Source organism: Miscanthus floridulus, chromosome 18 (genome assembly GCF_019320115.1).
Source record: "Miscanthus floridulus cultivar M001 chromosome 18, ASM1932011v1, whole genome shotgun sequence".
NCBI classification, from domain to species: Eukaryota; Viridiplantae; Streptophyta; class Magnoliopsida; order Poales; family Poaceae; genus Miscanthus; species Miscanthus floridulus.
This window is the reverse complement of record NC_089597.1, coordinates 39,497,072-39,641,250: the sequence shown is the minus strand read 5'-3', so window position 1 is coordinate 39,641,250 and position 144,179 is coordinate 39,497,072. Positions and strand designations below refer to the sequence as shown.

General features: G+C 43.4%; 2 protein-coding genes and 2 pseudogenes across 4 annotated transcripts; 3 read left to right on the top strand and 1 right to left on the bottom strand.

Moving 5' to 3' along the window:
- Positions 1 to 24,849: 24,849 nt before the first annotated feature.
- LOC136521028 (12-oxophytodienoate reductase 1-like) lies at positions 24,850 to 27,027 on the bottom strand. The gene is made up of 2 exons (XM_066514748.1): positions 26,608 to 27,027; positions 24,850 to 25,827 (listed from the first exon to the last, which is right to left on the bottom strand). The coding sequence occupies exons 1-2, from the start codon at positions 26,954 to 26,956 to the stop codon at positions 25,025 to 25,027; spliced, it is 1,152 nt and encodes a 383-aa protein (XP_066370845.1). The 5' UTR covers positions 26,957 to 27,027; the 3' UTR covers positions 24,850 to 25,024.
- Positions 27,028 to 81,366: 54,339 nt separating this feature from the next.
- LOC136519503 (kinesin-like protein KIN-14L) lies at positions 81,367 to 97,767 on the top strand. Of its 3 annotated transcripts, none has more exons than XM_066512891.1 (23): positions 81,370 to 81,784; positions 82,541 to 82,664; positions 83,106 to 83,192; positions 83,479 to 83,649; positions 83,809 to 83,915; positions 84,612 to 84,743; positions 84,874 to 85,052; positions 85,657 to 85,818; positions 85,996 to 86,087; positions 86,395 to 86,546; positions 87,092 to 87,265; positions 89,386 to 89,532; positions 90,578 to 90,763; positions 90,873 to 90,944; positions 92,022 to 92,077; positions 92,167 to 92,386; positions 93,886 to 94,077; positions 94,194 to 94,412; positions 94,646 to 94,996; positions 95,073 to 95,171; positions 95,331 to 95,471; positions 95,560 to 95,718; positions 97,076 to 97,767. In XM_066512891.1, exons 1-23 carry the CDS (start codon positions 81,593 to 81,595, stop codon positions 97,505 to 97,507), a joined length of 3,846 nt encoding a protein of 1,281 aa, XP_066368988.1. In that variant the 5' UTR covers positions 81,370 to 81,592; the 3' UTR covers positions 97,508 to 97,767. The 3 variants fall into 3 exon arrangements, 2 of the variants coding, with proteins under 2 accessions (XP_066368988.1, XP_066368987.1); XM_066512890.1 differs by having other exon boundaries at positions 90,873 to 90,956; XR_010774940.1 differs by lacking the exons at positions 95,560 to 95,718; positions 97,076 to 97,767 and having other exon boundaries at positions 81,367 to 81,784; positions 90,873 to 90,956; positions 94,646 to 94,904; positions 95,331 to 95,467.
- A 3,283-nt stretch (positions 97,768 to 101,050) lies between these two features.
- LOC136520414 (mediator of RNA polymerase II transcription subunit 6-like) lies at positions 101,051 to 105,352 on the top strand (annotated as a pseudogene).
- An 11,328-nt stretch (positions 105,353 to 116,680) lies between these two features.
- On the top strand, positions 116,681 to 118,502 carry LOC136519930 (uncharacterized; annotated as a pseudogene).
- The last annotated feature ends 25,677 nt before the right edge of the window (positions 118,503 to 144,179 follow it).

Genomic DNA, 144,179 nt, shown 5'->3' with positions numbered 1-144,179 from the left:
AGTGATTAGTTGCTTGATCCATCACAAGTATAAAGTTTATCAATCTCTTTATTGCCACCGTCCCTCCTAGTGGTAAAACTATAAATAACGATACCTGAAATACTCCCGGTAAAATGCTACAATGGTAATATATGAGCTTGCAGAATTCTTAATTTCTTATTTGCACTCACAAATACCAACAAGCATTTTCTAGTGCCGTTGCCGGGGAGGGCACAAGGCAAGTAAAGAATTGATTAAACTATAGTACTATACTTGTTCATGTATCAAAACTATTCACCACTGCTCTAGTAGGCTTACCCTTGTTTTTATTTGTCATATATCTTATACAGGGTAATGCATGTCTGATTTCAGCCTTCCTACAAATTTCATTGAAAATCCAGAATCTCTTACCAGGAAGAGCAAGACCGGAGAAGCATCAACTTCTTAATCAAACCAACCAAGGGGAAGCTCAACACCAGTTTCAGGAGCTATGGCTGACAAGACTCTCCGTGAATTCTCCGCTCCAAGCACTGCGAACATCTAAGAAAACCTTGTGAGCACAAAAGAACACACTCCACTCACCTTGCATCCTTGATTCATCCATTGGGAGTGAGATTGGAGAACCTCTAGTGCATTGCTTAGTGGTCTAGCATCTTGTGGCACAAGTTGGACGATTTGGGCTGGTGGAAATCTTGTTACTCTTGGTGATTGCCATCACCTAGCAGGCCCAGAGCTTGGAGGATCATAAAGCAGAAGGTGGTGATTGTTTCCGGCTCCGATCGATTGATTGTGAGGGGTTCTTGTGCATATTCCCCGTGGGAGATCATGAGAGGCAACTTTAGTAAATTGCTCATGACTTTTGTACCCTCTCTTGTGTTGGTTCTTATGGTGCCCTTGTGTAGGGCTAGGCGTGTGATGCCTATTAGCGCGTAAGCCACCAAGTGAGTGTGTCATCACAACGAGGACGTAGATTGCCGGCAAGCAATTTAACCTCGGGTATAACTCTTGTGTCAATTTGTCTCTTGATATTTTTATTGGACACTTGCTGGCTCGGTATATCACTCTCTCACTTGTATGACACTAGCTTGCCTTGTGTAGTTTGTTGAGTAGCTTGATAGTTTAGTTGTAGTTAGTTGTATCTAGTCACTTAGCTAGCTCTCTAGATTGTTTAGTAGTGACATAGCTTGATTGATTGATATAGAGATTATGGCAACTAGTATTCGGTAGGTGGCTTGCCTTTTTAAGTAGAGCTAGAGCAAAATTGCTTTATCTCCTTATTGTTGTATAACCAAATTTGCTATAGTGCTTTGTACAATTTTTAATTTGGCAATTCACCGCCCTCTAACCATCTAGGACATTTCACAGGGGAATCTAAAACACAACAATTTTGGAAGATTTGGTGTTTGCACCAAAACAATATGAGCACCACGGGAATTTAGGGGTTAGTGATAAACACAACTGCTTAGTGTTGACACAAAAATATCGCAATGTGAACAACACATAACAAGCTGGAAGAATCCGCTTGATGGAGCAAGGCTGGAGATCCGCTTGGCTTCAAACACAGGACCGGTCGGCTTTGAGGCCAGAAGCGTGCCAGTGAATTTGACCCTGCAATTGACAAGGAGAAGATAATCAATAGTTTAAGGTAGAACATGCCGGTGTTGTACCAGACAGTTCCAAATATACGGCTTTGCAAGCCAATAAATAAGGCCATCGACTAAATAGTCAATATCCAGCATATCCATGAAAGGAAGATCTTTAAATCAAGGATGATCGGCTAATACAAAATGATAATGACGTGAATTAAAATAACCGATAGCTCATGGATCATGGCAGATTCATGGTGACTGATTAATCGAGACAAAAACAAGTACAATACACCCAATTATAAAGATCAATGATTTCATCTTTGAAAGCACAAGCTATCGGCTAAGCAGCCGATTTAGATTAAAAGAGAGATTATAACATGTATGCAATCAACTATCTAATAAGAATAAATTTATAAACAAACTAGATCTAATCTATTACCATCATTAGTGAGGTTCGACAGGATCGATGCAGCTATGGTAACGGTAATAAATTAAAACCAAAAAGCTTATAGATCTATCCATATTTTCGACAGTTTCATGGTACAAGTTATAGATGTGAAAGCATACGCAATCGGCTAAAATAGCTTATTTCAAACGTAGTAATCAAACAAAGCACATGTCTTCACCATAAACAAACTCATTAATTAATAAATCCCAATCTAAAGTTCCACCAATGAGGTTTGACCGGATCGATGCAACTATGGTAATAACGATAAATCAAACTTTATCAATTAATGAATCTATCTAAAATTAATTCATGCCTTCGAAATCATACTATGTATGGTTCAGATCAAGATAAAACAGCCGATCTTAGCAGAACGAGTCATCAAATTTAAGATATGACCGTGACAAAGCCAAAAGATGACCAATTGACATGATATGATGCCGATCTATCTCGATCTTAACCGGATAGATTGTGATATTATTATAACTAACGAAACATTAATTATAATAAGATCGATAACTGGATGGATTGACCGAAAAGAGCAAGAAGAATCTAACTAATCTTAGTCAAATTCGGTAACTAGTGACCTTGCAATTAATACAAGATCAATAACTTTTATCAATATCAGTATCTATAAGAGATCAATCGGATGATGCAGCCTTGCAAACAATGATACGAATCGATAACTAACTTATATTATAATTCGCAAGAGATCAAACGGCTGATGCAGCCTTACAAACGATAATACAAGTCGTGACGGTACTCAGAGACAAACCGGAGGTCGATCAACCGATGCAGCCCTGCTTGTTGAAAAACTCATCGAGATCTACATTACTCCTACTCCTAAGGGTTGGCATGAAGCAAAAAAAGTAAAGACTAATTTTGATTGATGTGTGCATGTCTTTGACACAATAGCCTGGGGTTTATATTTATACCCTGGGCTAATAACTCCTAACAAGCCATGTGCGTAACATGCCTGACAATTGAAAAGAAATACTAAAGTACATGGACTCTAATTTCTCCGTTTTAGAATCCTTGCTAATAAAGCTTCTTGGCTGACGTATTCTTCCATGATATATATCCTAAAGTCCGCCATCTTCCAATAATATTTATCAGCTTCCTTCCGTAGATAGCCGAATCAAATCCAATCTAACTCAGCTTAACACGTCATGAACACATTTGCTCCAAAAGCCATGTACGACGTACACCAGGTGGTCATCTGGCTGCGTGTCCTTGTATATAAGTCGACAAGTCCATGCACTAGGCCTAAACTTGCATTGATTATTTGATTCCGTACCATATTAAATTGATGACTCCAGAATATGGCACCTACGTGAGGCATGCTGAACTTGAAATTTGATTTCCATACCAGGCGCCAACATCCAACCGCCGAGGGAGAATTTTCCTTGCTTCAGCTCTAGATTATCAGATCTTTTCTTACTCGGCAACGGATATGATTCAGCTTAAATAATCTTTTGGTTTTCCTGTCTTTCCTTTGCCTTCTCGTGATGAGCTTCTGGACATCTACTTCTCCTAGATATATTAAACAATGTTTCTTGGCCGGTGAAGAGCTCGTGGACGTCAAGCTTTCCCAAATACATCTCCAAATGTCTTAAAGAATATTTTCTGGCCTCGGTCGTAAATATCTTTTAATTAGGAGATTTTCCTGCCTTTGACACCATCAGCTAACTCCTTCATGTCAGGGTAAACTTGCCAAATTTTGGTGTCAACACTGGCCCCCCTAGTTCGGAGTTCGAATTTTCATGCTTTGAACTATTTTGATCGATGGTCTTCTTTTCCGAGTCAGTGACATCTGATTGCAATACTTGGCTTTGATGACTTACTTGGGTTTAATCTCTTGGCTGTTCATCTACTTTAGCCAATTAAGGGCTAGCCCCCTGAGTCTATAATTATAACCGGCTATCAAATCACTGGCAAGGAGCTGAAGAATTCACCGGTAGCAATATCACCTTATTCCAAGCCTCACCTATATATGTGAACTTTGAAGTGTCTATCACACCGTCTTGGGTGGTTGAAGAATGGAACGGATTAGAATCCAATCATCCTCACTTCTCCTTCTTAGAAAACTTGGCTTTTTAAAAGATTTTTAAATTAAAACAAAGCTTTGCTCCTCAAATGATTCTCTCATATCGCTCAATGTGTATAGTTCCTCACCAAGACATTGTTTCACCTCTATTCACCCTACTTCTAAAAAGGTTTTGTGGAGTTTGGGAAGGGATAAAATATGTAGCATACTTACCATGCGTATATCGTAAAGTCAAACCCCAGATCTAAGGAGAGAAGTGTCATACTCGTAGATCAAGATGTGCATGTGTGTGGAATATTTAGTGGCTAACCTAATTCTACTATGCTCTCTGAAATATATTTCTCTCTTGTGAAATATTTTTGCGAGAACATGGGTTATCTTTATTCTTATCTCTTTTTCTCCTTTTTTTACTTTGGACCTCTTTTGTTTCCATCTTTTTATATTTTTGCATAACCCATGTCTCTTTTTACAACAAACTTTTGAGAGAAATATTATCAAGAATTTGGAGCATTTATTTTGATAAAGCCTAGCAACCATATTTTTGTCTTCTCCTAGTGTAGGAGTAGAACATTTTGAGGTGGATGAAAATCATGTTTTTGCATACTTCCAGTGTAGAAGCATCATATATATGAGACATGTACATGATCTTGATCTTGGGAGCATGATAAATCTATTAACAAGGGTCAACAGGACTTGACAAAACCCAACACAAAGTAAGCAACCTATGTGGAAAGTTTTTTGATGATAACATATGGCCTTGGTAGGAAATTCAATATCATCGAGGAGACAAGCTATTGATTTTGAATTTTTGTACGAAAATTTCCTAAGTACTTTGTAAAAAGAAACAAGGTTCCCTTCATCATACCATATCTCATTCATCAACTACTTACATGGCATACTTTCCCTATGATAAATTATTCACAGGTGATAGAAAAAGCAAGAAATAAAGAATATATACCTCACATCTGCATGCATGTACCTCCATCCTAAGCTTGGTCACTTCAGTGTGCTTTGCGGCCTGCTCGGTGACTTTTGTCATCTCGTGGAATCCCTGGTTGTCACCGAAGAAGTTGGAAGTGGCGCCGGCCTAAGCAAACGGACAAATCCTGACATATGGTAGCCTAGAGCAGTATCTAACCACTGTTGGCTGAACGAACAGGTTAGAATAAGCCTTGAAGTCTTTGATTAAAATATTCAGCAATGCGACTCTGAGTTCCAATTTTCAATGATGTCTGATCTTCAACGGCTTTTTAGGAATAAATGATTCTTTGGTTTGAAAGGCGGGGTCTCAAATTAGCAGCCGGTTCTCTTCAGGGAAGGTCATTAGTTTAGATACTTCGCCAGAGGAATATGCTTAACATTTATCCCTTTCCCTACTACTATTTGTATTTTCTCTGTAGATGCAAGAACACGTAATAGAACCTTCAATTTGCCTTCCACGAGATGACCAGCACAGCTTTCGAGTCAAATGTTGTGATAGATTTATGTGTGTCAAGCTCAGTAAACATAATCGGTGTTGGGCCTGATTCGTTGCAAGAAATAGAAGCAACCAGCCTCAAGGCCGGATGCTCTATCAATCCTGTGCAACTGAGCTGACCCCTATCGATTTCTGTATATCCGCTGCTGCATCTTGTAGTCTATGTAGGAGGAGTTCTCGTGCCTCGGCACATCCACGTTGGCGTTGTAGATAATAAAGCAGAACTGGTTGAGCTCCAGCTAATGTAGCCATGCACATGTATAGTGGTTCAGTTCTCGGCCACCATATTTAAAATATACTCTGAGCACTCATAGCCGATACCTTGGCGCCCAACCTGGACAAGTATTTGCAGGATCTTGACAGATCATTTGAGGAGTACCAGGCCCCCTGTTTGTAGCCACGTTGGCACTGGCAATAAAGCAGCTAAGCAGCAATGTGACATAGTCGCCAGCGAGACCCAAGGTGCTAGAGAATAAGAATACAGCTGCAACGATGATGGTAAACCAACAACTGATTCAATGAGATGTTCACCCCACAGAGGAGCCGATGAGCGAGTAGTTGAGAATGCCCAAGCGGATTTCTATCCGTACGTTGCCCTCCGGCCGAACTCGAGTGAGGCTCAGCTATTATAGTATCTGAATTAATATGCTTGAACATACCAGCAGGAGAATCTTGGTCATCTTTTCCTTTTCTATCTGGAAAGCATTAGCTTTATGCTCTTGATCTTCTCACTATGAAGCCGATGAATATTATAGTCACATGTCGGCTCACTCTTAATTCAGATATATAAACAAATCATCAGTGGCCTCCTGCTGTAGCTTGCTTAGGAGTTGTGACATAATTAACTCTAGTGTTGCAGCGACCTGCATGGTTTGGACGAATCTTGACGCGCGACGCCACACCATTACCAGCCGAATGAACCTATCAGAATCGGCCAAGATAAAGGTTTGACCTTCCCAGCAGACAACAGCTAGAGAACGATTGAAGAAATCAGCCTTGTTGAATAGCACCTTGATAGATGGCTGAACAAATGCTAATATCAGCTTCTTGTTGTCGATGAATATCATAGGCTCTATATCAGAGTCGATGGTTCCTCTGATATGAGCTAACTCAAATAATTCTTTATTATATTTTCATCGGCTGCATGGATCATTTAAGAGGAGTCGATGGATGGAGATTCCTCCAAATGTTAATTAGCCGATTGCCTCACCCATTGCATCATCGGCTATTGAAACTCACCAAGAAAGAGAAATCCGATGAAAACTAGTGAGTTTATTTTTCCTGTCTTTCGACTACCCAACATTTGTATTCTTAGTTTATTTGTCTTTTCAACAGGCACAGGATACTTCTCAGGGCAGTGTTCTATACTCCTTTGATCACGAGGCCCACATTTGCTAAGTTACCTTCAGTGGGCCATCAAGCAATTCTCTAGATGCTGAGCCGATCAGAAGTAATCTTTTCCATCTTTATCTCATGATAGTATGTTTGGAACTTATAGCCATTGGCTTTTATTGGTTTCCTTGTTGTACTTCCATTGACCTGTCCCTCTGTACTGATGGAGCAATTTTATGGGTCGACTATGGTGTTTGATATGAGGTACTAAATCTTTCCTAAGCCGGCCGTTGCACAACCTGCTAAGTAATTGGCGAGGTTGGCTGCTAGACTGAATACACTTGGGTTCATCCAGTAGGAGGCTGAGCTGTCTGTGTGACAGGGGCACTTGGTGACTGCTGTGATGGTGGTTGCCCCCTTGTCATTTGACCTTGACCTTGCCCCCCCTGGTGTTTGTAGGGCTTGATCTTGCCCCCCTGCTGTTGGCTGAACTTGAGGATCTTGGGCTTGTCTTGCACATGATATACAAATATTTTCCTTTTATTTCTCCTCACATAAATAGCCAAGCTAGCAAGGCATGTAAAAGTGTCAAAATAGAATTGTAGTCCATAAATGATTGACTGTGCTTCATTTGGCTTTATCTAGTCGATCGGTTGCAGTCATATGTATGCCCATATCTTTCTTGGAATTCTCTTGTATGGCATGCACATGTACGCTTAACAGACTTGGCTTTCTTGTTATCATCATACAGCTCTAACTGGACTCCGAGACGCTTGCAAGCCATCTTCTGCATGCACAAGATAGCATCGCGTATACACTAATTTTCCATGTTGCTTATCTGGGTTCCATTGGCCTTTGAGCTGTCCTGGCCGATCGCCTTCCGTCGGCATCATTAGCCTGAACACTTGATTTCCGGCAAGGTAATTATTTCCTAGGCTGAGGAAGATAGTATCGGATCGACGACATATTGGTCCGCTATCCACCACGATGCTGCCATGCACCGACACCTGCTAGTCACTGCAGTAGTGCCTGAATGTGAGTTGCTATTTTGCCGATGTTGAATAGCCGATGTGTTACGTCTTTGAATAAGCAGGTCTGCTTCTGCTCTGTGCTTCAATCGGATACTGCCATCTTGCACCGAGCTTCATATTCCAAGCATTAACGTGGACATGTGCACATGTCTGGTATTCAGACTCTATCTCTTGTGCTTTTAAATTAATCTCACATACAAATGTGTAACTGGAAGGCAAAGTCAAGTCCTCTTCAACTTTCTTCATACGTGAATTCTAGCGCATGCCTCAGAATAGTGCCGAATACTGTTGTAATAGAAGCTGATATCTTTTATAATTGGCTATATCTGGAGCCGAAGGTAACAAGCATGAACATTGGCTTCTTCCCTACTATCGGCTATTTCCTTGTGACTAGCCGATAGCATATGAACATCGGCTGCCTCCTTGTTCGTACATGTGATGGCTTCTTGTGGCTTCTTTACACAATGTATCCATGTATACATCCATCCATCTTGCTCTTCCTTGCGTAGACATTGGCAACTTAAAGAAGCAGCAATTCCTTTGTTCTCATGGCTTGTTTTCCAATATCGCCGCTGACGATAAAAAGTCGTCCTCTGTTATCGGCTTCCATAATATAAATTCCGAGCACCTTTTAATACTTGGAACCGATTTTTGGTATGCTGATAATGATTTTCAAATCTGAAAACTAACGGTCTCCTATCGGCAGTTAGGTTGCTAACTTTTTTCATTTCTCTGATGTAACCTCCTATGATGACTTTTCTTCTTATCAAAAAATATGCTTGGTCGAACTGCCGATGATAATAACCCATGGAGAAAAAACTTAATCTGACCTCGACAATCCCATTGGCTCTAGCCGAACCAACTAAGGTCATCGGCTATATCGATCTTCATTGGTTTCTTCTGATTATTCTTGAATTTCCACTGCTGCACTAGAAACCAATATCTCACTGGCTTTACGCCCTTACCGATTGACTGTAGACTCCATCAGCTTGAAGGGTAAGGTCTTGAACTAACCGCCGATTCAGCCTTTTCTTTTCATCCTACGTGAAGAGACTTGCTAATTTCACAGCCGATTCCATTTCAGAAAGTGATCGGCTACCATTTTATCGGCTCAACCCCATGGCCATAAGTTTGGACACTAGGAATGTGATATTTATTTTTCAAAATTATCCAGCTGATGGTGAGGTAATTAGAAAAAATATCTCCTCTGCCTATCGACTATTCTTAGTTTGCTCAACTTTATCAGCCCATTTGATCTGAACTTTTCTTCTAATAGCACACACAGGTCAACTGCTCTTGATTCCTGATCAGCCCTCCTCAACCTAGGTACTATAGTGGTGTCATGAACTGATATGTTGGCTACAGAGAAGATATAATTGTAAATTGATTCACCGTCTGCACAAGTTAGAGCTTGCCCCCATGACAACTGAATTATCCGCACATAACCGAATATAGTAATCGGCCATGCATGAGCATATCTCAAGAAGCTAGACATGTATCCCAATTCTCTGGTCATGATGTGTCCACTTTTCCTTAATTTGCTAGCTTCTGTTGCTTTTTATCTTCACGTGACGACTGAGGGGTACCTGGACTTCGTGTCCCGATCTCTTTCCAAATATAATAATTCCCAATCGGCAATAGTGTTCCATTTGGCTCGTATAGTAATTGGACACAACTTCTTGATGCTTTTCCTCTTTTGTCTCAGCAGCAAAATTTGGTCAGTAGTGGCGACATCAGCTCTACATAGCTGACTGTGCGTTCAGAGCACCACCGGTGTATCTAAGCCCCCCACGTCGCGCATGGTCATCCACTGCTGAAGTACCATTGCTAGCGGCAGCTCTACCTGAGTCGGCCATGTCATGTCTGCTAGGCCAAATGGCTCCATCACTTGATGCATCAGCTGAAGTGGAAATTGTGCCAGTACTGGCCCCCCAAGCCAGTCTTTGTATATCTGTTCTTGGAGTCTATGGAGGTGAAAGATCAGCCGATGTAGATGAGGGGAGTAGCCGATTCTTATTTATATATGGATACACCACGGTCTTTGGCAATCTGGAGCAGGAATCCTTTGTATGACTTTCTTCTGAGCAACTAATCAACTTCACGTATTTTGAGAAGCGTATACCATGCATGGATGTGTACACACTTGCTAGCTTCTTCATATATGTCAACATGTATATATGCATGTGTGGCACTGTAACGTGTTAGCCCTTTCCTTTTAAATGACGTGAAGTGCTATCCTCACAGCCGATTCCATTTTAGGAAGTGATCGGCCCTCGTCGGTTTGGGAGGCAAATATGTAGTTAGCAGGACCCGTGTTCTATATTCAACGACACCGCACTATTGCCGTGAGCATGGTGGCTTGGACATATCAATAGGAGCTCGACTATCTTTCCTATCTAGCAAACCATCGGCTTTATGCTCTGGCTGATCGACTTCTGTTGATGTCATCGGTCCAAATACTTCATTCTGGTAAGGTAGCTGTTTCCTAGGCCGATGAGGATAGTAGTAGATCGACGATAACTGCAGCCTTGCTAACATATATAATAAAATATTCTAGCCAGCCTGCTAATGACATATGTTCTATTCAAATATTTTAACTCTGGAATAGCCATCACCAATCCAAGATTTAGGCATCGGCGGAGCTGGCCATTATCCTATTTCCCAGATCAGTTAGCCTCTTGAATTTGCATAGCTTCTCTCTATATTGATGGCTTTGTTGACAGTAGCCGATGAAATTACACCAACAGCCGATCGTTGGTCCGTTCAGTTAATAAATCCAAGCTGAAATCCTGTTTACTTATGGTAATAGCATGTATCTTGTACGTATTTAGCAGATGCATTACCTCCATGGAATCGGCAGACGCACTACACTTGGTGGCCGCTCGGCTTCGTGAACGTCCTAGACTGTTTGCTGGATCTTTACACGGTTATAAGATTGAACGCTCTTTCTTGAAACTTGATGATCTGCACAGCGGAGCAATGAGATCTTGTTCTACATGGATAGATCTTTTTATCTTGGTCCACTCAGCGACACTGATCCCTAATCCATCATCGGCTTCAGAATGTCAGGGCTGACTGAGTGTTTTGAACCAATGGAAGTGACGGAGCAGCTGATGATAATAGCCGATGGATGAAAGCTCAATTCAATCTCAATACAACCATCGGCTTGATGCCTTGAGTAGTTTGACGCTTGCACGTACAACTTCTAACCTTGTTTGCTTGCATCTACTCCACGTTTGCTTTGATTTAATAAAGAATCCATATATGTTTTGCTTATAATCTCCGTGTCGTATCCGACTCCACATTATATGCAACTAACATGTCGCCCTAGGATTCTGATTTGTCCGCATTAATTTTCCATTTTTCTTGGACCAATATCTCTGATTATTGGACGTGTAGCAAAACACCTTGCTCGTGTAATAACCTCTAGAAACTTTCCTATGTGCACCACTTCTGAACTTGTCCTTGATGATATCGGCCATTAAACTGATTAGGAGGTCATCAACCAAGTGTAGAATAACTTTGAATTTGCTCTTCTTCACTTTTGTTGGCCAAACCTTGTTGATGAAACAAAACCTAATGAATATCTGACTTCTAATCAAAGGACTGTGGTCCCACTGGGCATGCCAAAAAACGTGTTGACACAAAAATGTGGCAATGTGATCAACATGCAGCAAGACGAAAGAATCCGCTTGATGGAGCAAGGCTGGAGATCCACTTGGCTACAAACACAGCACCGGTCGGCTTCGAGGCTGGAGGCGTGCCAGTCAATTTGACCCTGCAATTGACAAGAAGAAGATAATCAATAGTTTAAGGTAGAACATGCCGGTGTTGCACCAGACAGTTCCAAATATACGGCTTTGAAAGCGAATAAATAAGGCCACCGACTAAATAGTCGATATCCAGCATATCCATGAAAGGAAGATCTTTAAATCAAGGATGATCGGCTAATACTAAATGATAATGACGTGAATCAAAATAACTGATGCTCATGGATCATGGTAGATTCATGGTGACTGATTAATCGAGACGAAAACAAGTACAATACACCCAATTATAAAGATCAATGATTTCATCTTTGAAAGCACAAGCTATCGGCTAAACAGCTGATTCGGATTAAAAGGGAGATTATAACATGTATGCAATCAACTATCTAATAAGAATAGATTTATAAACAAACTAGATCTAATCTATTACCATCATCTGTGAGGTTGGACCGGATTGATGCAGCTATGGTAACGCTAATAAACTAAAACCAAAAAGCTTATAGATCTATCCATATTTTCGACAGTTTCATGGTACAAGCTATAGATGTGAAAGCATACACAATCGACTAAAATAGCTGATTTCAAACATAGTAATCAAACAAAGCACATGTCTTAACCATAAACAAACTCATTAATTAATAAATCCCAATCTAAAGTTCCACCAATGAGGTTCGACCGGATCGATGCAGCTATGGTAATAACGATAAATCAAACTTTATCAATTAATGAATCTATCTAAAATTAATTCATGCCTTCGAAATCGTACTATGTATGGTTCATATCAAGATAAAACAGCCGATCTTAGCAGAACGAGTCATCAAATTTAAGATATGACCGTGACAAAGCCAAAAGATGACCAATTGACATGATATGATGCCGATCTATCTCGATCTTAACCGGATAAATTGTGATATTATTATAACTAACGAAACATTAATTATAATAAGATCGATAACTGGATGGATTGACCGAAAAGAGCAAGAAGAATCTAACTAATCTTAGTCAAATTCGGTAACTAGTGACCTTGCAATTAATACAAGATCAATAACTTTTATCAATATCAGTATCTATAAGAGATCAATCGGATGATGCAGCCTTGCAAACAATGATACGAATCGATAACTAACTTATATTATAATTCGCAAGAGATCAAACGGCTGATGCAGCCTTACAAACGATAATACAAGTCGTGACGGTACTCAGAGACAAGCCGGAGGTCGATCAGCCGATGCAGCCCTGCTTGTTGAAAAACTCATCGAGATCTACATTACTCCTACTCCTAAGGGTTGGCATGAAGCCAAAAAAGTAAAGACTAATTTTGATTGATGTGTGCATGTCTTTGATACAATAGCCTGGGGTTTATATTTATACCCTGGGTTAATAACTCCTAACAAGCCATGTACGTAACTTGCCTGACAATTGAAAAGAAATACTAAAGTACATGGACTCTAATTTCCCCGTTTTAGAATCCTTGCTAATAAAGCTTCTTGGCTGACGTATTCTTCCTTGATATATATCCTAAAGTCCGCCATCTTCCAATAATATTTATCAGCTTCCTTCCGTAGATAGCCGAATCAAATCCAATCTAACTCAGCTTAACACATCTTGAACACATTTGCTCCAAAAGCCATGTACGACGTACACCAGGTGGTCATCTGGCTGCGTGTCCATGTATATAAGCCGACACGTCCATGCACTAGGCCTAAACTTGCATTGATTTTTTGATTCCGTACCATATTAAATTGATGACTCCAGAATATGGCACCTATGTGAGGCATGCTGAACTTGAACTTTGATTTCCATACCAGGCGCCAACATCCAACCGCCGAGGGAGAATTTGCCTTGCTTCAGCTCTAGATTATCAAATCTTTTCTTACTCGACAGCGAAGATGATTCAGCTTAAACAATCTTTTGGTTTTCCTGTCTTTCCTTTGCCTTCGCGTGATGAGCTTCTGGACATCTACTTCTCCCAGATATATTAAACAATGTTTCTTGGCCGGTGAAGAGCTCCTGGACATCAAGCTTTCCCAAATACATGCCCAAATGTCGTAAAGGATATTTTCCGGCCCCGGTTCGTAAATATCTTTTAATTAGGAGACTTTCCTACCTTTGACACCATCAGCTGACTCCTTCATGTCAGGGTAAACTTGCCAATTTTTGGTGTCAACACAGGCCCCCTAGTTCGGAGTATGAATTTTCATGCTTCAAACTATTTTGATTCGATGGTCTTCTTTTCCGAGTCAGTGACATCTGATTGAAATACTTGGCTTTGATGACTTACTTGGGTTCAATCTCTTGGGTGTTCATCTGCTTTAGCCGATTAAGGGCTGGCCCCCCGAGTCTATAATTATAATCGGCTATCAAATCGCTGGCAAGGAGCTAAAGAATTCACCGGTAGCAATATTACCTTATTCCAAGCCTCACCTATACATGTCAACTTTGAAGTGTCTATCACACCGTCTTGGGTGGTTGAAGAATGGAACGGATTAGAATACAGTCATCCTCACTTTTCCTACTCAGAAAACTTGGGTTTTTGAAAGATTTTTAAATTAAAACATAACTTTGCTCCTCAAATGATTCTCTCAGATCGCTCAATGTGTATAGTTCCTCACCAAGACATTGTTTTGCCTCTATTCACCCTACCTCTAAAAAGCTTATGTGGAGTTCGGGTAGGGATAAAATACGTAGCATACTTACCTTGCGTATATCGTAAAGTCAAACCCTGCATCCAAGGAGAGAAGTGTCATGCTCGTAGATCAAGATGTGCATGTGTGTGTAATATTTAGTGGCTAACCTAATTCTACTATGCTCTCTGAAATATATTTCTCTCTTGTGGAATATTTTTGCGAGAACATGGGTTATCTTTATTCTCATCTCTTTTTCTTTTTCTCTTTTTCTCCTTTTTTTTACTTTGGTCCTCTTTTGTGTCCATCTTTTTATATTTTTGCATAACCCATGTCTCTTTTTACAACAAAGTTTTGAGAGAAATATTATCAAGAATTTGGAGCATTTATTCTAATAAAGCCTAGCAAACATATTTTTGTCTTCTCCCAGTGTAGGAGCAGAACATTTTAAGGTGGATGAATAACATGTTTTTGCATACTTCCAGTGTAGAAGCAGCATATATATGAGGCATGTACATGATCTTGATCTTGGGAGCATGATAAATCTCTTAACAAGGGTCAACAAGACTTGACAAAACACAACACAAAGTAAGCAACCTATGTGGAAGGTTTTTTTATGATAACATATGGCCTTGGTAGGAAATTCAATATCATCGAGGAGACAAGCTACTAATTTTGAATTTTTGTAAGAAAATTTCCTAAGTACTTTGCAAAAAGAAGCAAGGTTCCCTTCATCATACCATATCTCATTCATCAACTACTTAGATGGCATGCTTTCCCTATGATAAATTATTCACATGTGATAGGAAAAGCAAGGAATAAAGAATATATACCTCATATCAGCATGCATGTACCTCCATCCTGAGCTTGGTCACCTCAGTGTGCTTTGCGGCCTGCTCGATGACTTTTGTTAGCTTGTGGAATACCTGGTTGTCACTGAAGAAGTTGGAAGTGGTGCCGGCCTAAGCAAATGGACAAATCCTAACGTATGGTGGCCTAGAGAAGTATCTAACCGCTGTTGGCTGAACAAACAGGTTAGAATCAGCCTTGAAGTCTTTGATTAAAATATTCAGTTGATGCGACTCTGAGTTCCAATTTTCAATGATGTCTGATCTTCATCGGCTTTTTAGGAATAAATGATTCTTCAGTTTGAAAGGCGGGGTCTCGAACTAGCAGCCGGTTTTCTTCGGGGAAAGTCATTAGTTCAGATACTTCGCCAGAGGAATATGCTTAACATTTATCCCTTTCCCTACTATTGTTTGTATTTTCTCTGTAGATGCAAGAACACGTATCAGAACCTTCAATTTGCCTTCCACGAGATCACCAGCATAGCTGTCGAGTCTAATGTTGTGATAGATTTATGTGTGCCAAGCTCAATAAACATAATCGGTGTTGGGCCTGATTCATTGCTAGAAACAGAAGCAACCAGCCTCGAGGCCGGATGCTCTATCAATCATGTGCAGTTGAGTTGGCCCGTACCGATTTCTGTATATCCACTACTGCATCTTCTGGTCTAGGTAGGAGGAGTACTTATGCCTCGACACATCCACGTTGGCGTTGTAGATAATAAAGCCGAACTGGTTGAGCTCTAGCTATTGTAGCCATGCACATGTATAGTGCCTCGGTTCTCGGTCACCATATTTAAAATATAATCCGAGCACTCATAGCCGATAACTTGGTGCCCAACCTGGACAAGTATTTGTAGGATCTTGATAGACCATTTGAGGAGTACTAGGCCCCCCGTTTGTAGCCACATCGGCACTAGCAATAAAGCAGCTAAGCATCAATGTGACATAGTCGCCAGCGAGACCCATGGTGCCAGAGAATAAGAATGCAGCTGCAACGACGTTGGTGAACCAACAGCTGATTCAATGAGATGTTCACCCCATAGAGGAGACAGTGAGCGAGTGTTGAGAATGCCCATGAGGATTTCTATCCGTACATTGCCCTCCGGCCCAACTCGAGTGAGGCTAAGCTACTATAGTATCTGAATTAATATGCTTGAACATACCAACAGGAGAATCTTGGTCGTCTTTTCCTTTTCTATCAGGAAACCATTACCTTTATGCTATTTATCTTCTCACTATGAAGCCGATGAATATTATAGTCACATGTTGACTCACTCTTGATTCAAATATATAAACAAATCATCAGTGGCCTCCTGCTGTAGCTTGCTCAGGAGTTGCGACATAATTAACTCTAGTGTTGCAGTGACCTGCATGGTTTGGACGAATCTTGAGGCGCGACGCCACACCATTACCAGCTGAATGAACCTATCAAAATCGGCCAAGATAAAGCTTTGACCTTCCCTGCAGACAACAGCTGGAGGACGATGGAAGAAATCAGCCTTGATGAATAGCACCTAGATAGATGACTGAACAAATGCTAATATCCGCTTCTTGTTGTCGATGAATATCATGGGCTCTATATCAGAGTCGATGGTTTCTCTGATCTGAGCTAGCTCAAATAATTCTTTATTATATTTTCATCGGCTGCATGGATCATTTAAGAGGGGTCGATGGATGGAGATTCCTCCAAATGTTAATTAGCCGGTTGCCTCACCCATTGCATCATCGGCTATTGAAACTCACAAAGAAAGAGAAATCCGATGAAAACTAGTGAGTTTATTTTTCCTGTCTTTCGACTACCCAACATTTGTATTCTTAGTTTATTTGTCTTTTCAACAGGCACAGGATACTTCTCAGAGCAGTGGTCTGTACTCCTTTGATCACGAGGCCCTCATTTGCTAAGGATGAAGTTACCTTCAGTGGGCCATCAAGCAATTCTCTAGACATTGAGCCCTATCCAATGTAATATTTTCCATCTTTATCTCATGACAGTATGTGTCGATGCAGAAAGTGACCAACACATAAATATTTGTAGTTTTGCCGTACGTTGTGATCGGAGGTGGCCTAGCACTCAATGACATAGGGTTTATACTAGTTCAGGCAATGTGCCCTACGTCTAGTCTGAGTCGGTCGGTGACTTTATTCCTTAGCCTAGGTGCTCGAAGTTTGCAGTGGGGTTACAAATGAGAAGGAGGAAGATGGGGGGTACAAGAGGTTCGGTCGGGCTCTGGTCAGAGGGACCGAGAGCGACAGGAGCTCCGCTATAGGCTAAGTGCTCGAGCGTGTGCTCATGGTTTGAACCTGGTGGTTCTACTGTTGTGTACTAGTGAACTTGATCGATCTAATGAATCTATCTGTTGGGAGAGAGCGCATCCCCTTTTATAGATGGAGGTGATGGCCTTACAAGTGAGAGGGAGAGAGTACATATGCTACTAAGCCTTGTTGCCCACGCCGGTGGGTACAGGATGATGATAGGCGCCCATAATACTATTGAATATCAGATACACGTGGGAGGTTGTGTTGTCTTCTTTGGGTATGGCAGACGTCGGCGCCTGCCACACTATTGATACCTAGAGGCATGCAAGGGGTTTTACCATGTTCGCCTAGTACGGTAAATGCCAGCGCCCACAACACTTTCGATGCCCAGAGGCATGTGGGGGGAGCCTTACCGTATGGAAGTTAATGGCGCCCACAATATTGTAGGGGAAAACATCGACGCCTACAACACTACTTGGGCTCTGTCGTGCCAGGAAGGTCGCATAGTACTATTTCTGTAGGTGTACAGGGTACGGTACCCGGTATTGCAGTTTGACTTGTGCGCCCTGTCTTACTTTCTCTGTCCATTTCTTGGTCCTTACCGAGCGGGCGTCCCCGGTCGGTTGGTCCTAGTCGGCTCTGATCGCGCCAGTCGGAGAAGAGCAGTGACCAGCGGTTTGGCGCATCCCCGGTCGGAGACACGGGTCGGAGTCAGAATCGGTGTCTGGCCAGGCCTTTCGGTCAGAGAGGTCGTCCGAAGGCGGGCTAGAGACTGAAGTGAGCGCTCCGGTCAGAGAGACGGGTCGGAGTCAGAAGCGGGTGCCATTCCTCCTCGGCTAGGCCTTTCAGTCGGAGATTGGATCGCCCCTCTGGCCTATCATTTAGGTACTTGGGCTGGCCCATGAGTTTGCGCGTTGTCTGCTTGGGCCGAGCCTTTATTGGGAAGCCGGTCCACGAGGGACCCTGGGTTTATGAACCCGACAGTATGTTTGGAACTTCTGGCCATTGGCTTTTATTGGTTTAATTGTTGTGCTTCCATTGACCTATCCCTTCTGTATTGATGGAGCAATTTTATGGGCCGACTGTGGCATTTGATATGAGGTACTGAATCTTTCCTGAGCCGACCGTTGCACGACCTGCTGAGTAATTAGCGAGGTTGGCTGCTGGACTGAATACACTTGGGTTCATCTAGTAGGAGGCTGAGCTGTCTGTGTGATAGGGGCACTTGGTGACTGTTGTGATGGTGGTTGCCCCCTTGTCATTTGACCTTGACCTTGCCCCCCTGGTGTTTGCAGGGATTGATCTTGCCCCCCTTGGTGTTTGCAGGGCTTGATCTTGGGATTGTCTTGCACATGATATACAAATATTTTCCTTTGTTTCTCCTCACGTAAATAACCAAGCTAGCAAGGCATGCAAAAGTGTCAAAATAGAATTGTAGTCCATAAATGATTGTTTGTGCTTCATTTGGCTTTATCTAGTCGATCGGTTGCAGTCATATGTATGCCCATATCTTTCTTGGAATTCCCTTGTATGGCATGCACATATACGCTTAACAGACTTGGCTTTCTTGTTGTCATCATACAGCTCTAACTGGACTCCGAGACGCTTGCAAGCCATCTTCTGCACGCACAAGATAGCATCGCATATACACTAATTTTTCCATGATGCTTATCTGGGTTCTATTGGCCTTTGAGCTGTCCTTGCCAATCGCCTTCCGTCAGCATCGTCAGCCCGAACACTTGATTTCTGGCAAGGTAATTATTTCCTGGGCTGAGGAGGATAGTATCGGATCGACGGCATATTGGTCCGCTGTCCACCATGATGCTGCCATGCACGACACCTGCTAGCCTCTGCAGTAGTGCCTGAATGTGAGTTGCTATTTTGCCAATGCTAAATAGCTGATGTGTTACGTCTTTGAATAAGCAGGTCTGCTTCTGCTCTATGCTTCAATCGGATACTGCCGTCCAGCACCGAGCTTCATACTCCAAGCATTAAAGTGGCCATGCGCACATGTGTGGTATTCAGACTCTATCTCTTGTGGGTTTAAATTAATCTCACATACAAATGTGTAACTGGAAGGCAAAGTCAAGTCCTCTTCAACTTCCTTCATACGTGAATTCCAGCGCATGCCTCAGAATAGTGCCGAATACTGTTGTAATAGAAGCTGATATGTTTTATAATTGGCTATATCTGGAGCCGGAGGTAACAAGCATGAACATTGGCTTCTTCCCTACGATCGGCTATTTCCTTGTGACTAGCCGATAGCACATGAACATCGGCTGCCTCCTTGTTCGTACATGTGATGGCTTCTTGTGGCTTCTTTACACAACATATCCATGTATACAACCATCCATTTTGCTCTTCCTTGCGTAGACATCGGCAACTTAAAGAAGCAGCAATTCCTTTGTTCTCATGGCTTGTTTTCCAATATCGCCGCTGACGATAAAAAGTCGTCCTCTGTTATCGGCTTCCATAATATAAATTCCGAGCACCTTTTAATACTTGGAACCAATGTTTTGTATGCTGATAATGATTTTCAAATCCGAAAACTAATTGTCTCCTATCGGCAGTCAAGTTGCTAACTTTTTTCGTTTCTCTGATGTAACCTCCAATGATGACTTTTCTTCTTATCAAAAAATATGATTGGTCGAACAGCCGATGATAATAACCCATGGAGGAAAACTTAATCTTACCTCGATAATCCCATTGGCTCCAGCCGAACCAGCTATGGTCATCAGCTATATTGATCTTCATTGGTTTCTCCTCATTATTCTTGAATTTCCACTACTGCACCAGAAACCAATATCTCACTGGCTTTACGCCCTTGCTGATTGACTGCAGACTCCATCAGCTCGAAGGGTAAGGTCTTGAACTAACAGCCAATTTAGCTTTTTCTTTTCATCCTACGTGAAGAGACTCCATCAGCTCGAAGGGTAAGGTCTTGAACTAACAGTCAAATTCGGTAACTAGTGACCTTGCAATTAATACAAGATCGATAACTTTGATCAATATCAGTATCTATAAGAGATCAATCGGATGATGCAGCCTCGCAAACAATGATATGAATCGATAACTAACTTATATTATAATTCGCAAGAGATCAAACGGCTGATGCAGCATTACAAACGATAATACAAGTCGTGACAGTACTCATAAACAAGCCGGAGGTCAATCAGCCGATGCAGCCCTGTTTGTTGAAGAACTCGTCAAGATCTACATTACTCATACTCCTAAGGGTTGGTGTGAAGCCGAAAAAGTAAAGACTGATTTTGATTGATGTGTGGATGTCTTTGATACAATAGCCAGGGATTTATATTTATACCCTGAACTAATAACTCCTAACAAGCCATGTATGTAACTTGCCTGACAATCAAAAAGAAATACTAAAGTACATGGACTCTAATTTCCCCTTTAGAATCCTTGCTAATAAAGCTTCTTGGCTGACGTATTCTTCCTTGATATATATCCTAGAGTCTGCCATCTTCCAATAATATTTATCAGCTTCCTTCCGTAGATAGCCGAATTAAATCCAATCTAACTCGGCTTAACATGTCCTGAACACATTTGCTCCAAAAGCCAAACATGTACGACGTACACCAGGTGGTTAGCTGGCTGTGTGTCCATGTATATAAGCCGACAAGTCCATGCACTAGGCCTAAACGTGCATTGATTATTTGATTCCGTACCAAATTAAATTGATGACTCCAGAATATGGCACCTACGTGAGGCATGCTGAACTTGAACTTTGATTTCCATACCAGGCGCCAACATCCAACCGCCGAGGGAGAATTTGCCTTGCTTCAGCTCTAGATTATCAGATCTTTTCTTACTCGGCAACGGAGATGATTCAGATTAAACAATCTTTTGGCTTTCCTGTCTTTCCTTTGCCTTCACCTGATGAGCTTCTGGACATCTGCTTCTCCCAAATATATTAAACAATGTTTCTTGGCCAGTGAAGAGCTCCTGGGCGTCAAGCTTTTCCAAATACATCTCCAAATGTCTTAAAGAATATTTTTCGGCCCCGGTTCATAAATATCATTTAATTAGGAGATTTTCCTGCCTTTGACACCATCAGCTGACTCCTTCATGTCAGGGTAAACTTGCCAAAATTTTGTGTCAACACTTAGACTAAACAAGAACTACATAAAGTATTTTTTTTTCTTTCACAAAGCGGCATATGTTAGTTAATAAATCAAAATATCCAGGTCGCCACTTATGCTAGTGCTTTTTGAAACCATGGACTCTAGTTTTTGAGTGTTAATCAATTTGTGCTTGGCGGTTTGCTTCCATGAAAGCATGCACCAGTAACATCCCAATTCCATTTTGACGAGCGTTCACTCGAGTGAACGATCCGGTGCAATTATTTGGGGGCGCCCATCTTCAATCTACCGGTCTTCACTTTTCTACATGCTCTTGCCGTGACTTTCCTATCTTCTTTGTTTTCTTGCACTTTCATTCTCTCTCCCGATGTAGTCTGGCACCGGCGCACGGAGGCACCAGATCTCGCCTGCCCAACCAGCCACCGGCGCTAGGAGGCAGCCGATCTCGGCCTTGCGCCCGGCCACCGGCGACTAGAGGCGGTAGCTCTCGCCCTCTCGGCCAGCCCCTGGCCCCTAGAGACGATGGATCTTGGTCTCCCGTCCAACCATCTGCTCCCGGAGATGGCGGATCTTGGCCACTTGTGCGGCAGTAGGTGTTTGGAGGTGGCCCACCGCCCACTCCGCCCATGAATCCAGCAGAGACCTCTCCGTCCCCGATGGTGAACAGCTCATGTCCCGAGCTTCCTCTATGCGGCTTCCTCCTCGGTGCACTCATTCATCGCCATAGGCATTGCCATTGTGCGCCTCCCGCTCTGCCCTTGGGGCCTGCTACAGCTAGAGCAGGAGCCATTGGCACACTAGGAGAAGATCAAGATGTACTCGTCGGCCATCTATGCCGCCTGCACCGCCAGAGGAATTGCCACCTGCGGGCTCACCCACATGGCCGTGACTTACTCACGTTGCTCAACCTCGTCAAGTGCAATATGCAGGTGAGCAGGCAGCAACCTAGATCTGTGGCCTCGGTGCCCCACGACATCCATTTTGGTAAAGATCTCGCACAGATCTTGTGATCTTTGGTTGGCTCGGATTGGAGAGCTAGTTAGTCGTAGGCTTGCAATTGATTTCGTCTTCGTGATCTGGATGCCTATGCGTGTAGATTTACTTCATGTGAGCATCAGTAATTCGTTTTCCTTTCCAGTTGTGATATTCGTTGGTTCAAACTTGTGGTTGATGCTTTTTTTTAATTTAGTAGTTTGGTAGATTGTTAGCTGAGTTGCTTTTGTGTGGATTGGTATTACTGCAGGGCTCCTTCTAACTGCTTTAAGTAGTGAGAACATGCATCGACATCTGTCATTATAAAATTCTTCTTGTTTTTCCCACTTAAACAATTTGTTTATGATTCAAACAAAACTGATGAATGCGTTTTTCTCCGAGTATGGTTTGTGTTGGTGGTTGGATGCTCTATTAGGCCTGGTACTAAATGAACCATTAATTGTGATTGTGACAATGGACACATATGCTCTGATAGGTTGATATGTTGATTTTTGCCAAATAATTCTTCATTTTCCATGTTATGTGTATTTCTAATTTATTGTCGTGTTATTCTACGGTTTTCAGAAATGAATTGATTTCGTTTCTATCAATTCAAATTAAGGCTACCTATGCTTACTTTGCATAGATGCTGAATATCAGTTAGATAATAACCTGTATAACTTGTGTTGTATAACTTACTAACATAAGTTGTGCAGTGTAACTTATTTGCATAAGTTTTGCGGACTAACTTATGTGCATAAGTTGTGATGAATAACTTATGTCTTCTCAAGTTATGACATGAGTAACTTTCATAAGTTATGGTCATAACTTATCTCATAATTAGGATAAGTACAAGTTCTCTATATACCATAATCCATATTTATAGTTCCATATGTACTTCTCATATACTAATTTATAATTAGGACACGTTCACTACATAATATTCTGCATAACTTATGTTATGTAACTTACAAATATAAGTTTTACTGTATAACTTACCTACATAAGTTTTACGAACTAACTTAAGTGCATAAGTTGTTGTGAATACTTATGTACATCAGGTGTATTGTATAACTTTTTAAGCACAAGTTGTGTTGCATAACTTTTTCTTTCGAAGTTGTGTTGTATAGCTTGTTTTTTCAAATTTATGCCATCAGTTCTGTTGCATGCTAAATTTATTATGTATCTAACTTGTGTTTTCATCTGTATGCTACCTAACTTATTTGATTAAATTATTGTACTTAGTTTCATGTTTATCACACAATGTTAGATAATCATCTTAGTTTTGCTATTAACTTATGTGTTTCTTGTTGTCAACTTTGTTTTTTATTTGTTATTTTAAATATTAAATATTTTGTAGATCTTCCATTTGAAGACAGAGATATGTTGAATATCATAGTTGCAGAGATGTTGACTATCATAGTTGCACAAGTTATGAAAGTTATTATATATCTTGTTATGCAAGTTTGTACCATCTTATGGAATTTGTTGTGTAGTATAGGGTGTAAAAGTTACTTTTATTTTGCCCCCACCCTTTTAAACCATTTTTCCATGTTCCTGAATGATTAGTTTCTGAAATGAAAAAATACCGATGAAACCTAAAGAGAATGTTATTCCCATAGCTGTTCTCAAAATTTAAATTGCTCGTGGACATAGCTCGCGAAAAAGAATAAGTAGTTTTGTATAACTTAGCACGCTTAACTTATTCCTCGAAGTTATGTTGTTAACTCAGTTAGTGTAAGTTATGCGCGTACACTTAAAAAAAAACAAAAAGAAAACGTGGGCGTGCGTAAGAGCGCGAAAAGGAAATTGCTGCGCGCATGTAGTAGCGCGCGAAAAGAGAATGAGATGCGCGTGCCCCTCTGCCTGAAAAGTGAAGGAGACCATCCATAAAAGGAAGCAGGTGGGAATAATTATTTTTCTAAAAAGAAAAGTCTGGAAGTTGTCGGAGAATCGTCCGCTGATTAAATTATAGTGAGCGTTCGCCAATTAGTGGCATCGAACAATCTCGCAGAGTTCTTGAAGAAATTGAAACCAAGAGGGGGCAGTGGATTCTCGTTCCTTCAAAACATACAACCGCAAAAACCTTTCCACTAGAAAGGAATTCATAAATCCGGCATTCCAAACACTGCTTCAGTGTTTAAACTACTGAAAATCTAGTTTTGACTGAATATGACTCAACGAGGATTCAATGAATTGTTGCATAAGGATTTAGACTATTATAATTTGCACAAGAAGACTAAAGAAATGCTGGGTAAGCTCACAAAAAGCTATAAGCTCACACGGTACAGTGAAATGCAACACGAGAATTGCATTGTACTGTGCCAAAGAAGGGAATTTGAAAGGTACACGTGACAACGATTCTCTAGAAACAGTAGATACTTCTTCCAATAATTTTAGCTAGTACATTTATTTCTCCTTATATGAGTACAGAATGATACAACATGAGGTAATGACTCTGCCAGAATCTCAATAAAGAAGGTTGGAAATAATGATGAACTCATACTTGATGAACCATCCACATTATTAGTTGTGATCAGATTGATTGTCTATATGATTAAGGTTGAATGCTTGACTCATCATTATTGCTACCGTCTTCGAGGAAAGGGTAATCCGTGTAGCCAACAACGGGATCTTGCGTGTAGAAAGTAGAACGGTCGTACTTGTTCAGTGGCGCATTCAACTCAAACCTCTTAGGCAGGTCCGGGTTAGCCAAGAAGAGCCTTCCATATGCAACAAGGTTAGCATAGTCTTCTGCCACTACCTTGTTGCCTTCCTCCCGGTCATACCCGCCGGCGGCGATAAATGTGCCGTTAAACGCCTTCTGGAACGGCAAGAGCCTATGAGGAATCTGCCTACGGCCGTCGACAATTGCCATTCGAGGTTCCACCATGTGGCAGTAGAGGAAACCCTCGTGCTTGTTGAGTTGCTGGATCATGTAGTGGCCAAGCGCCACGGGATCGGAATCCACACAATCGAAGTAGTCAGCAAAGGGTGATAGCCTGATGCCCACGCGGTACGCGCCCACCTCGCGGACAATGGCGTCTATGACCTCCACGGCGAAGCGGCACCGGTTCTCCAGGCTGCCGCCGTACTCATCTGCGCGGTCATTACAGCTATCCTTCATGAACTGCTCGAGGATGAATCCGTGCGCGCCGTGGATCTCAACACCATCGAAACCGGCTTCAATTGTGTTCCGTGCGGCTCGCCTGAAATCATCAACGATCCCAGGGATCTCCTCAGTCCGCAACCGGCGCGGCTTTGAATACACCATTTGGGGCTCGGCGCTCGGGGAAATTTGGTCCGGGGAAATTTGCTTGTCCGTGCTCGAGATAGGCGCCTGCCCGTCCGGCTGAAACTCTGCCAATTGCATCAAAGGAAAATCAGGTGCTGTTTAGTTTCCAGAATTTTGCAAAAATTTTCAAGATTTCCCGTCACATTGAATCTTTGGACGCATACATGAAGCATTAAATATAAATAAAAAATAAAACTAATTACACAGTTTAGACGAAATTCACGAGACGAATCTTTTAAGCCTAATTAGACTATGATTGGATATTAATTGCCAAATAATAACGAAAGTGTTACCGTACCATTTCACCAAAAAATTTGCCAACTAAACAAGGCCTCAGTAACCAACTAGACAACCAACTCCTCATCAAACAAAGAAATGCTGGTTAAGCTCACAAAAAGCTATGAGCTCACGCGGTAAGCTCACGAGGTACAGTGAAATGCTACATGAGGATTCCATTATATAGTCTGCCAAAGAAGGGAATTACGAAAGGTACAGGTGACAAAAAATCTCCTTGGACAAGTCTCCAAATCAGACGATCTAGAAAATAGTAGATTCTTTTTTCTATAATTTCAACAAGTACATTTATTTCACCTGGCATTAGTACATAATGAAACAACATGACGAAGCCACAATGTCAATAAAGAGTGGTGGAAATAATGATGGCTCCATTTGCTTCGCTGAAAAAATAAGTCGAAATATTGTTCCGACTTATTTGTTGCGATAGAAAAATACTATTCTAGCTGAAAAAACAAGCTAAAAAGTATGAATTATAAGACAAGCGAATAGGACCGTAGTATAATCGGAGCTGACAAAGATATATACGTTTGTGCTAGATGGGAACATACCATTGGTGGAGACCCTGCCGACATGCCAAATCTGACAGAAGAAGATGCCACCCTTACGATGGACGGCGTCGACGATGGGTTTCCACGCCTCGACCTGCTCCTGCGTCCAGATGCCGGGAGCCTCCGGGTACCCCTGCGCGGTGGCCGACACCCCCGTAGCCTCCGCGATGAGCATGCCGCCCTTGGTGGCGCGCTGCGAGTAGTACATGGCGGCGTGCGGCTGCGGCACGTTGCCGTAGGAGCGGCACCTCGTCAACGGCGCGAGCACCACCCGGTGGGAGAGCTGGAATTGGCCCATCTTGTATGGCGTCATCAGCGGGATCACCTCCTTCGCTGCTTGCTGCACCATCTTGCCTCCCTGTTCGGTGGTCGCCGGCGTTCTCTCTTTGCTTCTGCTCTGCTTCTTCTGCGTCTCCTGGCAGCGGTGTCGCTGTACATTTATACGTGTCGAAGTGGGCGTCTCCTAACCTGTTGCGTGCCCCAATGCAACCCGTTGCGTCACCCTTTCCGTCATCCACTGGCGTTCAGGTCTGTGGCAGCAGCAGCGGACACGCACACGCCCTTGAGCGCTTGTTTAGTTCCACCTTAATATTTCAAAAAGTGCTACAGTACCTGTCATATCGAATGTTTACGGCCTATGCATGGAGCATTAAATATAGACGAAAAAAATTAATTGCACAGTTTGGTGGGAAATTACGAGACGAACGTTTTGAGCCTAATTAATCCATGTTTGAATACTATTTGTTAAATAAAAACAAACATGCTACAGTAATCTCAAATTCTAACTTCCTTGAGCTAAACGCAGCCTCAGCCCCAAATTCTCATTTCTCACGCAGGTTCGTCGTATCCGGTCGTGTTTCGGCTGCACAATAACCGACGCGAAGTTCAGCCCCGGTTTAGTTCGGGAAATTTGGATTTTGGGGTTACTGTAGCATCTTCGTTTTTATTTGGTAAATAGTATTCAAACATGGACTAATTAGGCTCAAAACGTTCGTCTCGCAATTTTCCCACCAAATTGTGCAATTAGTTTTTCTTTTTGTCTACATTTAATGCTCCATGCACGGCCGTAAACATTCGATGTGATAGGTACTGTAGCAATTTTTTGAAAATTGAGGTGTAACTAAACAAGGGCTCACAGTGTGGGCTGTTTGACTTGTCGTGCAACTACGTCATCTGCAATAAGAGATGACGTGACTAGGACGTGTGACATTTTACACGTAGGATATTCGCCGATCGTTCCTACGCGTATTTTTTTTAGTTCGACCAACCACTAACATGTAAGGGGGTGTTTGGTCGTCTCTCCTAAAATTTAGTCGCTGTTCTATCGGATGTTTAGACACATGCATGAAGTATTAAATATAGACTAATTACGAAACTAATTACATAGTTTGCGACTAATTTACGAGATGAATCTTTTGAGCCTAATTAGTTTATGATTTGACAATGTTTTGCTACAGTAAACATGTGCTAATGATGGATTAATTAGGCTTAAAAAATTCGTCTCGTGGAGTACTGACGGATTATGTAATTTATTTTTTTATTAGTATCTGAATATCCCATACAATATCCTCCCGACACACCTCCTAAATTTAGTAGCCGGATCCAAACACCCCCTAAGTAGAATAGCACACTTAGGACACCCGTACAAGTAGTTACTACCTCTCTAAGCCAACATCTTTAATAGTATTAACTTTTAGCATATAGCATATAATATGGATAGCTCTACAAGACACTCTCACATAATCTTGACATGAGCTAGCTTTTCTCTATCTCTTATTAAAATATGAAGAAAATGTTTAGAGCTAGCTCATGAGTCAATTGTTGGAGCTGCCCTTATTACATTCACATAAACATACTGGTAGATTCATTCTCCAAATTAGTTGAAAGGTACCGAACACCCATATAAAGATACAGTATTTAATCTTGAGAAAAGTGTTCTCTCATGTAACTGTAAACCGAATCATTCCTTTGCTTTGTTAGAGGGAGAGGAAGCTTCGTTTTTATGACATTTTGGATCTACACACTAATTAGCATATTGCTGAACGACTTTGATTCCATCTATATCGGTCGTAATTGGATATGTCTTTTTCGTTGCATTTGTCTCGATCATCCTCTAGGAGCACATAATTAATTTAGAACCAAGACAAATATTCAAAAGCATTTAAAAGAAGTTTGATATATTCTGCATGTTCAAGATCATGATCCACAAAAAATAATTTGCCATCAGCTTATTGTAAGATTGGTAGACCTCATCTACTAAATGCGGAACCACTCCCACCCACAAGCTGGTAATATTCTCTTTTGCTCCAGCAATTCAAATTGCCAATAGATTAGCAATTAGGTTGTATAAAATTGAAAAAAAAGTGGATCACCATGCCTAAGACATTTTGTGTGTGGGAAAGAAGTCTCCAACATCACCATGCATTTATCTTGACACCCACACACCATTTACAAATATTAATAATGGAGGAACTAGAATTGCCAACATATCAACAATTTAGTTGAATAAAATTGGGATGGTGGGGTGGTCCTAGCTCTGACCCGCCAAAGGTTCCAGGTAGTTATGGGTGACTACAATGAAAGAAGCACGCTCTGCACCTACTGATCAAGACAGCAAGGCAGAGAATTTTACACCAGTGCTTACCTCCCCACGATGGCGATAACTACTACTAACACCAACAACTCTACACGGTCACCATGCATGCTGTTAGATCTTAATTGGCCTTGCTCTAATTTTATTCGACTAAAGTCAATGAATCCTAAGACCTAGATTAAATGTTATGTATGATCAAGTACGCAATGAAAGAGAACAACTACTTCAGCTACTTCAATACAAGTACATCTGCTTCCAAGTGGCCGTTCGCGGGACTGAATTGTGTGCCTCGGTCTGCATCGACGGTGGTTCACAACATCTCAGCAAGCTCACTATGTCACCTAGTGGGCTACAACTCCAATGATTTCTTTCTTATTTATATGATCAGTATGATGTCAATGGGTAGATCACACATGTATATACTTCACAAACTTTTTGCTAATTTTTTGAATTAATTATGCCCGAATTTTCCTAAACATCTAATGATCCAAAAACCCTATAATAGGTACTTTTTGGTTACTAGTTTTGATGTTGCTTCGAAGCCAAATGTATTTGATGATATGAATTACAAATGGTGGTGTGCTAATATGGTCTTGTGGTTGACAACTATGAACATCTTTTATATTGCATAAGGAAAGGCCAAACAGTTTACTCCTAAACAAGAGCAAGTTTTCAAGGTTGCCGAAAACCTATTTCAAGATGTCATAATAAATGTTTTAGGTGAAAACATTGTGGACATCTACATGTTGTCTTTTGCCAAAGAAATGTGGGAAGTGATTGAGACAAAATTTGGCGTTGCTGACCTTAATGGTTCTCTTGATGTTGAAGAGAAGGCTAGGACAAAGACATTCACAGGAGAAGAGTTGAGTCTTTGTCTTGTCTGAAATAAGCACCTAAGCAATGGCATGAGAAGTTTGACAAAACTTTGACATATGCTACTTTTTGTTGTGAATGAGGCTGGCAGATGCGTGTACTATTTCTATGGTAGGGGTGAAGGTGTGGTCTTGTTTTTGTATGTCGGCGATGTACTGATCTTTGGAATCATCCTTAATTTGATTAAAGAGGTGAAGGACTTCTTGTTCAATAATTTTGTGCTCTCTCCTTGCTCCCAATGTATAGGACACTCCTATTCCTGGCAATTCAGTCCACGATGAAGGAGAACATCTACTTTAGTAGTACATGTACGACTACTTTCTTATGGTTGTTCGCAGGACTGTATTGCATACCTCGTCTTGCATCGACTGTGGTCTATGATATCAATAAGCTCCCTATGTCGCCTAGTGGGAACGAAGTCACGGCCTTGGTCCTGTCTTAGGGTATATTGCTAACACTCCAATTGTTTTATTTCTTTTTATATGATCAATATAACGCCAACGGTTAGATCACACGTGCACATGCTTGTCAAAAAAATTTTACTAAGTTTTTGGATTAAATTATACTCAAATTTGCCTAAATATCTACACATGCTACACCGAGGAACTTCAACAACCCTAGGGCACTTTTCAAGTTGTGAATTAAGTGTTTGGGGTGTTCATATGTTAGGCGAGTCAAGACTCTAAGGGTTAACATGGATCAATAGATTTTTATGGTATACTACATGTCACAATAGATGGCAACAACTCCATAAAAGAAGCAATGAATGAAACAGACATGATATAATCAACGGGGACAATGCACTTGCTGATATCTTTGTGGGCCACAAGGATCATGGGAACTTCATAAAGATTGAACTTCTAAAAATTGTAGAGAATGAACTTCTGAAAACTACTATTACTAGATATGTTGTTAATTAAAAATTGTTTCTTATACTTATAATACTAAAAAGCAAAAAAAAGTCAGGCTTCATCTTGAAAAACAAGCGACATGTATGTCATTCGCCCAATTTAGGTTACCTCACTAGAAAACCTAATTATTCCACAGTTTAGATGTTCCTAGGATTAGTCACAAAGGAAATTAGAATGCTAGATGCCAACAAAATGTTGGCAATCTTTTACTCAAAACTCAAGAACGCAATTTCAAGTATGCCAGCAAAACCTTAGATCCCCAAGTTTACGGAGTAGAGGAATAGAAAAAATACAAGAATAGAAAAGGAATAGGTGTGTATAACAAGGGAACCTAAACCACTACAATTTTGGAAGATTTGGTGTTTGAGCCAAAGGAATATGAGCACTGTTGACGGTCACTAACATGAATTATAAGCCATCAACATAACTTGCATATATACTTAATTCCATCACCAAACATAGGTATAGGGGTCTAAACTAATAAATTCCATGAGTTTTGGTGAATCTGTGTTTTCAGTAGGGTTTATCTAGAAAACCGCCAATGGGGACCTATTCGTCAAAGGAACTCGCGTAATTCCACAGCAAAACCGACGTGGGAAGACTCTAGAAGACTCTAGAAGGCTCTCCACTGAAGCGGAGCCCGAGACACTAATATGTGGGATCGGCCAGCCCCACACATAGGCTGCACGGCCCCTGGGGTCCACCAGTTAGCCCCTCATTACTAAGTCAGTTCTCCACCGCCTCCTAGGTTGCATCTACGCCGTCCTTTAAGTCGATTTGATCCAAGGGCTCACGATGGACGCTCCGGCCTATATAAACAACCCTATACCCCATGTAGGTTTCGTGATGCCTAAGAGGGGGGTGAATTAGGCAACTTAAAATTCTAACTCTAAACTATGGCCTCTTTTTCTAACCTTAGCAAAACCTATGCAAAAGATAAAACTATCTAAATGTGCAACTACGGTTTTGCTAGTGTGTTGCTATCTCTACCGCAAAAGGAGTAATACAATCAATGTAAATGTGGAAGCTAAAGAGCAAGGTAGAGATATATAAACTATCGTCGATGACTCTGGTATTTTTACCGATGTATCGAGAAGCGCGCAAGCTTCCCCCTAGTCCTCGCTGGAGCCCCTCGCAAGGACCAAGCTCCTGGTCGGGTAACTCCGTGGATAGCCTTGGGCCTTCCCCACACGCAAGTGGGTCTCCGACGTGCCTTCCGGCAAGCCTCTCCCGGATGGTCCCCGCCGTCTTCACTATCAAGCTTCCGGTCAAAACGCCGCGGGCCTTGTTCCCTCCGGTACACGGTGGCGGCCACACCACAAACGCGGTTGGTGTGATCTCGCAAGACTATAAGCCCCTCCAATGTACAACAATGGTGCGTGCAAGCACCGAGTGGTAAGTGTAACAGAACCGCCCAATTTATACAAGATCAAGTACGGCTGTCCCCATTTAGCACGTTGACGCGCACATACTTTCACTTATATAAACCCGGTAGTCCGCCGAGTGTCACGAAGGACCTCGGTAAATCAACATCACAACCAAGATCGCGTAATTAAGCAAATACACATCACATACGTAGAGTTGCAGCGAAAATAATATTATAAATGGGTTCACAAATAATAGTACAAGTTTGGGTTTCAAAACCGATTAGTGAAAACAACATAGCTTTCAAATGATTACATTAATATAAGTTCCAAATACATTGCTAGCATAAGTGACATCCTCAGACAAAAGCATATAGATGAGAAGTAAATATAGAATCACCAAGCCCACCGGCGGTTAGCCACCATCTTCAACAGGCCGAGAACTTCTCCTGCAACATGGTGGGATAAACTCTGAGTACTCGAATGTACTCAGCTAGACTTACCCATCATAAACCAGAAATAAAGTGACACCAAGGAGTATGCAAGGCTTTATAGGTGGAGCTAGCTTGACAACATTTTGCATAAAAACCAAGAGTTGAGCTATACCTTTTACAATTCAGTAACCAAGTTAATTATAGCTATTCATCTCTATATTAGCAACTAACCTGTGCCAAACATGTGGGATATCATTTAGTAACAGGCAATAGTAACCATAGCCAGTATAATATTATAACATCACCATCATCATTATAACCATCAAGTTCAATTAAGTTATTCTACGTTGCCGCTGCTCAGTTAAGTTTTCACTATCTGGGAGAGACGGCGATTCGAATCGATTCCTATCCAGCTGGAGGGGTATTCCTAACACAAACCCAGGTCTACCAGCCATGGTATGCCTTAGGTCACCTTTGGTACAACTCAGGAATCGCGGTTTCGAGCCCTCAGGGAGTCCACTCTGCCAGGTGGTCAATCTCACCTTGGACTTATGCTAATGGCTCCTCACACATCCTTACTACCGCCAGGGTGCGCACTTTCACTTCCCATACTTCCGGCCTAAGTTGAGCTACTCGGCTTCGTCGTCGGAACGAGTTATCCGACCAACTAAGTGATAGGCATGCGTTCAACATGACATGAGGACGTACAGCGAATCGGCCCTTAAATGACACAGACGGGGATAGATCCACACCCAAGACCTCCATGCCTTGTTGCTTCTCTATCGACATCCCGCCCGGTCTCCATTTATTATTAACACATGGTTATTTCCACGATAGCAAATATAGCCAACCGTGCTTTGGTATCCACCTATATCTTGCAGGTGACAGGAAATCACCCGACTTCTACCGGTCTAAGTATCGCTAAGCATATATTCGATCCTAGACCTACATAGGGCTCAAGGTATATTTCTGGACAAGGTAGTTCTATGCATCAAGTGGTTCCAATCAACTCTTAGAACCTAAGGCGTGAAACATAAAAGAACTCAAGTGCTATTTATAAAAACATAGGAGGCTTAGAATGCTCCGGGGCTTTCCTGGGATCCAACACTAGGTTAGTGTTTGTTAGACGACACTTGCTTGGTGGGCATCTCCCATCCTAGCACTTGTCCAGTCCTTCCATCTTCGGGATAGGTCCACCATACACCGTCTTTGGGTTCGGCTCCAACATCACGCCCTTCACGTGGTTCATCTAGCGTACCTAGATGAGATGCAAGATGCAAGTGCATGAATATGAAGAATGGTAATATGAGATGCATCGCATAATAGCATTCAAGGTAAACATAAGATCATGCATGGCATAGGCACCTAGAGTTATTTAACTAAAATCACACAACCTATTATAGAGGGATAGCAAGCATATTAGGCATGGTACACAAGTGAACTTAAGTTCAGATATTGCACACATGCACCGATCAAAAACTAAACAACATGTTTAGCCCAAAACAAGAGCAGCTAAAACAATCACCTAACACATGTATCGAATTCTGGACAGCAGCACAACAATCACTTATTTTAACCATAACTAGAGATCCAGACATCCAAAGAAGGTGATCCTAGACTTTCTGGAAAGCTAATGAAATTGCCTACAACATTGTTATTATCACAAAAAGCTTATTCCAAAGCTAACTAGGTCAAACATGCCAATGTTTTAGACCTGCACAGAACTAGGATAGAAAAGTAGTAGTAGTTTCAAAACGGCAGAACTGGAGTTACCGACATTAAACAAGTATGAAACTTAACTTTATAGAAAGCTTATTAAATTATCTAAAACATGTTTATTATTATCACAAGGTGATTCCACAATTAACAAGGTCAATCAAGCACAATTGAGCACCTCTGTCCAGACTTGGACAGATTCTGCTATGCAACTTAGCAAGCTTATAACTGGAGCTCTACAACATCAAAAGAGGTGATCTTTAACAATTTGGAAAGACCATGAAAGTAACTACACTTCTTCTATTATGTCCAAGACATGATTCAAAGCGTAGCTAAGTCAAACAACACAATCATTCAGATCTGTACATAGAGCATGCAAAATCTGACCACGAACTTACAAAATCTATAGCTCCTAAATTATCAAGCCTATGGTCATGAAAATTTATCACAACATATGTTATGAAATTATCTACAACTTTGGTATTCATTACAACCACAGCAAACATCATTTACACCACGAAAATAATTGCACAACCAAGACTGCATATGCAGCCCAAACAGCAGTGGTACAGAAAACTAATAGGAACTTCAGAGAAGCATAACTGGAGTTCTAGACCTCCAACAATCATGAATCATAACTTTTTGAAAATATTATGAAGTTGCCTACAACTTTCTTATAATCATCTTAAGATGATTTTACAGTTAACAAATCCAATGAATGCATCTCTGTCCAAAACATGGATAAAATCTGACATGCCAATTTGAACAGCTATAAATAGAGTTCTACAAGTCCAACAAATGTGGTTCTAAACTTTTTTGAAATCTTAACAAATTATAAACAACTTTGTTATAAATACCTAGAGCTAATTCCACTATTAAAAAGGCCCCATAGTACCAACAAGGCAACCCTGTCTGGGTTTGGGCAGAAACCGCCATAGAGATTTAAGCAACTACAACTAAAGATCTACTTAACCAAAAATCATGATATTTAACTTTTTGGAAAGGTTAGGAAAAGTACTACAATTCATGTATTGTCATCAAGTCATGATTCATAACTTAACTGTTCCAATAAATTCAAACTTGCAGCCCTATTCAGAATAGGAGCAAAGCAACACAGTGAATTTGTTATTTTTATAACTCTTAAACCATCAAACCTAAACTCCTGAAATTTTTACCAGACATCAACCATCACCTTATTAGCCTTCCATAAAAATTTCACATTTATTTGAGCACAACAACTGCAGTTATGAAAAAGACAAGACACAACTATTATTAAAAACCTAACTGCATAAATCTATTTTTACAGCAAAATATTTAAACAAAAACATGCCACATTATAGATCTACTGCATATATAATTTCACAAATATTCCAAAAAGTCCTCATTTACTATTTTATGATTTTTCTACTAATTACTACGAAGTTTCAAAGTTGATCATTCAAATCTGTAAAAACCAGAGAAAAGGGGTGTAGATCTTGCATCTGGGTCCCTACAGAAAACACAAATTAAATGATAGTGAACCGGCCCTTCTCAGCACTATTCAAATGAGTCATGGCTTTGCAGAAAGATCCTTCCCTTTCTTCAAATTTCCTCGAGAAGTCCCTAGCGTTCTCTTCTTCACAGAATGAAGCAGATCATGGCTTGGGCCGGTCGGGCTCAGCCAGCGAGAGCCGGCAGCGACGGGGAGCGAATGGTGGGGCTTGACCGCAGCTAAACAATCGTGAGAAGAACGCTCCTCTAGAGCAGAGCATCGGTAACAGCAGGGGAAGGAGATCACCATTGTAGTGCCGGAGTTGAACAAATGACAGGAGAACAGAAACATCAAGGACTTGGAGATCTCATTTAGGCCATCTACTAGGAAGAAGCGAATGAGGGCAGTGTAGTGGAAGCCGCATCAGGCGAATGGGAGAGGGTGAGTGCACCATGGCCATGGGAGCACCACCGGTGGCCATGGCCATAGCGGCAACTCCGAGCGAGCTCAGAGCGAGAGAGACCGAGAGAGATAGAGAATGAAAGAGAGGGAGCGAGAGGAGGGTGTCGGTCTCAGCATTCATGCACAAGAGGGGCATGGTGGCAAGCGAGGGCAGCACAGAGGAGCCATGCGGCGTCGCTCTCCTACCTGTGGTCGACCACGGTGCCATTGCTTTCACAGACCTGAAGGGAGTAACAATAGTACCGCAAACATACCACTGACACCCACTTTTCATCCCTCCATATCTCCTAAACCAGTTAGTTTTGGCACAATCCGTAGTAATCAAAGTTGTAGAGTTACGCGATATCTTCAACATTGCTTAAAGCGTCAAAGTATGATGTGGCCTGGTTGGAGAGATACAAGGACCTAAAGTGGGGTACACGAAACTGAAAACTCAGTTTCAGTCCATTAGGGACTTAGCCAATTTTTTAGCTCGAGAAACAGCAATACATTCACTTTTGGAGGCCATGATAGACTAATTTAGAAACCAAACTAGCTCTTGACCCCATAACAAGGTTTATTATACTCCACTCAAACTTCAACTTTTATTTAAGGTGCAACTCCATGCAAGCACTGTAAGCCAAAGTTCAAACCAAGTCAAAGTAGCATCACGATAAACCTTAAATTATCCTTTTTGATCTATGGAAGCATTTTCTGGCCACTTGCTCAACATGAACCCTTCATAACTTTTATTCATGAGTGCAAGTAGAGTTGTTTGAGCTAGTTTGCAAGGCTTGGTTGATGACCTATAATTCTATTCACTTAATAAAGCAATTCAGGCAAGGACATAACTTGTCATTTCATGTGACTTCTTGATTCCAAACTTCACGAAACTTTTCCAATCATCCATGTGGGTGGAAATTGATGTGAGGCACAAGAAAGAAGCACCTTCAACATTACTTAGGTATATATCTGAAAAGGGCCAATGTGCAAGTAAAGGTGTGTTGTCCAAGTTTAAGTTGGAGCTCACTCTTGTAGATTTGATCTTGAAACCTTCATCACCACTTAACATGCCATGTTTGAGGTCAACCCCATTGCTTAACTAGTGACAAACACCTGGGGTGTTATAGCCCTCCCCCCTTACGAGAATCTCGCCCCGAGATTCGGTGTGAAAGACTTTTAAGGGAAGAGAAGCATGTCATCCATTTTCCAACATCAGTGATAGCCTTAGGCTACTTAACTTTGGAGTATCAGAGAGGCTAATTTGGTCAAGACACTTTCTGATACATGCTCTTCATAGTACATTTTGTCTGACGAATTTCCTTCACTAATTTCCATGAAGCATTGTTACCTTGGGAGGAATCCAAGATAGCACAATACTTCATTCTCGGGATCCGAAGAGTACTACGGAGCATAAACTAACTACCCATAATATCTATTTCCCTAGTGAATATAGCATGGACCATGGAAACTTTGCACTAGACTGCAAGCTTCTGAAAGCTACTCATTACAATGGTCCCATGTTCATTCACAAGTTCGAAAAGCAATTCTCTACCAAAGTAGCTTGAGTACAACCTTTCATCAGGGATGAGATCACAGACTGGGTAAGCATCCTCCGAGGTGGTGAGAAACCGAGTAACCAACAGACAATATCTATGCCGGTCGTAACCATTCAATCACTCAGATGCCAACCGATGGAAAACTACATAATATTCCATGTGTGTAGTTCTCTTTCTCTAATGATAACATTATATTGTCTGAGCCCATTGATTGAGCGATGAATGTGATAGCTGACTCTGTGGACCCATCATTTTCGACGATCATTATTTGAGGGAATCCTCGTATCCAAGCGGCAATAGTTATCTGAGTTGAATCTGAGGCAACCGCATGGGTAAAAACACATGGAAGGTACCAAAGGACAAATCTGCCTTGGAAAACATTGCTGAAGAAGGATGACAGCGAGGTCTGAAGGTCAACAAAAGTTGCAAGTACACACCGACTAGAAAAACAATACACTACTTAGCAGGTTGAGCACAATTTGCCTTCATGGTGCAGTGGCACAGTAAGTTGGGTTGACTTGCACTATCGCAAAATTAGCCTGGTTTGACTACTTTTGACATTGAAGCTTCCTTTCTAATGTCAATCAACAACTCAAAATCAAAGTATGAAATCTGTTGTTTGGCACTTTTCAAATCGCTTTCGACTCGTAATGGCACAATTTGACTTGTAGAACACTTTGACTGCTCAAGCATAGTTGATATGAGAGGACAAAAGAAAGGCACAAAGGGATGCAAGGAGTATTCTCTAGGGCATCTAAAGTATTAACAGTCATCACATTGCCAACATGACCTGAACTACAAACACAACCTTCTAATATGAGAGATGATAGTAGTCAGCAGAGAAATCACAGATTCTGTACCTCTTGGTAATCAGTTCATATCCTGCAAACTACTACTCAATGGTGCGCAAATTTTGGTAGGCATTTAGATCCAAGAGTCATTTAACTACTGACCAAAATTCTGCTCAAACGGACACCGTTTAACTATCCAAACAAATCATCTACCAAAACTGCTTTGTTCTGAAATTTTGGGACCAAACTATCAAAACATCTCTCAAATCCTATGCTACTCAACCAATACTCAAACCAACTTAAGACATCGAAGTACCTTAAGCGAGGAATGAGATCACCAAGTTTGGTGTGAATTCAACCCTGTTTGAGCCACTAATCACCAGCTTAAGATAACTAGTGGAGTACCATAAAACCTTGATATATTTCCCGCTCTTCTTTTTCTTTGCTTCAAACGTTGTGGAGTGTGTTCTGCACTCTCTAATTCTCTTTATTACTGCAGTAGCTTTCTCGCTAAGGATGGAGGCTAGGGTTTTCCTTACATGCCTCTTAGGAAACAACCTCAACCGTTGATTTAGACACCAACCCCACTATGCACAAGCATTGAACTAGTGAGATGTTCTTGCAGGTCACAATGCATACTTCACATGGAGTGACAGTCCTACAGGATAAGGGAACGTCTCTGATTATCCTTCTGTGCTTCATCCAATAGAATCTAGAACAATCCTTTGATAGCACCATATACATAATGATGCTGACCAAAACTAGGGACGTTCTTTCTCTAGCTCTTTACTTAGCTGATACAACATCCTGCACTGTCTGTGTGATTGTCCAAGATGGAATTGACTTGATGACATAGGGCTTGGAGAAGAAAGTAGCACTGGCATCGATGACCTACTTTGCTATTTCTTTGCTTAACATTGTTCTGTGAGATCTGGCCTTCATAGTTACCAAAGAGTTATTACCTAGCTAGAGATTAACCTTCCTACTGGTAACTAATCAGTTGTCTCTGAACCCTTAAAATGCTTCAAAACTTCTTTTTGACGGCAACAATTGTAGTGGATGTGCAAACAAAGAGTCACCCTGGAAGTCAGCAGAAAAGGGGCGACACCGAAGAAGGTCGGTTTGTCTACATGATCCTTATGCACCTAAAGATTGCGAACTTGGACATGAAACTCTTGAGTACCAGGTGACCTATTACAACACATAATATCCTAGTCCATTTATCATCCGACTAATAACTTGTTCAACCTTAAGTGTGGTGCACCTTTCTGATCCAACGGGAATGATATAAGTTGCTCACTGGCTGATCGATGTTATTACAAGGACAATCAAGTAGGGTCACTTGTCTACCATCTCTTGTAGTTCGTTAATGTTTATGTTAGTGACATGTTCTTCAAGGTTATCCTCTGGACGACTTCAGGAGGAAGCTCTACTACTTTTGGTCTGATATAAGGATCTTCCGATTAGATATGGAGAGATAACCAAGGAAGAGCTCACGTGAAAATAACACATCGGTGCAGTTCTGCAATGGATCATGACTAGGAACCTTGATACCAGCGTGTGCCGAGCAGCACAACCTTGTGTGCGCACCCACAGGAGGCTCTCGGTTTCATCGTGGCACCGTAGATCGCTAATCATGGCACCATTACTGAACATACTACCCACAAGAATTTTCACGTGGCACAAATTTGGTTGCATAGGAGCAAGCACAATGAGAAGGAGGGATAGCAAACAAAGGTAGTCACAAGGTTAGGAGTCAACAAGGAAGGGATCTGAAGATCAAACCACAGTGCAAGAGAACATAGCCTAATTGTTGAAGACAACTAAGTAGGGGACTCTTGCTTAATTTCCATATACGCCTTATGTCCACCAAGATGATTACCAGATAAAGATTAACATGAGATTTGGTCTTGCCGAGCAGCAACCTGAGATCAAGGCTGATGAACATCTAGAGACTTGAAAGAGTTGGAGACAAACCAACTGAGATTTGAGGGACAGAGCCAATGCATTGACTAGGGATTCAGTGGATAAAGCAATGATATGATCTGTGAGGAAAAGGTTCCAAAGCTAGGATAGATAGCGATTAGTGTTGCACCAAATCGTCTGTAGAAGGAGCAATGAGATCTAACAAGGATTTTTGAGCAGTGTCCTCCCACACAGGAGCAGGACAACCATGACACATGCACACATTCAAGGGAACTAAGCTTGGGCCTAAGGTCAAGCAAGGTATGGATAAAGGTCTTCGTAGCGCAACGTTCAAGGGCTAGCAACCACGTGTATAGGCTCAGGCTCCTAAGAGAGAACTCAATTGGAAACAACAACCATGAGATTATGAAAACTTAGACGCTGTTCTAGGATAGCACTCTTCCACACTCGTATGGCAATACCTAGATAACGAGCATCCACATCTACATCATGGTCTTAAGCAAGCATTTCAAAACACTCAATCCAATTAGCTAAAGCGACTATTACTAAGCACGAAGCTCGCACATAACAAGCAGTCACCTACAACAACACACTACACATAAACATGCAAAACATGGTGGTAAGGTACCGTTATCTTTTATTTCCTTTTTACTGAGTAGGTGGATAATTCTTCAAAATAAGTTTTACCTACATTTAGCAATTTAGTTTTCAAAGGGGTGAACTTTTTGTTAACTATTAACTTGTCATCTATTTCCTTTGGAAGCAAACATACGAGGCAAAGCTAATCACACACTATCTTCAAGCATAGCTATTCAAGCAGCGTGGGACAAGGCATTTTGGCTAGCTTCACACAGGGAAGATAGTAACATCACATTGATCACAAGTTACTTAGTATTAGAACAAGGTGAGGGAAGCATATTTATGCACAAGCACAATCATGATGCATGCTCATCCTATTCGTCCTCACGAAATTGCCAGCCTAAGGCGGCAATCACGTTCTATGTCAGTGGTATAACATGTACTCTCTCGATATATAGCTAGTCGTCAGCTACATTCAATCTATGCATTCATGGTTAGCGTACCTGTAGGCAAATTCATTGCAGCCCATCCCCACAAGAGATAAATAAGCACACAATGAAAGCAGTAAACTAAGATACTCTCCATATATATATCCCCAGATATATATACTTCGGTATCCATAGCTACCTAACAGATATACCCACAATTAAGTACCTTCATATATACATGTGTGTAACATGTAAATATTCTAGTAACCACAGCTAACTCTCCCCTAGACCGTCAGTTGGACGGTCATGCTCTCACAACTCACACTTACCTGGGCGTAGAGGCAATTGATCCATACATTACCACCCAAGCGGATGGCATCCATACAATAGCACGCCGTATGGATGACAAAAGTAAAAACCCCCATGTTAGTACTTAGATAGCCGCCTAATAGTCCTTAACTAGGCAAAAAGGAAGATGTCGCTAGCAGAGTTTTGCAAATTAGTTTTGACAAATTTGCCTGTAGCGCTAAAGTTTTAGTTAAAATAGGCTTTTTAAACCAAAACTTTGTTTTTTAAAATGACGTACATGACAGTATTATGCTTAATCTTGCTCTGATGCCAGCTATGACAGAACCGCCCAATTTATACAAGATCAAGTACGGTTGTCCCCGTTTAGCACGTTGACGCGCCCATACTTTCACTTATATAAACCCGGTAGTCCGCCGAGTGTCACGAAGGACCTTGGTAAATCAACATCACAACCAAGATCACGTGATTAAGCAAATACACATCACATACGCAGAGTTGCAACGGAAATAATATTACAAATGGGTTCACAAATAATAGTACAAGTTTGGGTTTCAAAACCGATTAGTGAAAACAACATAGCTTTCAAATTATTACATTAATATAAGTTCCAAATACATTGCTAGCATAAGTGACATCCTCAGAAAAAAGCATATAGATGAGAAGTAAATATAGAATCACCAAGCCCACCGGCGGTTAGCCACCATCTTCAACAGGCCGAGAACTTCACCTACAACATGGTGGGATAAACCCTGAATACTCGAATGTACTCAGCTAGACTTACCCATCATAAACTAGAAATAAAGTGACACCAAGGAGTATGCAAGGCTTTATAGGTGGAGCTAGCTTGACAACATTTTGCATAAAAGCCAAGAGTTGAGCTATACATTTTACAATTCAGTAACCAAGTTAATTATAGCTATTCATCTCTATATTAGCAACTAACATGTGCCAAACATGTGGGATATCATTTAGTAACAGGCAATAGTAACCATAGCCGGTATAATGTTGTAACATCATCATCATCATTATAACCATCAAGTTCAATTAAGTTATTCTACGTTGCCGCTGCTCAGTCAAGTTCTCACTATCCGGGAGAGACGGCGGTTCGAAACGATTCCTATCTAGCTAGAGGGGTATTCCTAACACAAACCTAGGTCTACCAGCCATAGTATGCCTTAGGTCACCTTTGGTACAACTCAGGAATCGTAGTTCCGAGCAGCGCCGCACCCTTAGGGAGTCCACTCTGCCAAGTGGTCAATCTCATCTAGGACTTACGCCAATGGCTCCCCCACACATCCTTACTAATGCCAGGGTGCGCACTTTCACTTCCCATACTTCCGGCCTAAGTTGAGCTACTCGGCTTTGCGGTCGGAACGAGTTATCCGGCCAACTAAGTGATAGGCATGCATTCAACATGACATGAGGACGTACAGCGAATCGGTCCTTAAACAACATAGATAGGGATAGATCCACACCCAAGACCTCCATGCCTTGTTGCTTCTCTATCGACATCCCACCGGGTCTCCATTTATTATTAACACATGGTTATTTCCACGATAGGAAATATAGCCAACCGTGCTTTGGTATCCACCTATATCTCGCAGGTGATAGAAAATCACCCGACTTCTACCGGTCTAAGCATCGCTAAGCATATATTCGATCATGGACCTACATAGGGTTCAAGGTATATTTCTGGACAAGGTAGTTCTATGCATCAAGTGGTTCCAATCAACTCTTATAACCTAATGCATGAAACATAAAAGAACTCAAGTGCTATTTATAAAAACATAGGAGGCTTAGAATGCTCCGGGGCTTGCCTAGGATCCAACACTAGGTTAGCGTTTGTTAGACGACACTTGTTTGGTGAGCATCTCATATCCTAGCACTTGTCCAATCCTTCCATCTTTGGGATAGGTCCACCATACACCGTCTTCGGGTTCGGCTCCAACATCATGCCCTTCACATGGTTCATCTAGCATACCTTGATGAGATGCAAGATGCAAGTGCATGAATATGAAGAATGGTAATATGGGATGCATCGCATAATAGCATTCAATGTAAACATAAGATCATGCATAGCATAGGCACCTAGAGTTATTTAACTAAAATCGCACAACCTATTATAGAGGGATAGCAAGCATATTAGGCATGGTACACAAGTGAACTTAAGTTTAGATATTGCACACATGCACCGATCAAAAACTAAACAACATGTTTAGCCCAAAACAAGAGCAGCTAAAGCAATCACCTAACACATGTATCGAATTCTGGACAGCAGCACAGCAGTCACTTATTTTAACCATAACTAGAGATTCAGACATCCAAAGAAGGTGATCCTAAACTTTCTGGAAAGCTAATGAAATTGCCTACAACATTGTTATTATCACAAAAAGCTTATTCCAAAGCTAACCAGGTCAAACATGCCAATGTTTCAGACCTGCACAGAACTAGGACAGAAAAATAGTAGTAGTTTCAAAACGGCAGAACTGGAGTTACCGACATCAAACAAGCATGAAACTTAACTTTATAGAAACATTATTAAATTATCTAAAATATGTTTATTATCATCATACTGTGATTCCACAATTAACAAGGTCAATCAAGCACAATTGAGCACCTCTGTCCAGACTTGGACAGATTCTGCTATGCAACTTAGCAAGCTTATAACTGGAGCTCTACAACATCAAAAGAGGTGATCTTTAACAATTTCGAAAGCTCATGAAAGTAACTACACTTCTTCTATTATGTCCAAGACAAGATTCAAAGCGTAGCTAAGTCAAACAACACAATCATTCAGATCTGTATAGGGAGCATGCAAAATCTGACCATGAATTATAAAATCTATAGCTCCTAAATTATCAGAGCTATGGTCATGAAAATTTATCACACGATAGATTATGAAATTAGCTACAACTTTGGTATTCATTACAACCACAGAACACATCATTTACACCACTAAAATAATTGTACAACCAAGACTGCATATGCAGCCAAAACAGCAGTGGTACAGAAAACTGATAGGAACTTCAGAGAAGCATAACAGGAGTTCTAGACCTCCAACAATCATGAATCATAACATTTTGAAAATCTTATGAAGTTTCCTACAACTTTATTATTATCATCTTAAGATGATTTTATAGTTGACAAGGTAAATTAATCCAATGAATGCATCTCTGTCCAAAACTTGGACAGAATCTGGCATACCACTTTGAACAGCTATAAATTGAGTTCTACATGTCCAACAAATGTGGTTCTAAACTTTTTAGAAATCTTAGCAAATTATAAACAACTTTGTTATAAATACCTAGAGCTAATTCCACTATTAAAAAGGCCCCACAGTACCAACAAGGCAACCATGTCTGAGTTTGGGCAGAAACCGCCATAGAGATTTAAGCAACTACAACAAAAGATCTACTTAACCAAAAAATCATGATATTTAACTTTTTGTAAAGCTTAAGAAAAGTAATACAATTAATGTATCGTCATTAAGTCATGATTCATAACTTAACTGATCCAATTTATTCAAACATGCAGCCCTATTCAGAATAGGAGCAAAGCAACACAGTGAATTTGTTATTTTTATAACTCTTAAACCATCAAACCTAAACTCCTAAAATTTTTACCAGACATCAACCATCCCCTTAGTAGCACTGCATAAAAATTTCACATTTATTTGAGCAAAAGAACTGCAGTTGTGAAAAAGACAAGACACAACTAGTATTAAAAACCAATCTGCATAAATTTGTTTTTACAGAAAAATATTTAAACAAAAACATGCCATATTATAGATCTACTGCATACATAATTTCACAAAGATTCCAAAAAGTCTTTATTTACTATTTTACGATTTTTCTACTAATTACTACAAAGTTTCAAAGTTGATCATTCAAATCTATAAAAACCAGAGAAAAGGGGTGTAGATCTTGCATCGGGGTCCCTATAGAAAACACAAATTAAATGATAGTGAACCGGTCCTTCTCAGCACTATTCAAATGAGTCATGGCTTCGCAGAAAGATCCTTCCCTTTCTTCAAATTTCCGCGAGAAGTCCTAGGCGTTCTCTTCTTCACAGAATGAAGCAGATCACGGCTTGGGCCGGCTGGGCTCGGCCAGCGAGAGCCGGCAGCGGCGCGGAGGGGATGGCGGGGCTTGACCGCGGCCGAATAGTCATGAGAAGAACGCTCCTCTAGAGCAGAGCATCGGCAACAGTAGGGGAAGGAGATCACCACTGCATCGCCGGAGTTGAACAAGTGATAGGATAACAGAAACATCAAGGACTTGGAGATCTCATTTAGGCCATCTACTAGGAAGAAGCGAATGAGGGCAATGCAGTGGAAGCCGCATCCGGTGAATGGGAGAGGGCAAGCACACCGCGGCCATGGGAGCACCACCAGCGGCCATGGCCATAGCAGCAGCTCCGAGCGAGCTCAGAGCGAGAGAGACCGAGAGAGATAGAGAATGAAAGAGAGGGAGCAAGAGGAGGGTGCTGGTCTCAGCATTCATGCACAAGAGGGGGCGAGGTGGCAAGCGAGGGTAGCACAGAGGAGCCACGCTACGTCACTCTCCTGCCTGTGGTCGGCCACGGCGTCATTGCTTTCACAGACCTAAAGGGAGTAACAATACTACCACAAACATACCACTGACACCCGCTTTTCATCCCTCCATATCTCCTAAACCAGTTAGTTTTGGCACAATTCGTAGTAATCAAAGTTGTAGAGTTACGCGATATCTTCAACATTGCTTAAAGCATCAAAGTCTGATGCAGCCTGGTTGGAGAGATACAAGGACCTAAAGTTGGGTACACGAAACTGAAAACTTAGTTTCAGTCCATTAGGGACTTAGCCAAATTTTTAGCTCCAGAAACAGCAATACATTCACTTTTGGAGGCCATGATAGACTAATTTAGAAACCAAACTAGCTCTTGACCCCAAAACAAGGTTTGTTCTACTCCACTCAAACTTCAACTTTTATTTAAGGTGCAACTCCATGCAAGCAATGTAAGCCAAAGTTCAAACCAAGTCAAAGTAGCATCACAGTAAAGCTTAAATTATTCTTTTTGATCTATGGAAGCATTTTCTGGCCACTTGCTCAACATGAACCCTTCATAACTTTTGTTCATGAGTGCAAGTAGAGTTGTTTGAGCTAGATTGCAAGGCTTGGTTGATGACCTATAATTCCATTCGCTTAATAAAGCAATTTAGGCAAGGACATAACTTGTCATTTCATGTGACTTCTTGATTCCAAACTTCACGAAACTTTTCCAATCATCCATGTGGGTGGAAACTGATGTGAGGCACATGAAAGAAGCACCTTCAACATTACTTAGGTATATATCTAAAAAGGGCCAATATGCAAGTAAAGGTGTGTTGCCCAAGTTTAAGTTGGAGCTCACTCTTGTAGATTTGATCTTGACACCTTCATCACCACTTAACATGCCATATTTGTGGTCAAACCCATTGCTTAACTAGTGACAAACACCTAGGGTGTTACAGTAAGAGGTATGAAACCTTACTAAACACTAGGCCTAAACCTAGAGCAAGCGCATAAGCAGTGGTCTAATCAACCTAAGTGCTTCGCAAAGCACCTATGCTAATCACCTGATAAAACACTAAGCACTATATAAGTTTAGATCACTAAAATGGTGCATCAACACCCTTGATATGTTTTCTTAGCTCCACTACCTTCAAATGGCCGGTTGGGGGTCTATTTATAAGCCCCACTGAGAAAGTAGCTGTTGGGACGAAATCTTACTTTTCTGCTACTGACCGGACATTGATCACGTCCTGATCGGACGTGTCCGGTCATCCTGACCGTTGGAGCCATGATTAACTGATCGGACACTGCCAGCGTCCGGTCACATGCCACCAGACGTGTTCGGTCGCATTTTCGCTGCTCTAGAACCTCTCTGTACTCGACCGGACTCTACTGTCCTGCGTCCGGTCGATCTACCGCCAGCGTCCGGTCTAGTGTCCGGTCGCACCTGTTGCCGAGCCTCTTGATCGGAGCGTCCGATCACTTTACTCCAACGTTCGGTCCAGCGTCCGGTCACTTCCGTGAGCTTGTTTCTTTGCGATCTTGCATATGGCTTGGTTCCTATCTTCGTGCTTGGACTTTGCTTGATATCTTGGGTCTTCTCTTGTGCTCCTAGGGTCTTGCTTATGGTGTTGATCATCGGATCATCACGTCACCTTCGTCCAAGTCACGTCTTGCACCCTATTGGACTACAAAACAATCACTTGCAAATTTATTAGTCCAATTTGGTTGTGTTGGTCATCAAACACCAAAATCCAAAGTAAATGGGCCTAGGATCCATTTTCCTTACAATCTCCCCCATTTTGGTGATTGATGACAACACAACCAAAGCAAGCAAATAATAAAATTTTGGAATTTAAAAACTTCCTACTTGCTAGGATGCAATGCAAGGGGCAAGGTTATATGATGTTAAAAGATATTACTTGTAAGACTAGAAGATATCACTTGAACACTTATCTTGCCCTTGCAAAAATTCCCATGTGGTATTATGGATTTAAGCCACAAATTCTCTCCATTACATAGGCTAATCCATAATCCACTATCCTCCCTTTCTCGGACCATTACCACTTGTAGACCATTACCACTTGTAAATTATTATGATCTAGCTTTTGGTCCTACAAATTAGTGCTTGCTTTTGGTCCTTCAAATTCTCCCCATTTGGAATCAAACACCGAAAAGAAAGACATTAGTAGCACAAGGGAGGGTCAAACTTTGTGATCCTTTATATGTAGAGTGGAATAGGTCACAAAATTTGACTCTCACATTATATAGACTAAGCTCCCCCTAAATATATGCATACATATGGTAGAAGGCAAAGCATATGCATAATTGGCAAATTGTTGCTCAAGGGAATTTAATCTATATAATGTATGGAGAAAGCATATAAATATCAAAATGAAATCAACATGATGATATTGGTTTAGAAATACCACATGTGGAAACTAATTTGATTTCTACGACTTCCAATAGGTGGTGGATATTTAAAGTATGATGTTTAACTCCGGGAACTCCATTTTCCTTGCATTGAGACTACTACACACATGATAAGCTTGAAAAGGTGTTAGTCTCAAAGCATCCAACTTGTAGAGTAACCTCCCCCTAAATTTGTGCACACAAGTGTGGGATACTTGTAGAAGTCATGCACATTGATTTTAGAATCAATAATACCACTTGAGAGATGACATCTCATGAATGTGAGAATCATTTTCGAAGATGATATTCGGGAGAAATTATCTACAATTTGGACTTTGGCACATATTAGATGAACAATCAAAAGATAAGCTATGTGTCGTGCTCCTAAACAATTTTAAACCATGTAGGTTTGCTCCAAGGGTTAAGAATGAAACCAAGCAAGCCTACCATAAGATACACCTAGTGTATGCATGACAAAAGATATAAGTATGCAAATGCAAACATAGGCATGAAAAGTAACTAGATGCTTAAAGATACCAATTTGTAAGAAATACGACTTGTAGGAAATGCAAATTGATACTACTTGAAGGAAATTGAATCTAGTTACCTAACATGGGAAGGGGAATTTGGGTCCATAATATTCACTAACCCACTTGGCAATGTTTTTGTCCATCATGATGCACCCCATGAAATACACCCATACTTTGCCAAGTCTCCAAATTCCTCGAAGTCCATCGGACTTCTCACTTCCCTCTCAGGATCCAAACCTTCTTGGTGCTATTCATGTTGGAAATGATTTCCTTTGGCACCCAAAAGCATTTGACCCCATTGTTGGCTTGCTTGTTCACCTTGATGGCCACCACCTTGTCAATTTTCTTCTTCTTTAACAAGTATGGTGTGGAGGCCTTCTTGTCCACCTTGTTGGTGTAGGTGTTGGAGAGATTGCTTGTTTGCTTTTTCTCTTTCTTCTTTGCTCCTCCCCCATTCTTCACCTTGCACTCTTAGGACTTGTGACCTTCCTTGTGGCATACATAGCAAACCATGGTTTGTCCTTCATCAAGCTTTTTCACTCCCTTCGGTGTTATCTTGATGAAATTGGGCTTGCTTCGCCTTGCCTTTCACTTGAGTCAAGTCCTTGGTAAGGTGAGCTACTTCTTGCTTGAGTTGCTCATTCTCCTTTGCAACCTCTTGTGTGCATGTATCTACAACAACTTTCTCAACACAAACTTGGTTGCACAAGGATGAGTCAAAACATAAATCATTACAAGAAGTAGAGGCATCCTTTTTAGACATGTTAAAGATAGAACTTTTCTTTTTAGATGCCTTGGTGGGGGGTTGAACTAATGGCTTCAAGATTAGCAACTTTATTAGTTAGCTCATCACAATGTTTGCACATGGTTTCCATTTTAGCAAGCAAACTTTTATAAGCATCTTGTGAGCTAGCTAACTTAACTTTTAATTTTTCATTTTTCTTTACAAGTTGCTCATCATTGATTGTGCATGCATTTGTTGTTGCACTAGCCTCAAGTTGCTCAATTTTAGTAGATAGTTCAACATTGAGATTAGCAAATTTCTTATATTGTTCAAGCAAAGTTTTATATGCTTCTTGTGAACTACCTAGCTTTTCTTTTAATTTTTTGAGCTTCTTTTGTTGACTTGTGCAAACATTAGCATAATTAAGATTTTGTTGCACAATTTCATCATAAGAAGGCATTTCATCATCACTATCACTCTCACTAGAGGATGAGCTTTCGTTACCTCATGCCATAAGGCACATATGAGAAGAGCTTGATGATGAGTGCTTGTGCCCTCGCCTCTGGTGATGGTGTTTTTCTTCACTTGAAGAATCATCTCATGACTTTATTGATGTGAGGGCTTAGTTCTTGCATGCCTTCTTCTTTATCTTGGGTGTAGGCTTGTTTGGACAAACTTCCACAAAATGCCCCAACTCGCCGCATCCATAGCATCCTCTCTTTCTTTGCTCATTTCTTTGATTGGTGAAAATGAGATCTTGGATTTGGATGGGCACACCCTTGACATTGAGCCTTTGGATCATCTTCTCCACCTTGTTGATAAGTTTGATTGATTCTTCATTGAGGTCGGAGGTGGAGGAGGAAGATTGATCATCATCACTTGATTCTTCTTCATCATCATCATCATCATCATCATCCTCATCTTCTTCTTCATCTTCACTTGAGGAGCTTGAGCTTGAGCTTGTCTCAACTTGCTTGCCCTTCATCTTCTTTTTCTTGCTACATGCGAGAGCTTTGCCTTTGCTTGATGAAGAGGCTTCTTCTTGACCCATCTTATGTGACATTTCAAATGCCACTATCTTGCCAATGACTATGCCCGGGGTCATGGTGCTCAAGTCCTCCATGTTGTGAAGGATGGTGATGATGCTTGCATATTTCTTTTGTGGTAGCACGGAGATGATCTTCCTCATGATGTCTGCATCATCTAGCTTTGTTAGTCCTATTGAATGGAGCTCATTGATAATTAGATTCAAACGAGAATACATATCACGAACAAGCTCATCATCATTCATTGTAAAGGAATCATAATTTTGTTTAGCTAGACAATGTTTTTGCCCATGGACATTTGATGTGCCGTCATGGAGCTCTTGAAGTTTTAACCAAATTTCATGTGTCATATTTAAAGTGAACACTTGGTTAAACACATCCATACTAAATGATTCAAACAAGCAATTTTTAGCTCTAGCATTGAAATGAATTTCCTTTTCTTCACTCTTTGTGGGTTTATCGGGATTCTTAATGAGTTTCATCCCATCATGAGTGACTCTCCAAACTCCTAAATCTACCACCTCAAGGTAGCAAGCCATTCTAGCTTTATAATAGAGGAAGTTAGTGCCGTCAAAGTGTGGAGGCCTAGAGATATCCATCACAACCACTCTAAATAGCGTCGGCTCAACGACTGTTAAGCCAAAGGTCCAAATTTAGCCAACCGGCTCCGATACCAATTGTAGGTTCCGTGACGCCTAAGAGGGGGGTGAATCAGGCAACTTAAAATTCTAACTCTAAACTATGGCCTCTTTTTCTAACCTTAGCAAAACCTATGCAAAAGATAAAACTATCTAAATGTGCAACTACGGTTTTGCTAGTGTGTTGCTATCTCTACCGCAAAAGGAGTAATACAATCAATATAAATGCGAAAGCTAAAGAGCAAGGTAGAGATATGCAAACTCCCGTCGATGACTCCGGTATTTTTACCGAGGTATCGAGAAGCCCGCAAGCTTCCCCCTAGTCCTCGTTGGAGCCCCTCGCAAGGAATCCCTCACAAGGGCCAAGCTCCTGGTCGGGTAACTCCGTGGATAGCCTTGGGCCTTCCCCACATGTAAGTGGGTCTCCGACGTGCCTTCCGGCAAGCCTCTCCCGGATGCTCCCCGCCGTCTTCACTATAAAGCTTCCGGCCAAAATGCCATGGGCCTTGTTCCCTCCGATATACGGTGGCGGCCACACCACAAACACGGTTGGTGTGATCTCGCAAGACTACAAGCCCCTCTGATATACAACAATGGTGCGTGCAAGCACCGAGTGGTAAGAGGTATGCAAACCTCACTAAACACTAAGCCTAAACCTAGAGCAAGCGCATAAGCGGTGGTCTAATCAACCTAAGCGCTTCGCAAAGCACCTATGCTAATCACCTGATGAAACACTAAGCACTATGCAAGTGGAGATCACTAAAATGGTGCATCAACACCCTAGATATGTTTCCTTAGCTCCACTACCTTCAAATGGCCGGTTGGGGGTCTATTTATAAGCCCCACTGAGAAAGTAGCCGTTGGGACGAAATCCCACTTTTCTGCTACTGACTGGACACTGATCACGTCCTGACCGGACGCGTCCGGTTGTCCCGACCATTGGAGCCACGATTAACTGATCGGACGCTGCTAGCATCTGGTCACATGCCACCAAACGCGTCCGGTCGTATTTTCGCCGCTTTAGAACCTCTCTATACTCGACCGGACTCTGTTGTCCTATGTCCGGTCAATCTGCCGCCAGCGTCCGGTCCAGCGTCTGGATGCGCCTATTGTCGAGCCTCTTGATCAGAGTGTCCGATCACTTTCCTCCAGCTTCCGGTCCAGCGTCTGGTCACTTCCGTGAGCTCGTTTCTTTGTGATCTTGCGTACGGCTTGGTTCCTATCTTCGTGCTTGGACTTTGCTTGATATCTTGGGTCTTCTCTTGTGCTCCTAGGGTCTTGCTTATGGTGTTGATCATTGGATTATCACGTCGCCTTCATCCAAGTCACGTCTTGCACCCTATTGGACTACAAAACAATCACTTGCAAATTCATTAGTCCAATTTGGTTGTGTTGGTCATTAAACACCAAAATCCAAAGTAAATGGGCCTAGGATCCATTTTCCTTACACCCCGCTCCCTGAGGCATCCCTTAAACCCTAAATCATATCATGAGGATCAGAGCTAGCTATCAAGAGAAGATTAGTTCTCCATAGGATCTAGTCTAATAAATAGAAATAGTGAGATAGAGAGTGAGGGAAGAGTTTGGAGGAGGTGCCGGCCTGTCGGTGCTATCTCTACGGCTTGTACCTTGGTGGATTCAAGTTCTACCGGAGCTTGCTTCTGAGATTTCTCTAATAATTAACTTCTGATTCAAGTAAGCATCTTGTTTATATTGTTCATTAGGTTTGCGACACTTTTGAGTGCTTTATTCTCTACATAGGGGGAGTAAAGTATTAATCATAAGTGTAAGCGTGGTGCTTAGAGTTGGGTTAATCATGGATGCACCCTGCATTTCGGAAGGTGGTAGATCGTGTGAGTGACATAAGTTCTATATAGCATGTATTATATTGCTTTGTTGATCCTTTGTAGTCCACCTCCCATCTGTAGGCACACGTAGGACGCGGTGCAAAGGAAAGCATCCTCTGCTGGTGTCTTTCCCTAGTAATGTCCCTATTTGAATAGTAGAAGACATAAGCTTACCCAAGTCAGAACTAGAGAACATTGGTTATCTCTCTACGCTCCTATTTATCTTCACCGTGTTGCTACCCCTAGTTAAGTTAGACCGTAGTTAGTCTCACACGTTTCCTTTTGGATATGATACTTGGAATACCTCCAGATGAAAGCTACAATGGTATCCGTGCGCTTGCGGATTTATCTATGTGCGTTAATAAATACCAACAAGCTTTCTGGCGCCATTGCCGAGGAAACAATTACTGAATTAACTACAAGTCTAGCTTAACATTTTATCTTTTATTCTTTCTTTTCTTTTCTTTTTTCTTTTAGCATGGATTCCACTCCTATCTATCAATATTGCTAAACCCATGAGCGCAAGCCTAAAGCCATCAGAATCCTCAGACCCTATCATACACCTAGTTATGAGCTACGCCTGTATTTTATAAAACTGATTCAGGATAAATTCTTCTCGGGAGAAGGCAATGAAAACCCATACTCACACCTACAAGAGTTTGAACAAATCTGTGCATGCTTGCGTATTGCTGGCATGTCTGATAAGACCTTAAGATGGAAGTTGTTTCCGTTCTCTTTGACGGGAAGAGCTAAACATTGGTATAGTCAAACCATAGGAAGTATGCAAGGAGATTGGGAAACATTATGCTCTAAATTTTGTTTATGTTTCTTTCCCATCTCTAAAGTGGTTAGCCTTTGAAAAGAGGTTCTAAATTTTAGACAACTAGAAGAAGAATCTCTTGGTATATCGTGGGATCGTTTTAACAAACTCATCATCACTGGCCCGGACCTTGCTATTCAAGACCATGTACTTCTTCAACATTTTTATATGGGTCTTAGCAAGGATTCCAGGAAATCCCTTGATGCAGCCTCTAGAGGAGCTTTCCTTCATTTATCTGCTAGTGAAGCAAGGGCTATGCTTCATAGAATTAGTGGAAAAACTCCCTACACTAGCTTTCATAATAAACTCCTCGAAGAAGAGAAGGAATCCTCTCCCGAATAAGAAGAGGAAGTTTTGATAGCCAAATCACAACCACTCTGATCCTAAGATTTAGCTAACAATTCTGAACCATCAATACCCCAAAATCCTCCCAGAGAAGAAGGAATTCCACCTTTGGAAATCCCTGTTGAAATTAAGGATGACCTCTTTGGTGCTGATTTTGGGAGAACATTAAATAAGAAGCCTTCGAGCAAATATAATTCAAATCCTTTCAAGAAGGTATCTCTTAGAAAGTGTCCTTATTCCCATATAGGACAGTGGGAAGAATTCAAGGATGGCATGTCTAGTGATGCCATAGAAGGAGAACCAAGCCATTTAGAAGCCACTCCTATCCTCTCCCCTTCTATGCCTACATTAGATGTCTTATCTGAACCGATGTCTCAACACATCCTTGACCCCAATGATCCCACTTATGCTCTTTCTCCTAAGTCTTATGATGACCCTAGAAATCCATTAATACAACTGAAGTATAGGAGCCATGAAGACCACAAGGATGACCAAGAAGAACAACGACAACGGCTGGAATGTATTAAGAACACATATGTGGAAGAACCGTCCGAAATAACACGCTTTCGGAGGCGCTCGTCTTCCACTAGACACTAAGCACCTCGAAGGTGAACTACATCGATCAGTTCCATCGAGCACACCCCAAGGGAGAACTCGAAAAAATCCACATTTTACGTCCAGAATCTAATAATAAGTACGAGCTTACAATACTTAGTCCATTTCATACAACAAGAGTTCTTAGAAATTATTTATTACAATACCAGAGTTTAGAGTGAGATAATCAAACAGCGGAATGAAAATAAACATCTAGCGAAAACGATACAAGGATCCGTCTATGCCCACTAGAAGAATCCTCCACGCAAGAGCTACTCCTAAAGCTGCACCTGCAATAGGGGTAAAATAAACCCTGAGTATACAATGTACTCGCAAGACTTACCCGACTAGTGGGAATAGTTTTCTGACACTCAAGGATATGATAGGCAATATGGGTTTGCTATTTTCTTTTTGTTTGCGGAAAGCATTACTAATAGTTCATCCTTACAGTCAAGTTTGATTAGCAGTCATGATTACTTCATTAGCTAACCATTCTAGGTAAGCACCTGTTCTACTTTCAAGCAAGGGTTAAGCATTCAAAACCATTTCACCATCTTTCATCTTCTAGTTCTTACTATGGTGCTAGACCATAGCCAAGTCATATCGTCTCATAGAAATGTTGATTCATGAACCAATGTATCCCAGCTAGGTACCCCAAAACATACGCCCCGTTTGTACCCTAGGCAAAAAGAAGACCAACCCATTCCACTCCTGACACGGGGTCTAGGTCCCCATCCAAACTTGGACTCCAAGCCCCCACACTTGAGACCCAGTCTCAACATGGTGCTTAGACCTCCACCTTTCCCCGCCTCTAATCAGTCGGTCTAGAAAGAGCCAGAACCCACGACAAGAGCGTAATGAGTCTTCCCGCTCCCATAAGCAAGTATGTGCTTAGGATAATAAGTCGGTGACCTAACTACCATCCACAGCAATGGATGGTCCTTAATCAATACAAACAAGGAAAATAGTGTAACCAAGCTAAGCCCCATTAGCCGCAGGACACAACCTGTTACACCCACCAATACCCATACCATATCCCTGCCCTATCTCCATTTTTCCTTTCAACCTTTTATTATGAGAGTAATAATAATCTCCTATTGTGAGCAATGATAGGTTACTCACACTACCGATGACCTAAGCATAGCAGCTACTCGAACCTGCACTAGTAAGACTCTTAGGACATGTATATCTATGCATGTGATTTCCATAAATGTAGACAGAATATCATCGGCAGTCCTCTGAGGGGTATCCCACTAAGGTAGATTGATCGGTAGGGGTGCGCGTAATCAAGAACAAGAAGGCAACAGAGACACAAGAGTTAGATAGGTTTGGGCCGTCAGCATGACATAATACCCTACTCCTATGGTCTATTAGTTTGTATTGGCTATCGTATGATATGTTGTGTGATCAAATCTTCCATCTAGGGGACCCCTGCCCCTCCTTATATACTCTAGAGGGGTAGGTTTACAAGGAAAGTTTCCTAGTCGGTTACATGGCAAGTATTAGATTACAGTATCTATAGTATACGATCAGATCTTCTAGATGCCTTGCAGTGTATGCCGAGCAGTGTCGTGCGTCGCAAGTCTTGAATCTTATGGGCTGGACCATCCCTGACCATGCGGCCCATGTCCCTTGCCATGGGTACCTAGGGTTATACCCCCCGTAGCTAGTCCCCAAGTGCCTTGTATCCTTTGAGCAACACTATTTTGAACAAGTCTGACTAGTTTGACATGAAGCCGACCAGTTTAACTAGTGATCTGAGCAGTGGAAGTGGAAGCCAACCAGTTTAACTGGTGACCTAGGCGGTGAAAATCAAAGCCGACCAATTTAACTGGTGACCTGGGCGGTGAAAGTCAATATCGACCAGTTTAACTGGTTAGGAGACCTCGGACTTAGCCAAGTAAGGCTTGCTAGAAGGATGTAAGATCAGTTGTCTAAAGCAAAAGTCTTTTCCAAGATTGATTTGAGATCTGGTTATCATCAAATCAAAATCTGGCCTGAGGATATTCCAAAAATTGCCTTCTCTACTAGATACGGTCTTTATGAGTATCTTGTTATGTCTTTTGGATTGACCAATGCCCCCGCACACTTCATGTATTTGATGAATTCGGTGTTTATGCCTGAATTGGATAAATTCGTGGTGGTATTTATAGATGATATCTTGGTCTATTCTGAGAATGAAGAAGATCACGTTGAACATTTGCGAGTGGTTCTCACTAGATTGCGTGAACACAAGCTTTATGCAAAGTTCAGCAAGTGTGAATTCTGGCTTCGTGAAGTACCTTTTCTCGGACACGTGTTGTCCGATGGTGGAATTATGGTGGATCCCACCAAGGTGCAAGAAGTGTTGGACTGGAAGGCTCTGATCTCGGTGCACGAGGTTTGGAGTTTTCTAGGATTGGCTGGCTATTATCGTCGCTTCATCCCAGATTTCTCTAAAATAGCCAAGCCTATGACTCGGTTGCTGCAAAAAGACACGAGGTTTGTCTGGACTTCCGAGTGTGATGTGGCTTTTCACACCCTGCGAACCCTTCTAACTTCGGCTCCAGTTTTGGCACAACCGGACATCAAGAAACCTTTTGATGTGTTTTGTGATGCATCCGGCACAGGTCTAGGATGTGTTCTTATGCAGGAAGGATGAGTCATTGCGTATACCTCTCGCCAACTTCGGAAGCATGAGGTGAATTATCCTATGCATGACTTAGAACTCGCTGTAGTTGTTCATGCTTTGAAGGTCTGGAGACATTATTTGCTTGGCAATGTGTGCCACATCTACACTGATCATAAAAGTATTAAGTACATCTTCACCCAACCTGAGTTGAATATGCGTCAGAGAAGATGACTCGAGTTGATCAAGGATTATAACCTCCAAGTGCACTATCATCCTGGCAAGGCAAACATCGTTGCGGATGCCTTAAGTAGGAAATCTCATTGCCACTCTTTGATTGAAAGTGACCTCCATTTTTCAAAACTCCTACATCCTGTAGTCCTTCACAACATCACTGTCAGTTGTACTCTTCAGAGTCGAATTATTGAGCTACAGAAGACAGATCCAGCTGTGTTCCACATCAAGCACAAGATGAAAGAGCAAGAAACCAAGCATTTTTGGGTAGATGAGAATGACATGTTATGGTTCAAGGATAGGTTAGTGGTCCCAAAGGATAGAGAGCTTAGAAATCAAATCATATCCGAAGCACATTCCTCTAAATTATCTATTCATCCTGGTAGTAGCAAAATGTATTATGATTTGAAGCCTCAATTTTGGTGGACCAAGATGAAGAAAGAGATAGCCGCTTATGTGGCTAGGTGTGACACTTGTTGTCGGGTTAAAGCTGTGCACATAAAAGCTAGATTGCTTCAGCCACTCTCTATTCTAGGTTGGAAATGGGAGGAGATAAGTATGGATTTTATTGTTGGACTCCCTACTACTCAGAGGAATTTTAACTCTATTTGGGTGATTGTAGACTGTCTGACCAAGTCTGCACACTTCATTCTTGTTCGCGTAGATTTCTGTCCAACTGACTATGCTGAGTTGTACTTCAATCAGATAGTCCAACTTCATGGGGTACCTCGCACTATTGTCTCTGATAGAGGACCACAGTTCACTGCTCGCTTTTGGGAGCACTTACACGGATTATTGGGAACTAAGTTAGTAAGAAGCTCTGCCTATCATCTGCAAACCAATGGGCAAACTGAGCGAGTGAACCAAATCTTAGAAGATATGTTGAGAGCGTGTGTCATATCATCTAAGGGTTCATGGGAAAATGGTTGCCCCTAGCTGAATTCTCTTATAATAATAGCTATCAAGAGAGTATCAAGATGGCACCGTTTGAAGCTTTGTACGGCCGAAAGTGTAGAACCCCGTTGAATTGGGTTGAAGCCGGTGAAAGGAGATATTATGGAATTGATTTTGTTCAAGAAGCTGAAGAACAAGTCCATACTATCCAAACCCATATGGTCGCAGCTCAAGCTAGGTAGAAAAGTTATGCTGATCGCCGTAGAAAACCTATCGAGTTCGAAGTTGGAGACTTCGTCTATCTAAAAGTCTCACCCATGAAGAGTGTCCAACGCTTTGGTGTGAAGCGAAAGCTTGCGCCGAGATATGTCGGTCCATTTCAAATCATTGGACAAAGTGGTAAGGTAGCATACAAGATCCCATTACCTCCTGAGATGAGTGCTATCTTCAACGTCTTTCACGTATCCTAGTTGAAGAAATGTCTTCGTGTCCCTAAAGAGAGAGTTCCACTGGGGAATATCAAGTTAGAATCTGATTTGACTTTTGAAGAAAAATTGGTCTGAGTAATTGACACTCATGAGCGAGTGACTCGGAGTCAGGTGGTCAAGTTTTATAAGGTCATGTGGAGTAATCAGGGTAGAGAACACAATGCAACTTGGGAAAGAGAAGATTATTTGAGGGAAGGTTATAAAGAATTCTATCAACAATGGTACGCTTGTCAAATCTTGGGATGAGATTTTTATAAGGGGGAGGGCTGTAACACCCTAGGTGTTTGGCTTCCACATTTGCACTAACATTTCATAAACATGAGCATCATTCATCCATTCATGAGCTTGGATTGTTGAAACATGGCTTTGAAACAAAAGTAACATCTCACTTGTTCTCCCTTGTTTCAACACATGTGATGCTTGATTTTTGTGTGATCAATGTGTGGTGTGGCTAATTATCCTCTTAAACAACTTAGTTACACTTAGAATGTCATTAGGAACAATGTTTATGTTGACCATATTGCCTAATTATGTTTCCAAGTAATAGTTTGACTTGTGTTGACCCCTAGAGCTCTTTTGTTTGACTATTTAAAAAGTATAGCTTAGAGTGTTTGCATGTCTGAGCAACCTAAAGCAAAGTTGTAGGAAATTTTATAAGGAACAAAAGTTATTTTATGACCATCTCATGAAAATGTGCAGAACATGCTAAAAATGGCCCACAAGTCAGTTTTGGGGGTTATTTGGAGACTTAGAATTTTTCTAAGTCTTGGGACTGATTTTTAGTTTCATGTGTCGATGTTTGGAGCCTTGTATCTCCCAAACCAAGCTGAACTAGCTCGAGCTCCAATTATAAAAGTTAAAGTCCTCATTTAGATCTACAACTTTGTTAACTATGCCATGAGCTAGATCATCACGGTTTAGTAGATATGGAGTGATGAACTTGCCTTGTCAGTCGGCACCATTGAGCACTAAAATGAAAGTTCAGTCCGGCACAGTGGCCGACCGGCGTTAGGCCGAGCCCGCCAAGTGGCGGCCATACGCCAGTGCTGCCCCCGCTGGTTAGGCTATTGCTGCCATGAAGATTCCACGCGCCCGTTGGCTCGCTTACTCACTTCATCCGCGCCTCCTCGCCTCACCAGTTCGCCAGAAGCCGAGCGTCGCGCCTCCGCCATTGCTGCCAAGCGCATCGCCATCGCCTAGCTCCCTCGCCACCACAAAATTGCTGCCTCCAGCTAGCCCCAAGCTCCGCCATCTTCCTCCCTATCTGCTCGATGTGTTCTCTGGACCAAACGAGCTACGGTGAGGGCGGATTTCGCCATTTTTCCCTCACCGGAGTTCACTGCCTCCTTGGCCGCCATCACGGCGAGCTCACCGTCGCTCTATGCCTTCACCCATTCCCTTTCCTTCTTCATGATAGTACTAGCTTAGGGTGTCCTTTAGCTTAGGTGCTGACCTCACGGTGAGTCGTGACCTCACCGGCATCGAAAACGACGAACAGCGCCGTCGCGCGCTCATCGCCGCACGGACCTCTCCGTGCCCAAGTGTCCCGTGAGCATCCCCTAACCCTCGGCTAGCACTAATCATTTCGCCTGATCACCGTGGTGCTGTAGAGCCTCTCGCTTGGACCCGCCGTGGCTAGAGCCGGCCGGCGCACCATCGTGTTGCGCCGCCGTGCCGCCATGGCCGGCGACGAGTGGTCTCCGGTGTACCTCAGCCCCAACCACCTACACGTATAGTTGCAGGAGAGAGTGAGGAACACCATGGTAGGGTCGGTTTTGCCGGAGAAACCGCCGTCGGCGAGCTAGCGCCAATCCCGCGCCATCCCGCGTCATTCCCCTATTTTTGTTTCGCTGACAAGCGGGCCCCGGTTGTCAGTGACTTAGGATTAGAAGGATAGTTCAAATATTTCAGATTTGAATGCTGTTTTGTAAAATTTATATCTCCAGTTTTGTAGATCCAAATTTGGTGGTTCCAATTTTGTTAGGATCTTGGTGAAGTGTAGTATTTAGGAAAAATATCAGATTAGCACTTGTAGTAGAGTTTCTGGAAGAATTAAATTAAAACTTGAAATGTGTTTTTAAATGAATGCAAACTTGTTTAATTTATATCTAGAGTTTCTGTGCTCCAAAAATTATGAAATTTATGTGGTGAACTTTTCTTGATGAGTATAAGCTTTGGTAAAAATTTCAGAGTCATTGCATGAATAGTTTTTGAGTTATAGATTTTCCTTTTATAAATAGGTGATCCTTGTGTGAATTTTTATAATTTATCTATGAATCCAATGCTCATGAAATTTATTGGAGGTTGTCCTAGTACCTTAAGGATGCTAAGAAAAATATAAAATCTATTGCTTGACACTTTTCACTAGGGTTTCCTATTTATGTTATTTTAAGTCTTTATGCCTTGTCATTTTTGTGTAGGATGTTATACTTGTTCAAATGATGTGAAATTTTTATAGTAGACTACTTAGAGCATGTAGTACCTATTGTAATTTTTGTAGATTAAATGGTGCAGTTTTTATATATGTTTATTATTTCTCTTAAATAATTAGATAAATTAAGAAAGGCATTAAAAGAAATGAATTGGTGATGAACACCTTACTTTCTGGTTTTCTTTTGATATGTGTGATGGGTTAGTAAAGTTGGTTTTGTCCATTTATATGTTTGCCACATAAGTTAATAATTATTTTCTTGCATTATGTCTTGCTGGATAGTTCTGGAAACTTTGTAAAGTTCACCATGATAATTTGGTTTTCTAGGAAAGTGGTGAATACAAAAGTTGTAGATAACTTATGTATCTAGCTCCTGTTAAAATTTGGTGGCATTTGGTCTAGTAGTTTAGGAGTTACAGTCATTCAAAGTTGAATCACAGTTTTGCTTGCTCTCTGTCTTGTTTAGACTTGATTATGTGTTTATGTAAATTCGACCTGGTAAAGGTTGGAATCATGCCTTGAGGTCTGAAAATGAATTGTAGGCAATTTCATAAGCTTTCCAAATTGTCTTGTTGCTTGTCATTTTCATTTGTAGATCTCCGGTTATGATTAGTTTACTGTACCGCTATATAGTTCCAGTTTTGCTGAAATACGAATGTTTGTGTGTATGCTTTGTTGCAATGTTCTTGTTGATTGTTTAGGTGCTAGCCTAACTTGAGAACATGCTTAGGTGTAGGTACTCGGTCCTTAACTGAAGATGAGCAATTGTACATTAGGTTGTATAAACTTGGTTAGTTAAAGTGATTTGAATAGAGCTTAAGTTAGAATATGCGGACTGCAGTAAGCATGTGCATTCCCCGAGCATCCCTAACTTCGTTCATATGCATCCATGATATTTATCTTGCGCATACATGCAATAGGTGTGCCGGAGGGAGTGACGCTTCTGGAGTTCGAGGGAGCGAGCCAGGAGGAGGAGCCCGAGGTTCAGGCAACCGACGAAGCAGCCGTCGAGGAGGAGTTGCCCGAGTGCCCTGACCACCGCCCATCCTCTTTCCTAAAAGGCAAGCCCCGGAGCATTCTAAGTCTCCCATGTTTTTACAAATATCTTGAGTATCTTTTATTATTGTTGATGCATTAAGTATAGGAATTGGTTGGAACCAATTGTTGCATTATATATCTATCCTTGTCCAGATATCGCACTTGAATCCTATTTAAGTTTAGGAATGGGTTAAATGCTTAGCCATGCTTAGTGCGGTAGAAGTTGGGTGATTTCCTGTCACCTGTGAGCTTTAGGATGAGGTGGGTCATGGTTGGCTATATTTGCTATCGTGGAAAAGAACCATGTTAATAATGAATTAAGACCGGGCGGAAGCCTTGTGTAGGTTTGGACATAGTGACTCCATCTGTGTCGTTTAAGGACCGATACGTTGTACGTCCTCATGTCATGTTGAACGTAGCTTAACACTTAGCTGGCCGGATAAGTCGTTCCGACCACGAAGCCTAGTAGCTCGATTCAGGCTGGGAGCACGATTTGTTGGTCGCAATCTAGATGACAGTAAGGATGTGCGGAGAACCATTGGCATAAGCCCAAGGGTGGGTTAAGTCACCGAGCACTCATGGCAGAGTGGTTCTCTGGTTTTGCGGCACCGATCGTACCCGCAACTCCTGAATTGTACCAAAGGTGACTTGTTTGCGATCCTGACGGGGGAAGCAGGGTTTGTGTTAGGAATACCCCTCTAGCTGGATAGGAATCGATTCGAATCGCTGTCTCTCCCGGATAGTGAGAACTTGACTGAGCAGCGGCAATATAGATTCACTTAATTTAACGATATGGTTAAATGGAGAATGATGATAATGTTGCCACAGTTTATACCTGCTATGGTTAATAATGTTTGCATCTTAATCAAGTGATTGCTTAGTACAGGTGCTAATATAGATGACAGGTTAATGGCTAAAAGTCACTGCTAGCTCAGGTTAAGAGTTGATCATTATTACTTATGCTTTTCTACAAAAAAAAGAAAGTGTCAGCTAGATCCACTAAACTAAGCTATGCATTATCCTTGGTGTCAATTATTTTGGTTTTCGATGGGTAAGTCTAGCTGAGTACATTCTCGTACTCAGGGTTTATTCCCTCTTGTTGTAGATGACCTTCTTTATCAGGGCTTCTGTAAGTACTGTCTCCACCCGGCGGGTGGCGAAGACTAGATCACAGGCATGATCTCTGTTTATCTTATCCGAATGCTTTTGTGGGATGTGATCGGCAAGCTGGTACTTGTATTTGAACTCATGTGTGTGAGTTAAACTATTTGCTTCCACTACTTTACAAGACTTGGTTTGTAATAACTATGACACTGATGTGTCATAATCTATCTATGAACTGTTTGTGAAATGTTGTAACGTATGATGTGTTATGTTGAATTACTGTGATCTTGGTTGTATGCAAGTTGGTTTGAAATCCTTCGTGGTTTCAGTTGACTACCGGGTTTATATAGGCTCAAGTGCGAGAATTTGATCATTCCGATGATCGTTTTTGTACTTGTGCTCTTATAAATTGGACGGTTCTGCGACATCACCAACACATGGAATATCGAACAGTTACGTCGTTTATTCCCTAAGCTCGGTCTTTAACGCACATTTCTATTTAAAACTTGCTCCTACAGCGCCCCAGCTCGAGCACTCTCGCCCTGGGTCGCTCGAGGACTCCATAGGGGTGTGATACCACTTCCTCTTTATTGTCATTTAGTAACACTTTTTTGCCCAAATGAAAGGGCGTCCCATTCCTTTGACAACCCTATGTAACTTACGCTTTAGCCTCCCGACCGATCAGACCCCGCCACAACCTAAGGTTATGAGCAGTCAAGCCTCATGGGCCACGCCCGGGTTCTTAAGGTTGCAACCGATGGTCAATGGGCAGGTGTGAAAAGAAAAGGACAAAAAGCAAAGTGACGCAAGGATAAAAATAAGGATGGGCGGGACAAGCCTCCTTTCATGATTGATTTCATCACAAAAGAACATAAACTATTCACACGCCCCCACGAATTTATCTTTTTACAAAGACTGACTACTTTTATACAATTCTATTGTGGTCCTCTGGTCGTATCGGTAGACAGTGAGGCCGGCAAAGATGAAGGCAGCTCAGCTATGGTCAGTACGATGGCGCTTGGCTCAGCTACGGTCGGAACAATGTTTGGCTCGGTTGCGGGCGAGACAATGCTCGCCTCTGACTCGGCCTCCGCCATGATAGGCTGGACAATGTCTTCTTGGTGCGCACCTGTGGCCACCATCGAGCGTTGAGCCTCCATCACCCACCGCACGGTGACCTACTCGGTGACCACCTGTGCATGCGGCGCCAAGTTTTCCCCCAGCATTTGGATCTCATCCGCACTCCACCCACTGGCATATCCTCTACTGGCGGCCGTGAAGTCTAGGTCAGGGTAGTGGGTCACCACCGACATCAGCACTCCCGATGTCCCATAGAACATGCCGTCAGAGATGAGTGCCCGAACCTCGTTCGGGACCTCCGTCAGCTAGAAGGCGGGCGTGCTGGTGCTAGGGCTCGACCCGAACACCTCAGCAATCACCACCTACATGATGTTGCGGAGTTGGTCGAGCTCCCCCTCAAGAACGCTTCGCTCCTCTAGGGACCAAGCCAGCACCTCCACGCTCTGACCTACTGTCGCTCTAGCAGCCTCTAGCTCTTGCTCTAAAGAGCTAACCTTTCCACCTAGTTCTGGAAACAGACGACAGATTTAGGAGCAAGGAAAAGAAAAATTCAAGACATCAACTAAGGGAAGGATAGGTACATACTGAGGCAGGCACTTTTGAGAATGGTAAGCCTTCCTCTTGCTGGGTCACCCTCTTGAGCAGTTGAGCGTTCGACTCCTCTGCCCTGAGCATCTACCCCTGGAGCATGACCACTTCCCGCTCAGCGTCCAGAGCCTCCAAGGACTTCTAGAGTGCCACCTCGGTCCTCGCCAAGTGAGACTACACTACGTGATGCTTGTGCTCGGCAGCAGTCGCCCACTCGGCTGTGTGCCCCTCCGCTTCTCGGGCTACCGTCGCCTCTGCCGGCCAGTCTTGGGACTCATGACAGGTGGATTCTAGCTTGTGCCTAAGCTCATCGACCTATCGCAACAGTGCCACTTCCTGCTCCATCCGACCGTGCTCCTCCTAGAGAAACTAGGACTTGCGGATCGACATCGTCTCCAAGTCCTACGTGACAAGAAGCAGGCATTTTGAGACGACCGTCATGGCCTGATGTACAAAATCAAAAGACAACACCATGAACACAAAAAACATACCTCCACAACATGGGGCAGGTTGATGGTCATGGCCTGATGGATGAGCTCAACCCTCTCCAAGGCCTCCTTGAGCTTTGCCCTAGTAAGAGCGAGATTGGACCCCATCAACAGCCCTCTCTCCCCAAGCAGGTGCCAAAGCATCACCTCCTCCTCATCGTGAAGATTGAATCGGGATTTTCCCAGCTCGTCGGGGTGAGGCCACACTAGCTCGTGGGACACCAGCGACCCGCCAGAAGATCCAGCCATCGTAGCACCAATAGATGACGGGATCATCACCCACTCCCGGGACGGCAGGACGGCTGGCGGCATCACCTAGGTGTCTTCCTCACCATTGGGGGGATGTCCATCACTAGGACACCACAGCTCGCCGGTGGCTGCTCCACTTCCGCCCTAGCCATGGCTCCTTCGGTCCCTCCAGCTCCGACCAGGCGGGCGAACCGAGCGCCCCTCCACCGGGCGAGACAGGGAGCCCAGTTTCCCTCCTCTCCTCCTATATGAATGGCGGGGGAGGGACCGCAAGAGTCACCTCCAACCCATCCTCCACTGTCACCATGGGGATCATCGCCATCACGGCCGCCACCGTGCTCATGACCGGTCGGGAACACGCAAGCCCCATTAAGGAAGGTTATGTCGCCACCAGCCTGCTTCCCCCTTTGCTTATCGCAACCTACCACAGGCTGGGTCTCCACTCTTCTCGCATGAGAGGTGGGGAGATCCCCAGTCCTACCAACTCTGGGTCGCTGCCAAAAAAAGGGCACAAGCATAGGTTAGTCAAACTCAAAAACTCAACTATGAGAACAAATGGAAGCATGAAAACATACCCAGACGAAAAGCGATAGAACCTTTAAGCCCCGACCGGTTGACGATGAGCCGATCGGACTAGGATCGCTCGGGGGTCATGACCCTCGCCCCCTTGGATCAACCGAGGGTAGGGGCGACCTGACCCGTCCCCGTTCGGCCCATGAACGGCTATGGCTGCCAGCTCATGGCAAAACCACCGGAGCAACTGGCGGGGCATCTCCCTATTGGGGGTTGCGCACACACGTCGACCCCAAAGATGTAGGGGAACGATCATGTCCCCCCGACCGACTGGCGTGCTCCACCACACTCGGAGTAGAGGGCTACAAAGCCAACAACACCTCTAAAGCACACGGCAACCACGCCCACTTCGCCTCCCGTTCACGGGTGGCATCCTCGTCTGCGATGTTTTTCCTTGACTCAGGAGCATCACCACGCGTCTCCATACCATGCCCGCTGTCGACAGGTGTAGCCATAGGTGCACGACGCTCCACCAGGGTCATGGTAGCACCCTTGTCTCCCTCATCCTCTAAGGAACCCACATTGCCACCCGACTTCGTGGCGTCCTCTGACTTGGGCTCCTCCTCCACCTCCTCTCGGCGCTCATCGTCACGGAATCGCCGGTTGATCTCCTTCTCCTTCTCAAACCTCCTTTGGACCTTCATGGTTTTCTTCTTCTTCTTGGCAAGCATGGCCTCCCTCTGGGTGGCTTGCCGAACTGTGCCTTCCGCCCCTCTTGAAAGATGCCCCTGCGAAATAGATGGCTTAAAATCGATCTAAAGATCAAAACAGAAAGGAAAAAGGTCACGGGAAAGGAGTATACTAGATCAGATAGCTTCATGGCATGGAGAGGTCTGGGTGTCCCTTCAAGGGACTCTTCATCCCCTAACTGTAGCACCCGATCGAGATAACTCCAAAATTCATCCCTTGACAACTCCTCCGATGACGCATGGTCGGGATCCATTGGGCTGGAGTATTCCCACACTGGTCACGTTCTCTCTGTAAACGGGGCGACCCGACGGCGGAAGAAGGTATGGAACACCTGCAACACATCAAGGCCATGCCGCACAAGCCTCCGAAGCTCCATCTTGATGATCTCTAGCTTGTTCTGCCAACGGGTAGGACCCCACGACCAGCTTTCCCTCCTCTCTGGCCTCTCCCCGATGAACATCGGGAATTGCACCTCTGCTGGGTTCTTGATGTAGAACCACTTGCCATGCCATCCCTAGTTGGAGTCACTAGGGGAGTACGCTGGGTAGGGGACCGACGGCTTAGGCCGCTTTTGTAGGGCGAACCCACCAACTAGAGCGATTCTAGGATGTTTCCCCTCGGATAGGGCTCGCCCACTGAAGATCCGCCGGAAGAGGTCCACATGTGGCTCCATCCCAAGGAAGGTCTCATAGACGGTGATGAAGCTGGCGATGTGCAGCACCCTAGTCGGGTTGAGGTGCTGTAACTCCAGGCCCCACTCGTTGAGGAGCCCACGTAGGAACCAGTGCACGGGGTACCCGAGCCTACACTCATGGAAGGCAAGGAAGGAGATGACCTCGGTGGCCTAGGGTTGTAGAATAACCTCCCCTGGCGCGAGAGCCCTCTAATACACCACTTCTTCGATGGGAGCAGCCCCTTCTCGATGAAGGCGGCCAACACCTCCTCATCCACGTTGGAAGGCCTCTAGTTCAACATCACGCCACGGATCTATGAGCAGATCTGTAAGTTTTTCCTCTCCCTTGCTCTGCTCTCCTCTCTCCTAGAAACCCCCATGGTGCACGAAGGTGCTTAGCAAGAAGAAGGAAAAGGAAGCGACAGTGGTGAAGGAAAGGCGAAGGCACAGGAGAAAAAACCCTCTCCTTCCCCCTATTTAAATGCGAAAGGACGTGCGGCGGGATGTGGCCTGGCTGACGGGACATGCCTACCTGATGGAACATCACCTGGCTAGCGTGATGAGGCCTAGGCGAGGCCCACCACTACCGCAACTTGGGCACTAGGAAAGAGGCGCAGCCGCATGCAAATGAGCATCCGCCTTCCTAGGAAAGGTTTGGAGGGGCCCACCGATGTAATCTCCATCGAGGAGAAGCCAACCGGTCACCAAAGTCGATCGAATGGCTCGAGCAACTGCTGAGAAATGGGCAAGGAGCAGTGGGATGCCCCATGAAGGTTATGCCAACTTCGTCACGAACGTCATAGCTGGATTCCACTCGAACATATCCAATAGGAGCTCCCCAAACCCATCACTCCAGCCATTGAGGTAACTTTACCAACCCCCGTTTTACTTTTTCCAGTGCATGAGCATTCATTCATCCATTCTCATGCATTCATTCATACATTTAGTCATATATCCATCCATGCATTCATCCCAAACATCCAAGCATTGCACATGCAATTGTTGCATCACAACGCTTCGCGTCGCGTCACAAAGTGGTAGTCATCTCATTCGATATGGGTGGCGACCGACCGAGGTTCGAAGGTTGTCTCGCAAAGTGCTCGAGGCCACCTCGCATCAAACAGAGCTAGGGGAGAAAACGTAGATGAGCCCTAGTGGCCCTCGCCCGAGCCACTTAGAAGCAGATAGGGTCATCTCAACCTTCTCGTTCGATCCTAACCTCGAGCCATGCCCACAGAATCTCCATCAAGGGGAGGCCAGCAGGCCACCTGAGTCGGTCTTCGGAATAGCTCGGGCATCTACCAGGAGGTAGGTTAAGGAGCAGTGGAATGCCACATGAGGGCTATGCTGACCCCATTACGAACGACGAAATCGGATTCCACTCGGACATGCATGTTAGTGAGCTCACCAAGCGCGTCACTCGAGCCATCGAGGCATGTGACATTAGCTCAACTCCTCCAGTTGTGGAAACCGCGGACGGGGTGATGCATGAAACTCGACCGACCCCTACCGAGACCAATGGGGCTCGGGGGCTCAGGCCACCTGACCTCAACTCGAGAATCCAACCGACTACGCAGGTCGCGGGTGGGATGAATACGGGTGAACACCCTAACCGGTAGGAACACAGGAGTCTACGGCCCCAAGAAAGAGTACTAAGGTGCTCAACCTCTGACCGACTCACCAGTCGGCTATAGGCTCGGAGGCTACACCCACCGGATGCGCTCGTGCGCACCCGGCAGAAGACGGACTACCGACGAGTTCCCCCCTTTGGGGGCTGGGCGCCTATGCCTACTCGGCGTGCCTCCATCGCCTTCGTAGGTCCCCTCATCAGGGGCTGGGTGCCAATATTCCCCAGCGTGCCTCCGCGGCCTTCGCCAGTCCTGACCGTGGAAGCGGGGCACCTAATGAGGCAGAACCACCCGAAATAGCATACTTACGGAGGCGCTCGTCTACCACCAGACACTAAGCACCCCGAAAGCAACTACAACGAGCGGTATCCGTTGAGCACACCCCGAGGGAGAACCCGAAAGATCCACATTTATCCCAAGGATCCAATAATGAAAACGAGTTACAACACAAGTCCATCTCATACATTAGAGTTTCTTAAAAGTACATTATTACAATACCAAATACAGAGTGCGGAATGATAAACAGCGGAATATTAAAAGATAACATCTAGCGATAAGATAACGAGGATTCCGTCTGAGCCCACCAGATGGATCCTCCATACAAGGAACTCCTCAAGCATCACCTGCAACAGGGGTAAATAAACCCTGAGTACACAATGTACTCACAAGACTTATCTGATCAGTGGGAATACTTTCCCGACTCCAAGGAATATGCTAGGCTTTATGGTTGCTGGTTCTCTTTAGCCAAAAGCAAAACTAATAGTGGGTCCTTATTGATACATTATTACCATCAGCCGTATTAAGTTTTTATCTAGTCAATCTATATAAGCACCTGTGCTACTTTCAAGCAAGAGTTGAGCAATCATTACTATTCCTTCTCCTTTTCCACTTCCAGTTCTTACTATGGTGCTAAACCGCGGACAAGCCGTACCGGATAACCCAGCGATTCACGAATCAATGTGCCCAGCTGGGTGCCCCGAAGACACATGCCCCGCTTGTACCCTAGGCACAAGCAGGACTAACCCACCACTCTCCTGTCCCGGGTGTCCAGGTCCCCGTCCAAACTTGGACTCCAAGCCCCCGCCTCTGAATCCCGGACTCAGTGCGGTACAAGGACCTCCACCACCTCCTCTTCCCATCAGTCGGTCCGGAAAGAGCCGGATCTGCGACAAGAGAGCAGCAAGTCTTCCCTGCGCCCATACCCAAGTATGTGCTCGGGACAATAGTCTGTGACTTGCCTAGAGTCATATGCAACGACCGGTCCTTAATCGACATAGATAGGGAAAAAGTGTAACCGGGCTATGCCCTGTTGGCCACAGGACACAACCCCTCACACCCACCAGTACCAAATCCACATCCCTGTCCGGTCACCATTTTTCCTTTCCATTATTTCATCATGATATCATAGTGTAATCACCTATTTGCGAGTAACGTCAGGTTACTCACGCTACCGACATCCTGAGCATAGCAGCTACTCGACCTGCACTAGTAGGACTCATGGTGGATATATCTATGCATGTAGTTTCCATAAAATGCCTGTAACATAAATGCATATCATATAAATATATTCAGTGATCATTTAAAAATAGGAGTTATGCACCGGGGCTTGCCTTGAGCAGGTGCCGGGTCAGCAAAGTCAGCACCAACAGGCTCCTGGGCTTCCTCCTGTGCAAAGATCTCCTCCTCGTACTCCTCGATCACCTTGTCATACTCCGGCTCGACGACGGGCATGAAGTCTACCAGCTCGTGATCTACATGCATGAAATGATGATGCAATGCTTAGGAATATAACAACAGCAGCTCTTAAAATAAAAGTACATTGATTTAGCTACTAAGCTATGGATATCAACCACGGTACTAGGCTACCTATTGTCACCGATAACCATTTCGAAGTATCATTATTGTTATAGCAACTACAGCTATTCTTACCCCTAATGCTAGTTTACGCTATATACGATAAAGCAAAGGTAATAGCTACTCTATCTAACAACTCGTTCTAAGGCTACAAAATTTACAGCAAGCACACGATATCCTAGTGAACCTACTGTAAAATTTTCAAAGATAAAACTATTACCGATTTGCCACAATAATTCCTACAATTATTAATCTATATAATGCTAAGCTTGCTAATTAAAATTTATGAACCTATCATCATAATAGCTAGCTGCAATCTAACTGTACTAATAAGTAGATGGTATTTTTGTGAACCTAACAAACTTGGTTTCACTATTTTAGGACGTCTACACAATTTACTATCATTTATCAAAGTTCAGCGCATAACTAAATTAAATAAGCATTTCTATTTTACTGGAAATCAAGGAAACCGAATCTTAACTTGTGGCCCAACAGCGGCAGCGCGGCCCAGCAGTGCCAGCGCGGGCGCGGCCCAGCGCGGCAGCGAGCGCGTGGCCCAGCAGGCGGCAGCTGGCGCGGCAGCGGCAGGCAGGCCGAGCGCGGCGCGGCGCGCGGGCGCGGTAGCGGCAGTGGGCCAGCAGTGGCCAGCGCGGCAGGGCGCAGGCGCGCGATAGCGCGGCCCAGCGCGGCGGCGGCGGGCGTGGCCCAGCGGCCAGCGCGGCCCAGCGAGCGCGCGGTGCGCGCGTGCGGCAGCGGGCCAGCAGGCCGGACGCAGGCAGGCCGCGGGCGCGAGCAGCGCGGCCCAGCCAGCGGCAGCGGCCCCCAGAGGCGTATTTCAACGTATTACGGCTTTATTTTCCTACATGAAAAGCGGCCACAAGCACGTGTGACGTAGGGGTGATGTCATGATGATGTCAGCAAGCTAATATAAATAGTAACGCACCGCCGGTCGCTGCTCGCTCTGCTCGGGCGAGGTTCCGCCGGCCACGAAGAAGACGCAAAATGGCGGTGGAGCTTTGAATGAAGTGGGCAGTGCGATGAGCAGCTGGAGGAGAAGCTAGCAGTGCGGTGGATTGAAAAATGGCAAGCTATGGTTGTGCGGCATGTCGTCTATGCAGACCACCTCGGTCTTATGGAGCAGGCGGAGCGACGAATCCAAAATTGGAGCACAGTGAGACGCTATGATCGGCGAGGTGGTGTCAATCGAGCAGCTGGCTGTCTAGCGGAGCCGCGGACGTGACGAATTTCATTAACGCGCTATGGTCACGGCGAATTGAAAACGAGAGGTCCCGTCGGTCATGGCGACAGCGGAGACAGTGGCGTTGGCACATCCACGGTCATTAACGCAAGGTACGCGTGCACATGACGACGGAAAACAGTGAGACGTGCCCAGACGACTGTCCGCGCGGTCGACCCACGCGAGTGCAGAGCGGATAGGACTCATGCGTAGTGCACATGCGTGCGGTGGTAGGCAGCCGAGGCAACAGAGGTGACCGCGGCCAGTCCAACATAGTTCGACATAGGCGACGTGCATGGTTTCGCGTCGAATTCAATTCCGAGCTACCTGTTTCATTATCGACTACTGAGTACGTACTACAATTTTTATTAAAGTTCACATACACGATCTACATCATTTTTATTTAATAAAAATCCGTTTAGAATACTAAACAATATAAAGCGACCTGAAACTTAACATTTATTTTCCGTTTCGGATGAACGTTTCAAATGCCGTATATAGACTTATACTCCAAATCACACACATGTACAAACAAGCATGAGGCTAATGCAGTGTTTTAGCAAAAACATTACAATATAACACCGAGGGTGTTACACCTAAATCCTCCTTGGTTACCCTACGCGGTACAACAAACCAAGGGAGAAAACACCAAAGTTCTAATAAACATCCCGCCTCCATGGCGTAATGGGCACAGGAATTACAAAGCAAATTCAAGCTTTCATTAAGCTAAAGACACAAGCCCTAGGCTTTTACAATAACATGCAAAGCGTGTGTGAATAGCCCTGGGACTGCTCTGCACCTTGGGGCATGAAGCGAAACAAGGGAGCCAAGATCCTTGTTCTCCCACTACAATGCTCTCCTCCCTCTCTCCGTCCTCTGATCTAGAATCCAGGACAGGGGCCCGTTCGAGACGTACGATGCTCTCTCCTTACGAGAGATCTTCTAGCATCATACTCCCATGCACCCTCAAAAGTGGCAACCCAATAGCCCCTTCATGACTTCACAGAAGCCCCAAAGGGGCTCAGGGGCTCATGTCGGGTTCATAAACCCAGGGTCCTCAATAGACCCGCTTCCCTACAATACTTGGCTCGGTAGGCAGCATAGCGACAACGCGTGTCTGGGCTAGCCTAGATACACAATGACAGGCTGAGACCATGATCTGGTCCTCGATCGGCACCTCCGGCCAGGAGACCTGGTCAGAGCCCCAACCGGAAGGCCTAGCCATGGTAGGACCACAGTCCAACTCTGACCCCATTCCTTCGACCGAGGATATGTCGGACCTTTGCTCGCCTCTCTTTCCTGACCGACACGGTTGGAGCTGACTGGGGACAACTGACCAGGATGCCTGCTCGGTGTGGGCCTAGGGAGCAGGCAAAGCAGACAAGGTAAGGCGCTCAAGTCAACCACAATACCAAGGACCGTACCCTACCATGCCCTGCGCACCTACAGGATGGTGCCGTTAGGCCATATTAGACGGATACTATACAGCCTGCTAGATGAGTCAGAGTACAAATAGTATTGTGGGCGCCATCGTTTGTCATCCCTTGAGAACAGTATGCAGCCTGCCAGGTCATGAACAGTTGGCGAACACTGTGTAGCCTGTCAGATACAGCAGGTCATGAACAGTAAGGTGGCGATGGCGTGCCATACCCGATGGTGTGGGCAACAAGACTAGGTAGCACCTGTACACACTCTCTCCCTTTCCGTCTTTGACTTGTAAGGCCATCTCCTTCATCTATAAAAGGGGATACACTCTCTCCTAAAAAAGGGGAGGACAACAGCTCAACAGCTCTAGAGCTCGATAGCTACACAGTCTACACGCTCTCAACAACTGATAAGCTCGGACACACATAGCATATGCTCCAATACTTAGCCTACATTTGAGCATCCATCACTCTCTTCCACTCGGTTTAGAGTCCGACCAGGCCTCTAACACCCCCTTCTCATTCCTTACTCATTTGTAACCCCACAGTAAACTTCGAGCACCTGGGCTCAGGAATAAAGTCACCGACCGACTGAAACTGGATGTAGGGCACATTACCTGAACTAGTATAAATCCTATGTCATCGTGTGCTAGGCCACATTCGATCACAGCGCACGACAAAACTATAAATATTTACTTGTCGGCCACATTTCGCACCGACAGCTTGCTTGCGCCTAGTTTTTATGTTTGATAGATAAGTTAAGGCTCCAAAGTTTGAATCAAACTTAGTTTTCTGGGAAACATAGAAAATTTCTAAGTCACTGGAATTAGCGTGACAAACCGAAGTTTGAGCATGTTTATTTCCTAATTCATGGTGCTAATGATAGTGGTTCCTTAAGCAAAGTTGGAGTTTGCTTTGAGTTGAAGATATTTTATACAGGACATGGGACCCATAGCTTGATTGAATCCACTGCATAGTCATCCCAAGTCGGGCACATGGACATTGTCGTCGCCCATGCGTTGCTCTGCCCTACCTGCGCTCTAGCCATGCACACCGTGCTGCTCCCCTTCTCTCCCTTCTTCTGCAAGCCAAGGTCGCCTTGCTCGTCCTCATGGTCCATCTCCCTCCCTCTCTCGGCTCTCTCCCTCGCTCCCTACCGTAGGAACACGAGCACACCCTCCATGGCCGGCTCCGAGCTCCCTCTGCCACCGCCACTTCCATCGCTCTGCCCCTCTTCGGGCTCCTACTACCTCCTCCTCCTTGCTCCCCTCTATACCCTACTCGCGCTCGCTGGAGCCCGCGTCGTTGGGAGCCACCACAGCCCCTGCTCGGGCCATTGTGGCACAGCACGCATGCGCCCAAGCCGCTACGCCCTACCTCGGTGTGGGTGGTGCCAGTCGCGGGTGCGCGGTGTTCGCTCGATGCCACACAACCCGTCCTCGTCGGTCACCACGCCTCACAGCACCGCCATCGCTGTGTAGCTGCCCGCCACGGCCGTCGTGCGTGTGACCGAGCCACCACCGGTTGCGCCTAGTCGAGCTACCGCTGCCCACGCATGTGGGCGTGGCCTCTGCTGCCCCCGCGCACCGCCCTCATCCTCGGCGGTGGCCCGCCGTGTGAACTCAGCCATGCCCCGAGCACCTCCTCTGCTCCGTGAAGACGAGGAAGAAGAAGAGAAGGACCTCACGCCTAAATAGAAGCATTTCCAAGGTTCCAAATATAAATATCGTGACTCACATGAATAGTACTACTAGACTACGAGTTGATTCAGGAAAAGCTTAGGTGCCTCCGTGCAAAGTGTTTGTCTTTTATGGTTTTTCCTTTTCTTTTATGTTTAAATTGGCTGAAACTTTAAAAATTCATAGTAAATCATAGAAAAACCTAAAAAGGAAAATGAAGATGTTTTGGAATCCCTATGACTAGATCTATGCAGTAGATGTATAATTTTGCATATTTTAGTAGAAAAAAATATTGCTCTAAATTTTTGCCTATGCTTGTTAGGGATAAATTCATATCTGCTGTTATGTTGATCCTTTTGCTGTGAAATTTTTATAGTAAGTTGCTCTCGATGTGTGTGTGCTCTGGTAAAAATTTTAGGCCAAGTGCATGCATATTTACCGAACCATTAAATTATCCTGTGCCACATGCTTTTATTACCATTAAGTCTTAATTAAATGCTAGTAAATAATCTGCTTATCCAGAAATTATGAAATTTATGCAATAGTTATGTTTCGTTAAGATGTACCACCCATAAATATTTCATGTCCAAAAGAGATGTTTGGTGTGCCACCTTTTTATTCCTTAGTTATAATTATTTAAGCTTTTATATATGTTAGGTGTTTAGATTAGGGTTAATATATGTTTGTCTAAGCTACTTGTTTTACATGATGACTAGGCAAAGTGTGTTTAGTAAGTAGAAGTGTGCTTGGCATGTTACGATAAGCTTTCACTTGTATGTTTAAAAATGTAAATGGTTGTTTCGCTCATTTCTGTTAGGTTGATAATAGTAACTCGCAAGTAAGTCGTTAGGAGAGGATGAGAGTCGAATATCCAATGTTTAGTTACCCTTCACCGTGATGATGTGTTGCTTGTTCTTTAAGTTTCGTAATGCTTGTGTGGATGCTTGTTTGACTTAAGCATGCATTGCAATTATGCATATCATTTAGGAACGATGATGGATTGATGGGTCAACACAAGGATGTTGGCGTCAAGCGGGAAGATGATGAATGATGACTCAAGTCCTGAAGATGATGGTTGGATCACGTCCAGAAGATGGAGCCAACTAACTTAGTGTTAATAAGTTACCCAGGCAAGCCCTGGTGCATAACCCCAATTTTTTGAGCACTTATTATTCTGTTGTTTGTGCATTAAGTTGTAGGAGTTGCTTGAAACCCACCTGCATAAATGTTCTATCCTATGAGTCCTACTAGTATGACAGGAATCGTGTAGTATGCCATGCTATAGGACCTACGGTAGAAGTCAGGTGATGGACTGTCACTCGTGAGAGATAGGTCAAGGTTATTCTGCTACTACTATCACATGGATTTGAGGTGCTGGATAATAATTGGAGACCGAGCGGGACTGTGGACTTCGATTTGGATGTGGTTAGTTATAGCAATAGAGCGAGGCTCTGGTTTTATTAGTCCTGCCTGTGTCGATTAAGGACCATACCGTTGGTAGCGTTGTGGCAAATTTGAAGGTACCAAACACATAACAGGGCCCTAAGTTACGGTTGACCGTGAAGCTAAGTACTGTCTTACAACTAAGGTGCGCAAAACGTTCACCGTAGTGTTTCTCTGGCCATTCTAGCGGCTGTTTTTGGGACGGGAAATGTCCATGGTAAAACTTATGAGGGGGAAACCTGTCGCCGGTTCACGGGGCGAGCCACATAGGGTGGGTTCCCTGGGGGTGGTCAGGTCATTTCGGGCCTTGGTTGTACTATGGGAACGGCAACCTTGTACTTGCTCCTTCGAGAAGTATAGGCGTGTGTTTGGGATTGCCTAGATGGATGTACATCGATTGCAATCACCACCCTCCTCGGATATGGATACCACTTGTTGTATCACTGCCATCGTAGTTAATGCAACTAGAACCTAGAGATGATGATATGGTTAGTGTTGGATCATGAAATATGTTTTGGTTGCTTACCACATGCTTGAAAGCAGTTCAAGCGCTTACCTAGAATGGCTAAGTAATAAACTTGATATGACTGCTAAAACTTTGAATATAAGGATGCACTATTAGTAACGCTTCTCTCGAAAACAACTAAACAGCTAGCCAAATAGCCCCCGTATATCATTGAGAGTCGGGAGACTACTCCCACCTAGTCGGGTAAGTCTTGCGGAGTACATCGTGTACTTAGGGTTTTATTCCCCCCTGTTATAGGTATTAGCTGAATGTTGTGTGTGGATACCTCATGGTGGGCTCAGCGAGGCTTCCTTTGTCGCCAAGATTGTAGAAGTTTTACTCTTCCATCTCTACTTCTGCTTCAATATTCAAAATTGTTAACTTCCGCTGCTTTTGTAAAATGATCTTTCTTTCACTGCTTTTATGAAATCTATTTTAACTCTGATTTTATGTAATGTAGTGATGTATGAAATGGTTAATAAATGACGTAAGCTTTATTCACTTGTTTATGGTCCTGATGAAAACGTGGATTTTCGAGTCCTCCCGTGGGATATACTCGACAGACTACCGGGTTTAACTTGATCTCTGGTGTACTTAGTGTCAAATAGCCGATAAGTATACTTGGGATTAGGTTAAATTGGGCGGTTCTGCCACAGATGGTATCAGAGCATAAATGAGTGATAAAGCTTCGAAAACTATTTCAAAACTAAAACTTGACAACAAATTCATTTTTGAAAAAGCTAGGACGTTTGCATGAGAAGTTATATAAGTAGCCCTATTACAATGGTTATGTATCTCGGATAGATGGCTTTCTACTAACTTGGGGATGGGTTGTGATGAGTTTTCTACAAGTACACTAACTTTCGAGCATAGTTCGATAGGGATCGACTAGTTATAGGGAGTGAACGATGTGCCAAATTTTAGAACAAAAATTGCGCTATATGTTGGTAATGGTGTGAGGGCGTATGGGTTGTGCATGCATGCATACCCTTGTATGTGCATTTGTTGTGTGATCCTATGCTCTGATGAAAGCCCCTAAAAATCTGGTTACGTCTAGGCTTCTGTCTACATCATTCATGGAGCCCTCAAGACAACACCAAGTGGTTTACCTTTGGTAGTGTTGACTCAGTCGGGATGTCAATAAAATAGTGGTTAGAAAAGATGCAGGCACTGCTTATCAGCAAGCTTCGGATACCCTAGCAGAACACCTAAGTTCCTCTCAACCGTTTCCATCATTGGACCTTACTTTGTTTATCTTTGTATTTCTGAAAAAAAAACCCGGGTTTACCTAACTCTTCCACATATCTTTATCACTACTTTTTCTGATGGTTGTATGTTCAGTAATGGTCCCATGGTTGATGACCTATGGTTCCACGACGAAACCGAAGGTCTCCTGTGGAACAGCTGCCACATGGTTGTGCTGCTTGGCACGCACTGGTATCTAGGTTTTTTTTATCATGATCTATTACAAGATTACATCGATATGCTCTCTTGCCATAAACCTTCCTTGAAAATCTTATAGTGTTCTGATGGGGGATCCGTGTCAAGCTAGATGTAGTAGGGTTTCCTTCTGAAATTGCAAAAAAAGAGGTACTCAGGAGACAGGTGCAAATTTTTGATATGGTTTTCAACAATGCCAAGCAGGCAGCCCGCTCTTCACCCTTAGGAAGTCTTTCGTCCTGAATCTCAGGACGAGGTTTCTTAGGCTACGGTTTGATTCACCATCTCGGTTATGGTTTGCCACAATTTGTAAGCTCCCAATGTGTCAAACTTTGCCATAGTTGTGACTTAAATTTTGTTTGCCACATTTATATGGCAAACATAGTTTGCCTATTGTTAGATGAAGCAAGATTAGAACATCTCCAATAATACCTAGCATTTCTAAAATGACCAAACTCCATTTTGGAATGAACCTACCCTTCCTTTCTCTCTTAAACAAGTCCAACAGGAACAAATTTACTCTGACTCCCCTTCCTATGCTATAGCAGTGACAAGTTTATTTTGAGGTGGCAAAGAGTTCGGTTTGATCACCATGTGTTTCCCACCACCCTGTTCGTTGATGCTGAAATTTGGCTTATGCTGATGTTTATGCTGAAATATTGTGAAGGAAAACACTGGCTAAAAAGTAGTTCTGAATAAACTCAAGCGAACAGGATGGATCCGCAGTGGCGTCGTCTAGGCTGGGACTTACTTTGGTACGATCATGTGTCATCGATGAATGAGACGACGACGCTCTCCTCTCTTTTCGTTGATAGCTGTAAACGGAGAATCCATATGTAGAATTGCCACTAAATAGACGGCTCAATCAAAGTCGTCGTACATGTCCTAATATATCGGTAAAAACCTAACACGAGTTGTGACACCGGTAGCCGGTACTCTGATTACACGAGTATAAATTCGTACATGTCCTAGGCCTTGTTCTCTTTGCAAATTTTTGCAACCCGATGAATAGTACCACTTTTGTCTTATTTGGCAAATATTGTCCAATCGTAGACCAACTAGGCTCAAAAGATTCATCTCGTGATTTCCAACTAAACTGTGTAATTAGTTTTTTTTTTACCTACATTTAATACTCCATGCAAGCGGTTAAAAATTGATGTGATGGAGAGAGAGTGAAAAAACTTGAAATTTGGTGTGCATCTAAACAAGGCCCTAATATATCGGTAAAAACCTAACACGAGTTGTGACACCGGTAGCCGGTACTCTGATTACACGAGTATAAATTTGTCAACACGTTTCATTTATTACAGTTTCTCGGGTTTGTCAAGAGGTATAAATATCGTCACGTTTATAGATACGATTACCAGTGAAACGCGGGTACGCCCAGCAGTTACTCCCTTCACGACTTCACTCTTCTGTTCCCCGCCCGTGGGCCCGTCGATTTCAAACCACACCCAGAAACGAACAGAAACCGATGCCGAAAAGCTTTCCACGGTTCCACCACAAGCCCATCAGCCGAGGTGGGGTCCAACGGAACAAGGAGAAGCAACAAACCGAAATGCGAAAGCGGAAAAATTTCTGGCCCCTGTCCTCCGCCCTCTCCTTCTCGAAGCGATAGATAGAATAGAGGCGCCGGCGGGCGGCTCCCTCCGTTCACCACCACCGTCGCCACCTCCTCCCTCCGCCTCTCCTCCTTGCAAAACCCCGGTTTCTTTTCCTGTCGCGATCTAGGGTTTCCGGTCGCCGCGGCGCCAATGGCGGGCTCGCGCGGCAGCTGGTCCTGGGACGTGTCGGGGTTCGAGCCGCCGCAGCCGACGACGACGACGGCGTCGGCACCGACCGCGATGCCGCGGGCTCCGCCGACGGCCATGGTGCTCCGCCCCTCCGCCGGGGCCGGCGCGGTGCCCGTTGCCGACCGGTTGGACCAGCTCGCGGACAGCGTCCAGGTGCTCGTCTCGCCTCTTGAGTTCTGGTTCGGTAACGGTTGATGCTTTTGTTGTGTTTGGTTTTAGCTCGATTTGTCCGCGGGGGTGCCGCAAGCTGGTATTGTAGCTTGTATGGTGCTGGAATGCCGCCACTGATGAAGCATTTTGCATAGGTTGAGCGGGAAAATTGGGATGACTTTGTATAGCTCCCTCCACAGGTTTATGAATTAGCACAAGTTGATTGACACAGATTGTATGGATTATTGGTGGCCGTGGTGGTTTGATTGGAAACCATTTTGCTCGATCTGTTTGGGCTTGGTGGTTCTGTTGCAGACGGATGCTGGGAGTTTTGAAATTTGTTGTATGTGAAAACCAAAACTAGGATCTGTTAGATTGGCACAAATTCAGGTGATTAAGGGATGTGTTTGCCAGGCCCATGTGCTTTAGTTTCGTGTGGTTGGACAGATGATGCTGTTATTAGTGTGATGGGCCTTAATATATTCTACTTGTTGAATTAGTGCAAGTGTCAGAAGTAATATACTAGCTGATCACTGGGAACGAAGGAGTGCAAATGAGTTATAGAGCCCCCAAAAGTGCCTGGCCTACCCTTTTATCCATTTTTAGTATGTTTATATAGCCACGGTTTGGCATGATAGTATCACATCAAATCAGATTTGTTGTCCATGATAGTTTATTTACCCACTTCATGCTCCTTGTCTCCCTTTGTTGCCATCCACTCAGTTATTGCCAACTGACATTTTTAAACTCCCTTTGTAGCTTGCTAGAGAGGACTGCTTGGAGCTTAGACAGGAAGCTAGTGACCTTCTTGAGTATTCTAATGCAAAATTGGACCGTGTCACCCGCTATCTTGGATTTCTTGCCGACAGAACTCGAAAATTAGGTAAGCTCGGCATCTCTTCTTCATGTATTTCAGTAAATTGAAGCATTTCTTGTTCTGCTACCCTTGGATCATTAAGGGAGCACCCTTGATCATCATTGAACTCAATTTTGTTTTTTTCTTCTATGCCTTGCTTTGGTTGATCATCGTAATGTTTTCTTCCTCGGATCAGTAACAATGAGCTGGTATGTTTCTTAAAATAAGTTACATGCTCCAGCGGTGTTTAGTTGATCAGCACACCATATGGTTGCTGGTGTCTGTGATACCTTGTTCGCTTCTCTCTATTTGTGTACCAATCAATTGTAGAAGTGCCAAGGGTGTTTGCTGGCAAATGTCAACTCTCGTGTTCTCAAATCCATGCTCTCATTGAGTTATCATCCTTATGTTTCATATTATTTAATCTTTTCATTGTCCTCTGAGATTTCTGTCCTTTTTCTGCTATAGATGAAGCTGCCCTTGAGACTGAAGCTAGAATCACCCCTTTGATTCATGAGAAGAAAAGGCTTTTCAATGACCTATTGACCTTGAAAGGTACCCCACACACTGTTCTTATACTTTCTGGCTTGCAAATATCTTTTATGTATGGCATTTTTTAATTGCCCATGAAGGGCAGGCCTGGTGCATTGGTGAGAGCTGTCTCACTGAGTCACTAGGTCGTGGGTTCGAAGCAGCCTCTCCGTAGATTTTGCGGGGGAAAGGCTTGTCTCGGTTTATCCCTTCCCCAGACCCCACTCATGTGAGAGCCTCCGGCACTAGGTCTGCCCCCTTTTATATTTTAATTGCCCATAATAATTCAATAAATTTCACCATCTTGCAGGCAATGTCAAAGTGTTTTGTCGTAGTAGACCACTATTTGAAGACGAGGGTCCATCAGTAGTAGAGTTTCCAGATGATTTTAGTATCCGTGTAAACACAGGAGATGAATCTTTAACCAATCCTAAGAAGGATTACGAGTTTGATAGGGTATATGGACCCCACATTGGGCAAGGTAAGACTGGTGGAGTGGGGTTCTAAACATACTTTCTTGTGAATGTTAGGTGTACAGCAATGTAGGATGCGATTTAAATGAGCTAGATTGTGCGGAATCTTGATTGAATACTGTGTTGTCCTATATTGTTCTTACACAGCCATCCAATTTTCCTTTCAGGTGAACTTTTCCTTGATGTTCAACCATTCGTGCAATCTGCCCTGGATGGGTACAATATTTCCATATTTGCATATGGTCAAAGCTGTTCTGGCAAAACACATACACTGGTACACATCAAGTCTTTGACACTCTCGCGTGGGCCACTGTTTAACCTACAATTTTAGATGAAGTCATGTGCAAATTGTCTCTTTAACACCATATTAATTTCTTCATATGATAAATACTATCTTGAATACCACTTCATAGCACAGGGCTGCACAGCGCTGAAACCACATTTGGAGCCCAACTGAGCTTTAATGAAAGAACAAGAATTATGGAATCTGATGCAATTGGACACTTTGCTTTCATAAACAAATACAATTGGTCAAAGTATATTTTCTTGTGTTCAAACAATCACATACTATATGTTGATTGGTTGTGTAATCCATATTCTCGCAAAAGAAACATACTTTAGAAAGCTATAAGAATGAAACATGAGTGTCGATAGCTTACACAAAGAAACATAGTAATGTTTGTGACATGGCATTCTTATATTGGTTTGGTGGTTACATGTAGTATGTCATAGAGCTTTCATAGGTGATGCTAACATTTTTATTTTTATTTTATTTCATGATGCTAATGCTTTAGAATTACTTTGTTCGGTAAAATCTGATTTTTACTCCTTGGTTATCACTATCATCTTGAAGCCAGTCAGCATTTACACAAAGTACTGATATTCTTACATGATATCTGAGCTCTGTGCTGGCATGTTTTTTAATACATGTCTGCAACATCTTGTTTTTTTAATCATGTGCTCTTTCCAGGAAGGATCTAGTCACGATCGTGGTTTATATCTGCGGAGCTTTGAAGAACTGTTTGATCTTTCAAACTCAGATACTACTTCTACAGCACATTTTAACTTCTATTTTACTGCCTGTGAGCTCTACAATGATCAGGTGCCTTTGAGCTCTATAATCATTTGTCAGTGATTTTCTTTATGCTGTTAAGAAAACATGTTGCTCCATGTTACCTTACCCTGTATATGGTATAATAAGGAGATAAATTTGTGTGTTCTTTGTAACACAGGTTAGGGATTTGCTATCAGAATCTAGCAGCATGGTCCCAAAAGTTCGAATGGGTGTACAAGAATCCTTTGTGGAGCTTGTCCAAGAGAAGGTTGAAAATCCACTAGAGTTTTCTGCGGCACTAAAGATAGCACTTCAAAACCGATCAGTAAATTCGCCAAAGGCCATGGTTTCTCACCTGTATGTGAAACATTTCCTGTTTTGTTTCTGTAGAATACTATATTTTTTTTGACCGGAACTACAGTGGGCAAGATGCCAGCCTGAACATTTGTATTAGTATGCAAAAGGTGTAGCATATACAGGTTTCAAGAGTTCATGCGAACGTGATGGGGGAGAGTATACAGCACGGGTTTAGTTTAAATGGTCACATAACTCAGCTCAATGTCGTAGCAGTGCCCTATGCGTTGCCTCTGTAGCCCCAAAAGATTAGAGGTGGTGGCATTGTGTAGAGTTTGTCTAGTAGACACCTCTTGGCCATTGTTTCTCGAACACTATCACTGTTTAAAAAGCATCCCTATGTTATGGAGTCAGGTGCAGACCACCAGCTCCATCTTTCTTTCTTGAGCATAGACTGCCAGCTCCATTTGTTTGCTGGTTAATTTAAAATGGCACACTTTCTCTTTTGCGAATAAAAATGGCGCTCTTTACTGCTTCCTTAGTTACTAATCACTTATTTTTTTGTTCACAGCATCTGATTATAGGCTATTAATGCTTGGTTTTGTAATGCTCTGTTTCGTCTACCATCACCTTTCTATTTAAATTTGAATCAGTTGTTCCTTTTCAGGATCATTACGATTCACATACACTACAGAAACTACGTAACAGGAGAGCATCTATACAGTAAGCTTTCTCTAGTGGATTTGCCAGCAAGTGAATGCTTGCTTGAAGAAGATGCCAACAGGGACAATGTAACAGATTTCTTGCATGTCTCAAAGTCACTTTCTGCGTAAGTAGCTTGATTCAACACCATATTTCTACCTTTTCTGTTTGTTATGATCATTTGCCTGTATGATTCCCAGTAAAATGGGCCCTTGTTATGTGGCACACTACCTTCAATGGTTCCTTCCTTTTTAATGTCCTTATGGCTTATACGTAAAGTTGCTCTCATTTATTGTCTGCATAGGCTGGGTGATGCATTTGCCTCTTTAAGCGCAAAGAAGGAGCCTGTTCTATCTGGGAATTCAAGAATCACGCAAATCTTAGCTGACTCTCTAGGTAACACCATTCTGAGGCTTATACTTTGTTTGATGCATTTCTGCTGTTAATATGTTGGAAATTTTTGTTTAATGAATTGGAGGCACACCACCTGAACAACGGGAAGGAACAAAATGAATGCTAAGTACTAGAGGTTGTTTAGTTATTTAACAATGTGTCTTAGCTCCTTAGGAAATGCACCTGTGTCATAGAAAACATAGTCTTCTTTTGCCTACGGGAAGGTACCTACTCTCTGGGAAGCAGAGGCATAACATAAACTTTCAGCCTGTGGTAGTGCCTCTGTTTTAACATACCTTCATTGGTGCAGGAAGTAGCTCAAAGATCTTGCTGATCGTGCATGTAAGTCCAAGTGCTTCAAATTTGTCAAGAACTTTATCCACACTCAGTTTTTCTGCAAGAGCAAGAAATGCTGAGCTGAGCCTTGGAAATCGTGACACAATAAAGAAATGGAAAGACGTGGTATGATTTGAATCTTTTGACTGTTCTCTTCTCTACATCGTTCCAGGTTTTTTTTCTTGTGCATCTATGCACGCTAGATGTAGTTGGATCCGTGTCACATTTTCTTGTAGGGTTCTCATATTGTTGCGCTATAGTAAGAGTTAGTAGTGTTGAGGAAGAAGGTAGGGGAGATGGGAAAAGACAGCCATTGGGAGTTATGGTGGCCATGAGAAATTCTTTATAAGGGATGCACTGCTGAAGAAAATTTCTCACTGTGCCTTTTACCCGTTTCTTTTCTCTTTTCTTGGGAGCAGTTGGTGCACCCTATACAGTTCATTGATGCATATAATTATTTGTGGCTGTGTTTTGCTAGTTTCAGTGCTACATACACATCCATTCTAGTGGGTAGAGTTATTAAAATAATTTGTACTAACATAAATATATATGTTAGGCAGCTCATTCTTTTGGTCCTATTTGTTTGCTGAACCTGGCATCCACATGCAAGTTGGCACCCAGCCAGCATTGTAGTAGAACTACCTGTAACCACTTTTCTGGTTTATTTACAGGCAAATGATTCACGCAAAGAATTGCATGACAAAGAAAAGGAGGTTCTAGACCTGCGGCAAGAAGTTATTGGGTTAAAACATTCTCTAAAAGAGGCTAACGACCAGTGCACACTGCTGTTCAACGAAGTTCAGAAAGCCTGGAGAGTTTCGTCTACACTCCAAGCTGATCTCAAGGTTGATTTTAATTATCTGCAGTGTTTGCTTCTGATCTTGTTACACCCTGTTTGTTTTAGCTTGCATATTGTGGATCACAGCTTGCAGGTTGTTACAATCTGCAAGCTGAAACAAACAGGTCCTAGACTATAACAATCCATAGGCCAAATTGTTACAATCAAATAAACAGAGCTTAAATTAGTACCCAAGACAGATAGGTTATTGTTTATTCTGAACTCAAAGTTTCTTTTAGCGTGTGATTGGTTGCCTGCAGGCCTGTTTGTTTGGGCTTTCTGGGAGCTTTTGGACCTCAGCTTTTGGACCTTTGGTTATTGTTTATTCTGAACAAAAAGCTCCCGGAATCCAAAAGCCAGAAGCTCACTATAATGAGCTTTTGGGCTTTTGGTTTATGGGGAGCTGTTTGGCTTTTGGAAAGTCCAAAAGCTAGTAGTCTAAAAGTGACCAAAAGCTCAAACAAACATGGCGATGCGCAACAATATGAGAACCCTAGAAGAAAATGTGAACCCCTACCTTCTGCAGCATAGTCCAAGCCAGCATAAATACAATGCAATGTGCTCATGTTTTGTTGCCCTGTTTAGGTAAATTGCATACGATACGTTTTTGTTTGGTTGCCTGATTTGTATTGTATATGGCCACCTCTTTATTCTTGTGGTGAGATTATGTATCATCTCCTTCCGAACCCCACAGGCATAACAGCTAGCTGACTAGCTCCCTTCGCTTTGCTTCTCCTCCATTAACACCAGCCGCCTCCCTTCTGTCTTCTACTTGAGTCTCTCTTCCACACAACAAACTGTGTCCAAATTCAAACGAACACAGCACAACACAAGCCTCCCATGTATCAAGCAAGCACCGAGGCTGCCGCAAGCAAGCAGCAGGTTGGACAAATCAGTCTACACATCCACCAAACCGAAGTTCAGATACACCAAACTTATCTACAGCTCACTGGTGTTTCTAGTCATGGGAGCTTGAAAGATAGTCCTCTTGCTGCAGTTCGTTGCTGTTGGGCAGTGAGAGGCACGTGGATCTCGTGGCCACTGCAAGCAAGAACATGTATCTGCATCAGATCCAAGGATGTAAGTAGCGGTTGCAGCCTAGATCCTGTGGGCGCCAGCACATGCTCAAAGCTGTTGTTGCGCAGTTCAATATCGACCAGCTCCTCACTGGACGCGACAACAGGAGGCGCAGTGGTCATTTAGTGTGCGGTACATGCTGGCGATCGCCATGCTCATCCACCTCCAGGTGCCCGAGTTGACTGTCATCCTGGGCCGCTCTGATGTGTAGCTCATAGCTGCTGAGGTAGATCTTGAGGGGTGTGCAGTGGATGCGGTACTGACAGCCATGAACTGCGAGATTTGCGCCAGCGCCGTCAATGTTGGGAGCAACATCATCTGCCGCGCTTGCCAGCATTCTCATTACTGCAGTCTTCTGCTCCTCCACTGCGTTCCGTCACAGCCCGCCACTGCTTGCCGTCAACAGCCGTGCCTAAGCTGCCATGGTGGCGACGGAGTGGTGGCAAGCAACAGGAGGTAAGGGGACACAAACTTGTTACGGGCCTGGCCGCTGGTGCAAGCTAGCATGGCCGATTTTGGCGTACTCCAAAATGCAGTGGTGGAGACCTCTTTTGCACTCTGTAAGCCTGCATAAGACCCAATACGCGCAACCAAACACCAGAAGCTTGCATTGGACAACTCTGGATACGTCTTAATGCAGGCAATCAATCACATCCATGTTGAACTGCTTTGTTATTTAGGAACACGAGGAAGATTTTTAAGGGAAAGCTTTAAACAAGCCATTCTTCTTTTTTGTTGCTGTTTCGTTGGATCCTGTGGATTACTGTAATGTTATTGTCAAGTATATTTAACTAGGTTGCTTGCCTTCTATTCCCTGACAAAAAGGCCTAGTTTGCTTAAGTGAATAGTCACAATTTGTTTCATCTTCCCTGTTTAGTCTTACACCTGTTGTGATACATCTATTAAGTCTATGTAATTTGATGCTTTGGCTATTGGTTGCAGTTTATTTAACTGTAGCTGTAGAACTTGATATAGCGTTCCATCCATTTCTTGTGAGTTCTTAAAAATTGAAAATACTTGACATTTTTGTTGTCTCGTTATTGGTTGCAGTCTGAAAATTTAATGCTTGCCGAGAAGCACAAGATTGAGAAAGAGCAGAATAACCAGCTAAGGGATCAGATTTCTCATCTTTTGAAAGTTGAACAAGAGCAAAAACTAAAAATGCAAGAACGAGATTTAACAATTCAGTCACTACAGGTTAAATGTTAATCCATCTCTATATCTTTCCTAACAAGCATATTCATTGAGTCATGTTTGGATGCACCTACTTTTTTTTTACTACTGTCTTATTGTCTTTTGTCCTGTCACTTATTTATAAATATTGTATGCTTTTGCTATTATTTTTCTTCATGATTATGTTGTGAACATGCACTATGGTTCTCAGTTTCTCCACTGTACTGTCAGTCTATTATACATGATAATGTGAAAGCTAAGCTAATGTTAGTTTTGTGGTTTATATGTGGGCCGCTCAATTTATTATTAATGTATATGTTAGGTAATCCACGAGATAGCAACCACTGTTTGCACAAATTAACTTATTAATTAACGGTGACCAACGGTGACCACAGTTTAATTACAATTTAGTAAGGTTGGCTCTGTAGTGACAACCATGGGATTTGATCACATCATGTCCAGATGAGGGTTTTTCGGGATGGAGCCATAAAATATGTACCCCCCCCTTTTCAAGTAATCTATGCTGTGTACCACATTTCATAACACTGTGAGAGCATCTTCGAAATTGTTGGTTTTCACCATGGCAAAGTCGTCTATTTATAAGTTAACTTACTGTGTCCAATCACACAGATTTGAACTGTGCTAAGATTATGTTTTGGTCAAGTGATCTTACATACATTTACTAGTTGGGCAATAAACCATTGAAATTTGAACATCATATCTTTATAATAGTTCTTTGTCCATTGGAGACAGTAACTAGTGAGACTATTTGTCATTGTTAGCCCCTTCCCCATCATGTTTACTTATCATGAACTTCTAGTCAAGTTCAGTTTTTGATAGGGAAATGGCATTATGATCTAGCCATCAAGATTGCACCCTTAATGCTACACACTTCTGGTCTATGGAATGGGTTTAGTATGGTGTAGCTCCCTATTTTATATTCTTTGTCAATCTGCTCGAGTGGTTGTGGTTCTGCTAATTGTTGTACTATGTCTGAAGCATCTATCTTTTACCATGCCATGATATTCCCTTATGCTTTCCATTTTTTTTCCTTTTATATAATTTGCAGACAAAACTCAAGTCCATTGAGTCTCAGCTTAATGAGGCCCTCAATGCTAGTGATGCTAGATCAACTATTGGTTCTGAATCTGCTTCAGTAATTTCTTCCCCAAAGATAACAGAATCAACTGCTGACTCATCTTCAGTGACTAAAAGGCTTGAGGAGGAATTGGCAAAAAGGGATGCCCTTATTGAGGTAGATACGCAATTGTTTTCTTACAGTTTGATCTAAATATCTTTTGTAGTTCATTTGTTTGATCTCATCTTCACAAACCTTTCCATCCTTTGCTACTAAACAAATACAGAAATTACATGAAGAGAACGAGAAGCTTTTTGACAGACTTACAGAGAAGTCAGGATTAGGAAGTGCTCCACAGGTTGCCCCCAAAGTATTCTTTATCCTTTCTTGTTGTGCTCTGTGTTATGAACTAGTTCCTTTTCACTTATTTTGTTGTTTTGTGGGACTGCCTTCCTGCATGTGGAAAGGACCAAAGATTCATGTCACATTTTGCTGTGTCTACGATGTTTATAGGACATCTTGTTGCAACTTTGACTGTTAATTATGGGAAACAACAAAAATTCAACTAAAAGCTACAGTTGAGACTTTACAAAAAAGTGATTTGATCCATATCGTTCATTGCTTAGGGTGTCTAGTATCTACCCAAATTGAGTTTATGAGGAATAGGTGTCTGTCATGTTCTTTGTTCATTTAACCTGATGGATTTAGTAAAACACCTGTGCATATATTAGAAAAATGCTCCTAGTTTGCCTATGGCTGCTTGTTAATTTCTGACAGAATATTTTTTCTGAAACTTTATTGAGCAAAGCCTATTAGAGTGTACTCCCTGCCTCCCTCTGTTCCAAAATGTAGGTCGTTTTAGTTTTGTCCTAAGTTAAACTTATCTTTGACCAAGTCTGTAGAAAAATATATTAATATGTACTCCCTCCATTCCAAATTATAAGAGGTTTTGGCTTTTCTAGATACATTGCTTTTGCTATGTATCTATACAGTGTATATCTAAGTGTATAGCAAAAGTTATGTATCTTGAAAAGCCAAAACGTCTTATAATTTGGAATGGAGGGAGTACAATACAATTAAATACACGATCAAGACATATTTCTTACTAGTTTAGTTGTGGATTTCATTAAACTAATTTGATGTTGTAGATGTTGGTTCATTTTTCTATAAACTTGGTCAAAGTTAGAGAAGTTTGACTTAGGACAAAGCTGTAACAATCTACATCTTGGAACGGAGGGAGTGGATATATATCATTGGCTTGGGAGCTTTAGTTACTGCCTTATTTTTCTCCCACTCCCAAATCTCGTCTTGTATGTCAAAGTAGACAATACGTTTTGATTGATAAAATTTCTTCTTACCATATGTAATTATGTGAACTGTTAGTAAATTTGTCCCTAAAAAATTCCCACGAGGTTTTCACTAACTGCTTTCATAGGTTTCAAGCCCTTCAGCAAACAAGCCAGCTAATGGTCAGGGAAGGGAGATAGGCAGGTAAAAGTGCCTACACCTACAATTAGTCAATAATACTTGGTGTAAAGAACATTGAGACATAGAGTCCAAATTTACCACTCTATCTGCAGGAGTGACAGCAGCAAAAGTCGATCACCAGATGTGGTTGCGTCACCAGTGTCTCAGGATAAAACTGCTGGAAACAGTGGAGCTATTGTGAAATCAAGCAATGAGCTAGCAAAAACTACACCTGCTGGGGAGTACCTTACGTCTGCACTCATGGATTTTGATCCTGATCAGTTTGAGGGATTTGCTGCAATAGCTGATGGTGCTAATAAGCTTTTGATGCTGGTAATTACTACCACCCCAACATATAATACTATTACTGGATTTACTATACCTTTTGTTTGTGGCAACTAAGCTAGTTTTGCTCCTTCCCGTATATTGTCATTGCCTGCCCTTGTACATTTTTTTCTCAGATACCAGGAGAGCTACGTATCATTGCATTGTGAAATACAATGCCCCAAAACTCAAATGCACCCACAACCTCAGAACAGTACAGCAATTGCATTTGTGCCTGGCACAGAAAGCGACCTGAACCAAGCTTCTAACCCACTACTTAATTGGCAGCCACCTCAGTACCTCACCGAGCTAAGCCCCTACGCCAGACGTGAGCCTCCTCTATAATCTGCCTGAGGGCAAGCTCTACACTAGGCTTAGGTCCATTGAACACACTATTGTTGCAGTGCTTCCACACGGTTCATGCATCCAGAGTGATCAGTGAGTTCAAACCCCACTTCAAGTTTCCCAGGATCAGAGTGACCTCCGAGTTCAAACCCTGCTTCCAGTTTCCCAGACGTGACCGCCTCTAAAATCTGCCTGAGGATAAGCTCTACACTAGGCTTAGCTCCATTGAGCACAATATTGTTGCAGTGCTTCCACACGGTCCATTCACCCAGAGTGATCAGCGAGTTAAAACCCTGCTTCCAGCTTCCCAGGATCATAGCATTGATTGTCAACCACAACTCTCTTACTCCCAGAAAGCTAGGACACCATGTCATCGAGCTGTGGTGAGAACTCAGGCAGTCCATATTCCATAACAAAGGAAGAGGAGTGACCACACCTGGCTGAAGAAGACGCAACTCAAAAGGACATGTTGGATGGTCTCATCCCCATGATCATCCAAAGGAAAAACTGTCCAACATCTATTGTGTGCACAATTAAAGGAAAAACTGTCACTTCTCTGGCACCCAAAACTTCCAGATTAACTCCCATGGCTCAACGGACATAGCCTCTATGCATATGCTGACTTAGTCAAGTATGCCAGAATTTGTAAGCCACCAACAGTGCTCATCTTGTGCATTAGATTGGAGCTGAATATCAGAGGCCCTCTTGCATCCCTGAGATCATATGTACCACTGAACCTTTTCTTCTGCACACTTTTATATTGTATGGGACTGCTGTGAGCAGTCCGGTCCAGCAAGGCATAAACTCACTCATCATTTTGGGTGCTTGGACTTTGTGGAAATACAGAAACTACTGTGTTTTTAATGATGCTCTCCAAGCTTATTTATGTTCTTGTCTCTTGCTGGGGAGGAATCACAGCTTTGGGGTATGGCATGAGCTAAGGGGTTCTCCTTATCTCCTCTACCTTGGGTAGTTGATTTCTAGATCAAATCGTTCTCTTTCTCCTTACAATATACACAAGTATGTAATTGCTATATCAGTGGTGTGTGTGTGTTTTGCAACTCTCTTCTATTAATGCAATGATACACAGCTTTCCTACATGTTATTTTTACAATTTCCATGATTTCCAAGCACAAGCAATAGTGGAAATGTTTTGCGTGCAGGTCTTGGCTGCAGTTATCAAAGCTGGTGCAGCTAGGGAGCATGAGATACTTGCTGAGATCCGCGATGCTGTGTTTTCATTCATTCGAAAGATGGAACCGAGAAAAGTTATGGATACTATGTTAGTTTCAAGAGTCAGAATATTATACATTAGATCTTTGCTTGCTAAATCACCAGAACTACAGTCCATCAAGGTATCATGATTTCTCTGTTTTGTCTACATTTATTTATTTTAAGGGAAAATATAAGCAGTCATCTTATCATTTTGCATTAAGCCTAACAGTATACTCTCTGACCTTGCTTCATAAAGGTCTCTCCAGTTGAGCGTTTCTTGGAGAAATCAAATACTGGTCGAAGTAGAAGTTCTAGTAGGGGAAGTAGTCCTGGCAGATCTCCTGTTTACCACCATGGTCATGGTTCCCGAACTGCGCTTGTTGATGAACATGTGCATGGTTTCAAGGTGAACATTAAACAGGAAAAGAAATCAAAATTCTCCTCGATCGTTCTGAAGCTTCGTGGTATTGAGGAGGTAAATTTTTGTTCTTTTGCAGTACATATATGTTCCAATGGGATCCTGTCCTTAATTGTTTCTAGGTAACCATGTAGTATATGGATTTTAGGTAGTTGTAGTGAAGTTAATGTGTTAAGTTTGGACATGGTATGCTCTATGCTGATCTATTGATAGCACCATCTGATACGAATGACCTGACATTTATTTTCTTTCTAAACCATTCTGGTGCTAATTTCACAATAATTGGGCAGGAGACTTGGAGACAACATGTGACTGGAGGGAAGCTCCGGGAAATTACTGAGGAAGCTAAGGCCTTTTCAATTGGAAACAAGGCTTTAGCTGCTCTCTTTGTTCACACGCCAGCTGGTGAATTACAGCGCCAAATTCGTGCATGGCTTGCTGAAAACTTTGAGTTTCTGTCTGTAACTGGTGTGGATGCTGCTGGAGGAGCTGCAGGACAGCTTGAACTGCTGTCAACCGCTATTATGGATGGATGGATGGCTGGTCTTGGTACAGCGCAGCCCCCTACCACTGATGCTTTAGGCCAGCTTTTATCAGAATACACAAAGCGTGTTTACACATCACAATTACAACACTTGAAGGTTTCATTTCCCAGACTCATCATCCGGTCGACCAAATTTATTAAAGCTCTTTGCCTTATTCTTCCCAATTTTGCAGGACATAGCTGGCACATTGGCAACGGAGGAGGCTGATGATCCTGCACATGTCAGTAAACTCCGTTCTGCTCTGGAGTCTGTGGATCACAAAAGGAGAAAGGTGCTTACCTGAATCACTGCATGATACTGTCCATTTTTCATTGTGTGTTTTGATGAATCAAATGATTCTTACTACATGTTAAGTTTCTGTAGTTTGTATGATTTCTTTTCTTGTAACATCTGTACTTGAGTGATCCCAATCATGCCATGCTATTATCAGATCATGCAACAAATGCGAACTGACACTGCCTTGTTAACAAAAGAAGAAGGTGGTTCACCAATTCGAAATCCTCCTACTGCTGCCGAGGATGCGCGATTAGCATCTCTCATATCGCTAGATAACATCTTGAAGCAAGTCAAGGTCTGATGCTTTGCCAATGCAGATATAGTTATCTAGCTCTTATAATATGTTTACTAACTTGAGGTGCTTGCTCATTCTTTGACATCAGGAAGTAATGAGACAAAGCTCTACAAGACCTATGAGAAAATCAAAAAGGAAAGCTTTGCTGGAGTCATTGGATGACCTCTTGACACAGATGCCCTCTCTTCTTGATATAGATCATCCATGTGCTCAGAAGCAGATCATGGAGGCACGGAAAGTTGTCGAGGTATGTAGATAGTACCTTGGAATCATTGCTCTGGATTAATAAGAAATACCAGTGTTTATAAGAAAGCTATAAAAGTATTATGATGACATGATGAAGGGATTATTCCCTCATGAGCTTGTTTTTCCTACATCTTTGTCATTATCATCTCATTTGTAAGTAGAGCTTAAGCATTCCTATCTTTCTTTGACTTTTCATTTAACTTATTATTCTCTTGTGCCCAACTTCACACATACAATGTCCATCGCGATGGCAGTGGGACCAGTTATAGGCGTTTACTGTTCAGGCGGTCACTGTAGCACGTGGATAGTACCGTGGATTATATTGTATTTGTTGGTCTGTTATGAAAGAGATAGGTTTGACTCGATTAGGATATTTGCGTAGGGAGACAACCTTGACAACCTTGTTCAGTTCAGATCAAGCAAGCAGAACCCTAAAAGTAGCCAGAGCCTTCAGAGGGATGGAGACTAACTGGTTCTTTCTGTTATCCCAACCAAATCCACTTCAACAATAACTATTTTTTTAACTGTAACATAAACTAGTATTTGACATTACCTATGTATTCTGCATTTCTGCTACTTATCTTATGCACAAAATTTGGCAGTCATGCCTTCTGTATACCTTAATACATCACAATTTGCTAGACTCTTTGGTTCTTTGGCAGAACGTTGGCAAATGCATAGCCCTAGCAACTAGCATACTGATTCCTTCAACTCCCTTCACTCCAAATTATAAGTCATTCTGGCTTTTCTAGATACAAATTATGTATCTAGACATAGCCTATATCCAGGTGCATAGCAAAAACAATGTATCTAGAAAAGCCAGAATGACTTATAATTTAGGTAGCTGTGTCCAGTTTGAAATTACATTTCAGAATCTGGAAGTTTCAGAAATGAATTTTTGTGAGATAGGATCTTGCAGGAACCCTATTCATTAATGTTTGTCACAGCATGCAATAGTTATTTTTGTTACAATTGCGAAACTGTGAAATCTCTAGTCTGTGAAAGTAGAATACAAGAGATGGCACTAGGGATTGCCCCATTTCCACGTCTTGTGAGCACCTGAGATCCAAGGAACATCATTACACCTAAATAAACAGTCACATACATCATACAGACTACAGTTATAACTGGCTAAAGATTTCTAGTGAATATTAGATTAAGCAACGCAAGGCTTTGTTGTTGTTGTATTAGATTAAGCAACGCCTTCTCTTTATCTCCCATTGTGAAATGCTGTATATGTGCACAAGCTTTATTCCGAGGCTCCAAGCATTTATATTGCGAAGTCTACATACTTTCTTTTCTTAAACAACGTGCAGTTCAACCTTATTTTGACACAATGCTGCCATGAATTGGTGCAGTCACTGGAAGAAGACCCTGATGATCCTGCCCCGCAGTCTAATGCATTGGGAGAGAGCGAGGTTTCACAGTGGAATGTACTGCAGTTCAACACGGGAACGACTGCGCCTTTCATCATAAAGTGTGGAGCAAATTCGAGCAGTGAGCTGGTGATTAAGGCTGATCTGCGAGTCCAGGAGCCTAAAGGTGGCGAGGTGATCCGTGTTGTTCCAAGACCAACAGTTCTTGCGGACTTGAGTTTTGAGGAAATAAAAGGTGTGTTTGAGCAATTGCCAGAGGCAGTCAGCTTGCTTGCCTTGGCACGAACAGCAGATGGTACAAGGGCCAGGTATTCAAGATTGTACAGAACCTTAGCCAGCAAAGTGACGGCCTTGAAAGAGATTGTCGCAGAGATGGAGAGAGGTGGTGTTTTCAAAGATGTACGATCATCGTAGTGTTACTGTGTTAGTGTAGAGTTATATATGATGTTGATGTTGTATATGGATGCCATTTGACGGCATCCCCTGTAACTTTGTTTTTACTATGAGGAAACCTATGTTGTAACACTATTCTTTGGCAAGAGATGGTCCTTGTCTGCCTCAACCCGTAATGCTATGGTTGTGCAAGGCGTCAATGTAAATTGTAGCTGCAGCTGATAAATTTCTGCAGTGCTGCAAGTTTGACGAACTTTACAGGTTAAGAAAGTAATCATGCATTTCACTGTTCATTATATATTTGTATTAAGCTTTTAAGCTGTTAACCGACCGAGCTAGCTCAGTTTGTTGATATATGTGTATCGTTATATTTTTCATCGCAAAATTGTCACAACATGCATATAATTAATTATTTTATAGAGATTTTGGTGTTTCAGTAGTATGATCGAACTCTATGTACATATGTGGATATATTGCTATATTATATGTATTTGATTGTCCGGCCCTGCTATATATAATTCCCGGCTCCGCCACTGTTCGCATCAAGCCAGCTAATTAAGCTAATTCATTGGCTACTTCAATGCAATCTCTTTTGAGCCTAACCACTTTAACCACGAGAAGAAATACGTGAGTGTCTTTGGTTCCTTCAAAATATTACCATCGAGATCAGCCCTCATCATCTGATGTGATGAAATTAGACTATTAAGAATAGCCGGTTTCTACACATTCCGCAGCAAGCTGCAGCCCTTCTTTTTTTTTTTAGACAAAAGGTAACCCCTATTTTATATTTCAAAAAGCGACCCATCGAGTTCAAATAGCGTTTAGGCGCGCCCGCCACCAGTAAAGTACTGACTTAAGTACTGCCAATAAGGCTAGTGAGTAGTGACTGAGCACCCAATTGATGTGATGAAGAACTCCTTGCGTTTTCCGGCAGCTGCAACCCTTCTCTTGTACTACAAGCCAATGCTTCAACTTCCCCAGCGCGCACACCTATGTGTTCATTTTTAAACTAGATTGAAACACAGAGAGAGTAGTTTCTTTAAAAGCACCGCGAACATTCACCTTTATCCACTCAACTAGTGCTTGAATCCAAGAGCACACCTCCTTTTGGTTGCTGTGATCAAAATATTTATTATCAATTAGATAACTCTTTATATATTTCTTCCGTTTTGTACATGTCATATTATGTTTATCTTAAGTCTATCATTTCTAACTTTGATCATTAATTTCAAGAAACTGAGCTAGCTCAGTCGGTTGGTGGTGTTGATGTATACCCAAACCATTTAGGTTTAAGTCCTTGTTGAGGCAAATTTAGGTGCCTATTTATTTTTAAATTAATAATTTAATAATAATAATTAATAATAAAATGCTACTAGTTCCTCCTAGGTTGGTCTAGTTTTTTTTTTAACTTTGACCATCATTTAAAAAATCCAAGTACTTTCACAACATTTATGAACTATGTATTATGAAAGTATTTTCTTATAGTGAATTCAAAACATAAATCTTATATTGGTGACCTAGTTCCTTCTAGGTCGGTCTAGTCTCTCTTTTTTTTAACTTTGACCATTAATTAATTATTAAAAATCCAAATAGTTTAACAACATGTGTGAACTATATATTATCAAAGTATTTTCTTACAGTGAATTCAAAATATAAATCTTATATTGTTAACCTATTTTTTAAAAAATAAATCCTCCAAAGTTAAAAACATTTACCTTAGAACAAATCTAGTACAACATGTATAAAAGACAGAAGTACTTGTCGAGTCAGGTCCTATTTGATAGGGCTTCTCTACGGTACCGGCTTATACAGAGGAGCCCTACCCTACCAAACGGTTTAATATGAGGAGCTGTGTATTTCACTGAAAAAAGCATGACTCCTGCAAAACGGCTACAACTCTTTCTAAACGAGCCCTCAAGGAAGAATTCTACCAAACAAGATTTTTTTTAATACTCCCTCCATTCCAAATTATAATTCATTCAAAGAATTTTGAAGAGTCAAAGCATCTCAAGTTTGACCGACATCAAATAGGTATATTATGAAAATATAATTAATGAAGAATCTAATGATACTTAGTTGGTATCATAAATGTTGTTACCTTATTATATAAATTTGGTCAAATTTGATATGCTTTGACTCTCTAAGATTCTTAGAATGACTTATAATTTAGGATGGAGGGAGTTGCAAACAAGACCTTACTAATCAGCGGTGGTACCCCCGGTTACTTCCAGATTTACTGTGCTGTTCTTTGTCCTGACACCTTCCTAATACGAGTAGATATGCGGCAAAAGTATCTCGAATTTGCCGTGCTCCTTTTTTTTTATCGTGGAATCATTTTTTATCTGTCCAACGCAAATGCCAATGTCACGCCACGCCACGTTTTTATTGGTCCACCGCAAATGCCAATGCATCCGCTTTCAAAAATGTTTTGGGGTAGGAAAATGAGATCACTATTTCACAAATTGAGATTCAGTAGTCAGAACTAATACCAACTTAGAAAAAAAGTACTGTAATACTTAATCCGTTCCAAATTATAAGATATTTTGATTTTTCTAAATTCATGATTTTTGTTACGCACTTAGATATACACCATGTCTAGATGTATAGTGAAAGCAACATATTTAGAAAAGCCAAAATATCTTATAATTTGGAACGGATGAAATACCTATCTCTTACAAAGTCACACTTCGGCTTTGGCACAATCTTGTACGTATATATGAATAAATAAAAAAGAAAAGAAAATAAAGATTCGACGAAAGAGCCTTCTAGACAAGGTAGTGTTTGATTAAACTGAGTTTGGGTTGGGTTAGACCCAGAAAAGAAAATAAAGATTCGACGAAAGCGCCTTCTTAGACGAGGTAGTGTTTGATTAAGCATGTGTTTAGTTGGAGGGGTGAACTGGGTTTACGTTGGGTTGGACCCATTTTTAAGATTGTTTGGTTTAGGGAGGTGGGGGTTGGATTCACCCCACGGTTAACGAGCGGACGGGGTTTGATCCAGTCGCGCGTCTCGCGTCCGTCCATGGAGCCCGCGGCAGGGCTGAGCAGCACCGCGGCCGGCGTGTGGCCTCGAAGAGCGGAAGCGGCGTGCGGCCAGGGGAGCGGCGGCTACGCGGCTAGGGAGCAGTGGCGGTGCGACCATGGAGCAGCGACGCGCGTTCGGCGCGCGGCCTTGGAGAGCAGAAGCACCGTGCGGCCAGGGGAGCGGCGGCAACGCGGGCAGGGAGCTACGGCGATGGCGCGGCCAGGGAGCTGCAGCGGCGCGTGTCTGGCGTGTGGCCTCAGAGAGCAGAAGCGGCGCGCGGCGTCGGAGATAGCGAGCAGAGCACGAGGTAGAAGGAGGTGAGAGGCTGTCACGCGGGCCCCACCAGTCAGTGACTTATCCCACTCATACAAAACCTATACAACCAAACATACACCTGGGTTCAACCAAACCTGCTAAACCAAACACAGAACTGGGTTCACCCTGTCTCAAAAATCAAGGTTGGGTTCAACCCATTCCTATAGATCCTACGACCAAACACATGCTAAGAGACATAGCAGGACAGAACAATAACTTTTAAGGAATAGGATGGTTTCATCTTTTGGGGTCCGTCTCTTCTACGTTTGAGTGTTTCTTTCGAGGGGAGAGGGGACCGGCAGAACACTTGATTCGTTTGTTGACTGTTCATCTTCCTCGTCGCCCCTGCCACCGCCCGCCTCGCTGTGGCCTCTTTCTTCCCCTCCCCAAGCTCTGGCTTCTGCGGTGAGCTCCAGCCATGGGTTACCTCGCTCTGACTTGCCTGGCCGTCTCCATCGCCACCAGGGCCCCTAAAACCGCCCTGTCGCTGTCTCCATCATTTGGCCGGCCTTCCTCCTCCTGAACCCCCTTCTATGTCCGCTGGACATGGTCCTCCTCCTGAACCCCCTTCTATGTCCGCTGGACATGGAGAAGAAGAGGGAGAGAGGACGGATTTGCTACAGAAATCGAATTGAGTGTTGCTCGCTCGAGAATCCGTCCTCTCTCCCTCTTAGGGGCCCCGGTCGGTCGCATCTCGCGGCATCGGACCCCAGCGCCGCCGTCGTCACTCCTTGTCCCCCACGCCGCCACACGAACCACCTCAGCTTCCCGCCGCACGCCTCCCGCGCTGTCACCCTTCATCCCTCGGCCCCGCGCGCCGCCGCCCTCGGCTCTCCGTTCCCCGCGACGCCGCCCTTGGCTCTCTGCCCCCTGCGACGCCTCACGGACCTGCGATCCACCCCAGCACCTCCGCCCGCAGCCACAGCTGGGATTCGCCGCCGGTTGCCACCACCTTCTCGGTGCTCCTCACGCGCGCACGAAGCAGTGCTCGTCCCAGGTGGGACGAGCTAGTCCGTGAAAATTTTTGGGGCAGGGTGAGCTAGCACCATATCAAAGTGGGATATCCCACCTTGTCCCAATCCATCCCTGGAACCAAACCCTACCTCGTCGTCTCGGCAGCGCCGCCTCTGTCCCACTCTTCCGTTCGATTTGGTGGGCTGAGGCCACTCGCTCGTAGAGTCGTAGTACAGCGCTACCCGCACGGCGATGTCGGCGACGCCGCTGCCCTCGTCGGGCCCCGACGGCGCGGTGGCGCTCCCGCCCCCTCCGGGCACGGACATGACGGGGATCTGCTTCCGCGACCAACTGTGGCTCGACACCTACCCGCTCGACCGCAACCTCGTCTTCGACTACTTCGCGCTCTCCCCCTTCTACGACATCACCTGCAACGAGTCCCTCCGTTCGCGCCAAATCCACCCTCTCGACATGTCTCACCTGACGTACAGCACTAGCTTGGCTCCCCATCTCCCACCAATTCGTCTGAATTTTTGGTTTGGTATTGGTATTCGATCCGTGTGGTGTTGTTGGTCGCAGGAAGATGACCGGGATGGAGTACCTTCTGAGCGAAGTGATGGAGTCCGCACCTGTTTGTGATCCGGAAGCAGAAGCGGGAGAGCCCCGAGAAATCAAGTCCCATGCTCGCTTACTACATCCTTGACGGCTCCATCTACCAGGCGCCACAGCTCTGCAACGTCTTCGCCTCACGCATAGTATATGCTCACCTCTTTTTCTTATATTTTGCAATGGGATTCTAGGTTGTACATTTTTCTGAGTGTCAATGCGATGAAAATGTTCTGCGCACATTTTTGTTTGTTAGTTTAGCCTTTCATTCTTTGGACATTTTAATTTGGCTATATAATATGATCGTGTATTTTTTGTCGTAGCGACTAGCGAGTTTTACTTGAACTGTTCTTGTAACATTGCAGAGTAGGGCTATGCATCATATATCAAAAGCCTTTACCATAGCATGTTCAAAGTTGGAGAAGATTGGAAACGGTATGATCCTTGCGTGCTACCTGTTTTGTACTTTTAATTTCTGTTTACCTGTTTCTCACATGATTGATTGTAAGGTGTCTTATCCCCATGGTGTTACATGAGTCCTGATTAAAGAATTCCATGTCTTAAATTCCATTGAGATTAAATATTTGGCCAAACTTTGTGTTGAATTTCTAGTGAGATACTCCTGTGAAACAATCAACTGGTCTAATTCTTCATGGCTTGCTATAGTTTACCTGTTGAATCAAACATGCACCACTAACAGTGATGGATTTATCATGTGGAAGACTGTATAAACTTTATGAACAGGAACATGTGACTCTATCTTTACAGCATTGGATATTCTGATTTATAGAATAACTCACTAAAATTGCAAAATCATTAGACTGCTTACAAAAGAATTGTCGTTCTCAATTAATTTCTGAAGAAAGTAGTGTTGGATTAGTTACAGATGCCCAAATTTAAACCTCTGATCTGATTATCTTTGTAATAATGCCTGACAATCTCGTTTCCCAACGAAAAATAGGTTACCTATCACCTGTCAGTTCCTTTTTTCTTTCCAACAAGGGGGGCATGCCTGAATTTTATTCCTAAATCACAACAAAATTACAAAGTTCCTCCTATTTACCACCACAGCATACCACATAAAAACTCCAGCTAGGGCTGTGCGAGATCGCCATAGGAACAACCACCACGAAACATTTAGACTTTAAGTACAAGACTTTAAAAGGCCACACAGGATCTGAAACTAAAGAACAGCATCAGCTAACTTGCTAGCATGACTAGAGCAGGACTCACTCTGTTGTTGCCACTTACTAGAATGACACCAGCTAACTCGTGATAGCAACCTGTGAATTCCTTGTTACTGAGTCAAGTGTGTTTTCTTTTCATTTTCCTTGATTTTTTTTGGCTGTTAACCTTCTAATCATGTATTAATTTCTATGTTTGATTTGGCAATACCACCTAAACTCCCTAAACTCATCAACTTTAGATAATCTGGTACATGAATCAGGAGTTCTGTAATTCTTGTTATCACTGGATAGAATAATTGGCACAACACAGTGAATGCTGGCAGTATGCGTCTACTGGTTGTGAACACTTAGATAAGTGTGGCTATAGTTCCGTTCTTTTCTTTTGGTGGTGAAACTAGCAGCAACTTATGCATACATTAGCAGCACACGGATCATGGGTTCATGGCAGAGCCTGCCCTAAATTGCTTGGAGCTAAAGGTTCTGTTGCTTTCCTTTTAGTTGTCATTGTATAATGTTTCATTTGAGGTTGAGGCGGATAACATGTTGTACTTGTTTTTTTTTCTTGTGAAAAAGAGTATTTTGATAATTCGATACAGGTTTTTGAATCTGTGGTAGTAAAGCATGCTATACTTCGACTTCTGTTGGTACAAAAGTGCACATATAATTTATGGTTTCGCCAGAATGTGTTTAGTCTCTGAACTATTAACTTTGATCTATTTGCCTGATTATTGCTTGGCTTATCCATTTTTTTAATAATTTCTCGTGGCTTGGCCACTGGAACTCAGAACAGAAACAAAATAGTAGATGCAACTTAGTTTTGATGGAAAGTTTCCTTTTATCTTGAGCCTTTGGTAATGCTTTATGGTGATAGTTGCATAAAAGATCACGTGCATGAAAAATGTTGCTGTGTGTATGTGTGTATTCATAAATCACATGTTACTTCAGCTTTGAGGTAGCTGCATCTGTGTTCTCTGTTGAACTTCGTCGTACTCTGAAAAAACAAAGGTGACACTAGGAATGTCTGTCTGTACATTGCAGCGGAAACTGAGTCTGATGCAGTAGCCTCTGAATCAAAGACCCAAAAGGAAGCAATCGACCTGAAGGAACTCAAACGAATTGATCATATCCTGTCATCCTTGAAACGGAAGGTAATATGATTTTTTTTTCTCTGCGCTGGATAACTTAACATGTTATGTGGATCAGGGGCTAAATGCTGTGTCAATTCATCCTCCGCTAACTTGTGACTGTTGATCCCATTGACCTGCAGTGTGTCTTCCTTTGTTGGTTAATTATATTTTTAAAACTAACACATTTTCGTTTTCAGATAGGGGCTGCTCCTCCGCCTCCCCCATATCCCGAGGGCTATGTCCCACCATCAGCAGAACAAGAGAAAGCACCGGATGATGTGGCAGCATCAGAGGCACCGCCTCAACTTGACCCTATCATTGATCAAGGTCCTTCTAAAAGACCAAGATTCCAATGAAAGATTTGTAGCTTAAATCTGCTGACTCGACAACTGCCTGTATGTTGTAAAGTTGCAGACGTGGACTTCATAAATTCATTCTTGCTGGTTATTTACGGGCCAAAGACAGAACAAACTTCGTGGCATGATATTTCTGTCTGAGTTACTAGCTTGAATCTTGTAGATTCGCCAGTGTCATTTGCTCTGGGCTTGTAATCTTGTAGATTGGCCAATGTCATTTGATCCGATCTTATCTACTGTTGTTGACCTGTTTCCACTGAGCTTTTATGATTTATGAGGTGGCTATAGTTTTACCTTTGTGCAAATCTTCAAGACTAGACAACTCATTCATTAGTGATTATATATACTTATGTAGATTTATCAAGTCATATGACCTGATACAGACGGTGACTGTCACCAATTGCAACTGCCATTTTCCGTTGGTGTGGATGAAGTCTGACACTAGGAAGTCTGTTGGCTGTGTAATAGCTTGTATAGAAGAAGTCTAGGCCTAAAAGGGATATGTATATGTCTTAATATATGTATGTACTTTTTTTTGGTGAGGATAAACCCAGCTTTTATAAAAAGGTAAGAGATACAGAGTTCCAAATCTTGCCGGGGATTCCAGCTTACAAGAAAAAGCAAAAACTAAAAGAAACTGTTAAGGAGCTATTGTTATGTGTATGAAGGCGCTTGTACTGTAGGCGAGGCTCTCTACATATAGCCATCTCCACCTATGGAGTGCTTAGGCTTTTTTATCCTCAAGATACGTAACATTGTACCAAAGCCATGGATTAGGGTTAGGATATAGATATCCAACGGGCCGTGCCAGGCACGACCCGATGGGGGTCGTGCAGGCACGGCATGTCCTTCCTCCGGGCCGTGCCTCTTAGGGCCACGAGCCTGGCCTTCAGCCTAGGAACAACATTATGAGCCGTTTTTCATGCCGGGCCAGCTCGGTAAGCACGACATCCTCAGCAGGGTCGGGCTAGCCCGATGCCCATGACTCCATGCCACTAATGTCGTCGCCGTGTGGGAAAGGAGGGAGGAAGGAGCTGAGGCATGGGGGAGTGTCGCCGTCATGTCACAAGGGAGAGAGGAGCTCGAGGCTGGGCCCCGCGGTCGTCGTGCTTGAGGCCTGTGCTCCCGTGGTCAGAGATGGCGGCAACGGGATGCTGGGATGGAGGAAGAGGTAGCGACGACAAGCGAGCTAGGAGGAGGTCGAGGGCGGCGATGGTGCTCCAGCAGTCTCCGACCGCTGCGCTTGAAGCTGGAGTTCCCATGGCTGGTTGTAGGGACGGCGACGCTCACAGTTGGGTCCACGTGACCACACCTAGGACCAGGCGCGACCCTGCGAGGCGCCCGTGAAAGGTCCTAAATAACTAGAGGGGGGTGAATAGCCTAATTAAAATTCTACAAATTCACTAGAGCAAAGAGTTAGACAGCAATAAGGCGATCAAGCGGTTTTGCTCTAGCTCTACTAGAAAAGCCAAGCCACCTACCTAATGCTAGTTGCTATGATCTCTATGTATATGACACACATTCAAACTAGCTATGTGTTGGTGTTTCGAGTAAACACAACGAGTAAATTTGTGTTATTGCGCGTCTGGCCCAGATGTTGTGCTAAAAAAGACACAAGGTTTATACTGGTTTAGGCAGAATGTCCCTACATCTAGTTCGTGGCTGTTGCTCGTGTTAGTAGCACTGAAAAGTTCGTAGTAGGGGTTACAAACGGGCGAGAGAGGGATATGTCCCAAGTCTCTGATGGAAAGGTCGAATGAGAACTGAGAGTTTGGTTGCTGCTCAGCTATGTGTGATGTGGTGCGTGATGTCTTGAATCGATCCCCTTAGTGGGGTTCCTGCCTTCCCTTTTATAGGCCAAGGGAGAGCAGGGATTACATATGGGAGAAAGAAGAAAAACCAGAGGCAAAGGAGGTCCTTCAAAGATGCTAGGTCTTCCTTTTTCTCTATGCGGGCCCCGCTGACATGGCAGGCGGTGCCAGGGATAGCCCCATGTTGGGCGTCTATCCGCTGATGATGTCATGTCCTAGCATTGTCAGCAAGTTGTCACGTCCCATCCCTCCTCGGCGGGCGACGCAGCAGACCAGGGTGTTGATCCGCGGCCATACAGGGAGCAGACGGCACAGTGACCGCACTTTCGTTACTGTAAGGTGATGCAAGTTTCCTCCTAGACCGTAGTGGTTGTAGTGAGCTTCCGTCAGGATCCGTGCCCGAGGGCAAATGGCGGCGCCCGCAACACTGTAAGACAAATGTCGGTGTCTATAACACTGTTTGGGCTCTAACATGCCTGAAAGGTCTCAAAAGTGCCCTTCTTGTCATATCCCGATGGTACTTTCTTGCAGGCGTGCAGGGTATGGTCCTCAGTATTGTAGTTGACTTGAGTGTCATGCCTTATCTATGCGTGTCGTTAGGAGGAGTCACGCGTAGACGTCGGGCGAGGCGGAGCCATCCTTCAGACGTCGGGCGAGGCGGAGCCAACCCTCGGGGGTCGGGTGAAGCGAAGACAACTCTCAGACGTCGGGCGAGGCGGAGCCAACCCTCAGGGGTCGAGCGAAGAAAAGACAACCCTCAAACGTCGGGCGAGGCGGAGCCATTCTTCAGACGTCGGGCGAGGCGGAGCCAACCCTCGAGGGTCGGGCGAAGCGAAGACAACCCTCAGACGTCGGGCGAGGCAGGAGACAAGCCCTCAGACATCGAGTGAGGTGGAGCTAGTCCTCAGACGTCGGCAAGACAGAGCCAAGCCTCGGAGGTCGGGCAAAGCAGAGCCAGCCCTCAGACATTGGGCGAGGTGGAGACAACCCTTGGACGTCGGGCGAGGCGAAGACATCCCTCAGACATCGGGCGAGGCAGAGCCAGTTCTTAGACGCCGGGCGAGGTGGAGCCAACCCTCAGGGGTTGAGCAAAGCAGAGCTAGCCCTCAGACATCGGGCGAGGCAGAGCCATGCCCCGGGAGTTAGCCTAAGGCGTTTCCAACCCTCGGGGGTCAGACAATCAGACGAAACAGAGCCTGTGGCCTTGGTGGTTTGGACGAGGCAGGGCCTACTAGGAAACATAGTTATGTTCTTGATCGCTCTGATGAATTTAGCGTTGATGGGTATCAACTTCTCTCCTTTGGGTACCCTAGTATTGGTCCCTAACACTATGTCACTACTTCTACCACTAGTGAGCTAGCAAGAAATAAGATACAACTAATATAATTATGCCACTCAACTAGCAAAACAAGCCACCACTACCACTATACAAGTATATCAAGAATGTAATACAAGAGTGATAGAGATGTATACCGAAATCGAGCAAGAGATAAATCAAGCACAAGGATATCAAGATGACATAATAATTTATCCCATGGTTCGGTTGCTTGCCTGGCAACTTAATACATATTGTGACAACACACTCACTTGGTGTCTCACACGCTAATAGGCATCACATGCCTAGCCCTACACAAGGGCGCCTGTAAGAACCAACACAAATAAGGGTACTCAATGCCATGAGAAATCCACTATAGTTGCCTTTTGTGAATCTTCCATGGGGAAGGAACAAGAACCCCTCACAATCATCACAATCAGAACCGGAAACAAGCACCACCCTCCGCTCAACGATCCCACTGCACCAAGCCATCTAGGTGTGGCAACCACCAAGAGTATCAAGAATCCCGCAGCTCAAACAGTTCACTAGTGCCACTAAATGCTCAAACTCTAAGCAAATACACTATGGATAACTCCCAATCTGACAAATGATGATCAACACATGAACTAGATGAGTGGGAGGTATAAGAGTATGCTCATAAGGTGTATCAACAAGTTAGAGAACCAAGAGAGACAACCACACCCAACCAAGGCATATTTATAGAGCCCCAAAAGCTGAAAGAGACATTGGCCAACTCAATGGGCTGTCTGCGCCCACATCGGATGCTAAGCCAGGGGCATCCGACACTGCCTGAGCGTTCTATGCGCCACGTGTCACCATTGTGTTAACTAGCCAGTTGAAAGAGCCATTGGCGCCCAACGGTTGCCTCTACGCCTCAACATCCGATGCCACATCGGATGCAACACTCACCCGTGTCCGATGCGATCCAGAGAGGTTTTAGAGCCATCCAAAACACAATGGACACGTCCGATGCTTCACATCGGACATGCACCCAATGTCCGATGTCCACAGTGTAGCCAACCTTCCCTTGCATGAACGGTGACATCAGACTGACTCTAGTCACATCAGACATTGAGCCTGTTCGGCTGCTCCACTTCTGGCTGATACGGGCTAAATTCGGCTGATGGTTATGGCCTTTTTAGCCCAGGCGTTCGGCTGGCCTACTCCCGCCGTTCGGCTGGTATACAAGCCCCGACGGCGCTGTATCGTTTCCCTCTCCCCCATTCGCTCGCCCGATAGGGTTCCACTCCTTGCGGCACTGCGCGTCTCCGTCCGCCGCTCCCCGCCACCCCCAATGTCTCCACCTCCCAAACCGGACACCCTACGGCTGTCAATCAACCTCAAATGCCAGGATCTGCGCTGCCCCCCTCGACCCGTCGCCTGTCCCCGCCGTCGATTGGCGGCGCCACCGGTTTGTCCGAGGTATTTCATCATCGTCGTCGCCTTTTCTGTCCCTCCCTCTTTCAGATCTGGCCGTCAAAGACCTCTGACATCCTACTTTCGTTTCAACAGGATCCTTGCGCGTTCGAGATCCGGCCGATTTGAAGTTCGATCTGGTTGTTCACGCCCTCGTCGCCTCATTGGACCCGTCATCGGCCGTCGATTTCGCCAGATTCGGTATGTAACCGTTTTAAGCGCACCCTTCCCGCTATTCTTACGACTCTGGTTAGTCTAGGTTTAGATTTGTTTGCAATCGTCGTCCCTAATTGCTAATACACTTCTTAGTTGCTCACAATCCCCCCTGCGTTGTCCTGTCCACTCTAGGAACCTCGTATCCATCTGGTGCTACTCCTTGTTCCCAACACTGGCACTTTCGTCCTCCTCCTCATGCTCTCCTCCGGAAGGTGCGCGCTACAACCTAAGGCCTAGAAAATCGAAGCTTCCAACGAAGGCAAGTTCACATGCGTTTACATTCCGCATCTTGTACTTCCTGTTATGTGCCTGGTTCATAGCATGTCTTGTATACGTACCAAATATACAAAATCAGTGTGGACATAATGCACTTCCAACAGATGCACCGCCAACGTGCCACTTGGGACCTTCCCACTACCAAGTTGTTGCTGGACCTCTATATAGCAGAGAAGGACAAATGCAACTTCACCCAGAAAGGGTTAACTAGGGAAGGTTGGAAGAACGTGTACCAAGAGCTTAGCAATTCAGGCTTCTCCTACATGAACAGGCAGGTCAGCAACAAATTGGGTAGTTTGAAAGACAAGTTCAATACATGGAAATCACTTAATAACCACACTAGACTCGAGCGTGATCCTTCAATGGGTCATGTTGTGGGTGATGATGATTGGTTCGACTCAAATGAGGACACTTAGGAAGGCCCCCACGATGGTAGCCAAGACGAGGTAATTGATGCAACGATGCGCATGCCTGTTCGTTTGTTACATTGGTTAACATGACTAATCCTTGCAGGAACCCACTGACCCTCAAGACCTTGCCACACCACCGCCATTCCTGGACGAGCTGTTCACTCTATTCGGGTCCCACACCAGGGACAGAGGGACTTTCATGTGGTCCGGTGGTCTTAATGATGCAGCACGCACTCCACCAAGGACGGCACATGAACACATCGGCCCTTCGAGTGTCGACACTTCTGCGAAACGGCCAAGCAGGGACCATGTTGTTACGAGCCCTCTGAAAAAGAGGCCTTGCAACTTGGGCAAGTACATGCACAAGCTTATCAGAGAGTATTGCTACAAGGAGTTCCCGTGAGCGAGGCCGAAGCCATGAACAAGAGGAGCAAAGCGAAGTGATGCAGATCCTACGTCAAGATGGTGTGCCAGAAGGGTCAGAGCTATTTATGATGGCATTACATCTGTTCCAAAAACCGGCGTGCTGCGCGCAGTTCAAGAACATTGAAGAAAGGGACAATCGCGTGAAGTACATCGAGTGGACTTGGAGGCATAGCATGCAGACCAACAACCATTAATAACATGCTTCGTGTGTAGTAGTTGAACAATCAGTTTTCAGCATGCTGTTTTGTACTTAAATTTTCCTCAATGTAACGTTAAGTGCGTCTAGAACTATGTTTGTAATAATCTGCAATGGTTTGTGGACCATATGATGTCATAATCATGCTGCATTGTTGTATGATTTAGTGTTTGCTTGAACTAATTAATAGTTACTGTGTTATTTCTATTTTTAGCCTTCTTCAACTTGAAGACTGATCGTTTGTTGCTTTCCTGTCTTGTAGTAACGGACCTCGGTTAGGCAGCAACCACAACCACGACAACGCACCACTAAGGTTAGGCAATATCTACCTTGTACAATTTGTTGTGGACCAAATGTACAGATTGGTTGGACTCTGCATTAATCTATATGTAATCTGAAATGGTTGTTTGTTGTTTGTGGTGGTCAATCAGGTTGCTGAAACCATGGCTGATAGCGACGACACCAGTGAACATTCAAGTGACTCAAGCACATATTTTTGGGATGTGGCAGCGCTGGCCGCTGCCTATGGCGGATATGTAGCTGCGATGGAGAGTCAGGTTCCAGTGCACCCTCCTGGGTTAGGTGTCCAAGAACGGAACAGGTGCGCCATTTGTCCAGAAAACCCTAGCTAACCCCAAAAGGTGCAAGACTAACTTTCGCATGTCCCCTGAATCTTTCATGGAGTTGCATAACATTTTAGTTAGTAACCATGGCCTTCAAGCGACTCAGGAAATGGATACCGTAGAGGGGTTAGGGATGTTCCTTTGGGCTATGGGCACACAACGATCACAACATGATATGGCTAGATAGATTTAGTAGGGCATTGGCCACGGTTAGCACCAAGTTTGGTGAAGTGTTGGATGCTGTGGTGTCCTTTTCTAACACGGTTCTAGTGCCTAAAGATAGGCACTACTAGAACGATTCATGAAAAATAAGTTCAAGTACACTCCTTTGTTTGATGGTTGCATTGGAGCTATAGATGGCACACACGTTAAGGTACTCGTTGATCGGACCAGTACACAATGATTTCATTAATAGGAAGGGCTATACTAGCCAAAATGTGGTAGCAGTATGCGACTTTGAGCAGCACTTCACATATGTTGGTGTGGGGATGGCGGGGGCAGTACACGACATGTTCGTCCTTAGGCAGGCGTGGGCAACACTGACTTTTCCGCACCCACCTGAAGGTTAGTTGACTGGCCTACACTAGTTGGAGTACATTTCTTTGTTGTTGTGCAATATGTTGTGTTTCTGCCTTTGTGAACTTGTTTGGTGTTGTGTAGGTAGGTTCTACTTGGTAGACTCGGGTTACGCAGGAGAACGGGGTTATTTGGGCCCACATCGCAACACCAGGTACCACCTAAAGCAGTTTGAGGACAGGCGGCCCGAGAGATTCGAAGAGGTGTTCAATTTCCATCATGCAAGTTTGCGAAATGTGATTTAAAGGGGATTTGGGGTGGTCAAAGCAAGGTGGAAAATTTTGAAAGAAGTGCCTCACTATCCTAGGGAAAAGCAGAACAAGATAATCCTGGCTGCTTTTGGGCTGCATAATTTTTTGCGGGATAAGTTACCACCAAGACCAGTGAGGGAAATCACCCAATTGTCAGTTGACTGGGTTGCTGCAAATGCTTCTGATGATATGCGTCATGTACGCGATTGGATAACACTTGGACTAAACGTGTCGAGGAGTGCGGCTGTGAATGGCGGGAATCAGGTTTGAGGATGGGCTTGCTAATATAGTGTTGTAACCAAGTCTTTACTTGTGCATTATATGGGTCAAATCTTAGTTTGTGAATGTGCAGGTGCAGCCAGGTGGGTGAGGTGTTGGTGAATGTGGTTTGGAGGATGCCATGACGAAGATGGAAGGTTGGGTATGTGACTTTTGCATGGCTATCTTCGTTTTCCTGTGATTTTGTACCTGACTGGAATTTGTATGTCGTTACTACAATTTGTGGCCTTGCATGGAATGCATATGGTGTAATTTTAGGTTAATGAAATGAACTGATGTATGTTTCAGAACATCTGCAATGCAAGCTTACTGCTCCGTTAACTTAACTGAATGCAATGGTCTATCCTACTGATGAATTCATTCCAACATATGGAAGTATATAACTGCTTCATCATATTTGACATAACAACCATGACAAGTACCTGCATACAGTCCTTCAGGTTGCAAGTTCCCAGATTTCCTTGTAGCCCTCTGATTGGTGCAGCAAAGGAAGGAAGATGGCACAAAGGAACCGGTTTTGCAAGTTCCCAGATTTCATTGTAGCCCTTTGATGTGCGCTGTCTTCAGGTTGCTAGAAGTGTATTAGGCCATTCAACCGGATTTGCATGAGTTGTTTGTTGTGTCTGTAATCAACTTGTTGTACAAATGAACTTTCCAAGACTTGTAAATTGATTGGATTGGTTACCGGTGCCTTTTTTATGAATTCAAATGCCTGGAACACCATCCTGTTTGCGCCCTTTTTTGAATTCAAATTCGAATTGGCTGCTGGCCATACCGCTGGCTGATTCCAGCTGATTTGAGCACTGTAGCGTGCGAGCAGACCAGCCGAAATTAGTCAGAAGTGGAGCAGCCGAACGGGGTGACTAAAGAATAGCATTGGATGCCTTCGCTGAATATCAGCCGAAGAATTATTTTGGCAAACAGAGAGCAGCCAAAAACACGGACAATGTCCGATGTCCACAGTGTTTAGCGTCCGATGCTCTCTGCTAGGACGAGCTAAGGTTATCCTTTAGACGCTAACACTTAGCGTCCGATGCACACGTCATCAACGTCCGATGCTCCATGAGCACTTCATTCACTTCAAGTCTTCAACCCCTGTGCAAATGTGTTAACTCCACAATGTTTCCAACACTTGTATACATGAGTTAGCCTTTTTCACAAACATTTTCAAAGGTTGTTGGCACTCACTAGGTCCTAGTGTAAATGCATTGAATTAATTCATCTAGTGGCACTGGATAACCGTAATCATCCTGAGAGTTCCCCTCTTAATAGTACGACTATGTATCCTAAATCCAATCACACACTCTTTTGTGTCTTGATTAGCAAAACAAAATGGTCCTAGCATTCATACCTTTGCCTTGACCATCATTTTATTTTTCTCTTTCTTCCTTTTCAAGTTGGAGCATTTGATCTTCATCTTTTGGCTATCTCCATCACTTGAGTGATATTTAGCTCCATCACTTGGATTTAGACCAACATATCTCATAATCACACTTAGACATAGGGTTAGTCCAATATGTTTCATCAATTAGTCAAAAACCAAACTAGGGCTTTCAACCCGCTGGCCAGCACTCCCGTGGGCGAGGAGAAGATAAGAGCGGAGAAGCCGAGAAGGTGTGCTCACACAGGGATGCACTCGTGCCTGCGCGTAATCGTGAGGGAAGCAAGAAGTGGCAGCAGGGTCGACTGATTGAGGGACGAGAGGACATCTAGGGTTGAGGTTACATGTTAGTCTACTAATGGGCCTTATACCAGGCCAGCCCGACGTGCTAGGGTGCGGCCTAAGCATGGCCTGCTCTACCGGGCCAGGCCAGGCTTGGGCCAGGCCAAATTAACGGGCTTCATACCTGTCATGCCTGGACTATGTGGCCATCTATAGGTTAGGATTAGACTAATCTAATTCACCCGCAATCCATTTTTTGCTTGGGGATTTTTCCTCTGTTTCGCACTGAGAAAATTGCTATTATAGGACGCGAAACGATGGGCTTCGCTATTATAGGACTCCAATCGTCGACTTCGCTAAAATGACACTTGAAACGTTGGCACTTTGTTTTAGATGACATTTGATGTATTTCTTGATTTTAGTAATCAAAATACATGTATTTTACTCCTTTAATTGACTCTTTTACCCTTCTAGGCCTTAGTATCCTTTTGCATGAGCCCGACAGTCGTTTCATCTTTCGACGTTTCGTCTTACGCACTGCTCGCAGCCGCCACCGCACCGCCGGCGAGGCGACTAACCTCCTCCTCCTCCCCTCCCCACTGCTGCGCGCGACATAAGGCTCATCGGACCCTCTCCACTCAGGACCGGAAGAGGAACCGAGACGTCACCTGGGGCCTCCGACCCTGCCTGGTCTTGACTAATCGGTAGGCACATCAGATACGCATTTTTATGTCAGATGCGCTGCAGATTCCCAAGCCGGATGCATGCACCTGCTGCTCTTGGATTAGGCTGCCCTTGTTCCAAGATTTTTTTTCTTTTCCTGCTGGGATAGTCTGCTGACCGGCGGATGTGGGAAGTACCTGGTTCGTCCTGTGTCTGGCACTGGTTTAAGTGAGAAGTGACTTTAGGGATTGTTTGCCATTTTTCTTTTCCATGGTGGGGATTTTCCAGCGCAAGTCTAGTCAAGTGGAAACAGATTTAGTTGATGCGATTACATGTTCTGCTGAATTCAGGTAGTCATACCAGATGGGTGATATGTATTGGACTGGAGATACAATGCTTAATATCTAAACTCATCTGTAATTTGTCTTCAGGTGTTGGCCGGCCCTGGCATGGCCGTGCTGGCAGCAGAAGGCGTGGACGCGGTAGTAGAAGGTCCAGCAAAAGGTCTGGACAAGCCGGCAGAAGGCATGTCCACTGCTCTAGCCCTAGCGAGATCGCTGCTTCCAGCTGCTCCTCTTCCGGCAGTAGAGTGCAACCTTCCTGTTCTTGAAGTGCAAAGGTATATATATGCTTGTATGCTTTCTGTTTGTTTTTTACCACGATAGTAGTACATATTAGTTAAAGTTGATTTCACTTGTTTAGGTCCCAAGTAGATCATGTGGAAAATATGGAAAGAGTTGATTGGGATATGATACAAATAGTGGAGACACATGATGACGAAGGTCGCATTGCACTTATGAGCGAGTCACAGATTTGTGAGCTTTTAGGCTTAACAGAGGAGGGCACAACAAATATGCCTGCACAAGGCTTTGATTGCCGAATGGATGAAGAGGGGAATGATAATGAGATTGGGAAAGATACTGATGGTGCTGCCATTCCTACTAGTGATGTCGTACCAGGTGAGATGGTCATTTCATATGATAAGAACAACCCATCAATTGAAGGTAGGAACATTGTACCCAACAATGGAGGAGTTCAAGCTGGCAGTGCGGCAATTTGCCATCAATAAGGAGTTCAATTTAGGAGTAGAGAAGTCATGTAAGACGAGATATAGGGCTTTTTGCAAGTCCGGTGATGAAGATTGCCCTTGCCCTTGGAGGATAAATGGCACTAAACAAAAAGGCCAAGCCACTGTGGAGGTGAATAGTTTTTTTTATTATTTCATTAATTCTACTTGTTATGTAAATTAATATCAATCTCATTGATTTTTTATTTTGAAGGTAACCGTCTTAGTCGATAAGCACGAGTGTGTGTCCAGCATGAGGCAGATAACTACAACTTCAAGTTGCAAGTGGGTAGCTAGCAAGACTGTGAGTATCCTTAGAGCTGATCCAAATATTGGTGCTAAGGAATTGCAAAAGAAGTTGGAGACAGATCACAAATGTCAAATTGCATATGACACTGTATGGCGGGGGTAAACAAAGAGCTCTTGAAGAGGTTTATGGCAAATGGGAAGAGAGTTTTGAGCTATTATTTAGGTGGAAGGCCGAGGTAATGAAGCGGTGCCCCGGGAGTGTCGTTGAGATTGAGGTACTTGAGGTGGATGGTCAAATATATTTCCACCATTTTTTCTGTGCTCTTAAACCATGCATTGATGGTTTTTTAGAAGGTTGTAGGCCTCATTGGAGCATAGATGCTACAACACTTAATGGAAGGTGGAATGGTCACTTGGCCACAGTTGTAGCAGTTGATGGTCACAATTGGATGTATCCACTCGCTTATGGCTTCATAGCTTCTGAAAACACAAACAACTGGACTTGGTTCATGGAACAATTAAAGAAGGCAATAGTTGATCCTCCACTGCTTGCTGTTTGTTCTGATGCTTGCAAGGGCTTGGAGAATGCAGTGAAGAATGTATTCCCAAATGCAGAGGAAAGAGAATGCTTTTATCATCTTGTCAGAAATTTCAAGAAGAGATTTAGAGGATTTGGCCAAATATATCCTGCAGCAAGGGCTTACAGAGAGGACATATTCTATGACAATATAGCAAAAATGGTAAGTGAATCAGCACAAGCAGTGAAATGGTTACAGACTAATCATAAGTTATTATGGTATAGGTGTGGTTTTAATCCAGAAATTAAGTGTGACTACATAACTAGTAATATTGCTGAGTCATTTAATAACTGGATTAGAGATCATAAAGACTTACCTGTTGCTGACCTTGCTGATAAGATCAGAGTAATGATCATGGTACTAAGGAACAAGAGAAGAAATATTGCATACAGGCTACCTGAAGGCAGGATACTTCCAGCTATTATGGTTCAGCTAAAGGCAAATACTAGAGGTTTGGGACACTTGAAAATTGTACCATGTTCTAATTGGAGTGCAGAGGTGTGGGACCATAGCAACTGAGCTGAGAGGCATATTATCAAGTTACACCAAAGGACCTGTACTTGTCTTGAATGGCAGCACACTGGTAAGCTATGTCAACATGTATTGGCCTATGTAACCCGCCATGAGGGAGTTGACCTAGAACAGTTTGTGCATGACTACTACTCGGTCAATAGATTAAGGGCTGCTTATGGAAGAGAGATTGAGCCGATGACAAATAAAACACAATGGCCACAAGTTGACCTACCATTTTTAGTTGGTGCACCTCTTGCTAAACTACCTGTTGGACGACGAAGGAAACTAAGAATGAAGGGATGGATGGAAGGTGGCCACAGGAAGAAAGGTTCCAAAGATGGTGAATTTACCAACGATGGTGAAGGTGAGAAGGGATGTGACAACAATGCAGCTCCAACAAATGGAAAGGGAAAGAAAATGATCAGAGGACCTATGACTTGCAAAAAATGCGGAGAAAAAGATCATAGGCAAGCTAGTGCCAAGTGCCCACTCAATGGGACCGCAAAAAAGAGGTATGAACTGATTTTCTTTACCTAGAAACTTGAATGTAAATGTCAATATTAATTTATTTGATTACTTGTAGGAAGCGTAGGCAACCTAGGAAGAATGTTACAAAAGCTGCGCCAGCACAACCTAGCACCCCACGGAGGCCGACTACAGAAGAAATCCTATGGGATAGTCCAGGAAGGGTCACAAGAAGGTAAGAAATATTAACACATTTATCGTACACTAATTCTTTTCATACATCTAATTGTGGTATCGTATTTATATGCAGTAAGCTTGCGATGTTATTAGGAGAGGGCACATCTTCACAAACTGACACCACTAGTCCTGTGAGGATACCTACAGCGGCAGCACCAAAAAAGATGACTCCAAAGAGAAAGCTACACGTTGGATGAATTATGGTCTTTTGAGATGAACTTGTTTATGCTACAATCATGGTTTTATGAGATGAGCTCATTTGTTCGCAAGTTGCCTGATCTTTTATTAAAGTATCAGTTGATTTTACTGACCACTTAGATTAGCTTCGAGATATTCATTTTTAGAAAATTGCTCAAATTTACAGACTGAGCGCTCCCGGTTGGGCCTTGTGTAAACCTACTACTACTATGTCGATATGAGTTTCGTTGTCGCTGGCGGCTGGTCCATTTCATGCAAGCAAATAATTGAGATCTGAATAGCTGATCTTGATGAAGATTGGCAACTGTGTCTACTCATAATATTTGCAGTCGGTATTCGGCAAAGCTATCGTGGCCTTGTTGATTCTGGGCTGCATCAAGCATTCAAGCCTTTCTTTTTTTCCCCATCTAAAACATAGCCAGAATATGACGTCTGTTGGTCGTGAGTCCTGACAGCACGTTAACCACGCAACGGGGAGCGCGAAGCAAGCAGTGTCCGTCAGCCTTGGACACACCCGGGCGCCCGTCCGCCAGCCTGCCCAGGCGGCGGCGGTGGCAAGCCTGTCAGCCAGGCAGGCCAGGTGGCGGCGGCAGCAGCTAGGCAGCCCACGTCCCTGCCTGCCCACTCTTACGTGAATATGACTGAAGGGCAATACGATCATCCCACGACAAAATACATGTTTTTGAAATAAAAAAAGTGATTAAAAAGACCAAATGTCATGTAAAACAAAGTGCCAATGTTTTAAATGTCGTTTTAGCGAAGTCCTATCATAGCGAAGCTCATTGTTTCACGTTCTATAGTAGCAATTTTCTCGTTTCGCACGGTCTGTCGCCGCGGCTCTCCTCGGATTTGCGCAGCCTGTCGTCGTGCCGGTCCACTGCTCACGGCTCGTTGCTGCGCAGGTCCTCCCTTCCGTGCACATTGTCTTCTTCATGTGCGAGGTCTCCCGCATGCGGTCTTTTTCTCGCGGGGACATCTTCACGCACGACGTCCTCTACGTGCGATCCGCGCATTCAACGCCCGTTGCTCGGGATCTTCTTCACGTGCAAGGTCTTCCGTCGCCCGCAGCAGTCTCCGTCTTTGCGCAGCCGTGGACCTATCTCGCGCAATAGCGGACCCGTGCGGAGCCGTTCGCTTCTTCACGCTCAGGTGCGGTCTTCACGCACGGATTTCCCGCGCGTCCTTCATGCGTGGCGTTCCTTCATGTGCAGTGCTCCAGTGAACGCGTGGACCTCCCCGCCTCTGCACGTGGTCTGCTGCTGCGTGTCTTCCTCTGCTGGTTTTGGTTCTCCATGACAGTAAGGAACAGAGTGCATGCTCAATTGTGGTGATCTTCTTGCGAATTCTGCTTTGCTGGTGGTAACTCATCCCTGTCTTTTACTGATCTTGGTCGAGTACTCGTAGAATCCAGCATCATGTCTCAGATTTCTGTTATTGTAATCAACAACACACTAGATGGCCAGAACTATTTAGAGTGGGCTTTTTATATTGAAACTGCATTGCGGGGTTGTGGTCTTCATTTTCATTTGGCTGATGTTCCACCAACTCTTAAGTCTGATAATAGTAATGCTACTGCTGTCAAAACCTGGGAAATCAATGATGGGAAAGCAATGGCTGCTTTGGTTAATAGTGTTAAACAAACCATGATTATGAGTCTACATAAGTTTAAGCAAGCCAAACCTATGTGGTCTTATTTAAAGGAACACTATGTTCAGGAAAGTGGTGCCCTTCAACGTACTCTCATGCAACAACTTCATGTTATTGAACATAGAGATGCCCATTGATGACTACTATTCTGCCTTTGATCATTTGATGGGTTCTTTGATCTCCATGGTACCCGGTGTACAGCAGGTCAGAATTGTACATCACTTTCATTTATTGAGTAGTTTCTTACTTACAGATTTGTCATAGGAGTCAGGGTAGAGTTCGATTCTATTAGTAGAATGTTGCTTCATACTTCCTCTATTTGACTTATTTGCTGACCAAAATTGTTTTGTTGGTTTTGTTGACTCATCTTGTTTTATTCAGAATCGTCATAGCGGACGAGTGGTTGGGACTGTGATAGGTCGAGCTGGCAGACTAGAGAGGGTGAATAGTCCTTTCTAAAATTAATCACATCGACTTAACCGAAACAAATGCGGAATTAAAACTATCGGTTTAGTCAAGACTACACCTTTCTATCTATAATTAACAAGCATCTTATTAAGATCCTAATATAAGCAACTAAGGTACCATGCTAGGTAGAGCTCACCTAAATAATTCTAGTATACAAGGTCAAACAAATCTACGCCACTAATACTCAAGAACTGAGGAGCTCCTACACATCCTAGTATGCAAAACACACAAAGCCTAAGCTCACTAGTAATGCTAAATAGCATGGCTACACAAGTTAAACTAAAGAGCTCAAATTACTTATCTACACAAACTAAACAATGTAACTAGCAAAGCTACACAAGCCAACTAGTACTACTACACTCGGACCTTTCACAAACACGTCGTAACCCCCATCACAGCCGCATTTCGGCCTCGGTAGTAAGCTGTCGGTAGTGATGGTCATAGCCATCACCGTCGGAATCTGCGATCCGTCCATGATAAGGTCCTTACTTCCGTCGTATTAGAGCACGATCCATCTATGGGTATACACTAACACCGCCGCATTGACAAACGATCCGTCTGTGTGGAGGCTATCATCACCGTCGTGTGGGCACATCAACCGCTGGTGTAGTGGTCACCAGCACCGTCGCTTTGTACTTCGACCCGACTGTCTACAGTACAGCTTTGCTGTTGCTTTGACGGCCGAGACGTCTGTTGAGGTAAACATCACCGTCGCTTCAGCGTATGAACTGTCAGTACAAAGGTCATGGTCACCGTCGTCTTGCACCACGATTCGCCTTTGATGATCGTTTAGTCGGTGTCGGGTTACTAAATAATTCGGCGGTGATATACTTTTATCCCTGCCGCATAATACGTATAGTGACGGTGTTGGACGTTTGCACCACCAACGGCGCTGGTGATAACAAAACAATAAATGGCCCTTAATAACTTACTGAACATAGAGCATACAGATATAATCATTGCATCCATAAACCATGTTCTTACAATAACAATGGACGTTTACCATAATATCTTTCTCAACTGATATCCTAACACAAGCGGTACATAGATTGCAAACTAAAGGAACTGATCTCTATAGACTTACATAACGAAATGACGTAGCTGTGCTCCTCCTATATGGCACTCCTGCTTGCTAGGCAAAAATAGATATAATTAGTGCATCCTTCGAATTGGTAGGCAATGCACCATGGAACCCCTCTTCATCCTCCTAGCCAATGTAGGAAAATTATTCAAAAGCACTCAGACTCCACCTGCACAAAGCAGCACAATTAATGATATTGAACACACCATTCCTTTTGTTACGAAGCCCAAATTAGCCTATATATAGAATCAAAACAACTACTTATATGAACAAAGGCATGACGTAATTACAACAAAATACAACATATGCACATTTATTGCTCTGCTAATGACTCCATGAACAAGGAAACATAAGAAAGATAGTGAAGTCCACTGCTCATACATAATAGTTTCCCGGTACTTCTAGGATAGCCAATGGCCTAGGCAAAGAGGACATGAACTTTACTGTGGTTCATGTCATATGCAAGTAGTGATTTGTCCTCCCCAACAAGGAAAATTAAATTCCATTCTAGATGAACTGCAATCACTCTGTAGGCCGCATCACAAACCTCGGTACCAATTTCAATATTTTTCTTTCCAAATAGCTCCAACGTGGTCACCTTATTTGGAAAGCTGATACCAGATTGAAAGCTGATACTAGATTGAAAGCTGATACCTATTCAAAGTATCAGCAGTACATAAACACAACTAACCCTGAGCTTCATGGATGGAGATTGCATCACGAGTTGGCCTACGAATTTTTCTCCATGTCTTTCCCTCCATATCAACAACAACTATCTGGGTGAACTCCAGTATGTCCATAAAACCATTAACAAACACACCCTTCCCATATGTGGATACTACAATACCCTCGCCCCATTCAGATTCTTTAAAGATCCATGCTCTAGTTTTAGATGAGTAGATATTGACACCTAAGGAGACATCATCGTTGATCCCATATTCAAACACATGGAAGTGCGAGGAGACTGTCGGATCAAACCCCAAGCGAGCTGAAACACAAGAATGGTTGCTACCCGGCAGTAGCAACCATTTCTTAGTGACCGGATTGCAGGCAACATAGTGAAACCCAGAGTACCAAAAGAGGATAAGGCCCCAAGAGCAATCTGAGATCACGACATCCTAAATGGGGAAGGGCAAGAAGGACAAGGAGGGGTATTCACCATTGACGCCGGTGAAGTTGCGTTTGCATTTTATTGGGCCCCATAATTTAGGGTCCTTTGTGCATCCTGTATCAGTCCCTGGATCAGTAGCTGATATGCACAATTTGAACAAGATAGATTTCAAAAACCATACTTTTATTGCTAATGGGAAACACATTACATGGTTCGGGTTTACATAGCTTGGGCCACTGGCCTTATATCGTATATCAGAGTTCTAAGACAGTGGTCCTATCTCAACATGGCTACATTCCTATAGGCAGCTTAGAGTGTGGACGTAACCCTAGACTTATTCCTACAGCGTACTCCTATATTCCAATCATCGTAGTCCTAGCGTAGCTCTCTCGTACGGCTCCATCTTCGAGTATAATCTAAGTATCCTATCCTTGCGTAGCTCCAAAAGTTCCATCCAGGTAGGTGCTCCTGTAGCTTTACTCCTAGAAACATAGAATAGAGGGGGTTGAGTACATAAAGTACTCAGCAAGCCCTAAACTTTGGGTGGAGGTGAGGTGGAAGGGGAAGTCTATATGGTGGAGGTGGATAGGTAGAGGTAAAAGTAGTAAGGTGAAGTAGTTATAATTATAGGTTAGACCTAGCAGAGGATTACCATTCTAACCAGTTCCTAGGGTTCATTATAATTACCAAATTAGTAAAATACATCTTACCAGATTATCACTGTTGTAGAAGTCTAATCATAATATCTCATCCTAGCATATGCCCATTCCAAGGACGTGGCTATTCGAATAGATTCAATAAAATTCTTAGAGGAGTACAAATTTTCCCACATGATAGGTGTAGTCGACACCAGGGCCAGTGGCGCGATAGGCCTAACGAGACCTCGTACCCGAATGTATGCGACATTAGATGTCCATTTAACTCTACTACGGCTTCTCAGGGGTTGGAAACAAACACAAAAACCGGGAAGATACCAAATCTCCCTAACATGATGATACCAAATCATCACAAAAGAAAACATGGCTCGAACAGGGCCAAGAAAATCAAGGGCTCGAACGCGGCCAAAAACCAAAAGCTTAATGTGGAAGATTACATAGCATCCATGCCAACCGAACCACGGAATAAAACCTATCCCCCGTGTCGGCTCCTGATATTCCGCTACCTACACTGGCCTCCTAGTAGAAATTATACTTCTATCTAACAGGGTGTGAGATCAAGTCTACCCATATAGACATGTGGTTGTACGTAATATCTCACTAGGTGAGAGGGACTACAAACCAGTCCATATGTGACCAAGGCGAGTATCTCCCACAGAAACCCTCTCCAGGCATTCCTGCCAAGGCAATTTATCCCACATAAATTACCCCCACTCGCCCCCCTATCGGGGTTTAGTCAAGTTTTACCAATTTTAAGTTCCATAGTTATTATCATCAAGTTCATTAATCACATATCATATCAAGGTAACCATTACCTTATCATATTATCATAATCGAGTTCATAATTATAGTTTCATTAATTCATGAGGGGTTTTAGGTAGTATGGGTTGGGTTATTATTTAGTGGAGATGGATAGTGGAAGGTTTATGGTGGAGGCTAGCAATATGTGGTGGTGGTGAAGGGGGGGGGGGTTAAGGGATGGTAAAGTGGTGGGAAGGGATAGAGGCAGGTGTTAGGACTTGCCTCTATTCGCTGACGATTATATCCTCATCCAATTCCCATGTCTCCTATTCCTGTCTTCTGGACTCCAACAGGTTCTCTCCACGTCTTCTATCCTACGCGGTCTAACATCGGCAAACAAGAAAAATAACAAGCAAGGCATGTAAAACAAGCATAGGCAATCAATCGATCCTAGATGGGTTGGTCCTAGTCGGGTGATGGGAGGTTATCTAAGGTTGTCATTACTATGTCAATTTGAAGTAAGATTGGATGGAATGGGATCCATCCAACAAGGTGGCTTCTACGGGCTAGGTTAGTGTGGTGCGGTTACCTAATGGAAAACCAGACCACATTATTAGGGTTCACTATTATATGAACCTGAAAGAGAAAGTCTAACCAAATCATCATGGATGACCTGACCGACTTCTACAAGTCCATGGGGTTATTGACACATACGCACATGCATATGTATGTGCCTAGGGTTAATTAGGTGGGTTAGGTTATAGTTAGGGTTAGCGACATATATGCTCATGCATATGTATACACCCATGATTAAGTGGAACTGAGAAACTAGGTTGCTAGGGTTAGCCATACATAGGCATATACCCGGGTATCGTGCATATCTATGTATGTATAGATACTCCACTATTTTATGGTGATTGGGTGCAGATGTATCCAAGTATGTGTCATGATGCATACACATACACAAATATATAGGGTTAACTATTCCTACAACAGAGGCTATTATATTATCTATACGTGGGAGAGTGCAGGTGTAACTTTGTCATTCCCGATTAGTCGACAGCTGCTCGACACGTCCTCGTGGGCACGCAGAGTCGATGCGGAAAGGACACAACGTCCAAAATTTTTATTTTTTAGCCCTTTTTTTGAATTTTTTTCACAAATATGCTCTGGAGGTATGATTTCAAAATCTAGACCCTTAGCTTGGCGCCATCGTTGGTGGCACCGAGCTTACACGTCTCGGTGCCATAGATTCTAGCGCCTAGGTCAGTGCCACATTGGCGGCGTGGACGTTGACATGGCAGCCAGCTCGGCGCCGTGGATCTTAGCATCAAGCTTGGCGCCGTGATTATTGGTGCTGAACTTGGCGCCGAGATCCATGGCGCCAAGCTTGTGTTTTAACCCGGCGCCCAACCTTCCTACCTGAGCCTTCTTCCTCTTCTTTCTCCTCCCTCTCAGGTTTTTTCTGTCCCCACTTCGCTCTACCTCATGAATCAGCATATTGGACCTTGGAAACTTTGATTTGATCCATAGATCTTCAAGAGCAAGGTATCCTCGCTCCCTCCTAGTTTTTTTTTCAAATCGATTCGATATATATTAGTCGGATTTTTCAACTTAAGAATCATCATTACTTAGCGTTTCATACAATTTTAATATTTATATTATACAACCGTAGGATGCAAAGGCGTGGAAAAGCTACCAAACCAAGGTAACCTCAACGCACGTTGTTATGTTATGGGTTCATTGTTGTGGATCAAATGGGAAACCCTAGATGTAGGGTTTAATGTTAATTGCTTTCGATTCTTAGAACAAAAATGGCTAAATTATAGTTATGGCCGGATGACTGGAAATGCCTTCGACCTATTGCCTCTGCCTAGTGGTGTTCTAGTGCCTATGTGCTTTTGCAGCGATCCTTGCAAGGTAGCCAAGTCTAATGAAGAGGACACGTATAGGCAGAGGTATTGGATGTGTTTCAATTTTGCGTTTGAGCCTACACTTCATCAGTGCCGCATTAACAAGATGGTGAGGAATTGATGTTGTGTAATAATTATTTTGTGTCATATGACATCTTGCATGATTTTTTTGTTTTGTAACAATTGCATTTGTTGCAGACCCCTCCACCACTCTATGATTTTGAGTAGTGGATCGACACTGAGATCAAGCCTGAAGACAAGGAATGGCTATAGAAACTATTGTGGTGGGAGGCAGAGGGTAAGAAGATGATGGAGAAGTGACACAGAGAGGAGGCTACAAAAAAGGAGCACAAGAAAGAGGAGGAAAGGAGGCGTGTTGCTGCGTATATGGAGGAGAGAGAGAAGAAGCTTGAGCGTGCATGCCGAGCAAAAGCAGCGATGGAGGAGAATCCTGATGCCCTGAGGAAGGGAAAGTGGCCTCGTTGCACTCAGTAGTCTCCATTACTTGCTAGTTCTATGGTTTATTCATGAACAATGTTGTCTACTATTGGACTTTTCATTGTGTTGTCATGTAATGCACTTTAAGTATGGGCATGCTTAGGTCATGTACTGCGTTATTTAGTTTGTCGGCACATACTTCTAGTATTATTGTGTTGTTTAAGGTGTCATAGTATTGGACTTTTCATTATGTAGTTGTTTTTATTATTTATGGTCATAATATTCAGTTTAATATTGCGGACGCAGTGAAATATGATCACGTGCTGCAAACAAAACCTAACGAAGTAGGGCATTATATAATTCAACACACACAACACATGAAATGGCATGTGAGAACATGTACCGAACTAGGGTACAAAGGTCCTGAACTAATCCTAACATGCCTTAGGTAATTCAAGCGAATAACAAGCACAAGAAACATATGGATGTGCCATGTGAATAAGATAGGGTCATCCTAGTAGTGTGGCCACATAGCAAATTGTGTTGCACCTTCTCCACAGTAGCCTTCCATTGTTGGTGGTGGTGGTGATGGGGGTGGTGGCGTGGTCAAAACATGTATCCTCATGTGTGCCAGCCCTTTCATTTGCCTTCTTTAGGTATGCCTTTGGTTTCGGAGCCCATATCTCTCCATCACTCTTCAACTTCAATGCATGGGCGTGTCTATCGTTGAACTAGGCAACAAGCTTGTAGAAGGTGAATTGAACGATTGCATTCACAGGCACACCACGTATCCCCAATAGCAACTTATTGAATGACTCCGCCATGTTGCTAAACTAAAACTCATACCTCCATCCACCGTCGTCGTGAGCTCTTGTCCATTTCTCCAAATCCCTCATCAAACCTATGAGACATTGTCTACCTTCTGCATTTGATACGGTTCTAACCTACTCTAATTTTTTCTAAAAGTACTTGTCCTCAAGCTGTCGAGCAGCCTCCTAGAATAGATCAAAGTTATCCTTCACATCATCCTTCTAGAGTAGATTCTCGACAAGGTGCTGAGTACACCAACGATGGTGCAGAGGTGCATACCCCTCTATCTGCTCTCGCACGACATGAAGTATGCCCTGGTGCCTATCAGATATGACGCCAACCTCCCTGCTAGGCCCAACCACATGTATTCGGACTAGCCTCAAGAACCATCCCTAACTATCATTGTTCTCCTTCTCAACCAAAGCAAATGCCAAAGGAACCAACTTGTTGTTCACATCACAGGATATGGCTATAAGAAGTGTGCTCTAGTATTTGCCAATCAAGAACGTACTATCAATGGAGAAGATGAGATGATAGTGCCTAAAGGCCTCGGCACACTGAGGGAAGCACAAGAAAGAACGTACCACCTCTTTAATGTAGGGAGGTCCTTGAATACCCTACCCTTCTCAATTACCATGTTAAGGCCGGCCTCAGAAGCTTCTAGGAGCTCATCATCACGTCCTTCTGCATAGCCTGATCGAAATGAGCAAGATCGCTGAACTCGTGAACTCTTGGATCACAGCGGCCGGGAAAGATATGCCTCAGCATCTCAATATCACTCTCTGACAGCTCTCCCATAGGACGATCATCATCAAAATCAAGAGCCCTTGCCATCTCATATGGCTCCGAATCATTCATAATTTTGACACTATTGGAGCCACAAAATTCATCTCCACATTGCACTTGCGCAGCAATAGGGGGCACATCCACATTGTTAGGAATGTCTCCTGCAACATAAGTAGAGAAATGAGAAAAGAATAAAAAATGGATGTAAGAAAGAGGGTAAACTCCCAATAACCATGCGGATAAGACACTTACTCGGATGATTCTATGTCAAAGGAATCTCATGAGGAGGATCTGCCATAACATCATGAATCTGACAAGCATCTCCAACTAGCTCATGGGGGGCAGATTGAGCATCGGGAACCATAGGTGCAACCTCCACTTCCATATCAGGTTCTGGAATGGGAGGGTCGAAGTGTGCCTGCTGACCTAGTGGTGGGGAAAACCCATGAGGGATTGGATCAACTAACACCCGACGCACAACCACATTCAAACATTGCAGCTGGCTTTTTATAGTCGATCTCACATAATTCTCCCACTAATCAGCACACCCAATTGGGATCATTCGCCTGAGGATGTTGGGAGGAGAACCTAGGTGCAGTACACCCTCAACTGCAATGCCATCATCATCATCTCCAAGACAATGCAGCTCCTCTCAAGCCCTTGCAACCATCTCACTAAATGAAGGGCTATCATTGAATAGCACAAGCATGCTTTGCATATCAACAAACTCAACATATCCATAGCGATCGCTTTCAACGGTGCCTCCATGATATATGGTCACTAGGTTGTCCATCTAGTTCAAACACATAACAAAACACATGTCCTTTAGTCCAAATTAGATGATAGATAGTACCTAACAAGTACTTTCTAACTACAAACTAAGTAAATAAGATAATAACTACGTGTATATATACAATGTACTCACTAAATAGCTAGATCCTATTTAGTTAACTAAATATATAACTACCTATCTAAGTAGCTATCTAACTATATCTATGTACCTATGTATCTATGTTTCTATCTATCTACATATCTATCTCACTAGATCACTAACTAAATCAACTACTTGAGTCATCACATTAACTAGTAAATAACAAATAATTGAACTACTACACTACAATCAAAGCTAACTAAGTACCTATATTGCATATTCATAATTTTTACCTGTCCGATGAGTTCAAGAGCTTGAGCAGGCGACACGGTAGGCAAACAGCCCTATCCAAACTGTTCGAGCATGGCGTCTGCCGCGGCCTTCTAGGCGGACAGCACCCCCTCCCCTTGGCCCGTGCCAAAGGCCACCGCCCTCGGCACTAGGACGACCGGCGGCAGGAATGTGGACAGGGTCACGGATGTCGACGGAGTCACAGCGGATGTCGGGATTGATGGCCCTAGGATGGAGTCACAGCGGACGCCGGGTGTGGGTGAGGGCGATGAGCCGAACCGGCAGTGGCATGGCCGGGCACTGGAGGGGCCAGGGTCGGCGGTGGCGCGCGGTGGGCGCGGGACGGCTGGCGCTCCGTGCGGTGAGGCAGCGCGAGCGGGCTGGGGCCACGGGCGGCCAGCACAGCGGGCGTGGGTGCGGGCGATGAGCCGAACCGGTGGTGGTGCGGCCGGGCGTTGTAGGGGCTAGGGCCAGCGATGGCGCACGGCGGGCGTGGGACGGCCAGCGCTTCGTGCGGCGAGGCGGCGCAAGCGGGCTGTGGCCACGGGCGGCCGGCAGGGCCGGCTCGGCCACGGGCGCGGGACCGGCGCTAGCGCTGGCGGGGATTGCTGGGGCAACGCACGGCGACGTGCGCGGCGGTGGCTCGAGAGCGGTAGAGAGAGAGGAAGAGAGAAAGGAAGGGAGAGCCCATACGTAAGACAGAGCTTGGAAAATTAAATTTATAATTTAATCATGGGACGACTTTTATAATTAAGCAAGAAGGTAACAAAATATTGTTTATATTTACGATGCGTTATCTACCTCTATAAGAGAAAAGGGTTTTAAATTTAAGAATGGAAATGGAAATTAAGGGGTTATTTTGGTGCCACAAGTAAATTTCAGAAGGCAAGCATTCAAACACACATGCAGACAATCATTCAAGCATTCAAGCAAGCATTCAAACATACACTCAAGCAGACAGTGTAGGAAATGGAGTTCAAATGTGAAGCGATCTTCTATGCCTAGAAAATATCTTTAGCGCAACAATTAAATCCTACGTGACACACAAATGCATATGGTGGATTTTTAATGCAGGGTTTTTGAAAAGCATTTTCCAAAATGGTTTTGCGGAAAATATACTAATCAAGTTTTAATTTGTTGTAAAGTTTTAAAAGTTTAAATTTTTAGTGGATTTTATCATGATGCAAAAACATGGGTGTTACACATTTCCAGCTGCGGTAGAAGAATCTAGCGAGAATCTGGGGTAGGTCCTTACGGGTACTCGGATCCCGAGATGAGGCTATTCCAGGAGCGATAGACACACTTGTAGCTACACAAGGAGTGGGCAGTGAGGCGGTTGAGGATGAGGACCAAGACATGGTCTATGAGGATGGCCACTTCATTCCTCTTGTTGGGGGCCTCCTCCTCCATCTTGACGAGGATCTAGTGGAGCGGGGACGGCGATGGAAGCGGTGGCGCTGCCGCCTGAATCAGAGAAGGAGCGACTGCAGAGATATGTTCGTGAGCTCATTAATAATCAGATAGAAGTTTCATTCGTACTTAGATGAGTGAAGAAGGAAATTAAAATCCAAGAAGAATGCATAAGGGAAGTGCAAAAGCATTACCATTGCCTTTGGATCTTGCGGCGACAGTGGTGATGAGTACCACCCTTATCACCGGTAGATCTAACTAGTCTACCTGCCGATGAGGCATACCGGCATGGAGCACTAGCTTGTCGGCGGTGACTGGCAGCTTGCACCCCGCTAAGTAGGGGCGTGTCGGTGTTTTGAGGTACCACCAATGAATAAATTTCTAGTATCGCGTGTTTGGCTCGGATGGTGTGCTTAGAGAACACGAGGTTTATACTAGTTCGGGCAGAATGTCCTTATGTCTAGTTCATTGCTGCTGCTCATGTTACTAGCACCAAAAGTTGGTAGTAGGGGTTACAAATGGGCGAGAGAGGGACATGTCCCAAGTCTCTGGTGGAAAGAGTGAACGGGTGCCGAGAGCTCGGTTGCCGCTCAACCGTGTGCTTGTGTTGTGTTCTGGTCGGTTCGAGGTTTGATTGGTTCGTGATGATTCAATCGGGTCTGACCTGGATTGATCCCCCCCATTCATGGGGTGCCCTGCTTTCCCTTTTATAGGGCAAGGGAAAGCACGGGTTACAACAGAGGGAAAAAGAAGAATGAGAGAGAGCCGAAGGCCTTCAGGATCGCCAGATCCTTCTTATCCTTCATGCGGTTCCCGCCGACCTTGTAGATGTCAATAGGGATGACTCCACATCATGGCCCTGTCCATCACTGGCACCATGCGCTGGCGTCGTCTGCCTGTCATGGCGCTCCACTCCGTCCTGGCGGACGTCACGGTGAACTAACACGCCTGTCAGTTTTTGTATGAGGGTTAAGCAGAACAACACCGGTACGCCTAACACTGTTCCTGATGTGAACCCTCAGGTATGGCCCATCATGGCCGTGGGTTACATCGGGGGCATGCCGGTCTCCTCCCTGGTGTTAGAGCTTTTGACCCAGGCCCATACACTTGAACCTGGAGTGGTTGGAGGCATCATGGGTCTACGTCAGGTGAGGCGGAGCCCGCGGCCTCGGGGTCAGGCGAGGCGAAGCACAATCCCATGGGTTAGGCGAGGCGGAGCCCGTGGCCTTAGGGTCAGGCAAGGCGAAGCCCTCCCATAAAGGCCGGGCGAGGCGGAGCGCAAACCCAAGGGTTGGGTGAGGCGAAGTCCGTGACCTTGGGGTCGAGCGAGGTGGAGCCCTCCCCAGAGGCCTGGCAAGGCAGAGCGCAAACCCATGGGTCAGGTGAGGCAGAGCCCATGGCCTTGGGGTCAGGCGAGGCGGAGAGCAAACCCAAGGGTCGGGTGAGGCAAAGCGCAAACCCAAGGGTCGGGCAATTCATAACCCATGGCCTTGGGGTCAGGCGAGGCGGAGTCCTTCCCTAGAGGCTTCCTAGAGGTCGGTCGAGGTGGAGCCTGCACGTCTGGGGGTCGGTTGGAGTTGCAGTCATGCTCTTGACTGCTTGGATGAATCAATGTTGATGATCATTAGCTCCTCCTCTTCGGGTACCCTAGTATTGGTCCTCAACAGTAGCCCCCAAGCCCACGAAGCAGTAGAATACTCTTTTGGAGGCTTTTCTAAATGGGAGGACTCTGATGGCCTTGGCCTTCTTTTGTCACCCACGGCATGTCCTAGGGACAACAATTCCCTTTCGTCGTGATCAGACCCCTCGGGGGTATAGCCGTGAGGTTTGGCGGGTCAGAAAAGGTCTTCCCCTGATTTCGACCCCTATGGGGGTCTATCGTTCTGCGACCGTGTGTTCGGTCTCCTTGTGAGTCCAACTTTCCTCGAGCCCCACGCGTAGTGGGGGACTAGTCAAGGGTTGGCTCATATTTGTGATCGTCACCCCATCCACGGTTTATGCATCTGGAGGGGTTGATCCATGCCATGATTTTCCTCTATGGACGAGCCACATTGCTTGGCAAACTATTAGCTGGCTAGTCTGGGTGGGGCCCCGACATCCTGTTCATGGGGATCCAGCTTGGGTTAGCTGGTGACTGACTCCATATTCTCAGCGGTCAATCCATATAGTTCTTAGGTCTATTCGACCAGTCCCGAGGGCTATCTACCTTTCTTCATGGAGAAACCATGGATCATATCTGGCCAAGACTCAAATGTGGGCCAGGATGCCCACGACGCTGGCCGCTAGCGGTCCCATCTCATTCCACCCCTCGCTCTTAGGGTGCCCGGAGCGGTTGTCGAACCCATTGATGGGCCAACCTTTGAACTCCTAGGCCTAGATAGGCCGTAGGAGTGTTTTTAGCTCCATATCCCTTTTACCTATGATGGATCATGGTCCATTCAGGAAGGCAAAACGTCCGGTGAGGTTTTTGAGGGAATGGACATAGGTTGCGTGCGCACGCCCTATGATGAGATGTGGTGGCAGATCATGGTAGGCACAGAGATCTAGGCGAGCGGTTGGTTTCCTTGCACCCATTGCTCCTATAAAACCAAAGGTTCCTGTGGCAGAACCTCCTAAATTATAGGGCCCACATGCACCTGTCACTGTCCGACGACCTTTGACATCTATGCATATGTTTCCGGTAACTTAAGAAGACTGTCGGGTGTCCTCGGGGAACCCCGAATCATCCATGATTTCCAAGCAGGATCACATTATAGAGTCATTGCAGTATTACAACATTTATTCAAATATCAACACCAGAGTAAAAACAGCGGAAGTCTTACGATAACATAATTTACAAAATAGTAGTTTCAAACCTCACAACTAAGTTCGATGATTATTACAAAACAAAATAGTGGAGTGGCATTATAATATAATACAAAACACACAATGAAACTGCCCTGCCCAAGGGCCACACATTTACTTCTCATCATCAGATCAAACAAAAGTCATGTAGCACGATCCAAAACAGATTTGCTCATGAGGCTCACCTGCAACAAGGGTCAACGAACCCTGAGTACAAAAGTACTCAACAAGACTTAACCGAAATAAAACTAAGAAGACTCAGGAATGCAGGCTTAGGGATTCAAGGTATGGATTTAGCAATAATCAAAGTTATTTTGCGTAAAAGTTCTTTAACAAAATTCTTTAATTCGACATTTAAAACTTCATAAAATCATATACAAAGATGGCACGATCCGTATTGAGATCATGAAACTTCATATCCAACACTTTCTCAAACCAGCCTCAAGTTCCAGTTATTGATACTACGATGATGAACAGTGAGTTGAGTCTCCATAACCGAGGAGCAACGACTATTCGAACCGATTATAAACCCAGCTGGGGATTCCAGACCACACGACATATGCAGGGCCCCGACCTACATATACCAACCTATTCTCGGATCCTCTAAAACAAGAACGGGTCCGCGCCACCCGAGAATACAGTACTCCACCATTCCAGCCCATGGCCATGTGGGTACACGCTATTCCCGCCATCTCTCCACTCCCAGTGCGCGAGTAGCCATTCTTGTACTAGAATCGCCAAGTTAAGGCTTATCGAAGTATGTGGTTAGTACTACAAAGTCTCACCTCATACAATTCAACAACGGTACGGACCTTAATCGACACAGGCAGAAAGAAGCCGCTCACAAGACCTCCATGTCTTGTGGCTCACACACACCAAGTCCGCCCGGTCTAGATTTATTACTTCACATGCTCATATTTCATGATAATAGAAGTAACCAAAGATCCATTTAAGATTCTCAGGTGACAGCTAATCACCCGACTAAGCATGACTAAGCATATCTAGACATGTACGAATAAAATAGGTAATCAAGGTAGATATGGAAAAACAATGTTGGTAATGCACCAATTAGGCTTTTACTTAACTCTTAATCACTTAATGCAGTAAAGAAAAGCAAAAGCGAAATTAATTTGCAAAACACAAGGTAGGGTTGTATGCATCCGGGGCTTGCCTTCGTTGACGGAAAAGTCTGATTCCTGCGATGTTCCACAAGTATTCGATCCAACCTCAACAGATGGACTAACTTCCTTAGCAACTTGGTTAACTATCACATGTTCACCTTCATTCACTACACGTAGTAACAATACCATGTTTAACATGATGCGGAATACGAAACATGATGCTTGATGATGGATGCAAAAGTTAATAACTGGAATACAACTTTCCTTCGCGGTACAGTTACAAGTCAAACTAACTAAACCTTTCCAGAATACTAATCATCAATTGCCAAAGATCATTACCAACTAATGACCCAAGGACATCACTCAATCAACAATTCAAACAAAACCTAAATCACTAAAGGTTACTATTTGCTTTTATGAATTAATTAATTAATTAAGAATTATGAAATAAATCAACTTGTTCCAATTGACCTCAAAATTTTTGTAAATGTTTATCACATGATAAATAAGTGACAAAACAATTTTCATAATTTTTGGATAAATAAATAAGCCTAGAAAAATCATGGAAATCCATTTATTAATTAATTGAGCAATTTTCATCACATTCAAAAAGTACTGAAAAACATTATTTCATATTTTTCTTAAATAATATACATCACAGAGAGGTCACACAAAAATTTTCATAATTTTTGGAGCTCTAAATAAATCTACACAAAAATAACAAAAACAGACACTATTCATTCATCCCAGAAAATAGAAAAATCCAATTTTGAACTACACAGTCACTGACATCCTGACCCCACATGTCATCTTCAACCTTAGGCTTTGACTCCGGCGACACGCGCGCTGACCGGCGATATCTCGCTGACGGCGAGACCAACGGTGACGACCACGGTACCAAAACACTACCCTCGACTAGGCGCATCGATTTGGGGCACAAGCTGGACTAGCTACGGACTGGACCGAGCACTACGTCGGCCATGGTGGCCACGACGGCGAGGCTACGCTACGCTGGCGACGTGAGACTTGTAAAGCTTAAATAGATGGCCTAGGAAGCATCAGCAGCTCACCCCAAACGCGACTGAGTAGAGCACAAGGCCAGAGGAGCACTGGAGACGCCGTTCGACGGTCACAGCGGTCACGGCAGAGCAAGCAACAGTGACGGTGGCGCTCCGGTGGCTGCGGTGGACAATTTGATCAAGCATCAAGGTACAAAGCACCACGGCATCATGGCGAAACTGAATCACAGCTCGGCAAGGACAGAGACTCACCGCAACGCGCTGACCACGATGAAACGGGATCGCGGGTGAGGTTGTCGGCCGCGAGGAAGAAGGACGTGGACAGCGAGTTCCCGGCGAAGTCAAGTGACAAAAATAGGTTGGTTGGGCATGCAAGTAGCAGGCGGAGCTGTGATAAGCTTTTCAGCGGCAGGAGTGCGCTAAAGCGACGGTGAGAGCTCGCCGAAGTTATGGCCGTGGCGTCGGGAAAACAGAGCAAGAGAGCGGGAACGAACGGCGACGGCCAAGGCTAAATAGCGCGGCTCAGAAGCGCAAGGAAGCTGCACTGTGGCCTTCACCGCGCCAGCGCGACGCCAAAGATGGCCACGACCATGCCTGGAAGCAAACCGAAGGTCGCCGGCGGTGTAGCTTAGGCGGTGAACACTGTTCACATAATTTACAGAATTGCCCTTCATTTTCAAATTCAAATTACTCCCAAATTTGTGTAACAACTCAAAAATCTCCAAAAATAAAAGTTGTTCAAAATTCAAAGTTCTACAACTTTGCTTTTATGACCAACCCCTAAGTCGTCCTACATTTTGAAATGAACTTTTGAATTCAAATAGGGGAAATTTAACGAATTACGCCTTTTCGATTACTCCAAATTTTTCATAACAACTATGAAAACTCCAAAAACAAACTTTGTATAACTTGATAAGCTCTACACTTTTGCTTTTGGGCTCAACCCCAAAATATGCTTAGATTTTGAAATGAGTTTTCAGGGTAGAATTTAAATACTGAAAATCAGGGTTTTCATGAAAATTCAAATTCAAACCAAATTTTGAACTTGATTCAAACAATACAATTCAACACATACCACATAAAGGTAAACTTGTTTTAGTGTATGCATATCAAAATTTTCACTAAATGCCAAATGCTTTGCAATGCATATGATGACATGGTAGGTTTTAGTATTTAAACACCCGAGGTGTTACAATCCTTCCCCCTAAAAGAAATCTCGTCCCGAGATTCAAAGCCATAGGGTAAGTAATGGAAAAGGAAACGTGTCGCGAGAACACATACAAGATCTGTCCATAAAATAGTTGATGTCCCTTTATAAAACACAATTTGTATCAACCTAGCTTAACTAACATTATTCTATATTGACGCAAGAAACTCTAGAAATTTTTCTAATAAGTAATCTTCTGATTCCCAAGTAGCTTCTTCTTCTGAATGTTGATTCCATTATATCTTATAGAACTTGATTGTCCTTCGAGTAACATGATCTTTCTGATCCAACACTCGGACAGGATATTCAGAATAAGTCAGATCTGGTTCAAGTTCCACCCCTTCAACCTCAACATTCTGCTCAGGCACTCGGAGACACTTCTTCAATTGAGAAACATGGAACACATCATGCACAGCTGCGAGATGTTCAGGTAATTTCAAGCGATATGCCACTTTTCCATACCTCTCCAAAATTTGATATGGTCCAATATATCGAGGTGCCAACTTGCCTTTAACACCAAAACAGGTAACCCCCTTCATTGGTGATACTTTTAGATATACAAAATCTCCTTTGTTAAATACCAATGGTCTCCGTCTTCTATCCGCATAACTCTTTTGGTGGGACTGAGCTATCTTCAAATTACTCTGTATTTGCCTAACCTTGTCTTCTGTTTCTTTCACAAGGTCAACTCCAAAGAATCTTCTTTCTCCAGACTCAGACCAACTCAGCGAGGTTCTGCATCTACGACCATAGAGTGCTTCGAATGGAGCCATTCTAATGCTTTCTTGATAACTATTGTTGTATGAGAACTCAGCCAAAGGCAGACATTCATCCCACTTTTTGGAATAGTTAAGAACACAACATCTTAACATATCTTCAAGTACTTGATTGACCCTTTCAATCTGACCATCAGTCTAGGGATGATAAGCTGTACTATACAGAAGTTTTGTACCTAATGAAGCATGTAAGTGTTTCCAAAAGCTAGAGACAAACTGTGTACCCCTATCTGACACTATGGTCTTTGGTACTCCATGTAAGCTCATGATTCTTGCTAAATACATCTTGGCATATTGGATCGTAGGATATATAAGTCTTGACAGGAAGAAAATGTGCTGACTTAGTGAGTCGATCTACAATAACCCATACTGAGTCAAATCCTTTGGATGTCTTGGGTAGACCAACAATAAAGTCCATACTTATGTCCTCCCACTTTCAAGATGGAATAGGTAATGGTTGTAATTCACCAGTAGATCTTAAATGTATAGCTTTCACCTTTTGACAAGTATCACACCTTGCTATATATATAGCAATCTCTATTTTCATTTTAGTCCACCAAAATCTTTGCTTCAAGTCATGGTACATCTTGTTGCTTCCCGGATGGATAGATAACCTAGTAGCATGTGCTTCTTCCAGAATTGACTGCCGCAACTTAGGAACCTTTGGTACCACCAGGCGATCCTTGAACCATAACACACCTTCATCATCTATGCTAAAGCATTCTGCTTTTCCATTCCTGACCCTTTCTTTGATATGGGCTATACCCTTGTTTTCCTTCTGAGTAGCAATAACTTGATCTTGAATAGTGGCTTTAACAATTATGTTGGTCAAACAACCTTGTTGAATCATTTCTACATTCAACTTCTCCATCTCTTGACATAAAGTCAAACCTAATGTTCTCACTGCCAGACAATTGCAATAACTTTTGTGACTGAGGGCATCTGCAACCACATTTGCTTTACCAGGGGTGATAATGTACTTCCAAGTCATAATCTTTAATCAGTTCTAACCATCTTCTTTGTCGCATGTTCAACTCTAACTGAGTAAAGATATACTTTAAGCTCTTGTGATCTGTATAAATATGGCACGTATTACCAAGTAGGTAATGCCACCAAATCTTCAGAGCATGGACCACAGCTGCTAACTCCAGATCATGAGTTGGATAGTGTTCTTCATGTTGCTTAAGTTGCCTAGATGCATAGGCAATGACTTGGCCTTCTTGCATCAACACACATCCAATATCAATACCTGAAGCATCACAATAAACATCAAATGGCTTCTCGATATCAGGTTGGGCTAATACTGGTGCAGTGGTCAACAGTCTCTTCAAGGTCTGGAAAGCCTCTTCACAATCAGATGACCAGACAAACTTGACTTGGTTCTTCAACTAATTCAGTTATGGACTTGGATATTTTAGAGAAATCTAGGATAAACCTGACGGTAATACCCCGCCAATCCCAGAAAACTCCGAACTTGATGAACTGTGGTTGGCGGTTTCCAATCAAGCACATCCTTCACTTTGCTTGGATCAACTACAACGCCTTCAGCTGATAAGACATGTCCTAAGAAATTGTACTTCCTTAAGCCAAAAATCACACTTGCTGAACTTGGCATATAGTTGATGTTCTCTCAAGCGGGTCAGAACAATTCTAAGATGTTCCGCATGTTCTTTCTTATTCTTGGAATATACTAGAATGTCATCAATAAACACTACTACAAACTTGTCTAGCTCAGGCATAAACACTGAATTCATCAGATACATGAAATGAGCTGGAGCATTTGTCAAACCAAAAGACATTACCAAGTATTCATATAATCCATATCTTGTGGTAAATGCCATTTTGGGAATATCTTCAGGCTTTATCTTGATTTGGTGATATCCTGACCTCAAATCTATCTTGGAGAAAACTTTTGCTCTGGCCAATTGATCAAAAAGCAAATCTATCCGAGGTAAAGGATACTTATTCTTGATGGTCACTTCATTCAATGGATGATAGTCAACACATAACCTCAGGGTCTCATCTTTCTTTTTCACAAAAATTGCCGGACATCCCCAAGGTGAGGAACTAGGTTGGATAAACCCCTTCTCAATCAATTCTTGCAACTGAGTCTTCAACTCGGCCAATTCCTTAGGTGGCATCCTATAAGCTCTCCGAGAAATTAGAGCTGTTCCAGGTTGCAATTCTATGTTAAACTGGACATCCCTATCAGGTGGTAGACCGGGTAAATCTTCAGGAAACACATCTAGAAATTCACACACTACCGGGATATCTCTAATCTCTTTGACAGCAGTTGCACAAATCTTGCCCACTGATCTTCTTAAGGTTGGAAGTTGGATGAGAAGAACTATCTGGCAAACTCACCCTTAAAGTCCTATTCAAAGCATCTATAACGGCCTTATGCTGATACATCCAATTCATTCCCAAGATTACATCTATATCCTGATCCTTAAGGATAATTATGGTAGTGGGAAAAATATGCCCACCTAGGTTTACGGGTACCTAGTATACCATTTCCTTAGTACACAGACGTCCCTCAGGCGACTGTATAAAGAAACTTTCCTTTGTTGCCCTAATTGAAATTTCATGCTTTATCACAAATGTTCTATTGATGAATGAATGAGATGCACCCGAATAAAAAAGTATAACTATAGGGTGATTGGCAACAGGAAACATACCCATCATCACTGGCTCCCCTTCTGGAATTTCTCCAGCTTGAATATAGAACACCTATCCTGTCTTCCTCTCATCTTTGCCCTTTTGAGCATTCTGATTGGGGTTCTTGTTTGGTGCCTGACCCTATTGTTGATTGGAAGGGGCCTTCTGACAATTTTGATTAGCCTACCTGGGATATGGACATTCCCTAAATAAATGATCGGTCCTTCCACAATTGTAACACGGATAATTGTGACCCTGGGACATTAGAGCATTGCCACCAGGAGCATTGGTCTGTTGAGAATTTGGGTAGGTTATAGCAGGACTGACATTTGACTGTTGCCCGGCTTGAGACTGCGGTGGACGATAAGGTGGACGATTATGATGTACTAGATGATAAATCACCCTCTACCTCTTCTGATTTCCCCCAAAGGATCTAGACGGCATACTCTTTTTCTTCTTGAGCTCCTTATGCTGCCGATACTTTGCCTCTGAAGCAATTGCAATATTTACTGCCTCATGGTAAGTGACATCGGTACAAGTGGTCATCATAGTCTGCAATTTGGTATTCAGACCTCTCATAAACCACCTCTTCTTCTTGGCATCATTATTGACATGTTCAGATGTATATTGTGATAGGTGATTGAATCTTCCCACATACTGCATCACTGTTTGATCTCCTTGCTTCAAAGCAAGGAATTCATCCAGCTTTATAGCCATCACTCCTTCCGAAATATAGTGGGCTCTGAAGGCAGTACGGAACTCGGCCCAAGTTATTGGAATGCCAGCAGGTTGCATAGCCACTAAGTTTGCCCACCAAGCACTTGCTGCTCCTCGAAGTTGCTGGGTGGCAAACGCAGGTTTCTAATACTCCGTGCATGGAATAAGATCAAATTTCTGCTCTATGGTTCGAAGCCAGTCATCAGCCTCCAATGGTTCATCTGCCTTGGTGAACACCAGTGGTCTTGTGTCTGTAAAATCAACATATGTAGCCTCCTGTCTATTATGGTGGCGACCACGGTTTCTGTGCATCTGATTCTGATTACTTTGAGCTATCTCATGAAGCAAACGAGAATTTTCGGCCGTCACATTGACAAGTGCGGTTATAGCATCAGCCAGATTTGTCGGAACTGGTGGCGGATCTAGAATACCATCCTCATCTTGTGAAGTTCCCAGAATATACGAACCCCGCGTACAACGCATCTGCTCATGACAAACCAAACTTTATTTACAAGTCTTTATTGAATTGCACAAAAGCTTACTCCAGACACATTACATAGAGTTTACTAATATAAACACAAACCCGCAAGTACCAAAACAAGGCTACTTAACTTAACTAGAACTAACTATTATACAACTCTATTCCTATCCTTGATTACTTCAAACTTCAGGCTCGGTATCCATTCCGAAATATTACCGCCTTCATTATCACTTTCATCGATCATTACTAATTCTTCAGGATCTTCTTCTTCTTCCTCTCCTAATTCGTCATCATCGGCAAGGATGACACCGGGGTCCATGGCATCAGCTTGGGGTTCATGATTTGGATTTAGTAGATTGCTAAGCCTATGAACTTCCTCATGTAGATAGGTATTATGTTCTTCTAAATCTTCTACATAGAATTCTAGCTCATGAGTTCTAGCTCTAGCTACATTTTCCCTATGCCAAGCTTCATTCCTTCCCTCCACCGTATGAACTAACATGCTTTGCAGTTCCTGTGCGCGGTGGTGAGACGCCTCAATTGATCCTGTAATTCTCCTACCTGTATAGCATCCAAAGCCCTATCTCTAGTAGCTTGTGCTAACTCTTCAGAAATCCTCTATATCTCTGCCTGGGGATCAGGCCTAGAGCTGCTACTGCTAGCACCGTCATTCCTAGGGGCAAGTTGGTGACAAGGAACTCCTTTGTGTCCAGTGGACTTATGGGGCATTATCTTGGTACGAGCCATACTGTAGGAAGCCAATTTAATCCAAGTAAGATCATTTGATCAAAGTCTAAAGAGCAGCTAGGATGGATTATATTACTCAAACCAGACTCACTACTCAACTCCAGACTCAGAGGTGAAGGAAGTAACTAGTGAATTATTCATGATGCATGAATCGTTCTTACGAACAAAATCATCAAAGCTTATAATACACATAAACAACATTTGTTTTTATATAGGGCATAGTAAGATTACTACTCCACCACACAAAACCTTTTTAATCAAATAAGGAATGGTGAGAAAGAAATAAGATAAGTCAGAAGCAATTTGGACCAAATTAACAAGTTAAGTTTAGTCATCCCAAATCATTTTGAAGTTTTTGTAAAACAATACTACAAAAACCTTGTAACGATCACTCTAATACCATTCTATGGCAGAACCTCCTAAATTATAGGGCCCACATGCACCTGTCACTGTCCGATGACCTTTGACATCTATGCATATGTTTCCGGTAACTTAAGAAGACTGTCGGGTGTCCTCGGGGAACCCTGAATCATCCACGATTTCTGAGCAGGATCACATTACAGAGTCATTGCAGTATTACAACATTTATTCAAATATCGACACCAGAGTAAAAACAGCGGAAGTCTTACGATAACATAATTTACAAAATAGTAGTTTCAAACCTCACAACTAAGTTCGATGATTATTACAAAATAAAATAGTGGAGTGGCATTATAATATAATACAAAACACATAATGAAACTGCCCTGCCCAAGGGCCACACATTTACTTCTCACTGTCAGATCGAACAATAGTCATGCAGCACAATCCAAAACAGATCTGCTCATGAGGCTCACCTACAACAAGGGTCAATGAACCCTGAGTACAAAAGTACTCAACAAGACTTAACCGAAATAAAACTGAGAAGACTCAGGAATGCAGGCTCAGGGATTCAAGGTATGGCTTTAGCAATAATCAAAGTTATTTTGCGTAAAAGTTCTTTAACAAAATTCTTTAATTCGACATTTAAAACTTCATAAAATCATATACAAAGATGGCACGATCCGTATTGAGATCATGAAACTTCATATCCAACACTTTCTCAAACCAGCCTCAAGTTCCAGTTATTGATACTGCGATGATGAACAGTGGGTTGAGTCTCCACAACCGAGGAGCAACGACGATTTGAACCGATTATAAACCCAGCTGGGGATTCTAGACCACACAACATATGTAGGGCCCCGACCTACATATACCAACCTATTCTCAGATCCTCTAAAACAAGAACAGGTCCGCGCCACCCAAGAATACAGTACTCCACCATTCCAGCCCATGGCCACGTGGGTACACGCTATTCCCGCCATCTCTCCACTCCCAGTGCGCGAGTAGCCATTCTTGTACTAGAATCACCAAGTTAAGGCTTACCGGAGTATGTGGTTAGTACTACAAAGTCTCACCTCATGCAATTCAACAACGGTACGGACCTTAATCGACACAGGCGGAAAGAAGCCGCTCACAAGACCTCCATGTCTTGTGGCTCACACACACCGAGTCCGCCCGGTCTAGATTTATTACTTCACATGCTCATATTTCATGATAACAGAAGTAACCAAAGATCCATTTAAGATTCTTAGGTGACAGGTAATCACCCGACTAAGCATGACTAAGCATATCTAGACATGTATGAATAAAACAGGTAATCAAGGTAGATATGGAAAAACAATGTTGGTAATGCACCAATTAGGCTTTTACTTAACTCTTAATCACTTAATGCAGTAAAGAAAAGCAAAAGCGAAATTAATTTGCAAAACACAAGGTAGGGTTGTATGCATCCGGGGCTTGACTTCGTTGATGGAAAAGTTCGATTTCCTGCGACGTTCCACAAGTATTCGATCTGACCTCAA

Coding starts and splice junctions, on each gene's coding strand:
- LOC136521028 (XM_066514748.1), bottom strand. CDS start 26,956: ATGGTGCAGCAAGCAGCGAAGGAGGTGATCCCGCTGATGACGCCATAC. Junction 25,828..26,607: donor CGGCAGGGTCTCCACCAATG/GTATGTTCCCAT, acceptor TGCAATTGGCAG/AGTTTCAGCCGGACGGGCAG.
- LOC136519503 (XM_066512890.1), top strand. CDS start 81,593: ATGGCGGGCTCGCGCGGCAGCTGGTCCTGGGACGTGTCGGGGTTCGAG. Junction 82,665..83,105: donor CGACAGAACTCGAAAATTAG/GTAAGCTCGGCA, acceptor TTTCTGCTATAG/ATGAAGCTGCCCTTGAGACT. Junction 94,413..94,645: donor AGCTTCGTGGTATTGAGGAG/GTAAATTTTTGT, acceptor ATAATTGGGCAG/GAGACTTGGAGACAACATGT.